This window comes from Pleurodeles waltl, unplaced genomic scaffold (genome assembly GCF_031143425.1).
Source record: "Pleurodeles waltl isolate 20211129_DDA unplaced genomic scaffold, aPleWal1.hap1.20221129 scaffold_97, whole genome shotgun sequence".
NCBI lineage: Eukaryota > Metazoa > Chordata > Amphibia > Caudata > Salamandridae > Pleurodeles > Pleurodeles waltl.
The window spans coordinates 1,950-146,128 of NW_027150408.1; the positions used below are offsets into that span (position 1 = coordinate 1,950).

General features: G+C 48.1%; 1 protein-coding gene across 2 annotated transcripts; it reads left to right on the forward strand.

The window, feature by feature from the left end:
- The first annotated feature begins 4,387 nt into the window (after positions 1-4,387).
- On the forward strand, positions 4,388-84,154 carry LOC138282303 (E3 ubiquitin-protein ligase TRIM39-like). 2 transcript variants are annotated; one of them, XM_069219688.1, is made up of 4 exons: positions 4,388-4,638; positions 10,234-10,256; positions 13,389-13,495; positions 57,558-62,850. In XM_069219688.1, exons 1-4 carry the CDS (start codon positions 4,501-4,503, stop codon positions 58,070-58,072), a joined length of 783 nt encoding a protein of 260 aa, XP_069075789.1. In that variant the 5' UTR covers positions 4,388-4,500; the 3' UTR covers positions 58,073-62,850. The 2 variants fall into 2 exon arrangements, with proteins under 2 accessions (XP_069075789.1, XP_069075790.1); XM_069219689.1 differs by lacking the exon at positions 57,558-62,850 and adding an exon at positions 84,106-84,154 and having other exon boundaries at positions 4,390-4,638.
- The last annotated feature ends 60,025 nt before the right edge of the window (positions 84,155-144,179 follow it).

Consider the following 144,179-nt stretch of genomic DNA (forward strand, 5'->3'; position numbering starts at 1 on the left):
TTTTATGGATGCCGCAACTCTTAACTCTATGGAGGGCATGACACGGAATGCTGCTGCCTAAGCTGAGGCTTTGGAACACAAGTGCTCTGTGGCTTTCCTTGGATATGATCTGGATATTTTAACACCTGCCGAAGTAGAACGTCTCCTGGCTTCAATTGTCCCAGATGTAATTGGCGATTTCCAAAGTGACACTGACTATTGACTTTGGCTTGTTCAGATGGCCATTTTCCTGCCTCTGTGTCTCTTAACTTGGCACTATTGACATATAAGTTTTTTTTTTTTTGCGTAAGAGTTATTAGATTTTTTTTTTCTCTTCATAAGCTTTTAAACCACCTTTGATCGGCAAGGGGAGGGTGTTGGTTAGCTATTTTAGCCATGTTTTAGACACGTCGTTTTAAGCTAACTAGGCCTGCTGCTGTGCACTTTATCCCTGTTACATTTCATTCAGCATTGCTTTATTTTTCTAGAAATAGAAACATTTGTGGTGCTGTTTTATTTTCTTTATCTTATTGTACTTTTCCCTAGGAAAGCATTACGTTCTTAGGAGGACATTCTCCAAGGCTACAGTCAGATAGGGTTGCCGACAAACATAGTATGCTGTGTTTCCGACATTCACAGAAAACACACACATACATGGGGACTATTTCTTAGAATGTCGGCTGTTTTATTATAAAAACACCCCTTTGTCCCAGACTTGTTAGAGGGAGATTACAGCCAGATGACCACGACTGCATGATGATTGCTGACTGCTTTGCTGCAGCTGCTTGCTTAGACGGCCGGACCCTTGATCCACATGGGGACGGTGTCTCAGTAGACTACAGGCTACTTCCTCCAGGTATGAAGGATGGTGTACCCCCAGGGGGAAAACCCAAAGGACAGATTAGGCTTATTACACTGTGCTCATACATAGTGTAAGTAGGAGAAATATATACATATATCATTCTTAGTGATAGTATGGTAGGACTATTCTTGTGTTTTACTCTGTTAGTCACCTGCTTGCTTCTATTGTGTTTTATCATCTTAGTTTTTGCAATACATGCCTTTTTATCTAAGATTCAGTTAGTTCAATAAATCCTTATTGAACTATATTCTGCCTCTGTTGTCTTTGCCTGTACAAGACCTTTTGGTAACTGAGAGAAAGGGATGGGATCTGATCGACCACGATTCCCCTGAGGAGTCTTTTTGTCATGGGCCCGATTATCACAGTCATCTCGGCCAGAGATGAGGCGCTGCTAGTTAGCCGGAGAACCTGGATTAGGCCTACAGGCGTCAGGTGGTGTGGAATCATACTTAGTATCCACAATCCATGTGATCCTGTCTCCCAAATCCAGTAGCCTCCCAGGTCAATGTCGTATAAAATAGATGTTACATAGGCTGAGAACAGTCCTGTGCTGTTCTTGTACCCCTGTGGGAGTCGGCAGAATTGTCTCTGAGAACCAAAGACGCTAAAACTTGTTAGGTCCCTACTTTCAGGCGCTATGTTTTGGCAGAAAAACCTGTTGGATATATCCAGGGTCGTTTAGTATTTTCTGCGCACTATATTGTTCATAAGTGCTGTGCTGTGTGCATTTTGTATAGCAAATGTTTTTGTGTGACCATTTAAATGTCTATAGTCTAAGACTATTCTATATGAATGGTTGGGTTTAGCAACTGTAAATAATGGATTATTTATGGATTAGTCTGAGGGTTCAGTGACACCCTGGTACTCCAAATGTTTGTGGATTCCCCTCACAGGTGCTTTAGCATCATATTTGATAGGATATTGAGATTGTGGTTGGGATTTTTGTTATTACGTGGTAGGGGGGTTCTTTGTCCCATCCTACATGGTTGCAATATAACGCAGGTATGTGCGCCAATGCCCACTCAATGGCATGCATTTCATCGAGCTTTGTGGGAACAAGGGGCGAGAAAGATTTTTCAATCACATCCTCTCCATAAGGGAGATTGCGGATGAATTCTGGCAGCCAGGAGTTCAGCAAAGCAGCAGTCCAACAGAAAGGCAGTCCATCACAACAGTCCTCCTTCCTGGCAGAGTATCCATAGGTCCAGACGTGTACTGAAGTGGTGGTGTCTGAGGTTCTGTACTTATACACAGTGGTACCTTTGAAGTGGAGGGTTACTCCAAAGACATCCCTTTTAAGGGCACAGAGGTCCTGCCCTTTTTGCCCTGTCTCCAGACTCCCTACAAGGGGGTATGCAGCCTTTTGTAAGTAGACAGGACACATCGTACTCAGATGTAAATGTTACTGTGCCCAGCTCCTTTCTCCCATCTTGCAGAGGTGGCTCACTAAGACACACCCAAGCTCCCATTGTGTGTGGCTGTCTAGGAGGAATACACAAAGCCCAGCTGTCAGCCAGACATGTGATCAGAGATAGGCATCAGGCATCAAATGGCTTAAGTAAGAAAATGCCAGCTTCCTAAAAGTGGCATTTTCAGAGTTGCAATTTAACATCCTACTTTACCATAGGTTGTGATGTTAAATTGTGATTCTAGAGACACCAAACTTGAAAGGTTTATCTTTTCCCAATTGTAAATTGTAATAAGGTTATTCCAGTGTTATCCCATGGGAGAGGTAGGCCTTGCTGTAGTGAAAAATGACTTTGGGAGTTTTTCACTACAAGGACAAGTATAACTTAAGTGTACATATCCTGCCTTTTAAATACATTGCACCGTGCCCTCTGGGTTGTCCAGAGCCTACATCTGGGGTGACTTACATGTTTAAAAAGGGTAGCTTTGGGCCTGGCAAAATGGCTATTTTAGCAGGTCCACGCAGCAGTGTAAAACTGACCACACCGGCTCTGCAGTGGCAGGCCCGAGACATGGTTAAAAAGCTACTTAAGTGTGCTCGCCCTCCCTGCCCTGGGTGTCAAGTGCAAAGGCACTGTACTTGACCCACTTAGCAAAGCCATATTAGGGCTGGCCATGTGCCATCACTGGCAAATGACTTAAAAACCCCATGGTTGAGGCCCTCTAGCCTCTGCCTTCCCCACGGCGCCTGACAGGGTCTGAGAAACAGTAAATCACATTGACCCCTGGCTCTGCCATGTGGAATATCAGAGGTACTGTGGGGCCATTGTTGTTGTACAGCTCACTTTAAGTATTCTGATTCAGTCCCCACGACTTTTGTGCTCTCTGGGGGTAGTAGGTGCACTTTACACCTACCTTTCAGTGTCTTGGGGTGGGCTATTTTTCTAACCCTCACTGTTTTCTTACAGTCCCAGCGACCCTCTACAAGCTCACATAGGTTTGGGGTCCATTCGTGGTTCGCATTCCACTTTTGGAGTATATGGTTTGTGTTGCCCCTATACCTATGTGCTCCTATTGCAATCTACTGTAACTTTACATTGCTTACATTACTTCCTTTTGCTATTATCTGCATAATTTTGGTTTGTGTACATATATCTTGTGTATATAACTTATCCTCATACTGAGGGTACTCACTGAGATACTTTTGGCATATTGTCATAAAAATAAAGTACCTTTATTTATAGTATATCTGTGTATTGTGTTTTCTTATGATATTGTGCATATGACACCAGTGGTATAGTAGGAGCTTTACATGTCTCCTAGTTCAGCCTTAGCTGCTTTTCTAGAAACACCTCTTCTACACTAATAAGGGATAACTGGACCTGGCACAGAGTGTAAGTACCCTTGGTACTCACTATAAGCCAGGCCAGCCTCCTACACTGCGGCAGTGTCATTACATATTTCACAAAACCTCTTCCTGACGTTCCTTGGTAAGAGTGAGTAGAGGCTGTTGTTGAACTTACATATCTTCTTGGACAGTCAGTGATTCAGTTAAGTCTTTAACAGCCTTAAGAATAAACTGAGAATGAGTGAGACACATGTCTACAAATGTTGTACAGCATCAGTTATTTGATTGGGTTGAATGATTGCATGAACAAAGGTGATTGGATATCTTTGTGACAGCGCATCAGAAAGTGTGTTCTTGGACCAAGGGATATAAGTAATGAAGAAGATGTACCGAGCAAATCAGTTGTGACTGTTCTCACATTGTCAATTACAGAGGCTCTCTAAGTTTCTATGATGAGTTTGAATCTCAAATGGTCTTGTATTCGGATTTAAGGATGTCTCCATTGTGTGTAGATGAGTTTCATTGCAAGAAGCTTTATAAGTCTGTGTAGTTCCGCTCACACTCTTAATAGGTAAGAAAGGTAGAAGATCGAGTATTTGTAATCCTGAGATTGCAAATCAATTGTCATTAGACTGTCCAATTCTATAAACTTCCTGAAACATATAATTACCACTATATTCAAGCAATTCAAAATCAGATTTCTTGTTTCAATCATCATCTTTCTTGAATATCTTGAGAGGGAAGGAAGGGGTGGGCTCTCTGACACTGGAAGCTTCCCAGAATCTAACCATCATTTCTTTGATGCTGACAGAACAAGGTGAGAGCCGAGAAGCAGAAAATTGAGTCTGAGATTGAACAGCTGCGCCGGCTCCTGAGAGATAAAGAGCAAACGCTGTACAGGGAAATGGAGGAGTTGGAGAAGAAAATTACCATGGTAGAAAATGCAAATATCTCCAAACTGTCCAATCAAATCACCTCTCTCAACGCCCTGATAGTAGATCTAGAGAAAAAATGCAAGGAACCAGCCTTGGACCTCCTGACGGTGAGAGACTGCTTCGTAAATACAAGACAATACAGAAGTGCTCCATTCATATTGTGTGTGATGCGTTGAATGTACGTGAGAACATGCATGATCAACATAGAGGGTCAATTTACAGTGACCTGTATTCTGACAACCCAATATAACATACAGACAAGTTAAACTAACTGCAACTTCCTCTTTTCTGACAGCCCAGCGCAATGTACAGGCAATCCAGTACAGAGCAAACTCCTTACATAGTGACACTCTGACACGATATAAAGAATATGATAGGCTGGGTCATGTGGCTTCATTCAGAATATCAGACTCTTCTCTATCATGTGACCTTTTTAAGAATATCACAGACCGGTCTGTGTCATGTGACTCCATTCAGAATATCAGACTCTTCTCTATCATGTGACCTCTTTAAGAATATCACAGACTGGTCTGGGTCATGTGATTCCCAATCAGAATATCAGACTATGCTGTCCTGTCACCTGGTACAGAATATCAGACTTTGCAGTCTCGGGTGACCCTATTCAGAATTTTAAACTCTCTGCTGTGCTATTTCACCCCTTTCAGAATAAAACTGTGCTATAATGTGACCTTGTTCAAAATATCAGACTCTGCACCTTGTTGTGTGGCCAGATTCAAAGTGTCACAGATGGTGTTGTGCTATGAGCCAGTATTCAGAATATCACAGATTGTGCAGTGTCACACGGCCCTTTTTGAATTATTGCAGGCTGGGCTGCATTATTTAACCTATTGTCCTGCATCATGTGATCCCACTCAGCATATCACAGACTGTCATGTGATCCCATTCAGAAATTCACAAGCTGTACTTCATCACATGACCCCGTTCAGAATATCACGGTGCTCTGTCGCGTGACCTCATTCAGGATGTGTTTATAGATAAATTTTTATTGTTACAAATTTCCTACAGATTTAAAAAATAACCATTCTTAAAACAATGTAAAATATAAATATATTTCAGTTCTATTCCTAAACTAAATTATCATAATAATGACACATTTGTACATTCCTAATTATCGATGGAACTTTAACAAATAGAGTGAGCACTGGTTACATTCATTTACTGGATGATACTGAATATAACTACTACAGTGTGTGCAGTTTTGGTCAGTCCCGCTAGCACGTCCCACCTTCTCTTATTTACATTTAACGACAAACCATGAGTGTGCAGATTAAGAAGGAAGTTTCGCGTAGAACGGTCACATTGTGAATTATGGTTGCTTACGTTGGTGCAGCAGTTTCAACAACAGTGTCAGGCTTTTTCACCAGCTTCAGTGCTGTTTAATAAAACTGCTGCAATTAAGCTCCATTGCTTGTGGTCTTAAAGATTTCCTAACCTGAATGAAAAATTTCCTATCTGTCGAAATTGAAAGATTTGTTTCCATTAAGGACACGGAGGCGAGGAGTATGCTTTTCTTCCTTCGCTGTAATCAATAGCAGCCATATTCAAACTTTATGATAAACTACAAATCACAATAACCTTTGGGAATGGAACAGACAAAACATCCAATCAAACATAGGCATTACTCCATGACCAATCAGGCCCCAGCAGAGACCAATAAAGTCCATTGTCCATGTTGTGCCAGCCTCTTTCTTCACTCGAGATCAGCCACCGCACATCTATCATGATTCCTGTTACCCAGTCCAAGTCCCTAGGAAGAAAGAGAAGCATCAATATTCCATCACCAGTTCTGAAGCAGGGGGAAACTGGTTGGAAAATCCCAGGAAAGTTTCAGAAGAGCTAGAAAACAGACTGGAGATCTCCAAAAAGGTGTGATCAACACTACTTCTGAATGTTGCCTCCTGATTTGACCCGGGTGGTCATTGCAAATAGAGGGAATGCCTAACCCTTCGCCTTACTCCAATCCTGTAGGAAGGCGTCTGTCGCTGCCACCAACTGGTCCGGTCTGTAACTGAAGAAGCGGGGTAGTTGGTGGTCCAGCCAGCACACCAAAGGTCTCCAGAGAAAGGTCCCCGGCATACCTGAAGCTTGGCAAAGTTTCCACAGGCTAGAATCCCAAAGATGAAGAGTGTGCCTGATCACTTTGCTTGCCCAGGGAGATATTCTGCCATGACAGAGATTTGATGGTCCAGGCAGTGCTGCCAATAATTTGAGGCTTGGAGCGAGTGCCCCCAGATGGTTGATATATTGGACCGCTGACACATTTTTCATCTTGAGGAGAACACACAACTGAATCTTGTTCTTCGTCCAACATCGTACCATGAAAGAGCTGGTTAGAAGCTTCATTCAATTTCTGTTCTTGAAGAGTCCCCTGTAGAAAACTCTCTGCATCTGGTGCCCCAACCTGACCGGCTGGCATCCAATTCTATAATGAGGTCTGGGGCCGAACCGAAAATCACTCTCCCATCCCATGCTTCTTTGTGGGACAGCCACCAGCCGATTTCTGCCAGCGCCCTTTCTGGGAGACACACCAGTTGGGAGTAAGTTAGTCCTTTCTTCAAATGAGAAGTCTTTAACCTCTGTAAGGTTCAGTTATGTAGGGGCTCAGGAAGGGTGGCCTAGATGGACGTCGACAGGCAGCCCACCAGGCGAGTGATCTCCCTCAGCGAGGTGTGAGGTTTGGCTAGGGTCTTCCTCAACTTGTGTCGAATCTTCGCTACCTTCTGGGATAGAAGGCTGTGGACAGTCATAGTAGAGTCTATGATGAAGCCCAGGAAAGTTGCTCTCTGGGAAGGAACTAGGAGTGACTTTTTCTCGTTTATCACAAAGCCTACCCCCTCCAGAAGGTTAATGACTGTTTGAAGTTGGAGGGAGAGATGACGTGGACATTGACCCATTATCAGCATGTCATCGAGGTGGATGATAAGGCGTATCCCCTGAGCCCTTAGATGTCTCACGACCGGTTTGAGAACCTTCGTGAAGCACTAGGGGCATAGGAGACAAAGTGAAAAATTTGAACGTTTGTTGGCACCAAACATACTGGGGGAACCTTCAATACAGGGAAAAAATTGGAATCAATGGGTACACGTTTTTGAGGTCCAAGCGGACCAACCAGTCTGAGGGACGTAACATGTCTTTGAGGAAGTGGATCCCCACCATCTTGAAATCGTAGTAGACAAGCCAGTCATTGAATTCTCATTCGTTGATGACTGGGTGTTGTCCTTCATTGCTTTTGTCCACCAGAAAGATGTTGCTGATGAACCTATGGAGATGTGGGACCATCCGGCTAATAGCCCCTTTATCCAGTAGGAAGAGACGTCCTCGTCCATGAGGGCTGCCTCTCGGGAGAAAAACTGAAGGGGACAAGGCCATGGTTCCTGATGAGGGACACCATAGATTTCTATTTGGAAATCTTGGGTCATTTGTAAAACCCAAGCAACTGCTGTAAAGGATCTCTAGGCCTGGAGGAAAAACCCCCGCCTGACCCCACTTTTATAAGAGAGGAAGGATGAGCACTCAGCAGAACTGGAGGAAGCGGAGCTCCCTTTGAATCCTCTGCCCTGGAGTCTTGCCCGCTGGGAGGGTATTGGGAAAGTGTGTGGCTGACCAAGCGGCCTCCGCCATGACCAGCCCCCTAGAAAACCTGAGGGTTAAAGACTTTCTTTATGGAGGACCTGGCCTAGTCTGGGGAGAGTCTGATAAAGGGTACCCTTGGGTGATAAGCCCCACCTCCATGGTCGCATTGTCCCGGTACTTTGGGTCCATCTTAATCAAAAGGGAGTGGCAGCACTGTGTGAACGACGTGCAATTAGCATTACCTAAGAAGATGATAGCGTGACGTGCCCACCCTGAAAGGGCCTCCGGTGAAATAAGGGCACTTGTGGCCTTGGCGTCTTCATTTGTATCAACGATCTTGGTAAGGGGCAATAGTATTCAAAAGCTTATCCTGACAAGCCCTCCAGGAATAGAATATGGTCTTTTTCGGGTCTTTTATGAATTTTGACAGGGAAGTGGCCATTCTAGAGTCAATGTCGGGAGTCTGGCAACTTTACCCTACAAGCCAGGGCAGTGACATTCGGCCGGAAAGCAGCTGCAGGCTTCTTTCTCCAGGGGCTTCCTAAGGTGAACCACCACATAGCTGGCTACCTTTTCTGCCAGAGCCCACTCAGAGGAGCAAGGGTAGAGAATGTCATCGGGGTCAGGAAATGTCCAAGCCCTGGGCCTCTGGGTTTGCAGAGTAAGGGATGGATGGATGCCAAGGTCTGGAGGACCCTGCTTCATCATCTGAGTCCACAGGGGACTCATCATCTTGAGGGTCTGGGGAAATAGGGCATGGGGATTCCAGGGCTGGTTCAGTAGGACCTGGGATTGGCGGGGGGTAGCCAAGAAAGCTTGCTTAAGGAGAGCAGAAGCATCATAGTCAATGCCATCCTTGCGAGGAAGCTTGGCAGGCACATGGTCTGGATTTGGGGCAGAATGGAAGGTGCCTAAGATCCCAGAGGGTGCAGTGGGCTCCTTCATGGGATTAGAGATATGGGTGCAGGCACGCGCAACTTGATCCACCAGGTGCTGTTCCAAGGAGCCCATGGCCCCAGCAACTGCCTGGTAAATTAAGGCATCTACCGCCTCATAAAATTCATCGTCTCAGGGCAGGAACTCTAAGGGGTCCCCTTTCGACTGCTGATCCCTGGAAACCTCCATGTCTGCTAAAATTAGGTGCAAGTGAGGAAGGAGGCGGCACTGCACTAGTTTTCAAGTGAACACCAGAATATACAGCGAAAGCACTGCAAAGTGCCAATTGGTCCAAAGTCGACTGTATGGGTCTCTGCTGGGATCTGATTAGACTAAGGTCTATGTTTGATCGGATGTTTTGTCTTTTCCATTCCCAAAGGTTCTTGGGATTTGTAGTTTATCATAAAGTTTGAATATGGCTGCCATTGATTACAGCGAAGGAAGAAAAGCATAATCCTCCCCTCTGGTCATGACATAGAATTTCTTCCGTCCATTCATTTCATAATTTGTTCTTCAAATTGAAACAGTTCAGAGGGACGTCCAGTTTTATACATAGAACATAATCTGATGACTGAGACTGTTCCGGTTCAAGTGTGATCAGTTCTCAGAGAGCATTTGCAGCCTCCTGTTTTTCACTAAAACCCCACGGTATATAGACACAAGGGCTTTTTCCTGAGTACTGGTTATACCCAGTTCTAGTGCTGCAGCTTGTATAAGTGGACATTTTCTAACAGAAACAAGAGACCTAAGGATCTTATCCCGTGATTTATCCAAAGTCCTTGTTTATTTACATTTAATCCCATAGAAGTGCGTTAGAAGTATTTTTGGCGTGGTATACATTGGGTATAGACACTAGTTGTTTCTCAAGTGATGCAGGAGTTATAACGGGTCTGGCATCTGATCTCAGGAACTCTAGACTATAATACATGATGCATTCAGAATATATCAGATTGTACTGTCATCTGCCCTCATTCAGAATTCCAAAGTTCTGCTGTCTTGTGGGACCATTTGGGATATCACAAGCTGTGCTGTCATGTGACCCTATTCAGAACTTACTCCCCGGTGTGTAACTGAACTTGAATTTCACAACTTATATTGTACCTAAACGTCTGCCAGAATTTGAAATCTGTTGTGGAAACTGATGTCCTTCTGCCTGTTCTTCTGTTTTGCAGGATGTTAGAAGTGCCCTGGACAGGTAAGGTTGGTTTATTGTTCTCTTCTCAGTGTGTAAGGAGCAGATCTGGCTGCAGTGTGGAAATGTCAGTACTGAGCTCACACAAATCCACTCTGCTGCCCGAGCAGTACTACCTCATACAATTATTATATGTAGACCATCTCGTGGCTACTCTCCTGTCTTCCCAACAGTGTTGAGTCCCCTCTGCCTATCCTGGAACTCAAAGTTTTATGAAAATACCCCCTGAGCCCAGGAAAACACGCTCATGTCCACAAAAATCACTTTTGTCCACAGAAACTACCTCAAGTTTTCCACAATCACAGCATACTCAAGACCTCCTTCACCCTCCACATGATCAGAATGTCTATGAACCCAAGAAAGCCGCTCTACTGCCCACGTTTGGACTGACCCCTGAAAAATACCGTCAGAGGTTTAGGGACAGCACCAGACTTTCCACACAGACCGGGGTAGACTGTTTTGATTTCTCCAATAAGGCACTGAATGGTTGGGTGCGGGGCAACAAAATAAATGATTACAAAGGATTATATGATTTGATTCTGAGAGAGCATATGCTCAGTATTTGTTCTACAGAGCTGCACCAGTACCTGGTTGACAGTAAGCTGACTGATCCTAGAAAGCTTGCTGATGCTAACCGCTATTCTAGCTATACCGGGTCTGATTGAGCCAGACCAAAATGGATTTGTGAGACACCCCCAACGTGGGGACACACGAAACGCATTCTTGACTTAATAAATAAGGCAGATCGGGTTCGTAGGGACATTATGCTTTTAACCCTGGACGTGGAGAAGTCCTTCATCAGAGAGCATTGGCCTTAACTGACAACAACATTAACCCACTTTGGTTTCGGCCCTCTGTTTCTCACATGGATCCATAGCACCTATAGCAAACCGTGGGCGACGGTGTGGGTGAACTGACAATCCTCCCAATCATTTCCCATATGCAGAGGCACCAGACAGGGTTGCCCTTTGTCACCCTTACTATTGGAGCAGTTTACACAGAGTACGATCTAATCCAAATATAACGGGTGTGACATTTGAAGGCAACATGCACACCTTGGCTTTATACGTGGATGATGTTTTAGTCTCCTTAAATAATAATCCCAAGAGGGCCTTTCCGGCTCTTCTGCAGGAGATAGAGGAGTTCGGGAAGACCTCCGGCTTCCGCGTAAATTTTCAGAAATCCCAAGCCCTTCATATTTCGGTCCCTCTTGTTGACCATCAGTATCTGGAAAGGCAGTTTCCAATATGTTGGCATAGACAGAGCATCCCTTATCTAGGGCTCAAGTTTGCTCCGATCATCTCCGACACTACCCCTATTAACTACCGCTTATTGGTACAGCGAGTACAATGCAGCCTGGCCAAATGACAATCACCCCTGATTTCATGGCTGGGCCTCATTGCTGCCCTTAAAATGATGATCCTTCTGCAAATCTTATACCTTTTCCTAACCCTACCGGTCGAGCCTCTCCCGGGAACGCTTTAATCTTTACAGAAAGATTTTTACCATTTCATTTGAGCAGGGAGGCGGCCTCCCTATGCTATCAATCGGCAGCACAAGGAAGTCTGGGAGTGCCTAACCTACTGCACTATTTTCAAGCCACCCAACTCTACTATTTAGTAGAGTGGTCGAGAGACGAGTCCGAAAAGGTGGCTGTTTATTTATAGGGCCCTCGCAGGCACATCCCTGTGGAAGATCCCCTTCCTATCCCACCCGCAACATCCCTGAGATTTATATTCTTCTCCAATCACCCACTCACTTAGGAGAACGTGGGACCGGGTGGCAACAAGGAAAATCTTTACTATATTTCCCTCGCCCTTGACTCCAATTGCTAGCAATCCATCCTTTACCCCTGGTATGAACAGCCTGACCTACAGCAAGTGGTTGCAACCGGAGTGACAAAGGCACTCTCCCCATGTGGCCAGCAACATGTCTGGTGTGTGGCAGGCTGCTAAAACTAGTCAGCCTACACGGATAGTCGGTTAAGGTTTCAGGGGGCACCTCTAAGGTGCCCTCTGGGGTGTATGTTACAATAAAATGTACACTGGCATCAGTGGTCATTTATTGTGCTGAGAAGTTTGATACCAAACTTCACAGTTTTCAGTGTAGCCATAATGGTGCTGTGAAGTTCGTTCATGACAGACTCCAGGACCATATACTCTTATGGCTACCCTGCACTTACAATGCCTAAGGTTTTGCTTAGACACTGTAGGGGCACAGTGCTCATGCACTTGTGCCCTCACCTATGGTATAGTGCACCCTGCCTTAGGGCTGTAAGGCCTGCTAGAGGGGTGACTTATCTATACCTGTAGGCAGTGTGAGGTTCGCATGGCACCCTGAGGGGAGTGCCATGTCGACTTAGTCTTTTTATCCCCACTAGCACACACAAGCTGGCAAGCAGTGTGTCTGTGCTGAGTGAGGGGTCCCCAGGGTGGCATAAGATATGCTGCAGCCCTTAGAGACCTTCCCTGGAATCAGGGCCCTTTGTACCAGGGGTACCAGTTACAAGCGACTTACCTGGATGCCAGGGTGTGCCAATTGTGGAAACAAAAGTACAGGTTAGGGAAAGAACACTGGTGCTGGAGCCTGGTTAGCAGGCCTCAGCACACTTTCAAATCAAAACTTAGCATCAGCAAAGGCAAAAAGTCAGGGGGTAACCATGCCAAGGAGGCATTTCCTTACAGATACCTTTGCGATATCTGGAGCTTTCTGAAAGAGAGGACCAGAGAGAGCGAGGAACACTAAGTGATGTGAGAGAAGAAGAAAGAGTTATACAGATAATCAGATAAATAGACAGGAAGGGAGGTGGAGAGAGAGTGGTCATGTGTGTTAGTTGCTGAGTTTTTCACTGTTTCCCCTGAGATCCTGAAGCTTGTATTATCATGTGCTAATCCCTGCAAGGTTCTGAGCAGAGGGGTGTGCATAGTAGAAGGGATAATGTGTGACACTTGTGGATGCCCCCCAGAGTTGTTGGTGTGTGTGTGTGTGTAGTGAGACACACCAACTGCTGTCCTGCAGGTGCTCCTGTAAATTACAGTATTCTATTTCCAAACACAGGGTGTTTGTGCAGTTCCTTTTCAGATTCTGTAGTCTCCGAGTCGTCTGTAACACTAAAATGATTTGTGTGTCCTTCAGGTGTAAGAAGGTGAAGTTTCAGGGTCCGGAGAGTGAGATGAAGAAAACAAGGGAAGAAGAGGTTATGATAACTCTGAAACCTGAAGAGGACATAAAGAAATATAGAGGTAAATAGAGTTGTGCTGAATGTAATTATATGTTGGTGTCCACACTGAGACCTTCAGCCTCCACCAGCTACAGCTACAGCTTTTACTGTGGAAAGACCTGGTTGACAATTTGTCGAGTGCAGGGTTACACACTGACCCCCTCGGCTGTGCTAACTCCTGAGCCGTGCTGATGGTCCCTCAGCAGTACAGGGAGTTCCTCCTTAACATTGTCCATGATATCCCCTTGGCTGGGCATCTGGGGGTGACCGAGACCTGGGAGAGGCTGGTCAACCACTTCTACTGGTCCCAGATGTCAGAGGAGGTCAAGGAGGTTTGTCGCTCCTGTGTGACCTGCCAAGCCAGTGGCAAGGGAGGAGGCAAACCCAAGGCTCCCCTGATACCACTACCAGCGGTGGGGCAGCTTTAGAGAGGGTGGTGCATTGCTTGAGACCATTTGTAAAAGTGCAATCAGCGGCTTCAGAAGGAAGTGCACGCGCTCGTGAGGTAACCAACCGAGAGTCAGTATCCAGAATGAAGTAAGGGGGGGCCACAAAAGTGAAGGTTAACCAAGATTAAAGTTCTGCATTAGCAGAAAAGTCTTGAGCTGTGTTCAGAAGATAAGAGGATTTGGTTGGGAATAGAGATGATGCTGCAGTTGTATCATTTACTACAGTATACTGTCTAGTGCAGCACTGTGGACAGTGTAGTATAGTGTTCTGTGTAATGCAGTGTGCTCTCCTGTGCAACTGCTGTTTGGTGCAGCGTTTTGTGAAATAGTTCACTGTCTATTCTGTTGTGCTGTCTAGTGCTGTATCCTGCTTAGAACTATGTGCTGTCTTGTGTAGTGTTTTCTCTAGTTGTAGGAAGCTGGCCCCTTGTTTGCAGTACCCACCCCCACTCTTTTTGCCTGATATCTAATGCCAACTTGACTAAGTGTGTGTTGGGATCCTGCTAACCAGGCCCCAGCGCCTGCGTTCTTTCCCTAAAACTGTACCATTGTTCCACAATTGGCACACCCCTGGCCCACAGCTAAGTCCCTTGTAAAAGGTCTCAGTGGTACCAAGGGCTCTGTGAGCAGGGAGGGTCCCTAAGGGCTGCTGCATATATTGTGCCACCCTAAGGGACCCCTCACCAAACACATGTCACTGCCAATGCAACTTGTGTGTGCTGGTGGGAAGAAAAAGGTAAAGTTGACATGGCATCCCCCTCAGGATGCCATGCCCACAAACCACTCCCTGTGGCATAGGTAAGTCACCTCCCTAGCAGGCCTCACAGCCCTAAAGCAGGGTGCACTATCCCACAGTACAGTGTTCTCCCTCCAGGTAGGTGCTGTGTAGTGCAGTGTTGTCCATCCAGGTTGGTGCTCTGTGGTGCAGTGTATTGCACAGTACAGTGTGCTCCTTCCAGGTAGGTGCTGTTAGTGCAGTGTATTGTACAGTACAGTATGCTCCTATCAGGTAGGTGCTGTTAGTGTAGTGTATTGTACAGTACAATGTGCTCCTTCTAGGTAGGTGCTGTTAGTGCAGTGTATTGTACAGTATAGTGTGCTCCTTCCATGTAGGTGCTCTGTACTGCAATGTATCGCTCAGTGTGGTCTTTACAGGTAGGTGCAGTATAGTGCAGTTTATTGTACTTTGTGTTCCTTCAGGTCTGGGGCTGTGTAGTGCAGTCTATTATACAGTACAGTGGGGTCCTCCCAGGTGGGTGCTGTGTAGTGCAACATATTGTACAGTGTTCTCCTTCAAGGTAGGTGCTGTGTAGTGCAGTGTATTGTATAGTATGTTGTGCTCCTACCGGGTAGGTACTGTGTAGTGCAGTGTATTGCTCAGTCTGCTCTTTACAGGTAAGTGCAATATAGTGCAATTATTGTACTATGTGTTCTTTCCAGATAGGTGTTTTATCGTGAAATGTATTGTACAGTACAGTGTGCACCTTCTAGGTAGGTGCTGGTTAGTGCGGTTTATTCTACAGTGTGGTCCTTCCAGGTAGGTGCTGTGCAGTGTAGTGTATTGTACAGTACAGTGTGCTCCTTCCAGGTAGGTGTTGGTTAGTGCAGTTTATTCTACAGTGTTGTTCTTCCAGGTAGGTGCTGTGCAGTGTGGTGTATTGTACAGTACAGTGTGCTCCTTCCAAATTGCTGCTGTGTAGTGCAGTGTATTGTACAGTACTGTCTGCTCCTTCCAGGTAGGTGCTGTGTGGTGCAGTGTATTCCACAGTACAGTGTACTCCTTCTATAGTGCAGTGTATTGTACAGTGTGCTCCTTCCAGATTTCTGCTGTGTAGTGCAGTGCGTTGTACAGTACAGTGTTCTTCTTCCTGGTAGGTGCTGTGTCGTACAGTCTATTGTACAGTAGAGTGTGCCCCTTCCAGTTAGGTGCTGTGTAGTGCAGTGTACTGTACTGTGTGCTCTTTACAGATAGGTGAGGTATAGTGCAGTTTATTGAACTATGTGTTCTTTCCAGGTAGGTGCTGTTAGTGCAGTGCATTGTACAGTACGCTGTGCTCCTTCCAGGTAGGTGCTGTATAGTGCACTGTATTCTACAGGACAGTGTGTTCCTACCCAGTAGGTGCTGTGTAGTGCAGTGTATTCTACAGGACAGTGTGTTCCTACCTGGTAGGTGCTGTGTAGTGCAGTGTATTCTACAGTGTGGTCCTTCCATGTAGGTGCTGTATTCTACAGTGTGATGTACAGTACAGTCTGCTCCTTCCAGGTAGGTGCTGTGCAGTATATTGCACAGTACAGTGTGCTGCCTCCAGGTAGGTGCTGTATAGTGTTTTTTAATGTACATGTAGGAAAGTACCATCTTGCCTGGCATGTTACCCCCATTTTTCACTGTATATATGTTGTTTTAGTTGCATGTGTCACTGGGACCCTGCCAGCCAGGGCCCCAGTGCTCATAAGTGTGACCTGTATGTGTTACCTGTGTTATGACTAACTGTCTCACTGAGGCTCTGTTAATCAGAACCTCAGTGGTTATGCTCTCTCATTTCTTTCCAAATTGTCACTAACAGGCTAGTGACCATTTTCACCAATTTACATTGGCATACTGGAACACCCTTATAATTCCCTAGTATATGGTACTGAGGTACCCAGGGTATTGGGGTTCCAGGAGATCCCTATGGGCTGCAGCATTTCTTTTGCCACCCATAGGGAGCTCTGACAATTCTTACACAGGCCTGCCACTGCAGCCTGAGTGAAATAATGCACACATCATTTCACAGCCATTTTCACTGCACTTAAGTAACTTATAAGTCACCTATATGTCTAACCTTTACCTAGTAAAGGCTGGGTGCTAAGTTACTTAGTGTGTGGGCACCCTGGCACTAGCCAAGGTGCCCCCACATTGTTCAGGGCCAATTCCCCGGACTTTGTGAGTGCGGGGACACCATCACACGCGTGCACTACATATAGGTCACTACCTATGTGTAGCTTCACAATGGTAACTCCGAATATGGCCATGTAACATGTCTAAGATCATGGAATTGCCCCCTCTATGCCATCCTGGCATTGTTGGCACAATCCCATGATCCCACGGGTCTCTAGCACAGACCCTGGTACTGCCAAACTGCCTTTTCAGGGGTTTCACTGCAGCTGCTGCTGCTGCCAACCCCTCAGACAGGTTTCTGCCCTCCTGGGGTCCAGCCAGGCTTGGCCCAGGATGTCAGAACAAAGGACTTCCTCTGAGAGAGGGTGTTACACCCTCTCCCTTTGGAAAAAGGTGTTAAGGCAAGGGAGGAGTAGCCTCCCCCAGCCTCTGGAAATGCTTTAATGGGCACAGATGGTGCCCATTTTTGCATAAGCCAGTCTACACCGGTTCAGGGACCCCTCAGCCCTGCTCTGGCGCGAAACTGGACAAAGGAAAGGGGAGTGACCACTCCCCTGACCTGCACCTCCCCTGGGAGGTGCCCAGAGCTCCTCCAGTGTGCTCCAGACCTCTGCCATTTTGGAAACAGAGGTGCTGCTGGCACACTGGACTGCTCTGAGTGGCCAGGGCCAGCAGGTGACGTCAGAGACTCCTTCTGATAGGCTCCTTCAGGTGTTGCTAGCCTATCCTCTCTCCTAAGTAGCCAAACCCTCTTTTCTGGCTATTTAGGGTCTCTGCTCTGGGGAATTCCTTAGATAATGAATGCAAGAGCTCATCAGAGCTCCTCTGCATCTCTCTCTTCACCTTATGCCAAGGAATCGACTGCTGACCGCGCTGGAAGCCTGCAAAACTGCAACAAAGTAGCAAAGACGACTACTGAAACTCTGTAACGCTGATCCTGCCGCCTTCTCGACTGTTTTCCTGGTGGTGCATGCTGTGGGGGTAGTCTGCCTACTCTTTGCACTAGAAGCTCCGAAGAAATCTCCCGTGGGTCGACGGAATCGTCCCCCTGCAACCGCAGGCACCAAAAAGCTGCATCACCGGTCCCTTGGGTCTCCTATCAGCACGACGAGCGAGGTCCCTCGAATCCAGCAACACTGTCCAAGTGACCCTCACAGTCCAGTGACTCTTCAGTCCAAGTTTGGTGGAGGTAAGTCCTTGCCTCCCCACGCCAGACTGCATTGCTGGGAACCGCGACTTTTGCAGCTACTCCGGCCTCTGTGCACTTCCGGCGGAAATCCTTTGTGCACAGCCAAGCCTGGGTCCACGGCACTCTAACCTGCATTGCACGACTTTCTAAGTTGGTCTCCGGCGACGTGGGACTCCTTTGTGCAACTTCGGGTGAGCACCGTTTCACTCTTCTTCGTAGTGCCTGTTCTGGCACTTCTGCGGGTGCTGCCTGCTTCTGAGAGGGCTCCTTGTCTTGCTCGACGCCCCCTCTGTCCCCAGACGCAATTGGCGACATCCTGGTCTATCCTGGGCCACAGCAGCATCCAAAAACGCTAACCGGACGACTTGCAGCTAGCAAGGCTTGTTGGCGTCCTTTCGGCGGGAAAACACTTCTGCACGACTCTCCACGGCGTGGGGGATCCATCCTCCAAAGGGGAAGTCTCTAGCCCTTGTCGTTCCTGCAGAATCCTCAGATTCTTCTGTCCAGTAGAAGCTTCTTTGCACCCACAGCTGGCATTTCCTAGGCATCTGCCCATCTCCGACTTGCTTGTGACTTTTGGACTTGGTCTCCTTGTTTCACGGGTACCCTCGACTTGAAATCCATCGTTGTTGCATTGCTGGTTTGTGTCTTTCCTGCAGAATTCCCTTATCACGACTTCTATGTCCTTGGGGGAACTTTAGTGCACTTTGCACTCACTTTTCAGGGTCTTGGGGTGGGGTATTTTTCTAACCCTTACTATTTTCTAATAGTCCCAGCGACCCTCTACAAGGTCACATAGGTTTGGGGTCCATTCGGGGTTCGCATTCCGCTTTTGGAGTATATGGTTTGTGTTGCCCCTATCCCTATGTTCTTCCATTGCATCCTATTGTAACTATACATTGTTTGCACTGTTTTCTAAGACTATACTGCATATTTTTGGTATTGTGTACAGATATCTTGTGTATATTTGCTATCCTCATACTGAGGGTACTCACTGAGATACTTTTGGCATATTGTCATAAAAATAAAGTACCTTTATTTTTTGAATAACTGTGTATTGTGTTTTCTTATGATACTGTGCATATGGCACTAGTGGTACTGTAGTAGCTTCACACGTCTCCTAGTTCAGCCTAAGCTGCTCTGCTAAGCTACCATTATCTATCAGCCTAAGCTGCTAGACACCCTATACACTAATAAGGGATACCTGGGCCTGGTGCAAGGTGTAAGTACCCCTTGGTACTCACTACAAGCCAGTCCAGCCTCCTACATTGGTTGTGCAGCGGTGGGATAAGTGCTTTGAGACTACTTACCACTCTTGACATTGTACTTTTCATAAGAGAAAAATATACAAAACAAATTCAGTGTGTGTACACATAGCTAAAAAGTTTTGCATTTCCTCTTTTCACTCTTTTCTAAGTGCTGAAAAGTACATCTAAACTTTCTAAAGTTCTTAAAAAGTTTTAAAAGTTTTTTCTGTCTTTCCAAAAGTTCTGAAAAACCTTTTCTTCACTTTTTCTATCACTTAACTCTTTCTAAAAATGTCTGGTACAGGTCAAACAGTTGATCTGTCCAAAATTGCATATGATCACCTTAGCTGGAAAGGAGCAAGGAGTCTCTGCATAGAAAGAGGTTTGAGTGTAGGGAAGAATCCTTCTTTGGAATTGTTGCTTAACATGCTTAGAGAACAAGATAAGGCCAGAAGGGCCCCATCTGTTGAAAAAGTAGCTAATGGTTCCCAATCTGATCCAGGGACTCCCCTAGAGATAGATTCAGGAAGGAAACTTCCTAGCCTGCCCATTACTAGACAGTCTAGCATAGTTGGTACAGAGGATGGGTCACATCATACAGATGGTGTGCTCTCTCATTACACTGTTAGCCAAGCTGTTAGGGTGGCTTCTGTAAGGGATAGGTCTCCTTCTGTCCATTCTCAGCATACTTCTGTTTCAAGACATGTCCCTCCCAACCACCCTGATGACAGAGTGTTAGAAAGGGAGCTCAATAGATTGAGAGTGGAGGAATCCAGGCTGAAGCTCAAAAAGCAACAGCTGGATTTAGATAGGCAGTCTCTAGAGATAGAAAGAGAAAGACAGAAACTGGGTTTAGAAACCCATGGTGGCAGCAGCAGTATTCCCCATAGTCATCCTGTAAAAGAGCATGATTCCAGGAATCTGCATAAGATAGTTCCCCCTTATAAGGAGGGGGATGACATTAACAAGTGGTTTGCTGCACTTGAGAGGGCTTGTGTTGTTCAAGATGTCCCTCAAAGGCAGTGGGCTGCTATCCTATGGCTATCATTTAGTGGTAAGGGTAGGGATAGACTCCTTACTGTGAAAAAAGTGATGCCAACAATTTCACTATTCTTAAGAATGCACTCCTTGATGGTTATGGCTTAACCACTGAACAATACAGGATAAAGTTCAGAGAGACCAAAAAGGAGTCTTCACAAGACTGGGTTGATTTCATTGACCATTCAGTGAAGGCCTTGGAGGGGTGGTTACATGGCAGTAAAGTGACTGACTATGAAAGCCTGTACAACTTAATCCTGAGAGAGCATATTCTTAATAATTGTGTGTCTGATTTGTTGCACCAGTACCTGGTAGACTCTGATCTGACCTCTCCCCAAGAATTGGGAAAGAAGGCAGACAAATGGGTCAGAACAAGGGTGAACAGAAAAGTTCATACAGGGGGTGACAAAGATGGCAAGAAGAAGGATGGTAAGCCTTCAGACAAAGGTGGGGACAAATCTAAAAATGAGTCTTCATCAGGTCCACAAAAACACTCTGGTGGGGGTGGTGGGCCTAAATCCTCTTCTTATCAAAATAAGGAAAATAAACCATGGTGCTATTTATGTAAGATAAAAGGCCATTGGACAACAGATCCCAGTTGTTCAAAGAAAAGCACCAAGCCTCCTACCACTACAACCCCTACTGCTACACCTAGTGTCCCTACTAATAGCAGTGGTGGTGGGAGCAAACCTACTAATAGCCAATCCAAGGGAGTAGCTGGGCTCACTTTTGGTAACTTAGTTGGGGTTGGTCTGATTAGGGAGACCACAGAGGCTGTGTTATCTCTGAGGGGGCTATTGATTTAGCCACCTTGGTTGCTTGTCCCCTTAACATGGATAAGTACAAGCAACTACCCCTAATAAATGGTGTTGAGGTCCAGGCCTACAGGGACACAGGTGCCAGTGTCACAATGGTGATTGAGAAACTGGTACACCCTGAACAACACCTACTTTGTCACCAGTACCAAGTAACCGATGCTCACAACAACATACTTAGCCACCCCATGGCTGTTGTAAATCTCAACTGGGGGGGGTTTACTGGTCCAAAGAAAGTTGTGGTAGCCTCAGATTTGCCTGTAGACTGTCTACTAGGGAATGATTTGGAGACATCAGCTTGGTCAGATGTGGATTTGGAGGCCCATGCAGCAATGCTGGGCATCCCAGGGCATATTTTTGCTTTAACCAGGGCTCAGGCCAAAAAGCAAAAAGGACAGGGAAGCTTGGATCCTGGAACAATGGACCAAGTGCTCCCTAAAGCTAGGGCTAGTAGAAGTAAAGCACTTCCTACTATCCCTCCCTCTACAGTGGATTCTTCTTCTGAGGAAGAAGAGTTTCCACCCTGTGCAGAACCTACACCAGAGGAGCTGGAAGCAGACACTGCTGAGCTTTTGGGTGAAGGGGGGCCTGCCAGGGAGGAGCTGAGTGTGGCACAGCAAACCTGTCCCACTTTAGAGGGTGTAAGACAGCAAGCTGTCAAACAAGCAAATGGGGATGTCAGTGACTCTCACAGAGTTTACTGGGAGGACAACCTCTTGTACACTGAAGCAAGGGATCCTAAAACTTGGAGCTGCCAGGAGATTAGTGATTCCTCAGGAGTACAGAAAGTTCCTCCTAACTCTTGCTCATGACATTCCCCTTGCTGGACATTTAGGGCAAATGAAAACTTGGGACAGGCTTGTTCCCTTGATTCATTGGCCTAGGATGTCTGAGGACACAAAAGATTTTTGTAAGTCCTGTGAAACCTGTCAAGCCAGTGGCAAGACAGGTGGCACACCAAAGGCACCCCTTATTCCACTGCCTGTGGTTGGGGTTCCCTTTGAAAGGGTAGGGGTTGACATAGTTGGCCCCCTTGACCCTCCTACTGCTTCAGGCAATAGGTTTATCTTGGTGGTAGTGGACCATGCCACAAGATATCCTGAGGCAATTCCTCTAAGGACCACTACAGCTCCTGCAGTGGCAAAGGCCCTCCTGGGAATCTTTTCCAGGGTGGGCTTCCCAAAAGAGGTAGTTTCAGACAGAGGAAGCAATTTCATGTCTGCTTACTTGAAGGCCATGTGGAAAGAGTGTGGGGTGACATACAAGTTCACCACACCCTATCATCCACAAACAAATGGACTGGTGGAGAGATTTAATAAAACTCTCAAAGGCATGATTATGGGACTCCCAGACAAACTCCGCAGGAGATGGGATATCCTTTTACCATGCCTCCTTTTTGCCTACAGGGAGGTACCCCAGAAAGGAGTGGGCTTTAGCCCCTTTGAACTCCTCTTTGGACACCCTGTTAGGGGTCCACTCACACTTGTCAAGGAGGGTTGGGAACAACCTTTAAAAGCTCCAAATCAAGATATTGTGGATTATGTACTAGGCCTCAGATCAAGGATGGCTGAGTATATGAAAAAGGCCAGTAAAAACCTTCAGGCCAGCCAAGAGCTCCAGAAGCAATGACATGACCAGAAGGCTGTTTTGGTTCATTACCAACCAGGGCAGAAAGTGTGGGTCTTGGAGCCTGTGGCCCCAAGAGCACTCCAAGATAAATGGAGTGGACCCCACACAATTGTTGAGAAGAAGGGTGAAGTCACCTACTTGGTTGACTTAGGCACTGCCAGGAGTCCCCTTAGGGTGCTCCATGTCAACCGCCTGAAACCCTACTATGACAGGGCTGATCTCACCCTGCTCATGGCAACTGATGAGGGACAGGAAGAAGACAGTGATCCTCTACCTGATCTCTTCTCTTCCACAGAACAAGATGCTCTAGTGGAAGGTGTTGTATTGGCAGATTGTCTTACTGCTGAGCAGAAAGACCACTGCATAAATCTCCTGGGTCAGTTTTCTGAACTCTTCTCTACTGTGCCAGGTACCACTTCTTGGTGTGAGCACACTATAGATACTGGAGACAGCTTGCCTGTCAAAAGTAAGATCTATAGGCAGCCTGACCATGTCAGAGACTGCATAAAGCAAGAGGTCCAGAAAATGTTAGAACTAGGAGTGGTTGAGCACTCTGAAAGTCCATGGGCCTCTCCTGTGGTACTTGTGCCAAAACCTCATTCCAAAGATGGAAAGAAAGAAATGAGGTTTTGTGCTGATTACAGAGGTCTCAACCAGGTAACCAAAACTGATGCTCACCCTATACCCAGGGCAGATGAGCTCATAGATACACTGGCATCTGCCAAGTATCTAAGCACTTTTGACTTGACTGCAGGGTATTGGCAGATTAAATTATCAGAAGATGCTAAACCTAAAACTGCATTTTCAACCATTGGAGGACATTACCAATTCACAGTAAGGCCTTTTGGATTGAAAAATGCACCTGCCACTTTTCAGAGGTTGGTGAATACAGTCCTGCAAGGGCTGGAGGCTTTCAGTGCAGCATATCTGGACGATATAGCTGTCTTTAGCTCCAGCTGGGATGATCACCTGGTCCACCTATGGAAAGTTTTGGAGGCCCTGCAAAAGGCAGGCCTCACTATCAAGGCTTCAAAGTGCCAGATAGGGCAGGAGAAGGTGGTTTATCTGGGACACCTGGTTGGTGGAGACCAGATTGCACCACTTCAGGGGAAAATCCAAACAATTATGGATTGGGTTCCCCCTACTACTCAGACTCAGGTGAGAGCCTTTTTAGGCCTCACTGGGTACTATAGGAGGTTCATAAAGAACTATGGCTCCATTGCAGCCCCTCTTAATGACCTCACTTCAAAGAAAATGCCTAAAAAGGTATTGTGGACAGCAAACTGTCAGAAAGCTTTTGAGGAGCTGAAGCAGGCCATGTGCTCTGCACCTGTCCTGAAAAGCCTTTGTTACTCTAAAAAATTCTATGTCCAAACTGATGCATCTGAATTAGGAGTAGGGGCAGTCCTATCACAACTTAATTCTGAGGGCCAGGATCAACCTGTTGCTTTTATTAGTAGGAGGTTGACCCCTAGAGAAAAGCGTTGGTCTGCCATTGAGAGGGAGGCCTTTGCTGTGGTCTGGGCACTGAAGAAGTTGAGGCCATACCTGTTTGGCACTTACTTCATTGTTCAGACAGACCACAAACCTCTACTTTGGCTAAAACAAATGAAAGGTGAAAACCCTAAATTGTTGAGGTGGTCCATATATCTACAGGGAATGGACTATACAGTGGAACATAGACCTGGGAGTACCCACTCCAATGCAGATGGACTCTCCAGATATTTCCACTTAGACAATGAAGACTCATCAGGTCATGGCTAGTCTTATTGTCCTTCGTTTGGGGGGGGGGGTTGTGTAGGAAAGTAGCATCTTGCCTGGCATGTTACCCCCATTTTTCACTGTATATATGTTGTTTTAGTTGTATGTGTCACTGGGACCCTGCCAGCCAGGGCCCCAGTGCTCATAAGTGTGCCTGACTGTGTTACCTGTGTTATGACTAACTGTCTCACTGAGGCTCTGCTATCCAGAACCTCAGTGGTTATGCTCTCTCATTTCTTTCAAATTGTCACTAACAGGCTAGTGACCAATTTTACCAATTCACATTGGCTTACTGGAACACCCTTATAATTCCCTAGTATATAGTACTGAGGTACCCAGGGTATTGGGGTTCCAGGAGATCCCTATGGGCTGCAGCATTTCTTTTGCCACCCATAGGGAGCTCTGACAAATACTACACAGGTCTGCCACTGCAGCCTGAGTGAAATAATGCACACATTATTTCACAGCCATTTTCACTGCACTTAAGTAACTTATAAGTCACCTATATGTCTAACCTTTACCTGGTAAAGGTTAGGTGCAAAGTTACTTAGTGTGTGGGCACCCTGGCACTAGCCAAGGTGCCCCCACATTGTTCAGGGCAAATTCCCCTGACTTTGTGAGTGCGGGGACACCATTACATGCGTGTACTACACATAGGTCACTACCTATGTGTAGCTTCACAATGGTAACTCCGAATATGGCCATGTAACATGTCTATGATCATGGAATTGCCCCCTCTATGCCATCCTGGCATATGTGGCACAATCCCATGCTCCCAGTGGTCTGTAGCACAAACCCTGGTACTGCCAAACTGCCTTTTCAGGGGTTTCACTGCAGCTGCTGCTGCTGCCAACCCCACGGACAGGCTTCTGCCCTCCTGGGGTCCAGCCAGGCCTGGCCCAGGATGGCAGAACAAAGGACTTGCTCAGAGAGGGGGTGTTACACCCTCTCCCTTTGGAAAATGGTGTGAAGGCAGGGGAGGAGTAGCCTCCCCCAGCCTCTGGAAATGCTTTCTTGGGCACAGATGTGCCCAATTCTGCATAAGCCAGTCTACACCGGTTCAGGGACCCCTCAGCCCTGCTTAGGCGCGAAACTGGACAAAGGAAAGGGGAGTGACCACTCCCCTGACCTGCACCTCCCCTGGGAGGTGCCCAGAGCTCCTCCAGTGTGCTCCAGACCTCTGCCATCTTGGAAAGAGAGGTGCTGCTGGCACACTGGACTGCTCTGAGTGGCCAGTGCCAGCAGGTGACGTCAGAGACTCCTTCTGATAGGCTCCTTCAGGTGTTGCTAGCCTATCCTCTCTCCTAAGTAGCCAAACCCTCTTTTCTGGCTATTTAGGGTCTCTGCTTTGGGGAATTCCTTAGGTAACGAATGCAAGAGCTCATCAGAGTTCCTCTGCATCTCCCTCCTCACCTTCTGCCAAGTAATCGACTGCTGACCGTGCTGGAAGCCTGCAAAACTGCAACAAAGTAGCTAAGACGACTACTGCAACTCTGTAACGCTGATCCTGCCGCCTTCTCGACTGTTTTCCTGGTGGTGCATGCTGTGGGGGTAGTCTGCCTCCTCTCTGCACTGGAAGCTCTGAAGAAATCTCCCGTGGGTCGACGGAATCTTCCCCCTGCAACCGCAGGCACCAAAAAGCTCCATCACCGGTCCCTTGGGTCTCCTCTCAGCACGACGAGCGAGGTCCCTCGAATCCAGCAACACTGTCCAAGTGACCCTCACAGTCCCGTGACTCTTCAGTCCAAGTTTGGTGGAGGTAAGTCCTTGCCTTCCCACGCCAGACTGCATTGCTGGGATCTGCGACTTTTGCAGCTACTCCGGCCTCTGTGCACTTCCGGCGGAAATCCTTTGTGCACAGCCAAGCCTGGGTCCACGGCACTCTAACCTGCATTGCACGACTTTCTAAGTTGGTCTCCGGCGACGTGGGACTCCTTTGTGCAACTTCGGGTGAGCACCGTTTCACTCTTCTTCGTAGTGCCTGTTCTGGCAGTTCTGCGGGTGCTGCCTGCTTCTGAGAGGGCTCCTTGTCTTGCTCGACGCCCCCTCTGTCCCCAGACGCAATTGGCGACATTCTGGTCCATCCTGGGCCACAGCAGCATCCAAAAATGCTAACCGCATGACTTGCAGCTAGCAAGGCTTGTTGTCGTCCTTTTGGCGGGAAAACACTTCTGCACGACTCTCCATGGCGTGGGGGATCCATCCTCCAAAGGGGAAGTCTCTAGCCCTTGTCGTTCCTGCAGAATCCTCAGCTTCTTCTGTCCAGTAGAAGCTTCTTTGCACCCACAGCTGGCATTTCCTGGGCATCTGCCCATCTCCGACTTGCTTGTGACTTTTAGACTTGGTCCCCTTGTTCCACAGGTACCCTCGACTGGAAATCCATTGTTGTTGCATTGCTGGTTTGTGTCTTTCCTGCAGAATTCCCTTATCACGACTTCTATGTCCTTGGGGGAACTTTAGTGCACTTTGCACTCACTTTTCAGGGTCTTGGGGTGGGGTATTTTTCTAACCCTTACTATTTTCTAATAGTCCCAGCGACCCTCTACAAGGTCACATAGGTTTGGGGTCCATTCGTGGTTCGCATTCCACTTTTGGAGTATATGGTTTGTGTTGCCCCTATCCCTATGTGCTTCCATTGCATCCTATTGTAACTATACATTGTTTGCACTGTTTTCTAAGACTATACTGCATATTTTTGGTATTGTGTACATATATCTTGTGTATATTTGCTATCCTCATACTGAGGGTACTCACTGAGATACTTTTGGCATATTGTCATAAAAATAAAGTACCTTTATTTTTGGTATAACTGTGTATTGTGTTTTCTTATGATACTGTGCATATGGCACTAGTGGTACTGTAGTAGCTTCACACGTCTCCTAGTTCAGCCTAAGCTGCTCTGCTAAGCTACCATTATCTATCAGCCTAAGCTGCTAGACACCCTATACACTAATAAGGGATACCTGGGCCTGGTGCAAGGTGTAAGTACCCCTTGGTACTCACTACAAACCAGTCCAGCCTCCTACAGCACACTATAGTTACTGGAGACAGCTTGCCTGTCAAAAGTAAGATCTATAGGCAGCCTGACCATGTCAGAGACTGCATAAAGCAAGAGGTGCAGAAAATGCTAGAACTGGGAGTGGTTGAGCACTCTGAAAGTCCATGGGCCTCTCCTGTGGTACTGGTACCAAAACCTCATTCCAAAGATGGAAAGAAGGAAATGCTGTTTTGTGTTGACTACAGAGGTCTCAACCAGGTAACCAAAACTGATGCTCACCCTATACCCAGGGCAGATGAGCTCATAGATACACTGGCATCTGCCAAGTATCTAAGCACTTTTGACTTGACTGCAGGGTATTGGCAGATCAAATTATCAGAAGATGCAAAAGCAAAAACTGCATTTTCAACCATTGGAGGACATTACCAATTCACAGTAATGCCTTTTGGATTGAAAAATGCACCTGCCACTTTTCAGAGGTTGGTGAATACAGTCCTGCAAGGGCTAGATGCTTTTAGTGCAGCATATCTTGATGATATAGCTGTCTTTAGCTCCAGCTGGGATGATCACCTGGTCCACCTATGGAAAGTTTTGGAGGCCCTGCAGAAGGCAGGCCTCACTATCAAGGCTTCAAAGTGCCAGATAGGGCAGGGGAAGGTGGTTTATCTGGGACACCTGGTAGGTGGAGAACAGATTGCACCACTTCAGGGGAAAATCCAAACTATTATAGATTGGGTTCCCCCTACTACTCAGACTCAGGTGAGAGCCTTTTTAGGCCTCACTGGGTATTACATGAGGTTCATAAATAACTATGGCTCCATTGCAGCCCCTCTTAATGACCTCACATCCACGAAAATGCCTAAAAAGGTATTATGGACAGCAAGCTGTCAGAAAGCTTTTGAGGAGCTGAAGCAGGCCCTGTGCTCTGCACCTGTCCTGAAAAGCCCCTGTTACTCCAAGAAATTAATTGTCCAAACTGATGCATCTGAATTAGGGGTAGGGGCAGTCTTATCACAACTTAATTCTGAGGGCCAGGATCAACCTGTTGCTATTATCAGCAGGAGGTTGACCCCTAGAGAAAAGCGTTGGTCTGCCATAGAGAGGGAGGCCTTTGCTGTGGTCTGGGCACTGAAGAAGTTGAGGCCATACCTGTTTGGCACTCACTTCATTGTTCAGACAGACCACAAACGTCTACTTTGGCTAAAACAAATGAAAGGTGAAAACCCTAAATTATTGAGGTGGTCCATATATCTACAGGGGATGGACTATACAGTGGAACATAGACCTGGGAGTACCCACTCCAATGCAGATGGACTCTCCAGATATTTCCACTTAGACAATGAAGACTCATCAGGTCATGGCTAGTCTTATTGTCCTTCGTTTGGGGGGGCGGGGTTGTGTAGGAAAGTACCATCTTGCCTGGCATGTTACCCCCATTTTTCACTGTATATATGTTGTTTTAGTTGTATGTGTGTAGGAAAGTACCATCTTGCCTGGCATGTTACCCCCATTTTTCACTGTATATATGTTGTTTTAGTTGTATGTGTCACTGGGACCCTGGTAACCCAGGGCCCCAGTGCTCATAAGTGTGCCTGTATGTGTTACCTGTGTAGTGACTAACTGTCTCACTGAGGCTCTGCTGATCAGAACCTCAGTGGTTATGCTCTCTCATTTCTTTCCAAATTGTCACTAACAGGCTAGTGACCATTTTTACCAATTCACATTGGCTTACTGGAACACCCTTATAATCCCCTAGTATATGGTACTGAGGTACCCAGGGTATTGGGGTTCCAGGAGATCCCTATGGGCTGCAGCATTTCTTTTGCCACCCATAGGGAGCTCTGACAATTCTTACACAGGCCTGCCACTGCAGCCTGAGTGAAATAACGTCCACGTTATTTCACAGCCATTTTACACTGCACTTAAGTAACTTATAAGTCACCTATATGTCTAACCTTTACCTGGTAAAGGTTAGGTGCAAAGTTACTTAGTGTGAGGGCACCCTGGCACTAGCCAAGGTGCCCCCACATTGTTCAGAACCAATTCACTGAACTTTGTGAGTGCGGGGACACCATTACACGCGTGCACTACATATAGGTCACTACCTATATGTAGCTTCACCATGGTAACTCCGAATATGGCCATGTAACATGTCTATGATCATGGAATTGCCTCCTCTATGCCATCCTGGCATTGTTGGTACAATTCCATGATCCCAGTGGTCTGTAGCACAGACCCTGGTACTGCCAGACTGCCCTTCCTGGGGTTTCTCTGCAGCTGCTGCTGCTGCCAACCCCTCAGACAGGCATCTGCCCTCCTGGGGTCCAGCCAGGCCTGGCCCAGGATGGCAGAACAAAGAACTTCCTCTGAGAGAGGGGGTAACACCCTCTCCCTTTGGAAAATGGTGTGAAGGCAGGGGAGGAGTAGCCTCCCCCAGCCTCTGGAAATGCTTTGTTGGGCACAGAGGTGCCCAATTCTGCATAAGCCAGTCTACACCGGTTCAGGGACCCCTTAGCCCCTGCTCTGGCGCGAAACTGGACAAAGGAAAGGGGAGTGACCACTCCCCTGACCTGCACCTCCCCTGGGAGGTGTCCAGAGCTCCTCCAGTGTGCTCCAGACCTCTGCCATCTTGGAAACAGAGGTGCTGCTGGCACACTGGACTGCTCTGAGTGGCCAGTGCCACCAGGTGACGTCAGAGACTCCTGCTGATAGGCTCCTTCAGGTGTTAGTAGCCTTTCCTCTCTCCTAGGTAGCCAAACCCTCTTTTCTGGCTATTTAGGGTCTCTGTCTCTGGGGAAACTTTAGATAACGAATGCATGAGCTCAGCCGAGTTCCTCTGCATCTCCCTCTTCACCTTCTGATAAGGAATCGACCGCTGACCGCGCTGGAAGCCTGCAAACCTGCAACATAGTAGCAAAGACGACTACTGCAACTCTGTAACGCTGATCCTGCCGCCTTCTCGACTGTTTTCCTGCTTGTGCATGCTGTGGGGGTAGTCTGCCTCCTCTCTGCACCAGAAGCTCCGAAGAAATCTCCCGTGGGTCGACGGAATCTTCCCCCTGCAACCGCAGGCACCAAAAAGCTGCATCTCCGGTCCCTTGGGTCTCCTCTCAGCACGACGAGCGAGGTCCCTCGAATCCAGCGACACCGTCCAAGTGACCCCCACAGTCCAGTGACTCTTCAGCCCAAGTTTGGTGGAGGTAAGTCCTTGCCTCACCTCGCTGGGCTGCATTGCTGGGAACCGCGACTTTGCAAGCTTCTCCGGCCCCTGTGCACTTCCGGCGGAAATCCTGTGTGCACAGCCAAGCCTGGGTCCACGGCACTCTAACCTGCATTGCACGACTTTCTAAGTTGGTCTCCGGCGACGTGGGACTCCTTTGTGCAACTTCGGCGAGCACCGTTTCACGCATCCCCGTAGTGCCTGTTTCTGGCACTTCTCCGGGTGCTACCTGCTTCAGTGAGGGCTCTTTGTCTTGCTCGACGTCCCCTCTCTCTGCAGGTCCAATTTGCGACCTCCTGGTCCCTCCTGGGCCCCAGCAACGTCCAAAAACGCCAAACGCACGATTTGCGTGTAGCAAGGCTTGTTGGCGTCCATCCGGCGGGAAAACACTTCTGCACGACTCTCCAAGGCGTGGGGGATCCATCCTCCAAAGGGGAAGTCTCTAGCCCTTGTCGTTCCTGCAGTATTCACAGTTCTTCAGCCTAGTAAGAGCTTCTTTGCACCAACCGCTGGCATTTCTTGGGCATCTGCCCATCTCCGAGCTGCTTGTGACTTTTGGACTTGGTCCCCTTGTTCCACAGGTACCTTCAGACAGGAATCCATCGTTGTTGCACTGCTGATTTGTGTTTTCCTTGCATTCTCCCTCTAACACGACTATTTTGTCCTTAGGGGAACTTTGGTGCACTTTGCACTCACTTTTCAGGGTCCTGGGGAGGGTTATTTTTCTAACTCTCACTATTTTCTAATAGTCCTAGCGACCCTCTACAAGGTCACATAGGTTTGGGGTCCATTCGTGGTTCGCATTCCACTTCTGGAGTATATGGTTTGTGTTGCCCCTATCCCTATGTTTCCCCATTGCATCCTATTGTAACTATACATTGTTTGCACTGTTTTCTAAGACTATACTGCATATTTTTGCTATTGTGTATATATATCTTGTGTATATTTCCTATCCTCTTACTGAGGGTACACTCTAAGATACTTTGGCATATTGTCATAAAAATAAAGTACCTTTATTTTTAGTATAACTGTGTATTGTGTTTTCTTATGATATTGTGCATATGACACTAAGTGGTACTGTAGTAGCTTCACACGTCTCCTAGTTCAGCCTGAGCTGCTTTGCTAAGCTACCATTATCTATCAGCCTAAGCTGCTAGACACCCTATACACTAATAAGGGATAACTGGGCCTGGTGCAAGGTGCAAGTACCCCTTGGTACTCACTACAAGCCAGTCCAGCCTCCTACATTGGTTGTGCAGTGGTGGGATAAGTGCTTGAGACTACTTACCACTCTTGTCATTGTACTTTTCATAAGAGAAAAATATACAAAACAAGGTCAGTGTATATACACATAGCCAAAAAAGTTTTGCATTTCCTCTTTTCACTCTTTTCTAAGTGCTGAAAAGTACTTCTAAACTTTCAAAAAGTTCTTAAAAGTTTAAAAAAAAAAATTCTGTCTTTCCAAAAAGTTCTGAAAACTTTTTTCTCTTTGTCTATCACTTTAACTCTCTCTAAAAATGTCTGGCACAGGCCAAAAAGTTGAACTGTCCAAACTTGCATATGATCACCTTAGCTGGAAAGGAGCAAGGAGTCTCTGCATAGAGAGAGGTTTGAGTGTAGGGAAGAATCCTTCCTTAGAACTGTTAATTAATATGCTTAGAGTACAGGATAAGGCCATAAGTGCCCAATCTGTAGAAAAAGTAGCTAATGGTTCTCAATCTGATCCAGGGACTCCCCCAGGAAAAGGTTCTGGAAAGAAAATTATCAGCCTGCCCATTACTAGACAGTCTAGCATAGTTGGTACAGAGGTTGAATCACATCATACTGATGATGTGCTCTCACATTATACTGGTAGCCAAGCTGTTAGGGTGCCCTCTGTAAGGGACAGGTCTCCTTCTGTTCATTCCCATCATACCTCTGTATCTAGAAATGTCCCTCCCACCCACCCTGATGACAGATTGTTGGAAAGGGAGCTCAATAGATTGAGAGTGGAGCAAACCAGACTGAAGCTCAAGAAGCAACAGCTGGATTTGGATAGACAGTCTTTAGAAATAGAGAGGGAAAGACAGAAAATGGGTTTAGATACCCATGGTGGCAGCAGCAGTATTCCCCATAGTCATCCTGCAAAAGAGCATGATTCCAGGAATCTGCATAAGATAGTTCCCCCTTACAAGGAGGGGGATGACATTAACAAGTGGTTTGCTGCACTTGAGAGGGCCTGTGCTGTACAGGATGTCCCTCAAAGGCAGTGGGCTGCTATCCTATGGCTATCATTTACTGGAAAAGGTAGGGATAGGCTCCTTACTGTAAAAAAAAATGATGCTAACAATTTCCAAGTTCTTAAGAATGCACTCCTGGATGGTTATGGCTTAACCACTGAACAGTACAGGATCAAGTTCAGAGATACCAAAAAGGAGTCTTCACAAGACTGGGTTGATTTCATTGACCAGGCAGTGAAGGCCTTGGAGGGGTGGTTACATGGCAGTAAAGTTACTGATTATGACAGCCTATATAACTTAATCCTGAGAGAGCATATTCTTAATAATTGTGTGTCTGATTTGTTGCACCAGTACTTGGTGGACTCTGATCTGACCTCTCCCCAAGAATTGGGAAAGAAGGCAGACAAATGGGTCAGAACAAGAGTGAACAGAAAAGTTCATACAGGGGGTGACAAAGATGGCAACAAAAAGAAGGATGGTAAGTCTTCTGACAAGGGTGGGGACAAATCTAAAAATGAGTCTTCATCAGGCCCACAAAAACACTCTGGTGGGGGTGGTGGGCCCAAACCCTCCTCTAATCAGAACAAGGAAAAGAAACCATGGTGCTATTTATGTAAGATAAAAGGCCATTGGACAACAGATCCCAGTTGTCCAAAGAAAGGCACCACAGCTCCTACCACTACAACCCCTACTGCTACACCTAGTGTCCCTACTAATAGCAGTGGTGGTGGGAGCAAACCTACTAATAGCCAATCCAAGGGAGTAGCTGGGCTCACTTTTGGTAATTGAGTTGGGGTTGGTCTGATTAGGGAGACCACAGAGGCTACTTTAGTCTCTGAAGGGGCTATTGACTTAGCCACTTTGGTTGCTTGCCCCCATAACTTGGAGAAGTACAAGCAACTAACCCTAATAAATGGTGTTGAGGTCCAGGCCTACAGGGACACAGGTGCCAGTGTCACAATGGTGATTGAGAAACTGGTGCACCCTGAACAACACATACTTGGACACCAGTACCAAGTAACCGATGCTCACAACATAACACAAAGCCACCCCATGGCTGTTGTAAATCTCAACTGGGGGGGGGTATCTGGGCCAAAGAAAGTTGTGGTAGCTTCAGATTTACCTGTAGACTGTCTATTAGGGAACGATTTGGAGACATCAGCTTGGTCAGATGTGGAGTTGGAGGCCCATGCAGCAATGCTGGGCATCCCAGGGCATATTTTTGCTTTGACAAGGGCTCAGGCCAAAAAGCAAAAAGGACAGGGAAGCTTGGATCCTGGAACAATGGACCAAGTGCTCCCTAAAGCTAGGGCTAGTAGAAGCAAACCACTTCCTACTATCCCTCCCTCTACAGTGGATTCTACTTCTGAGGAAGAAGAATTCCCTCCCTGTGCAGAACCTACACCAGAGGAGCTGGAAGCAGACACTGCTGAGCTTTTGGGTGAAGGGGGGCCTGCCAGAGAGGAGCTGAGTGTGGCACAGCAAACCTGTCCCACATTAGAGGGTCTCAGACAGCAAGCTGTCAAACAGGCTAATGGGGATGTCAGTGACTCACACAGAGTTTACTGGGAGGACAACCTCTTGTACACTGAGCATAGGGATCCTAAACCTGGAGCTGCCAGGAGATTAGTGATTCCTCAGGAGTACAGAAAGTTCCTCCTAACACTGGCACATGACATTCCCTTAGCTGGGCACCTGGGTCAAATGAAAACTTGGGACAGATTGGTACCACTGTTTCATTGGCCTAGGATGTCAGAGGACACAAAAGAATTTTGTAAGTCCTGTGAAACCTGTCAAAGGCACCCCTTATCCCACTGCCTGTGGTTGGGGTTCCCTTTGAAAGGGTAGGGGTTGACATAGTTGGCCCCCTTGACCCTCCTACTGCTTCAGGCAATAGGTTTATCTTAGTGGTAGTGGACCATGCCACAAGGTATCCTGAAGCAATTCCTTTAAGGACCACTACAGCTCCTGCAGTGGCAAAGGCCCTCCTGGGAATATTTTCCAGGGTGGGCTTCCCAAAGGAAGTAGTATCAGACAGAGGAAGCAATTTCATGTCTGCATACTTAAAGGCCATGTGGAAGGAGTGTGGTGTAACTTACAAGTTCACAACACCCTATCATCCACAAACAAATGGACTGGTGGAGAGATTTAATAAAACTCTCAAAGGCATGATTATGGGACTCCCTGAAAAACTCCGCAGGAGATGGGATATCCTTCTACCATGCCTCCTTTTTGCCTACAGGGAGGTACCCCAGAAAGGAGTGGGCTTCAGCCCCTTTGAACTTCTTTTTGGACACCCTGTTAGGGGTCCACTCACACTTGTAAAGGAGGGTTGGGAACAACCTTTAAAAGCTCCTAAGCAGGATATTGTGGATTATGTACTTGGCCTCAGATCAAGGATGGCTGAGTACATGAAAAAGGCCAGTAAAAACCTTCAGGCCAGCCAAGAGCTCCAGAAGCAATGGCATGATCAGAAGGCTGTTTTGGTTCAGTACCAACCAGGGCAGAAAGTGTGGGTCTTGGAGCCTGTGGCCCCAAGAGCACTCCAAGATAAATGGAGTGGTCCACACACAATTGTTGAAAAGAAGGGTGAAGTCACCTACTTGGTTGACTTAGGCACTGCCAGGAGTCCCCTTAGGGTGCTCCATGTCAACCGCCTGAAACCCTACTATGACAGGGCTGATCTCACCCTGCTCATGGCAACAGATGAGGGACAGGAAGAAGACAGTGATCCTCTACCTGATCTCTTCTCTTCCACAGAACAAGATGCTCTTGTGGAAGGGGTAGTTTTGGCTGATTGTCTTACTGCTGAGCAGAAAGATAATTGCATAAATCTCCTAGGACAATTTTCAGAACTCTTCTCCATTGTGCCAGGCACCACTTCTTGGTGTGAGCACACTATAGATACTGGAGACAGTTTACCTGTCAAAAGTAAGATCTATAGGCAGCCTGACCATGTCAGGGACTGCATAAAGCAAGAAGTTCAGAAGATGTTGGAACTAGGAGTGGTTGAGCACTCTGACAGTCCATGGGCTTCTCCTGTGGTACTGGTACCAAAACCCAATTCTAAAGATGGAAAGAAGGAAATGAGGTTTTGTGTAGACTATAGAGGTCTCAACTTGGTAACCAAAACAGATGCTCACCCTATACCCAGGGCAGATGAGCTAATAGATACACTGGCATCTGCCAAGTATCTAAGCACTTTTGATTTGACTGCAGGGTATTGGCAGATCAAAATGTCAGAAGATGCTAAACCTAAGACTGCATTTTCTACCATTGGAGGACATTACCAGTTTACTGTAATGCCTTTTGGTTTGAAAAATGCACCTGCCACTTTTCAGAGGTTGGTGAACACAGTCCTGCAAGGGCTGGAAGCTTTCAGTGCAGCATATTTGGATGATATAGCTGTCTTTAGCTCCAGCTGGGATGATCACCTGGTCCACCTTTGGAAAGTTTTGGAGGCCCTGCAAAAGGCAGGCCTCACTATCAAGGCTTCAAAGTGCCAGATAGGGCAGGGTAAGGTGGTTTATCTGGGACACCTTGTTGGTGGGGAACAGATTGCACCACTTCAGGGGAAAATCCAAACTATTATTGATTGGATTCCCCCTACCACTCAGACTCAGGTGAGAGCCTTCCTAGGCCTCACTGGGTATTACAGGAGGTTCATTAAGAACTATGGCTCCATTGCAGCCCCTCTTAATGACCTCACATCCAAGAAAATGCCTAAAAAGGTATTATGGACAGCAAACTGTCAGAAAGCTTTTGAGGAGCTGAAGCAGGCCATGTGCTCTGCACCTGTCCTAAAAAGCCCTTGTTACTCTAAAAAATTCTATGTCCAAACTGATGCATCTGAATTAGGAGTAGGGGCAGTCCTATCACAACTTAATTCTGAGGGCCAGGATCAACCTGTTGCTTTTATTAGTAGAAGGTTGACCCCTAGAGAAAAGCGTTGGTCTGCCATTGAGAGGGAGGCCTTTGCTGTGGTCTGGGCTCTGAAGAAGTTGAGGCCATACCTGTTTGGCACTCACTTCATTGTTCAGACAGACCACAAACCTCTACTTTGGCTAAAACAAATGAAAGGTGAAAATCCTAAATTGTTGAGGTGGTCCATATCCCTACAGGGAATGGACTATACAGTGGAACATAGACCTGGGAGTAGCCACTCCAATGCAGATGGACTCTCCAGATATTTCCACTTAGACAATGAAGACTCATCAGGTAATGGCTAGTCTTATTGTCCTTCGTTTGGGGGGGGGTTGTGTAGGAAAGTACCATCTTGCCTGGCATGTTACCCCCATTTTTCACTGTATATATGTTGTTTTAGTTGTATGTGTCACTGGGACCCTGGTAACCCAGGGCCCCAGTGCTCATAAGTGTGCCTGTATGTGTTACCTGTGTAGTGACTAACTGTCTCACTGAGGCTCTGCTGATCAGAACCTCAGTGGTTATGCTCTCTCATTTCTTTCCAAATTGTCACTAACAGGCTAGTGACCATTTTTACCAATTCACATTGGCTTACTGGAACACCCTTATAATCCCCTAGTATATGGTACTGAGGTACCCAGGGTATTGGGGTTCCAGGAGATCCCTATGGGCTGCAGCATTTCTTTTGCCACCCATAGGGAGCTCTGACAATTCTTACACAGGCCTGCCACTGCAGCCTGAGTGAAATAACGTCCACGTTATTTCACAGCCATTTTACACTGCACTTAAGTAACTTATAAGTCACCTATATGTCTAACCTTTACCTGGTAAAGGTTAGGTGCAAAGTTACTTAGTGTGAGGGCACCCTGGCACTAGCCAAGGTGCCCCCACATTGTTCAGAACCAATTCACTGAACTTTGTGAGTGCGGGGACACCATTACACGCGTGCACTACATATAGGTCACTACCTATATGTAGCTTCACCATGGTAACTCCGAATATGGCCATGTAACATGTCTATGATCATGGAATTGCCCCCTCTATGCCATCCTGGCATTGTTGGTACAATTCCATGATCCCAGTGGTCTGTAGCACAGACCCTGGTACTGCCAGACTGCCCTTCCTGGGGTTTCTCTGCAGCTGCTGCTGCTGCCAACCCCTCAGACAGGCATCTGCCCTCCTGGGGTCCAGCCAGGCCTGGCCCAGGATGGCAGAACAAAGAACTTCCTCTGAGAGAGGGGGTAACACCCTCTCCCTTTGGAAAATGGTGTGAAGGCAGGGGAGGAGTAGCCTCCCCCAGCCTCTGGAAATGCTTTGTTGGGCACAGAGGTGCCCAATTCTGCATAAGCCAGTCTACACCGGTTCAGGGACCCCTTAGCCCCTGCTCTGGCGCGAAACTGGACAAAGGAAAGGGGAGTGACCACTCCCCTGACCTGCACCTCCCCTGGGAGGTGTCCAGAGCTCCTCCAGTGTGCTCCAGACCTCTGCCATCTTGGAAACAGAGGTGCTGCTGGCACACTGGACTGCTCTGAGTGGCCAGTGCCACCAGGTGACGTCAGAGACTCCTGCTGATAGGCTCCTTCAGGTGTTAGTAGCCTTTCCTCTCTCCTAGGTAGCCAAACCCTCTTTTCTGGCTATTTAGGGTCTCTGTCTCTGGGGAAACTTTAGATAACGAATGCATGAGCTCAGCCGAGTTCCTCTGCATCTCCCTCTTCACCTTCTGATAAGGAATCGACCGCTGACCGCGCTGGAAGCCTGCAAACCTGCAACATAGTAGCAAAGACGACTACTGCAACTCTGTAACGCTGATCCTGCCGCCTTCTCGACTGTTTTCCTGCTTGTGCATGCTGTGGGGGTAGTCTGCCTCCTCTCTGCACCAGAAGCTCCGAAGAAATCTCCCGTGGGTCGACGGAATCTTCCCCCTGCAACCGCAGGCACCAAAAAGCTGCATCTCCGGTCCCTTGGGTCTCCTCTCAGCACGACGAGCGAGGTCCCTCGAATCCAGCGACACCGTCCAAGTGACCCCCACAGTCCAGTGACTCTTCAGCCCAAGTTTGGTGGAGGTAAGTCCTTGCCTCACCTCGCTGGGCTGCATTGCTGGGAACCGCGACTTTGCAAGCTTCTCCGGCCCCTGTGCACTTCCGGCGGAAATCCTGTGTGCACAGCCAAGCCTGGGTCCACGGCACTCTAACCTGCATTGCACGACTTTCTAAGTTGGTCTCCGGCGACGTGGGACTCCTTTGTGCAACTTCGGCGAGCACCGTTTCACGCATCCCCGTAGTGCCTGTTTCTGGCACTTCTCCGGGTGCTACCTGCTTCAGTGAGGGCTCTTTGTCTTGCTCGACGTCCCCTCTCTCTGCAGGTCCAATTTGCGACCTCCTGGTCCCTCCTGGGCCCCAGCAGCGTCCAAAAACGCCAAACGCACGATTTGCGTGTAGCAAGGCTTGTTGGCGTCCATCCGGCGGGAAAACACTTCTGCACGACTCTCCAAGGCGTGGGGGATCCATCCTCCAAAGGGGAAGTCTCTAGCCCTTGTCGTTCCTGCAGTATTCACAGTTCTTCAGCCTAGTAAGAGCTTCTTTGCACCAACCGCTGGCATTTCTTGGGCATCTGCCCATCTCCGAGCTGCTTGTGACTTTTGGACTTGGTCCCCTTGTTCCACAGGTACCTTCAGACAGGAATCCATCGTTGTTGCACTGCTGATTTGTGTTTTCCTTGCATTCTCCCTCTAACACGACTATTTTGTCCTTAGGGGAACTTTGGTGCACTTTGCACTCACTTTTCAGGGTCCTGGGGAGGGTTATTTTTCTAACTCTCACTATTTTCTAATAGTCCTAGCGACCCTCTACAAGGTCACATAGGTTTGGGGTCCATTCGTGGTTCGCATTCCACTTCTGGAGTATATGGTTTGTGTTGCCCCTATCCCTATGTTTCCCCATTGCATCCTATTGTAACTATACATTGTTTGCACTGTTTTCTAAGACTATACTGCATATTTTTGCTATTGTGTATATATATCTTGTGTATATTTCCTATCCTCTTACTGAGGGTACACTCTAAGATACTTTGGCATATTGTCATAAAAATAAAGTACCTTTATTTTTAGTATAACTGTGTATTGTGTTTTCTTATGATATTGTGCATATGACACTAAGTGGTACTGTAGTAGCTTCACACGTCTCCTAGTTCAGCCTGAGCTGCTTTGCTAAGCTACCATTATCTATCAGCCTAAGCTGCTAGACACCCTATACACTAATAAGGGATAACTGGGCCTGGTGCAAGGTGCAAGTACCCCTTGGTACTCACTACAAGCCAGTCCAGCCTCCTACAATGTGTCACTGGGACCCTGCCAACCAGGGCCCCAGTGCTCATAAGTATGCCCTGTATGTGTTACCTGTGTTATGACTAACTGTCTCACTGAGGCTCTGCTAATCAGAACCTCAGTGGTTATGCTCTCTCATTTCTTTCCAAATTGTCACTAACAGGCTAGTGACCATTTTCACCAATTTACATTGGCATACTGGAACACCCTTATAATCCCCTAGTATATGGTACTGAGGTACCCAGGGTATTGGGGTTCCAGGAGATCCCTATGGGCTGCAGCAATTCTTTTGCCACCCATAGGGAGCTCTGACAATTCTTACACAAGCCTGCCACTGCAGCCTGAGTGAAATAATGCACACATTATTTCACAGCCATTTTCACTGCACTTAAGTAACTTATAAGTCACCTATATGTCTATCCTTTACCTGGTAAAGGTTAGGTGCAAAGTTACTTAGTGTGTGGGCACCCTGGCACTAGCCAAGGTGCCCCCACATTGTTCAGGACAAATTCCCCGCACTTTGTGAGTGCGGGACACCATTACATGTGTGCACTACACATAGGTCACTACCTTTGTGTAGCTTCACAATGGTAACTCCGAATATGGCCATGTAACATGTCTATGATCATGGAATTGCCCCCTCTATGCCATCCTGGCATAGTTGGCGCAATCCCATGATCCCACTGGTCTGTAGCACAGACCCTGGTACTGCCAAACTGCCTTTTCAGGGGTTTCACTGCAGCTGCTGCTACTGCCAACCCCTCAGACAGGTTTCTGCCCTCCTGGGGTCCAGCCAGGCCTGGCCCAGGATGGCAGAACAAAGGACTTCCTCAGAGAGAGGGTATTACACCCTCTCCCTTTGGAAAAAGGTGTTAAGGCAGGGGAGGAGTAGCCTCCCCCAGCCTCTGGAAATGCTTTCATGGGCACAGATGGTGCCCATTTTTGCATAAGCCAGTCTACAACGGTTCAGGGACCCCTCAGCCCTGCTCAGGCGCGAAACTGGACAAAGGAAAGGGGAGTGACCACTCCCCTGACCTGCACCTCCCCTGGGAGGTGCCCCGAGCTCCTCCAGTGTGCTCCAGACCTCTGCCATCTTGGAAACAGAGGTGCTGCTGGCACACTGGACTGCTCTGAGTGGCCAAGGCCAGCAGGTGACGTCAGAGACTCCTTCTGATAGGCTCCTTCAGGTGTTTCCAGCCTATCCTCTCTCCTAAATAGCCAAACCCTCTTTTCTGGCTATTTAGGGTCTCTGCTTTGGGGAATTCCTCAGATAACGAATGCAAGAGCTCATCAGAGTTCCTCTGCATCTCTCTCTTCACCTTCTGCCAAGGAATCGACTGCTGACCGCGCTGGAAGCCTGCAAAACTGCAAAACAGTAGCCAAGACGACTACTGCAACTCTGTAACGCTGATCCTGCCGCCTTCTCGACTGTTTTCCTGGTGGTGCATGCTGTGGGGGTAGTCTGCCTCCTCTCTGCACTAGAAGCTCTGAAGAAATCTCCCATGGGTCGACGGAATCTTCCCCCTGCAACCGCAGGCACCAAAGAACTGCATCCCCGGTCCCTTGGGTCTCCTCTCAGCACGACGAGCGAGGTCCCTTGAATCCAGCAACTCTGTCCAAGTGACTCCCACAGTCCAGTGACTCTTCAGTCCAAGATTGGTGGAGGTAAGTCCTTGCCTCCCCACGCCAGACTGCATTGCTGGGAACCACGGCTTTTGCAGCTACTCCGGCCTCTGTGCACGTCCGGCGGAAATCCTTTGTGCACAGCCAAGCCTGGGTCCACGGCACTCTAACCTGCATTGCACGACTTCCTAAGTTGTCCTCCGGCGGCGTGGGACTCCTTTGTGCAACTTCGGGTGAGCACTGTTTCACTCCTCTTCGTAGTACCTGTTCTGGCACTTCTGCGGGTGCTGCCTGCTTCTGAGAGGGCTCCTTGCCTTGCTCGACGCCCCCTCTGTCCCCAGACGCAATTGGCGACATCCTGGTCCCTCCTGGGCCACAGCAGCATCCAAAAACCCTAACAGCACGATTTGCAGCTAGCAAGGCTTGTTGGCGGTCTTTCGGCGGGAAAACACTTCTGCACGACTCTCCACCGTGTGGGGGATCCATCCTCCAAAAGGGAAGTCTCTAGCCCTTGTCGTTCCTGCAGAATCCTCAGCTTCTACTGTCCAGTAGCAGCTTCTTTGCACCCACAGCTGGCATTTCCTGGGCATCTGCCCATCTCCGACTTGCTTGTGACTTTTGGACTTGGTCCCCTTGTTCCACAGGTACCCTCGACTGGAAATCCATTGTTGTTGCATTGCTGGTTTGTGTCTTTCCTGCAGAATTCCCCTATCACGACTTCTATGTCCTTTGGGGAACTTTAGTGCACTTTGCACTCACTTTTCAGGGTCTTGGGGTGGGCTATTTTTCTAACCCTACTATTTTCTAATAGTCCCAGCGACCCTCTACAAGGTCACATAGGTTTGGGGTCCATTCGTGGTTCGCATTCCACTTTTGGAGTATATGGTTTGTGTTGCCCCTATCCCTATGTGTCCCCATTGCATCCTATTGTAACTATACATTGTTTGCACTGTTTTCTAAGAGTATACTGCATATTTTTGGTATTGTGTATATATATCTTGTGTATATTTGCTATCCTCATACTGAGGGCACTCACTGAGATACTTTGGCATATTGTCATAAAAATAAAGTACCTTTATTTTTAGTATATCTGTGTATTGTGTTTTCTTATGATATTGTGCAAGTGACACTAGTGGTACTGTAGGAGCTTCACTCGTCTCCTAGTTCAGCCTAAGCTGCTCTGCTAAGCTACCATTATCTATCAGCCTAAGCTGCTAGACACCCTATACACTAATAAGGGATAACTGGGCCTGGTGCAAGGTGTAAGTACCCTTTGGTACTCACTACAAGCCAGTCCAGCCTCCTACAGTACATATATCTTGTGTATATTTGCTATCCTCATACTGAGGGTACTCACTGAGATACTTTGGCATATTGTCATAAAAATAAAGTACCTTTATTTTTAGTATATCTGTGTATTGTGTTTTCTTATGATATTGTGCAAGTGACACTAGTGGTACTGTAGGAGCTTTGCATGTCTCCTAGTTCAGCCTATGCTGCTCTGCTAAGCTACCATTTTCTATCAGCCTAAGCTGCTAGACACCCCTATACACTAATAAGGGATAACTGGGCCTGGTGCAAGATGTAAGTACCCCTTGGTACTCACTACAAGCCATTCCAGCCTCCTACAGTACAGTACAGTGTACTCCTTCCAGGTAGGTGATGTATAATGCTGTGTAATGCTCAGTAGAGTGTGCTCATTATATTGTGCAGTGTACTGTACAATGTGCTCCTTCTAGATTTCTGCTGTGTAGTGCACTGCATTGTACAGTACAGTGTTCTTCTTCCAGGTAGGTGTGGTGCAGTGCAGTATATTATACAGTACAGTGTGCTCCTTCCAGGTAGGTGCTGTGTAGTACAGTATATTGTACAGTACAGTGTGATTCTCGCAGTTAGGTGCTGTGTAGTGCAGTGTATTGTACTGTGGCTCTTTACAGGTAGGTGCAGTATAGTGCAGTTTATTGTACTATGTGTTCCTTCCAGGCAGGTGCTGTGTAGTGTAGTGTACTGTACAGTATAGTATGTTCCTTCCAGGTAGGTGCTGTGTAGTGCAGTGTATTTTATAGTCTGCTCCTTCCAGGTAGAAGCTGTGTAGTGCAGTATATTGTACTGTGTGCTCCTTCCCGGTAGGTGAGGTGTAGTGCAGTGTATTGTATAGTACAGTGTGCGCCTTCCAGGTAGGTACTCTGTAGTGCAGTGTATATTACAGTGTGCTCCTAACCAGGAGGTGTTGTTAGGCCAGTGTATTGTACAGTACAGTGTGCTCCTTCCTGGTAGGTGCTGTGTAGTGCAGTGTATTCTACAGTGTGGTCCTTCCAGGTAGGTGCTCTGTAGTGCAGTGTATTCTACAGTGTGGTCCTTCCAGGTAGGTGCTGTGCAGTGTAGTGTCTCGTATAGTACAGTGTGCTCCTTCCAGGTAGGTGCTGTATGGTGCAGTGTATTGTACAGTACAGTGTGCTCCTTCCAGGTAGGCGCTGTGTAGTGCAGTGTATTCAACAGTGTGGACCTTCCAGGTAGGTGCTGTATAGTGGTGTGTAATGCACAGTACTGCGTGCTCCTTCCAGGTAGGTCTGGTGTAGTACAGTGTATTGTACAATACAGTGTAATCCTTCCAGGTAGTTGCTGCACAGTGCAGTGTATTCTGCAGTGTGTTCCTTCCAGGTAGGTGCTGTGTAGTGCAGTGTATTGTACAGTACAGTATGCTTCTATCAGGTAGGTGCTATTAGTGCAGTGTATTCTACAGTGCGTCCTTCTATGTAGGTGCTGTGCACTGTAGTGTATTGTATAGTACGGTGTGCTCCTTCCAGGTAGGTGCTGTATACTGCCGAGTAATGTACAGTACAGTCTGCTCCTTCCAGGTAGATGCTGTGTAGTGCAGTGTATTGTATAGTCTGCTCCTTCCAGGTAGACGCTATGTAGTGCAGTGTATTGTACTATCTTGTCCCTGCAGGTAGGTGCGGTGCTGTGCAGTGTATTCTACAGTGTACTCCTTCCAGGTTGGTGCTGTGTAGTGCAGTGTTTTCTGCAGTGTGGTCCATCCAGGTAGGTGCTGTGTGGTGCAGTGTATTGTACAGTACAGTGTGCTCCTTCCAGGTAGGTGCTGCGTAGTTCAGTGTATTCTATAGTGTAGTCCTTCCAGTTAGGTGCTGTGTATGTATTGAAGTGTATTGTACAGTACAGTGTGCTTCTACCAGGTAGGTGCTGTCTAGTGTAGTGTATTGTACAGTACAGTGTGCTCTTTCAAGGTAGGTTCTCTATAGTACTGTGTAATGCACAGTACAGTGTGCTCCTTCCAGGTAGGTAGTGTTTAGTGCAGTTTATTGTATAGTCTGCTCCTTCCAGGCAGAAGCCGTATGCCTCGTCCTTGGCCTCCCCCGGCACGAACGAATCTCACCACACCTCAAATCCCTTCACTGGCTCCCCATAGACAAGAGAATCACATTCAAGATCCTCATCCATGCACACAAATCGCTTCACAACACCGGCCCAACCTACCTCAACAAAAGAGTGAACTTCCACACTCACACACGCAACCTCCGATCAGCCGATCTTGCCCTAGCCGAAGCCCCCCCCATCCAACGCACCACCACAGGAGGCAGGTCCTTCTCCTACCTCACCCCCAAAACCTGGAACTCCCTCCCCACCTTCCTTCAAGGTTGGTTCTGTATAGTACTGTGTAATACACAGTACAGTGTGCTCCTTCCAGGTAGCTGCTGCGTAGTGCAGTGCATTCTACGGTGTGGTCCTTCTAGGTAGTTGCAGTGCAGTGTATTCTACACTGTGCTCCTTCCAGGTAGGTGCTGTGTAGTGCAGTGTATTGTACAGGACAGTATGCTCCTTCCAGGTAGCTCCTGTTAGGCCAGTGTATTGTGCAGTATAGCGTGCTCCTTCCAGGTAGGTCTGGTGTAGTGCAGTGTATTGTACAATTCAGTGCACTCCTTCCAGGTAGTTCCTGTGCAGTGTATTCTACAGTGTGCTCCTTCCAGATAGGTGCTGTGTAGTGCAGTGTATTGTACAGTACAGTGTGCTCCTTCCAGGTAGGTGCTGTTAGGCCAGTGTATTGTGCAGTACAGCGTGCTCCTTCCAGTTAGGTCTGGTGTAGTGCAGTGTATTGTACAATACAGTGCACTCCTTCCAGGTAGTTGCTGTGCAGTGCAGTGCATTCTACAGTGTGCTCCTTCCAGGTAGGTGCTGTGTAGTGCAGTGTGTTGTACAGTACAGTGTGCTCCTTCCAGGTAGGTGCTGATAGTGCAGTGTATCACTCAGTGTGGTCTTTACAGGTAGGTGCAGTATAGTGCAGTTTATTGTAATTTGTGTTCCTTCCAGGTAGGTGCTGGGTAGTGCAGTCTACTATACAGTACAGTGGGGTCCTTCCAGGTAGGTGCAGTTTATTCCTCAGTGTGGTCCTTGCAGGTCGGTGCTGTGTAATGCAGCGTATTGTACAGTGTTCTCCTTCAAGGTAGGTGCTGTGTAGTGCAGTGTATTGTACAGTACAGTGTGCTCCTACCAGGTAGGTGCTGTTTAGTGGAGTGTATTGCTCAGTGTGCTCTTTACAGGCAGGTGCAATATAGTGCAGTTTATTGTACTATGTGTTGCTTCCAGCTAGGTGTTTTATTGTGCAGTGTATTGTACAGTGTGCACCTTCTAGGTAGGTGCTATGTATTGCAGTGTATTGTACAGTACAGTGTGTTCCTTCTATAGTGCAGTGTATTGTACAGAGTGCTTCTTCCAGATTTCTGCTGTGTAATGCAGTGCATTGTACAGTACAGTGTTCTTCTTCCATTTAGGTATGGTGCAGTGCAGTGTATTATACAGGACAGTGTGCTCCTTCCACTTAGGTGCTGTGTAGTGCAGTGTGTATTGTACTGTGTGCTCTTTACAGGTAGGTGTGGTATAGTGCAGTTTATTGTACTGTGTTCCTTTCAGGTAGGTGCTGTGTAGTGTATTGTACAGTATAGTATGTTCCTTCCAGGTAGGTGCTGTGTAGTACAGTGTATTCTACAGTGTGCGCCTTCCAGGTAGGTACTGTATACTGCAGTGTAATGTACAGTACAGTCTGCTCCTTCAAGGTACGTGCTGTGTAGTGAAGTGTGTTGTATAGTCTGCTCCTTCCAGGTAGAAGCTGTGTAGTGCAATGTATTGTACTATGTGCTCCGTCCAGGTAGGTGCGGTGCAGTGCAGTGTATTCTACAGTGTGCTCCTTCCAGGTAGGTGCTGTGTAGTGCAGTGTATTCTACAGTACAGTATGCTCCTTCCAGGTAGGCGCTGTGCAGTGTATTGCACAGTACAGTGTGCTCCTTCCAGGTAGGTACTGTGTAGTGCTGTGTATTCTACAGTGTGCCCCTTCCAGGTAGGTGCTGTATAGTGCAGGGTAATGCACAGTACAGTATGTTCCTTCCAGGTAGGTGCTGTGTAGTGCAGTGTATTGTATAGTCTGCCCCTTCCAGGTAGAAGATGTGTAGTGCAGTGTATTGTACTGTGTGCTCCCTCCAGGTAGGTGAGGTGTAATGCAGTGTATTCTACAGTGTGCTCCTTCCAGGTAGGTGCTCTGTAGTGCAGTGTATTTTACGGTACAGTGTGCTCCTTCCAGGTAGGTGCTCTGTAGGGCAGTGTATTTTACTATACAGTGTGCTCCTAACCACATAGGTGCTGTTAGGCCAGTGTATTGTACACTACAGTCTGCTCCTTCCAGGTAGGTGGGGTGTAGTGCAGTGTGTTGTACAGTACAGTGTGCTCCTTCCAGGTAGGTGAGGTGTAGTGCAGTGTATTGTACAGTACAGTGTGGTTCTTCCAGGTAGGTGAGGTGTAGTGCAGTGTATTGTATAGTGTGCTCCCTCCAGGTAGGTGAGGTGTAGTGCAGTGTATTGTATAGTCTGCTCCTTCCAGGTAGAAGCTGTGTAGTGCAGTGTACTCTACTGTGTGTATTGTACTGTGTGCTCCCTGAAGGTAGGTGAGATGTAGTGCAGTGCATTGTACAGTACAGTGTGCACCTGCCAGGTAGGTGCTCTGTAGTGCAGTGTATTTTACAGTACAGTGTGCTCCTAACCATGTAGGTGCTGTCAGGCCAGTGTATTGTACAGTACACAATCCAAAAAGGGAGCACCCTGTCTTACATTTCAGCTCGAATAGCCCCAAAGCACCATTATAAATGCAGTCATTAAAATGAATTCGAGTAACATTTTAAAAGGTCTTTCACCATAAATGGGTGCAGCAAGTGCTGTAACGTTGTAGAAAGTTTTTCACCATAAGTTGGTGCGGCGAATGCCGTATCTCCGGACACGTGTTTCTGGCGTTCAGCCGTCATCAGCGGAGAGAAAAGTGTGGAATACACAGTACATGTAGTGCAGTGTATTGTACAGTGTGCTCCTAACCAGGTAGGTGCTGTTAGCCAAGTGTATTATGCAGTACAGTGTGCTCCTTCCAGATAGGTGTGGTCTAGTGCATTGTATTATACAGTGCAGTGTGCTCCTTTGAGATAGGTGCTTTGTAGTGCAGTGCATTGTACAGTACAGTGTGCTCCTTCGAGGTAGGTACTGTGTAGTGCAGTGCATTGTACAGTGTGCTCCTTCCATGTAGGTGCAGTATATTTTACAGTGTGGTACTTGCAGGTAGGTGCTGTGTAGTGCAGTGTATTGGCAGGACAGTGTTCTCCTTCCAGGTAGGTGCTGTGTAATGCAGTGTATTGTATGGTACAGTGTGCTTCTTCCAGGTAGGTGCTGTGTAGTGCAGTGTATTGCTCAATGTGCTCTTTACAGGTAGGTGCAGTATAGTGCAGTTTATTGTACTATTTGTTCCTTCAAGGTAGGTGTTGTATTGTGCATTTTATTGTACAGTACAGTGTGCACCTTCTAGGTAGGTGCTGTGTAGTGCAGTGTATTGTAAAGTACAGTGTGCTCATATCTAGGTAGGTGAGGTTAGGCCAGTTTGTTGTGCAGTACAGTGTGCTCCTTCCAGATAGAAGCTGTGTAGTGCAGTGTATTGTACTGTGTGCTCCCTCCAGGTAGGTGAGGTGTAATGCAGTGTATTGTACAGTGTGCTCCTTCCAGGTAGGAGCTCTGTAGTGCAGTGTATTTTACGGTGCAATGTGCTCCTTCCAGGTAGGTGCTCTGTAGTGTAGCGTATTTTACTGTACAGTGTGCTCCTAACCACATGGGTGCTGTTAGGCTAGTGTATTGTAGACTACAGTCTGCTCCTTCCAGGTAGGTGGGGTGTAGTGCAGTGTGTTGTACAGTACAGTGTGCTCCCTCCAGGTAGGTGAGGTGTAGTGCAGTGTATTGTACAGTACAGTGTGGTTCTTCCAGGTAGGTACGGTGTACTGCAGTGTATTGTACAGTGTGCTCTTTCCAGGTAGGTGCGGTGTAGTGCAGTGTATAGTATAGTGTGCACCTTCCAGGTAGGTGCAGTGTAGTGTATTGTACAGTACAGTGTGCTCCTTCCAGGTAGGTGAGGTGTAGTGCTGTGTATTGTATAGTCTGCTCCTTCCAGCTAGAAGCTGTGTAGTGCAGTGTACTGTACTGTGTGTATTGTACTGTGTGCTCCCTGAAGGTAGGTGAGGTGTAGTGCAGTGCATTGTACAGTACAGTGTGCTCCGTCCAGGTAGGTGCTCTGTAGTGCAGTGTATTTTACAGTACAGTGTGCTCCTAACCATGTAGGTGCTGTCAGGCCAGTGTATTGTACAGTACACAGTCCAAAAAGGGAGCACCCTGTCTTACATTTCAGCTCGAATAGCCCCAAAGCACCATTATAAATGCAGTCATTAAAATTAATTTGAATAATTTTTTTTAAAGTCTTTCACCATAAATGGGTGCAGCAAGTGCTGTAACGTTGTAGAAAGTTTTTCACCATAAGTTGGTGCGGCGAATGCCGTATCTCCGGACACGTGTTTCTGGCGTTCGGCCGTCATCATTGGAGAGCAAAGTGTGGAATACACAGTACATGTAGTACATTGTAGCGCCTTGAGACCCGCACGGGTGAGTAGCGCGCTTTATAAATGTTAATGATTTGATTTGATTTAACCAGGTAGGTGCTGTTAGCCAAGTGTTTTATGCAGTACAGTGTCCTCCTTCCAGATAGGTGTGGTGTAGGACATTGTATTATACAGTGCAGTGTGCTCCTTCCAGATAGGTGCTGTGTAGTGCAGTGTATTGTACAGTGCAGTCTGCTCCTTTGAGGTAGGTGCTGTTGTACAGTGTGTTCCTTCCATGTAGGTGCGGTATATTTTACAGTGTGGTACTTCCAGGTAGGTGCTGTGTAGTGCAGTGTATTGACAGGACAGTGTTCTCCTTCCAGGTAGGTGCGGTGTAGTGCAGTGTATTGTATGGCACAGTTTGCTCCTTCCAGGTAGGTGCTGTGTAGTGCAGTGTATTGCTCAATGACCTCTTTACAGGTAGGTGCAGTATAGTGTAGTTTATTGTACTATTTGTTCCTTCAAGGTAGGTGTTGTATTGTGCATTTTATTGTACAGTACAGTGTGCACCTTCTAGGTAGGTGCTGTGTAGTGCAGTATATTGTAAAGTACAGTGTGCTCATATCTAGATAGGTGAAGTTAGGCCAGTTTGTTCTGCAGTACAGTGTTCGCCTTCCAGGTAGGTGTGGTGTAGTGCATTGTATTGTACAGTGCAGTGTGCTCCTTCCGGATAGGTGCTGTGTAGTGCAGGGTATTGTATAGTCTGCTCCTTCCAGGTAGAAGCTGTGTAGTGCAATGTATTGTACTGTGTGCTCCCTCCAGGTACGTGCAGTGTTTTCTACATTGTGGCCTTTCCAAGTAGGTGCTGTGTAGTGCAGTTTATTGTACAGTACAGTGTGCTCCTTCCAGGTATATGCTGCATAGTGCAGTGTATTTTATAGTGTTGTCCTCCCAGGTAGGTGCTGTATAGTGCTGTGTAATGCACAGTACAGTGTGCTCCTTCTAGTTTGGTGTTGTATACTGCAGTGTAATGTACAGTACAGTCTGCTCCTTCCCGGTAGAAGCTGTGTAGTCCAATGTATTGTACTTTGTACTCCCTCCAGGTAGGTGCGGTGCAGTGTATTCTACAGTGTGCTCCTTCCAGGTAGGTGCTGTGTAGTGCAGTGTATTGTACAGTATAGTGTGCTCCTTCCAGGTAGAAGCTGTGTAGTGCAGTGTATTGTACAGTACAGTGTGCTCCTTACAGGTAGGTGCTGTGTACTTCAATGTATTCTATAGTGTTTTCCTTCCAGGTAGGTGCTGTATAGTGCAGGGTAATGCACAGTACCGTGTGCTCCTTCCAGACAGGTGCTGTATAGTGTTGTGTAAGGCACAGTACAGTGTGCTCCTTCCAGGTAGGTGCTGTATAGTGCAGTGTATTGTATAGGCTGCTCCTTCGAGGTAGAAGCTGTGAAGTGCAGTGTATTGTACTCTGTGCTCCCTCCAGGTAGGTGAGGTGTAATGCAGTGTATTGTACAGTGTGCTCCTTCCAGGTAGGTGCTCTGTAGTGCAGTGTATTTTACTATACAGTGTGCTCCTAACCACATAGGTGCTGTTAGGCCAGTGTATTGTACACTACAGTCTGCTCCTTCCAGGTAGGTGGGGTGTAGTGCAGTGTGTTGTACAGTACGTGTGCTCCCTCCAGGTAGGTGAGGTGTAGTGCAGTGTATTGTACAGTACAGTGTGGTTCTTCCAGGTAGGTACGGTGTTCTGCAGTGTATTGTACAGTGTGCTCTTTCCAGTTAGGTGCAGTGTAGTGCAGTGTATAGTGTGCACCTTCCAGGTAGGTGCGGTGCAGTGCAGTGTATTGTACAGTACAGTGTGCTCCTTCCAGGTAGGTGAGGTGTAGTGCAGTGTATTGTATAGTCTGCTCCTTCCAGCTAGAAGCTGTGTAGTGCAGTGTACTGTACTGTGTGTATTGTACTGTGTGGTCCTTCCAGGTGGGTGCTATATAGTGCTGTGTAATGCACTGTACACTGTGCTCCTTCCAGGTAGGTGCTGTATAGTGCTGTTTAATGCACAGTAGTGTGCTCCTTCCAGGTAGGTGCGGTATAGTGCTGTGTAATGCACAGTACTGTGTGCTCCAACCAGGTAGGTGCTGTGTAGTGCAGTGTATTGTACAGTACAGTGTGCTCCTAACAGGTAGGTGCTGTGTAGTGCAGTGTAATGTATAGTCTCCTCCTTCGAGGTAGAAGTTGTGTAGTGCAGTGTATTGTACTGTGTGCTCCAACCAGGTAGGTGCTGTGTAGTGCAGTGTATTGTACAGTGTGATCCTTCCAGGTAGGTGCTGTATAGTGCAGTGTATTGTACAGTACAGTGTGATCCTTTCAGGTAGGTGCTGTATAGTGCAGTGCATTCTACAGTATTGTTCTTCCATGTTGGTGCTGTGCAGTGTAGTGTCTCGTACAGTACAGTGTGCTCCTTCCATGTGCTGTATAGTGCAGGGTAATGCACAGTACATTGTGCACCTTCCACGTAGGTGCTGTGTAGTGCAGTGTATTGTGTAGTCTGCTACTTCCAGGCAGAAGCAGTGCAGTGCATTGTACTGTGTGCTCCCTCCAGATGGGTGAGGTCTAGTGCAGTGTATGGTATAGAACAGTGTGCTTCTTCCTGGTAGGTGCTGTGTAGTGCAGTGTATTGTGCAGTACAACGTGCTCCATCCAGGTATGTCTGGTGTAGTTTAGTGTATTGTACAATACCGTGTACTGCTTCCAGGTAGTTGCTGCGCAGTGCAGTGTATTCTACAGTATGCTCCTTCCAGGTAGGTGCTGTGTAGTGCAGTGCATTGTACAAGATAGTATGCTCCTTCCAGATAGGTGCTGTTAGGCAGTGTATTGTACAATACAGTGTGCTCCTTCCAGGTAGGTGCTGTGTAGTGCAGTGTATCGTCAGTATGGTCTTTACAGGTAGGTGCAGTATAGTGCAGTTTATTGTACTCTGTGTTCCTTCCAGGTAGGGGCTGTGTAGTGCTGTGTGTAATACAGTACTGTGGGGTCCTTCCCGGTAGGTGCAGTTTATTCTACAGTGGGGTCCTTGCAGGTCAGTGCTGTGTAGTGCAGCGTATTGTACAGTACAGTGTTCTCCTGCAAGGTGGGTGCTGTGTAGTGTATTGTATAGTACAGTGTGCTCATTCCAGGTAGGTGGTGTAGTGCAGTGTGTTGTACAGTGCAGTGTTCTCCTTCTAGAGAGGTGTTGCGTAGTGCAGTGTATTCTACAGTACAGCGTGCTCCTTCCAGGTAGGTGCTGTGAAGTGTAGTATATTGTACAATACAGTGTGTTCCTTCCAGATAGGTGTGGTGTAGTGCAGTGTATTGTACAGTACATTCTGCTCCTTCGAGGTAGGTGCTGTGTAGTGCAGTGCATTGTACAGTGTGCTCCTTCCATGTAGGTGTGGTATATTTTACAGTGTGGTACTTGCAGGTAGGTGTTGTGTAGTGCAGTGTATTGACAGGACAGTGTTCTCCTTCCAGGTAGGAGCTGTGTAGTGCAGTGTATTGCTCAATGTGCTCTTTACAGGTAGGTGCAGTATAGTGCAGTTTATTGTACTATTTGTTCCTTCAAGGTAGGCGTTGTATTGTGCATTTTATTGTACAGTACAGTGTGCACTTTCTAGGTAGGTGCTGTGTAGTGCAGTGTATTGTAAAGTACAGTACAGTGTGCTCATATCTAGGTAGGTGAGGTTAGGCCAGTTTGTTGTGCAGTACAGTGTGCTCCTTCCAGGTAGGTGCTGTGTAGTGCAGTGTATTGTACAGTGTGCTCCTAACCAGGTAGGTGCTGTTAGCCCAGTGAATTGTGCAGAAAATACAGTGTTCTCCTTCCAGGTAGGTGTGGTGTAGTGCATTGTATTGTACAGTGCAGTGTGCTCCTTCCGGATAGGTGCTGTGTAGTGCAGTGTACTGTACAGTACAGTCTGCTCCTTCGAGGTAGGTGCTGTGTAGTGCAGTGCATTGTACAGTACAGTGTGCTCCTTCTATAGTGCATTGTATTGTACAATGTACTCCTTCCAGGTAGGTATTGTGTAGTACAGTGTGCTCCTAACCAGGTAGGTGCTGTTAGCAAAGTGTATTGTGCAGTACAGTGTTCTCCTTCCAGGTAGGTGTGGTGTAGTGCATTGTATTGTACAGTGCAGTGTGCTCCTTCCAGATTGGTGTTGTGTAGCGCAGTGTATTGTACAGTACAATGTGCTGCTTCCGGGTAGGTGCAGTATAGTTCAGTTTATTATACCACGTGTTCCTTCCAGGTAGGTGCTTTGTAGTTCAGTTTATTGTACAGTACAGTGTTTTCCTTCTAGGTAGGTGTTGTTAGTGCAATGTATTGTACAGTAAAATGTGCTCCTTCTAGTTAGGTGCTGTGTAGTGCAGTGTATTGTACTCTACAGTGTGCTCATTCCAGTATAGTAAAGTGTTCTCCTTCCAGGTAGGTGGGGTGTAATGCAGTGTGTTGTACAGTGCAGTGTGCTCCTTCCAGGTAGCTGCGGTGTAGTGTATTATACAGTGTGCTCCTTTCAGGTAGGTGCGGTGCATTCCAGTGTATTTTACAGTGCAGCGTGTTCCTTCCAGGTAGGTGGTGTGTAGTGCAGTGTATTTTACAGTACAGTCTGCTCCTTCCAGGTAGGTGCTGTGTAGTGCAGTGTATTGTGCTGGGTGCTCCTTGCAGGTAGGTGCTGTGTAGTGCAGTGTATTGTATATTCTGTTCCTTCCAGGTAGGTGCTGTGTAGTGCAGTGTATTTTACAGTACAGTCTGCTCCTTCCAGGTAGGTGCTGTGTAGTGCAGTGTATTGTGCTGTGTGCTCCTTCCAGGTAGGTGCTGTGTAGTGCAGTGTATTGTACAGTAGTGTGTGGTCCTTCCAGGTAGGTGCTGTATAGTTTAGTGTATTGTACAGTACAGTGTGCTCCTTCCAGGTAGGTGCGGTGTAGTGCAGTGTATTGTACAGTGTGCTCCTAACCAGGTAGGTGCTGTTAGCCCAGTGAATTGTGCAGAAAATACAGTGTTCTCCTTCCAGGTAGGTGTGGTGTAGTGCATTGTATTGTACAGTGCAGTGTGCTCCTTCCGGATAGGTGCTGTGTAGTGCAGTGTACTGTACAGTACAGTCTGCTCCTTCGAGGTAGGTGCTGTGTAGTGCAGTGCATTGTACAGTACAGTGTGCTCCTTCTATAGTGCATTGTATTGTACAATGTACTCCTTCCAGGTAGGTATTGTGTAGTACAGTGTGCTCCTAACCAGGTAGGTGCTGTTAGCAAAGTGTATTGTGCAGTACAGTGTTCTCCTTCCAGGTAGGTGTGGTGTAGTGCATTGTATTGTACAGTGCAGTGTGCTCCTTCCAGATTGGTGTTGTGTAGCGCAGTGTATTGTACAGTACAATGTGCTGCTTCCGGGTAGGTGCAGTATAGTTCAGTTTATTATACCACGTGTTCCTTCCAGGTAGGTGCTTTGTAGTTCAGTTTATTGTACAGTACAGTGTTTTCCTTCTAGGTAGGTGTTGTTAGTGCAATGTATTGTACAGTAAAATGTGCTCCTTCTAGTTAGGTGCTGTGTAGTGCAGTGTATTGTACTCTACAGTGTGCTCATTCCAGTATAGTAAAGTGTTCTCCTTCCAGGTAGGTGGGGTGTAATGCAGTGTGTTGTACAGTGCAGTGTGCTCCTTCCAGGTAGCTGCGGTGTAGTGTATTATACAGTGTGCTCCTTTCAGGTAGGTGCGGTGCATTCCAGTGTATTTTACAGTGCAGCGTGTTCCTTCCAGGTAGGTGGTGTGTAGTGCAGTGTATTTTACAGTACAGTCTGCTCCTTCCAGGTAGGTGCTGTGTAGTGCAGTGTATTGTGCTGGGTGCTCCTTGCAGGTAGGTGCTGTGTAGTGCAGTGTATTGTATATTCTGTTCCTTCCAGGTAGGTGCTGTGTAGTGCAGTGTATTTTACAGTACAGTCTGCTCCTTCCAGGTAGGTGCTGTGTAGTGCAGTGTATTGTGCTGTGTGCTCCTCCCAGGTAGGTGCTGTGTAGTGCAGTGTATTGTACAGTAGTGTGTGGTCCTTCCAGGTAGGTGCTGTATAGTTCAGTGTATTGTACAGTACAGTGTGCTCCTTCCAGGTAGGTGCGGTGTAGTGCAGTGTATTGTACAGTGTGCTCCTTCTAGGTAGGTGCGGTGTAAGGTGCTGTGTAGTGCAGTGTATTGTATAGTGTGCTCCTTCCAGGTAGGTGCTGTTAGTGCAGTGTATTGTACAGTGCAGTGTCTTCTTCCAGGTAGGTGCCGTGTAGTGCAGTGTATTGTACTCTCCAGTGTGCTCATTCCGGTATAGTAAACTGTTCTCCTTCCAGGTAGGTGGGGTGTAGTGCAGTGTATTGTACAGTACAGAGTGCTCCTTCCAGGTAGCTGCGGTTTTGTGTAGTGTATTATACAGTGTGTTCTTTCCAGGTAGGTGCAGTGCAGTCCAGTGTATTGTACAGTGCAGCGTGTTCCTTCCAGGTAGGTGGTGTGTAGTGCATTGAATTGTGCTGTGTGCTTCTTGCAGGTAAGTGCTGTGTAGTGCAGTGTATTGTATATTCTGCTCCTTCCAGGTAGGTGCTGTGTAGTGCAGTGTATTTTACAGTACAGTCTGCTCCTTCCAGGTAGGTGCTGTGTAGTGCAGTGTATTGTGCTGTGTGCTCCTTCCAGGTAGGTGCGGTGTAAGGTGCGGTGTAGTGCAGTGTATTGCACAGTACAGTGTGCTCCTTCCAGGTAGGTGCTGTTAGTGCAGTGTATTGTACAGTACTGTGGTCCTTCCAGGTAGGTGCTGTATACTTCAGTGTATTGTACAGTACAGTGTGCTCCTTCCAGGTAGGTGCTGTGTAGTGTAGTGTACTGTACAGTACAGTGTGCTCCTTCCCGGTAGGTGCTGTGTAGTGCAGTGTATTGTACAGTGTGCTCCTTTCAGGTAGGTGCTGTGTAGTGCAGTGTTTTTTCCTTCCAGGTAGGTGCAGGGGTAGTGCAGTGTATTGTACAGTACAGTGTGCTCCTTCCAGGTAGGTGTGGTGTAGTGCAGTGTATTGTACAGTGTGCTACTTTCAGGTTAGTGCTGTGTAGTGCAGTGTATTGTAGTGTTTTTTCCTTCCATGTAGGTGTGGTGTAGTGCAGTGTGTTTTACAATGGGCTCCTTCCATAGTGGAGTGTGTTGTACAGTACAGTGTGCTCCTTCCAGGTAGGTGCTGTGTAGTGTACTGTACAGTACAGTGTGCTCCTTCCCGGTAGGTGCTGTGTAGTGCAGTGTATTTTACAGTGCAGTGTCTTCCTTCCAGGTAGGTGCTGTGTAGTGCAGTGTATGGTGCAGTACAGTGTGCTGCTTCTATGTAGGTTGTGTTAGTGCAGTGTATTGTACAGTGTGCTCCTTTCAGGTAGGTGCTGTGTAGTGCAGTGTTTTTCCTTCCAGGTAGGTGCAGGGGTAGTGCAGTGTATTGTACAGTACAGTGTGCTCCTTCCAGGTAGGTGTGGTGTAGTGCAGTGTATTGTACAGTGTGCTACTTTCAGGTTAGTGCTGTGTAGTGCAGTGTATTGTAGTGTTTTTTCCTTCCAGGTAGGTGTGGTGTAGTGCAGTGTGTTTTACAATGGGCTCCTTCCATAGTGGAGTGTGTTGTACAGTACAGTGTGTTCCCTCCAGGTAGGCGCTGTGTAGTGCAGAGTATTGTGCAGTAAGCGCTCCTTCCAGGTAGGTGCTGTGTAGTGCAGTGTATTGTAGAGTGCAGTGTGCTCCTTCTAGAGAGGTGCTGTATAGTTTTGCCTCGTGTCAATAACCTGAATATGAAATATAAATAACATGTATTTAGCTTTAAATCTCTAACTCTGAGTCTCTTCCCTGCAGTGATGGTGACTCTGGATCCAGACACAGCACATCCTCGGCTCCGCCTGTCTGAGGGGGGGAGACGTGTGAGAGGGACACACACAGCACAGCCCCTGCCGGACACCCCCAAGAGATTCACCTCCTGGCCCTGTGTGCTGGGGGGCGAGGGGTTCACCTCAGGCAGACATTACTGGGAGCTGCAGCTGCTGCAGGAGGGGCTGGGATGGGCTGTGGGGGTCGCAGCAGAGTCTGTGGAGAGGAAGGGGGGGGTCTCATGGTCACCTGAGGGGGGGGTCTGGGCTGTGCAGAGGGGGTGGGATGGTGAGTACTGGGCTCTCACCTCTCCTCTGACCCCCCTGTCCCCTCGTGAGGGGCCCCTGAAGCTGGGGGTGTATCTGGACTACGAGGGGGGGCGGCTGTCCCTGTACAATGCGGACTCCATGGAGCTTCTCTACACTTTCCCCCGGACCCCCTTCACCCGCAGGATCTTCCCCATCTTCCATCTCTGGGGGGGAGAAGAGCTGAGGCTGGAGTAGGAGGTGGGGGGGGCGGGGGAGGGAGGGGCCGTGGTAGCTCCTGTGGGGGGAGGGGATGTGACCTTCCATCTCAGATTTAACCCCTTCTGCTCCTGATTCTTCATTTAATTAACATTTAGCACTGACTCTGAGCACACCTGACTCCAGATACAGGCACTACCGATTCCTGTCACAGGCACTGGTGGCTCCATTTTAAATAATTCTGACTACAACTACAGGCACCACCTACTCCAGTCACAGGCACTACCAATTCTAGTCACAGGCAATCCTGTCTCAGTAATGATGGCTCCAGGCACTCAAGGCACAGGCACTGCTGGCTCATTTACAGATAACCCTAACTTCAAATTCAGGTACTGTTCACTAAAGATGGGCACTACTGATGGGAAACACTGTCACTGCATATTCTAAAAACAGGCACTGCTCACTCACATACAGATAACTATGCACAGGTATAACAGACTCATGTCCCAGGCACTCCAGACTCAAACCACATGCACTGCTAACAGAGAGCGCATCTGAATCCAAGCACAGATACACCTGACTCCAGGCACAGGCACTGCTAGCTCTAAGCACAGGCACTGCTGATTCAAAACTCAGCTACTGTTGATTCAAACTGGCCACCGTTAATTCCAGTTACTGGCACTGCTTGTTCAATACACAGGCAATGCTGACTCCTTGTCAGCTAATGTAAGCTTCAAGAACAGGCACTGCTGACCACGCACATGGACTACTGTTGTAAAACACTGTTGCTGTGTACTCCACAAACAGCCACTGCTCTCACATAACTCCAACTGCAATCACAGGCACTCCTGGTTGCAAGTACACATATTGCTCAGTACTTTCACAGGCACTATCTGTTCAGTGACTAGGCACTACTAACTCCAAGCACATGCTCTACTGATATAAAACAGTGTCACAGCTTACTCTGCAAACAGATACTGTTCACTTAATTACAGGTAACCCAGACTCCAAGCACAGGCACTGCTGACTCCAACCACGATAATTCCACTGGCACAGGCACTGCTCATTACAGTTCTGCTAATGCTGACTCCAACCATGCACTGCTGATGCAAGAAACAAATACCTCTGATTCAAAACACAGGAACTAATGTCGCCAGTAACAGGCACTGTTCATTCAAAATTGGTACTGCTCATACAGGCACTTTCCCTCGGCCCCTTCACTCACAGGATCTTCTCCATCTTCCGTCTCTTGGGGGGATGAGAGGAGCTGAGGCTGGTGTAGGAGCTGCAGGGGGGAGGGGCTGTAGCTCCTGTGAGGGGAGGGGCTGTGACATTCCATCTCAGATTTAACCCCTTCTGTTCCTGATTCTTCATTTAACTAACATTCAGCACTGACTCCGTGAGCACACCTGACTCCAAATGCAGGCACTACCGATTCCTGTCACAGACACTGGTCGCTCCATTTCAAATAATACTGACTCCAAATACAGGCACCACCTACTCCAGTCACAGACACTACCGATTCTAGTCACAGGCACTGCTGGCCCAAGTCACAGGCACTCGTCAGTCTACTTACAGTAACTTCTGTCTCAGTAATGATGGTCCAGGCACTCGAGGCACAGGCACTGCTGGCTCATTTACAGATAACCATAACTTCAAATTCAGGTACTGTTCACTAAAGATGGGCACTACTGATGTGAAACACTGTCAGTGCATATTCCAAAAACAGGCACTGCTCACTCAAATACAGATAACTATACACAGGTATAACAGACTCATGTCACAGGCACTCCAGACTCCAGCCACATGCACTGCTAACTCAGAGCGCTTCTGAATCCAAGCACAGATACACCTGACGCCATGCACAGGCACTGCTGATTCAAAACTCAACTACTGTTTATTCAAACTGGGCACCTTTGATTCCAGTTACTGCCACTGCTTATTCAAAATACTGCTTGTCCAATACACAGGCACTGCTGACCCAAACACAATAAATCCTGACACTACAGATAATGTTGACTCCAACCCGATAGGCATGATCATTATTGAGGCAAAACACAATACATGTTTACATCATGAACAGGCACTGCTCAGTCAGTTACAGCTAACCTTGGCTCCAGGCATAGGTACTCCAGACTCCTATCATAGGCACTCTTGACTCTAAAGACAGACACTGCTAACTCCAATCATGTTTTAGTCAAAGTAAAACCACTGCTGACGTGTGGCAGGCACTGCTGACTCCGAGCATTGGTACTGCTGATTCAGACACAGAAACTGCTGCCTCAAGTAATGGGCACTGCTCATTCAAAAGAGGCAAAGCTGACTCAAAGCACACACACTGCTACCTCATTTCTAAATAATCCTTACTCCAAGCACAGGCATTGCTTGCTCCAGGTAGAGGCACTGCTGTCTTAATTAAATATAACCCAGACTCCAAGCATAGGCCGCGCTGACTCTTTGCACTGGCACTGCTGATTCAGTTAAGGAGTTCCTGGACTCCAAGCCTAGGCAATGTTGAATTAAAACATAGGCACTGGAGACTTCACTAATACTGACTTCAAACACAGGTTTTTCTGCCTTAATTATTGATAACCTAGCACTTGAAGTCAGCAGTGCCTGTGATTTGTGTCAGAGATAACGCCCACGGCTGACTCCAAATCACAGGAACTATAGACTCCAGGCACAGACACTTCAGACACAGGCACTGCTGATTTAAAAAAGACAACAGGTATTGATGGCTTCAATCACGGAAACACCTCATTCAAAACACAGGCACTGCTGACACCTGACTTCAAGCACAGGGGCTTCTGGTTTAAGACACAGGCACTGCTCACTCCAAGCACAGTCACTTGTCACCCATTACAGATAATGCTGTCTGCAAATACAGGCACTGTTAAACACAAGCACTACTGATGTGAATTAGTGTCACTGCTTACTCCATGAATAGACACTGTTCACTTAATTCCAGGTATCCCAGACTCCAGGCACAGGCACTGCTGACTCATTACAGATAGTGCTGACTCCAATCCCAGAGGTCCCGACTACAGGCACAGGATCTGCTGACTACAGTACTCATAATGCTGACTCCAAGCACAGGCACTGCTGATGCAAAAAACAAATACTGCCAATTTAAAACAGGAAGACAAGACTGAAGCTACTGACTTCAGTCACAGGCACTGCTGATTCAATATAGGCACCTCTGATACAGGCACTACTCACCTCATCCAAAAGCACAGCTGAATCAAATTACAAGTACTATTGGCTCCAAACACAGGCACTGGTGACTCAGTTATGGATATTTTTTATAATGTTTACACCAAGCACAGAATTTCCTGTCTCCAGTGCATCTAAGACTTTCTCCCAAGCACATGCACTGCTGCCTCAGTTATAGATGATCCTGATTCCAAATACAGGCACTGCTAACCCGCAACAAAGACACTACTGACTCCGCTCAGTGGCACTTAACTTCAAGCCCAGCCACTTTTCTTTCAAAAGACATGCACTGCTCACTCCATGCACAGTCACTCATGGCTCATTACAGATAATGCTGACTACTACAAATACAGGCATTTCTAAATATGGGCACTACTGAGATGAAATGCTGTCAGTGCTTAATCCACAAGCAGGCACTACTCATTCACATACACATAACCTTTCTCCAAATGCAGGTACTGGTAACTCCAGTCATAGGCACTTCTGTCTCCTAGCATGAGCATTACAGGCATTCCTGACATCAATCACAGGCACTTCCGGTTCAAAACACATGTACTGCTGACTCCAGTATAGCTTACTTTGACTCCAAACAGGCACTGCTGGCATTAAACAGTCAATGTGGACTTCAATAACAGGCACTACTCACTAAATTATAAATCCATATACAGACATTCATGACTCCGGTGCAGTTAATGCTCACTCCTGGTCCATGCACTGCTAACTGAATTACATGTAATTCTAATTCACAGGCACTGCTGACTGCCAGCCGAGGCAATTCTAATTCAAACCGCAGGCACTGTTGACAGCTGTGCTGCTAATGCTAGCTCCAAGCAAAGGCACTGCTGATGCAAAAGACAAATATTGCTGATTCAAAACGCAGGAACTATTGTCTCCAGTAACAGGTACACTTGATTTTAGGCACTTGTCTTCAAGCAAGGCACTGCTGACTCAACCCACAGGAATTGCTGACTCAAGCACATTCACTGTTCTCTCAATTGTATATAATTCTTACTCCAAGCACAGGCACTGCTGACTGCTCCCCTGATTGTGCGTGAGAATGTTTAGAGGTGCACACTGTGGAAAAAGCCAAGGTGGGGCCTTTTGTTAATTTTAGAGGCGTCAATAAAAGACATGAAACTAAAAGGTATAAAGGTGTCTATGAGCATTATTTGGCAGAGCGGCGTCTTCGTTCCAGAGAGGGCTAAGAGATCACGTAGGAGGCCAAGGGCTGGCACATCGAGTGACCCTCGGGATGGGCTTCTCAGCCTCCCAAGGACACAGAACTGTTGAACAAAGGAATAAAGACAACATCTGGCTTCATACAGAACAGTAATTCCTTTAAGGTCAGCAGATGTGGTGGGCAAGGCCTCCCAGGAAACATTCAAGCTATCTCTGGTGCTAGGGTTAGCCGAGACAGAGGAGAGGAAGGAGACTTTGGAGGAGAATTAGGAAGAAGTATTGAGACACCGTTATCATGCTTCAATATGTCCTATCATGTTTCTTACTACTAAATATTGGAGCCACTATCTTGTTTAGTTTATAATAATGTACGTATTATGGGCACGCCGATAGGTTTTTGACTATAATAAAATCATAAAAGCATATTTGTAGCGTGGGTTCTTGCGCACGTCTGTTCATGGTGATTAGAAATTAGGAGTCCACGGTCTATGAGTTTCACAGGTCTGATGGTTGCCCAGTACACACCTTCCACACGTAAAAGTGCCATGGGTTGTGTGTGTTTCCAGCAGCAACGTTCTCTGTCTCGTGTTGTTATGTTGACTTAGTCTGTGCTGGCAGAGGGTCTAGGAAGACTGTAGCCCAGGCCGTCTTCTGAATAAAATCCCGAAAACATATCACTGTAACTCAGTATTTCACCTCTTGTCACCACCAGCCTTGAGCTGCTGGTAATCAGTGATGGTATCACCGTCAGATACCAGTAATGATGTCACTTATCGTAACAGTGGGTAGTTTAAAAATCCAGTAACCCTATTGACCGTTATTACCACCATTCCACTTCATTCCCTGGAACTTATAAATGATGTCCAGTTTCTCTCCAGCTTGACGCTGAGTTGAAGACACCCCAATCCTTCTCAGCATCCCCAGTTTTCCAGCAGGCGCTTAACACAAAGATACCTGATCTCTGCTGCCATCTCTCTGAGTCCTCACCACAGACTGACCAAACAAAAGCCTGAACAATGTGTCTGAGCGTAATCAAGAAATAAAGTGAATTCCAGCTTTGGGCCTCTCACCGGGTCTGATTAGAGGTGGGCGGAAGTAAAAACAACTCACCTCTCTGAAGAAGCCGGAAGAGTGTCAGGATAAATATGAATCCCGTTATATTAATGTGCCACAGAGTTGATGGTGAAATTATTGTTGTCAGACAAGTGGGTGGGAATCATTACTGACGCCTTGGTCCCTGCACACGGCACATGAGGACTGACACAACTCCACTAGTTATTACTACACCCTCCGAGGGAACTCTTAACCCTGCATCTGCTGAGGAGTACTGTGTGTATGTGCACATCAGGCTTCTATGTTCGGTAAACCGAGCACCATTGAGTATGATAAGGGCTCTCCAGGTCATTGATAAGTTAGCACATTTGAATGAAAACCTATTATTGGCCATAGTTGTGTCAAACTATAACATTAGCAGGACTCCTATCAGAGACGCAATAGTAAAAGCACTGAGTGGGCACAGAGGCCAACTGGAAATACTCCTGATTGGACCCCAGTGTCCATGATTCCTAGTGTGGCCTTACCTAGCCCTACATGTGCGTAGATGCACAAAAGCTTTACAAAATCACCCACATTGTCCAAGATGGACCTGAACTACCACACAGGGAGTGAGCAGATGTCTGTGGCAGCTCTTCCTATGTGGATCACTAGACCTACATATCAGTTACAGCATTTCCATTTACCCTCAATGTGTGATCCTGGGTAAATCAAAGTTAACAGTGCCTAGAGATGGCTAGGACCCCAATTTAGGTGGTGTACAAATAAAAGGATTTCTGTTCTGTGGTATGTTATGTGTTACGTTGTGTGTATTTGTTCTCTCCTCTTCAGTGGGTGCCCACATTCCTGTGAACAGAACAATTTATTGTAGAGTTTTCTTCAGGACTCACCGCTGCACATTGGCCTGTGGTTGTCGCAAGTGTGGCCATAACTGTCTCCAATACTCTAGTGTCCTGCAAAGACTAAACATCGATTGTCCTGCATCGGCATTTGGGAAATGACAGGAAGTGCACAGAGAAGGTAGCGCTGCACATTTTACGCTGCGTGATGACATTGCCCCCACTGTCTATGCATAGGACGGGGCGGGGACTATAGCATATATTCAGGGGAAGAGGAGGGTGGACTTTAAAGTGTGGGGAAGGGAAGATGGACTGTAAAAGAGTTCATGCTTGGGGACTACAACACAAGTCATCTTAATTCAAAGTTTTTTTTTTATTATTGGCAAAGCTTGTAGGTCTGGCTCACAAATGAAAAAAGCAATCTAGAGTTGTTGGCTGTAGGAAGCTGGCTAGCTATGTAGTGTAGCAATGTAAGGGGACACTACGCAGATAGTCCGTGGTGACCCTTAGTGGCTGACAAGGGTTCAAATAATAACCCTAAAAGCTCTCGTTTGAGGTACTGTGCGTGCACAAGGCCACCTTTGGGGGCTCTGGAATGTCCAGGTGCAGTGGTGAGTTACAGAGTTGGGTGTTTCATTCACTTCAATGGAGATTGGCCCAGTTTGAAAGAGGCTGCAAGCATGGACGGGGGAGGGGTCAGTCCGGGGGAACCCACAGGGGGGCTTGATCCTTGAGCTCTCAGGCATGTAGGAACACCGTAGGTCCACTTCTTCTCAGTGGGGGGCTGGGGTGCAGTAGTGTCTTTTGGTGTCGGGTTTGTGTGCTGGTGTCACTCACAGTTGGAGGGGGCCTGAAGAAAGAGGCTGCAGGCGGTGACTGGAAGTCAGGCTTGGCCAACCCCAAGGATGGGCTCAGCTCTTGTGGGTCTCAGGCCCTGTGGGCACTGTCACCTCCCTCAGACTCAGGCTGTGGGGCACGGGTGCAGAGGCACTTTAGGTGTTAGGTGGCAGCGGTCGGGGGACTCACTCTTTCTCTTGGGTTATGCAGAAGGGAGGCCGGCAGGTCAGCTGGGCCAGTCTTGATGTGGCTCTCACTGCCTTTGAAGTTCCTTGGCTTGCAGGTTGGTTTTCCTCGGTGTTGGTGTCCGGACTGAACACAACAAGCCTTGGCTGCTGCAGGGGGTCGGGTGTTGGTGTCTGCAGCTGCAGGGGAGTCGCTCCTCAACTCCAAGGGAGATTCTCTGGTGACTGGTGAAGCACTGACAGCCCCCCAGGTTTCTTGGAGTCTACACAGCAGCAGGATGAGTCTCTTTCTTCCACGATTGTTGGGGGCTACAGAGAGGCAGGGTTAGCGTCAAGTCAGTTGTTGCTTCTCTGTTCTCGGGACAGCACTCTTCTTCGTCCAGTCCTTTCCTTTGTCTGTCGAACTCTGAAGTCCTAGTATCTGGGGCCCCCGTAAATACTCAATTCAGGGGCATTAAGGGGAGTGAAGGGTAGTAGCCAATGGGCTCCTTACCCCTGGGCTCACTACATCCCATAAATGACCACTTCCTTTGGGGTGTGGGCATCACCCTGTCCCAGAATTCCTAATTCCACTACACACAAGATGGTGGGATTCTTATTTTCATGTTCTTTTCAGGCTGGTCACCCTAGGGGTGTGTCCAGCCTGGCAGAGCAACACGCCTCCTGCATAGCAAATTTCCCCCCCTGTCCTGGTGACAAATGGGCCTCAGGGCAGGGGGTTGCCTCTCCCAGGTCTGGGGGGAGGTGGAGGTCGCATACTAAAGGCGGCACAGACAGAATTCCCTGGCCTCGGTTTGCAGATTTACTAGCCATCCTGCTGGCTGAGGTGATAACACCTGCTGCTAGAGCAGGCATTCTTTCTGACCTCGGAGAGCAGAGGCTCTCACCCCCAGGAAGTCAGAAAGTATTCTGTGGTGGGAGGCTGGGCGAAATCAGTCAGCCAGCACACTAGAAGACTAGGAGGTTTGAGGGGGCACCTCTAAGACACCCGCTGGCAGTACATGCTTTAAGATGGCGGCCCATTCACTTGCAATGTCTAAGAATAGAAATAGACATCACGAGCCATACCTGCTCAGGCAGCTATGTCCTCACATGTATTATAATGCACCCTGCTTTAGGGCTCTCAAGGCCTGCTATAGGGGTGTTTTCCATATAATGCATGCAGTGACCTTGGTGTGGCACACAGTGAGTGTGCCATGTTGTGTTGTCACTAAGGGCCTGCACCCTGTCACACAGTCTGCGATGGCAGGCCGAGTACAATTTGTATGTGGGTCCTTCGTGGTATAAGATATGCTGCAGACCCTCTTTAGTACCCATGCCCTATGTGCCCAGGGTACCATCTACTAGGGACATACATGGGTGCTAAAGTCCTTTGCAAGTACTGAAACAATCAGACATACTTTGTTTTAAGGAAAGAGCACTTCTAAAAGGGGCACTACGTGGGGGAAGGTGGCATCCAGTTTCCTACATAAATAACCAGGTGTTCTTTGCCGCCCCGTACCCTTGGTGAAGAGAGATTGAATATAGCTGTGTGGTTGGGTTCAGAGTCTGTGATGCGCCAGAAGGTGCGCATTAGTACATAAATGACCAGGTGCTCTGTGCCGCCCGTGACCGTGGTGAAGAGAGATTGAATATAGCTGTGTGGTTGGGTTCAGAGTCTGTGATGCGCCAGAAGGTGCGCATTAAGACCAATATCGGCCTGTGAGAATGATCCTGTAGAAGGTCCCAAAGCATCAAAAGGGATCAACCCCTCGTTCTCGAATAGGGCCCCCCACGGGATTATTCCTGCTTGTGCTACTGCGCTGCCATTACAGAGGTGCACCCGGTGCTCGCGCCAGCTGCGAGGGAGGTTGGGTGTATAGGAAACGGTTGTTTTGCTGCAATTGGATTGTATCGATGAGATGTGATGCAAAGTAACAAAGTGAAGATGTACTTCTCTGTTCACGTTAGTAGCAACAAACCTATGAAATGAAAACAAAGCCTTCTCCCGCATGTCTGTGCTCCTGATATTCCGCAGGGGAGAGGGTAAATGAGGGAGCGCCCAGGAAGTTTTGGCACTCGGAGTGGAGGGCAGGAGATTAGGGAGGGGGCTACCGAAGAGACAGATGCCTGCGTCAATGGGGCAGTGGGAGTGGTCCTTCTGTGTGGACAGTGGAGTCTGAGGCCACCTCACTGTGGGCATCAGACGTTCAGAGGGATGGCCATGTGTAGGTGCACAGACAGCCATCACTGGGGACCACTCTTCTGAGGTCACACCACTCACGGCACAGATACGAAGGATGGGCTTCTAGGCACTTAGCAGTGTGTGCCACGGTGTTGGGGGAGCATCAGGAGTGAGTAGAGTAGCCAGAGTGAGACCATGGGGATGGGGGTGACTACTGATGCTAAAAGGACAGGATCTTCTCTTCCTCTATTAGACATTTGTAACTTATAAACTAAATGTCAAGCCAGCATCTTCTCATGAGAACCAAGACACACAGAGGTTACCCGACTCTTTTAATGCAAATCTCTCCAGGTAGGAGCTCAATCAATCAATCATTCAATCAGGTATTTGTAAAGCGCAGCTTATCACCCGTGGGGTCTCAAGGCGCTAGGCTTAGACCTGGCATTTTCCAGGTGTAGGAGGCTAGCCTGGCTTGTAATGGGTACCAGAGGTACTTACACCTTGTGCCAGGTCCAGTTATCCCTTATTAGTGTAGAAGAGGTGCTTCTAGCAGCTTAGGCTGATAGAAGATAGCTATGGCAAAGCAGCTTAGGCTGAACTAGGAGACATGTAAAGCTCCTACTATACCACTGGTGTCATATGCACAATATCATAAGAAAACACAATACACAGATATACTAAAAATAAAGGTACTTTATTTTTATGACAATATGCCAAAAGTATCTCAGTGAGTACCCTCAGTATGAGGATGAGAAATATACACAAGATATATGTACACAAACCAAAATTATGCAGGTTATAGCAAGAAAAGTAATGCAAGCAGTGTAAAGTTACAATAGATTGCAATAGAAGCACATAGGTATAGGGGCAACACAAACCATATACTCCAAAAGTGGAATGCGAACCACGAATGGACCCCAAACCTATGTGAGCTTGTAGAGGGTCGCTGGGACTGGAAGAAAACAGTGAGGGTTAGGAAAATAGCCCACCCCAAGACACTGAAAGGTAGGTGTAAAGTGCACCTACTACCTCCAGAGAGCACAGAAGCCGTGGTAGGGGGATTCTGCAGGAAAAACAAACACCAGCAATGCCACAACAGTGGATTTCCGGACCTGAGTACCTGTAAGACAAGGGGACCAAGTCCAAGAGTCGCGACAGTGTCGAGAGTGGGCAGGAGCCCAGGAAATGCCAGCTGAGGGTGCAAGGAAGCTGCCACCTGTTGGAAGAAGCTTGGTGTTCTGCAAGAACGAAGAGGACTAGGAACTTCCCCTTTGGAAGATGGATGTACCACGTCGTGAAGAAGCTTGCAGAGGTGTTCCCACGCAGAAAGACCGCAAACAAGCCTTGCTAGCTGCAAGGGTTGCGGTTAGGGTTTTTGGATGCTTCTGTGGCCCAGGACAGACCAGGATGTCACCACTTGGATGAGGTGACAGAGGGGGTGTCCAGCAAGTCAGAGAGCCCTAACAGAAGCAGGCAGCACCCACAGAAGTACCTGAGCAGGCAGCTGGAAGAAGAGTGAACCGGAGTCCACACAAAGTCACAAAAGGGAGTCCCACGACGCCGGAGGACAACTCAGAAGCTTGTGCACTGCAGGTTAGAGTGTCGGGGACCCAGTCTTGGCTGTGCACGAAGGAAATCCTGGAAGAGTGCACAGGAGCTGGAGCAGCTGCAAATCGCGCGGTACCCAGCAATGCAGTCTAGCGTGGGGAGGCAAGGACTTAACTCCATCAAACTTGGACTGAAGAGTCACTGGACTGTGGGAGTCACTTGGACAGAGTTGCTGAGTTCCAGGGACCATGCTTGTCGTGCTGAGAGGGGACCCAGAGGACCAGTGATGCATTCTTTTGTTGCCTGCGTATGCAGAGGGAAGATTCCGTCGACCCACGGGAGATTTCTACAGAGCTGTTGGTGCAAGAAGGAGGCAGGCTACCCCCAGAGCATGTACCACCTGGAAACAGTCGAGAAAGCCGGCAGGATGAAGCGATACAAGGTTGCTAGTAGTCGTCTGGCTACTTTGTTGCGGTTTTGCAAGCAACCTGAGCAGTCAGCGGTCGATCCTTTGGCAGAAGGTGAAGAGGGAAATGCAGAGGAACTTTGGTGAGCTCTTGCATTCGGTATCTGGTGAGATCCCCAAAGCAGAGACCCTAAATAGCCAGAAAAGGAGGTTTGGCTACCTAGGAAGGAGGATTGGCTACTAAGAGAGGTAAGAGCCTATCAGAAGGAGCCTCTGACGTCACCTGCTGGCACTGGCCACTCAGAGCAGTCCAGTGTGCCAGCAGCACCTCTGTTTCCAAGATGGCAGAGGTCTGGAGCACACTGGAGGAGCTCCGGGCACCTCCCAGGGGAGGTGCAGGTCAGGGGAGTGGTCACTCCCCTTTCCTTTGTCCAGTTTCGTGCCAGAGCAGGGCTGGGGGATCCCTGAACCGGTGTAGACTGGCTTATGCAGAGATGGGCACCATCTGTGCCCATCAAAGCATTTTCATAGGCTGGGGGAGGCTACTCCTCCCCAGCCCATCACACCTATTTCCAAAGGGAGAGGGTGTAACACCCTCTCTCAGAGGAAATCCTTTGTTCTGCCTTCCTGGGCCAGGGCTGCCTGGACCCCAGGGGGGCAGAAACCTGTCTGAGGGGTTGGCAATAGCAGCAGCTGCAGTGCAAACCCTGAAAAGGCAGTTTGGCAGTACCCGGGTTCTGTGCTAGAGACCTGGGGTATCATGGAATTGTCCCCCCAATGCCAGAATGGCATTGGGGTGACAATTCCATGATCTTAGACATGTTACATGGCCATGTTCGGAGTTACCATTGTGACGTTGTACATAGGTAGTGACCTATGTACAGTGCACGCGTGTAATGGTGTCCCCGCTCTCACAAAATCCGGAGAATTTGCCCTGAACGATGTGGGGGCACCTTGGCTCGTGCCAGGGTGCCCACACACTAAGTACCTTTGCACCCAACCTTCACCAGATGAAGGTTAGACATTTAGGTGACTTATAAGTTACTTAAGTGCAGTTGTAAATGGTTGTGAAATAACGTGGACGTTATTTCACGCAGGCTGCAGTGGCAGGCCTGTGTAAGAATTGTCAGAGCTCCCTATGGGTGGCAAAAGAAATGCTGCAGCCCATAGGGATCTCCTGGAACCCCAATACCCTGGGTACCTCAGTACCATATACTAGGGAATTTTATGGGTGTACCAGTGTGCAAATGTGAATTTTTAAATTTAGTCACTAGCCTGTTAGTGACAAATTTGAAAAGCAGAGAGAACATAACCACTGAGGTTCTGGTTAGCGAAGCCTCAGTGAGACAGTTAGGTATCATACAGGGAACACATACATATAGGTCACAAACTTATGAGCACTGGGGTCCTGGCTAGCAGGGTCCCAGTGACACATAACAAACATACTGACAACATAAGGTCTTCACTATGAGCACTGGGCCCTGGCTAGCAGGATCCCAGTGAGACAGTGAAAACACCCTGACATATACTCACAAACAGGTCAAAAGTGGGGGTAACAAGGCTAGAAAGAGACTACTTTCTCACACCAGGTCACGGAAAGCAACTCCTGAAGTCAGCCATAACGGAGGGAAGCAGTAAAGTACGACTCATCCTGGCCTGGAAGGGTTTGAGTAATCAAGTGGGGTATGTCACGCTCAATCTTAGAATCGAACTGTTAGTTATCCTGTGAGATATGCCGCCCTCTACCTTTGGGTAGGAGGGTTTGGGGTTTCTCTGTAATATGTCTAATTCCACTATGTAAGGAGAAGGTTTGAGTTATCAGGTAGGTATGTCTCACTCTAATCCTGGAATAGGAAGGTTTGAGTTATCAGTGAGGTATGTCTCACCCGATCCAGGAACAAGAGGGTTTTGAGCTGTCAGTGAAGTATGTCTCACCCCAGCCAGGATTAGGAGCGTTTGGATTATCAGTGAGGGATTCTCACTCCAGCTAGGAATAGGAGGGTTTGAGTTATCAGTGAGGTATGTCTCACCCCAGCCAGGTAGAGGAGGGTTTTGAGTTGTCAGTGAGGTATGTCTCACCCATGCCAGGAATAGGAGGGCTTTGAATTATTAGTGAAGTAGGTGTCACCCCAGGGGGGAATAGGAGAGTTTTTAGTTATCAGTTAGGTATGTCTCACCCCAGCCAGGATTAGGAGGGTTTTGAGTTATCAGTGAGCTATGTCTCACCGCAGCCAGAACAAGGGGGGTTGTGAGTTATTAGTGAGGTACGTCTCACCTGAGCCAGGAATATGAGGGTTTGAATTATCAGTGAGGTATGTCTCACCCCAGCCAGGAAGAGGAGGGTTTTGAGTTATCAGTGAGCTATGTCTCACCTCAGCCAGAACAAAGGGGGGTTGTGAGTTATTAGTGAGGTACGTCTCACCTGAGCCAGGAATATGAGGGTTTGAATTATCAGTGAGGTATGTCTCACCCCAGCCAGGAAGAGGAGGGTTTTGAGTTGTCAATGAGGTATGTCTCACCCTAATCCTGGAACAGGAGGGCTTTGAGTTATTGGTGATGTAGGTGTCGCCCCAGCGAAGGATAGGAAGGTTTTTAGTTACCAGTGAGGTATGTCTCACCCTAGCCAGTATTAGGAGGGTTTTGAGTTCTCAGTGAAGTATGTCTCACCCCGGCCAGGAATAGGAGGGTTTTGTGTTATCAGTGAGATATGTCTCACCCTAATCCTGGAACAGGAGAGTTTTATTTATGAAGCTACCGTGAGGTTGTAGTGTTTGAGGTAACAATTAAAGTATGTCTTTCCATAACCAGGAATAGGAGGGTTTGAGTTCTCAGTGAGGTATGTCTCACCTCATCATGGCAGAGGGGGATAGACCCTGCTCTTATAAATGTAGTTAGAAGTCTGCACCCCAATATCCAGATGAAATTTCAGTACACCCAACAGGGAGATTGCACCACGTTTATCTCTGTGGACAAAGCTGTAAAGCAGGGTTGTATCTTAGCTCCCTTTTTATTTTTATTATATATTAATGCATGGAGTCTTTTTTGATATCTCTTAATTGTAATGTCCCTGTGATTGCCTCTCAACCTGTCCCAGTTTATTATATGCAGACGATGCTGTGCTGATTGCTCGCACGGCGAATGGGTTACAGCTCCTCTTAGAAGGGGTTAATAGTTTTATGGGAAGCCGTAAACTCAAAGTAAATGGCATGAAGTCCTTTGTCTTGACCTGTGGCCCAAGAAATACTCGAACCAGAAGATTTTTTATAGGAGGCACAGAGATTCCGAAGACGCAAACTTTTAACTATCTGGGTTTTATGTTTAACGACAATTTACAAAGGGAAAGATTCATCCTTCAGAGAAGACGGGGATGGAAGCCTCTAGTGAGGCCATCTTCAGTGTTGCCAGGAAACTCAGACATAAACCGTTGGCTGAAATCATCACCTTATATAGGGTAAAGTTCTCAGTGTCGGCACTCATGGTGCAGGAATACGGGGCTATACTACACTTGAGTTACTCTTGGGAAATCCAAGGAATTTAACAAGTTTTATTACCCACAGTGAGTTGGGGGTGGACTACCTGGAAGACAAGGAAGGGTTAGTACCACTCCTGATGTGGATCAAGATTTGGACCTCCAAGAACTTACACTTTCCTTGTAATATTGTTTAAGATTGTCTTGCAGAGTCTACTGTGCAAGCTCTCCCCTGGATTAAGTATATTAAAGAGTCACTGTATGCTCGGGTCTGAATAGCTATTTTGTAATCCTGATGAGATCCCTTGTAACAGCAAACATCAGGGAAGGGAGAAATATCTGTTTTTTAAAGAGGAGGCCAGATATAGGCGTAAGCTTGATTTTGTATCAGTTCAGTCATGCGTACCTATATCCGCTGCTATGGGCAAGGAGCCGTATCTAACGTGGTTTAAAGATTCAGCAGTTAGATTGTATCTCACCCATTTTCATGGAAACAGGATTCATTTCTCAGTGGCCTTTCCGGTACCGGGTACATGGTTCCACAATCTGCTGGTTCCCCTTGTGACGGCCACAGACGGAAGGTCACTTCAGTCTTCCAAGCACTTTATTCTTTCTCACACTCGATGCTCTGATCCTAGGCTGCGGCTCTTACCCCAGTGCTCAGGGGTAGGTACTTTGATAACCATAAGGAGAGCTTTCCCCAGCACCTTGAGTCCCCAGGACTCTGCTGTGCAGTTTTGAATTTTAATATAGAATCATTGAAAGCGAGAAAAAAATATGCTTTGTAGTGGTGTTTTTTTAACTGAGAATCATTCGGGTTTGTATGTTTTGTAAAAGGCTATTGTACATTGTTTTATGAAGATATTTTGTTTTAAACTCTGCATGGTTTATGCTTTGATTAGTATTTTTATAACTTTCTATTTGTAATCATGATGAACTTTTAGCTGTAATTATGATGAATTTGTGTAGTATGATTTTTAAAGGTTTTTCTTTTGTAGCTTGAATGGTTTATAACAAATAAAGATGATGATGATATCTCCATAGCACCTCTCACATGTATTTAATTTGTTTTATAGCACCTCTTACCAGCGTAGAGTGTTGGAGAACTTACATCACACACACATACAGAGACAATGAATCATACGTGTGTAAATCAGTGTATAGACCATGTTATGTAAGACAAAGGGGACTACAAGGAGTAGGGTTCACGTCATCCATACTGGTAGAATTTTTTAAGAGTGCTTGGTCTGCGCAATCACAAACTAAGAGGTGGGCCGTCTGCTGTGCTGCGTCGTCCATCCCAGAAGACGGTCATGCTCCTGTGATGCGTTGTCAGTCCTGGAAGAGGGCTCTGCTCCTGTGCTGCATAGTCAGTCCCGGAAGGGGGTCATGCTCCTGTGATGCATTGTCAGTCCTGAAAGAGGGTCGTGCTCCTCTGCTGTGTTGCCAGTCTCGGAAGGGGGTCATGCTCCTGTGCTGCGTTGTCACTCCCGGAAGAGGGTTGTGCTCCTGTGCTGCGTTGTCACTCCAGGAAAAGAGTTGTGCTCCTGTGCAGCATTGTCAGTCCCGGAAGAGGGACTCCTTTAGGACAGCAGACCATTCAGTTTTTGGCAGCAAAGCACGTCAGCAAAATCCATTCGAAACAGCATCAGGGGGGAATGCAGAACACGGGCTTCACACAGAAATCTAAAAAGCTCCAGCAGACAAGTCAACGGCAATAAATTCAGAAAGGGACTTCTCGCAAACTTCCTCAGTCCATCCCTAATCAAAAATACTCCAAGCGGTTCAATTGGTCAGTTCGATGACTCCACATTTTGCAAAAGGGGCAAGGTCCAATTAGAATTTAGCACAGATCAAAATTGAAACATCCGAGTGTCTTCCCAGGACTTGGTGAGAAGACATCTCTCTTTTCCCCGTGACTCCAATAATAGAACAATTTTTATACATCACTTGTTGCAAATTAAATTCCTTCCCATGGCACAGGTTGTCTTCTTTCGTTGACGTTATAATTGTTCCCTTAAATAATGGCACTACTTTATATTCAGTCCAATGTTCTCAACATAACCATTCCAAGGTTGCCGCAAACAAAATGTACACATAATACAATACGACTCTTAACTATTCGTGGGAGACATCCTAAGGGAAAAATTCATGTCAGAAAGAAGAAATGATTCACTATTCATGTGACTTCAAATATAAAATTTCCAGCCTGGTTATGCTTACACAAGAAAATAAAATGCATTCCTATTATCTTTAATAAAACACACATAATATGCAAGTTCATGATTTCAGAATTTCAACATTATTAACATCTCATCTAAATAAGCAGAAACATTTTATTAATAATTACAATCTTTGTAAAGGCATCACATAAAATATGACAGAGATGTGCATTTATAACTCTATACTAATAAATCATTAAACATTATAAATCAAATAATTTCTCTGATAACTGTTACTCTAAAATTGATTATACTCAAATACTGTGTGAAATCATGCTAGCACATTGTCAGTTCTGGTAGGCACAATATCTGCCACTTTCTAAACGGGGACACTTTCAGAATACATGTCAGAGCAGTTTCTTCCAAGTTAGGCCTTAAAAACGTTAGCATATATGTTGCCAAAAACTGACACCTGGTGCACTAAAAGCATTACTAAAATTTATGCTCCAACAGTCCCTCCTCTGACGGCAAACTATGCCCTCACAAAAGGACACATTCACATTTCAATCAGACAATTCAAAATGTTGATGTCTTACATATTATACACCTTGGTCTACTTAAAATCTCAATTCCCAGGTTCTTAAATAAGCACTCCTCATTATCTCCATTTCAATCTTTTCCCTTCTTTGTTTATTCTTAGCCCTTTTCTCTTTCCATATCCGGTATTACTTGTAAAATCAAAATGCAACTAAGGCACACAAAGCCACGATCAACACAGGTCTCAAAATCATTCCCACTATTCCTTTTCCTTAGCTTGCAAACAATTTTCCAATGACTGAAAACCCATTTCTGATTTATTTCCACACAGTGGTGACTGACAACTCATTCAGGTAATTTGTTTGATCATTGGTGTTAGAGATAAATTTCCTTATCTCCTTACTATTGTCTGTTATGTACATGCAACATTGTTGCACATGTAAAACTTTACAGACTTCGCATACCTTCACAAGCAAAATGTCTTATGCAAGACGATTTTGCAAAACCATTGATCTCATAGCAAGCATCTCTGTATCCACTAATAATAATGCACCTGCTGTATCTGTAGATACTTTATCTACAACAGTTGACAACTTCCTAATCTTGATATCATTCAAGATCAATCCAACTGATGGAATGATGGCACCAAAGATATCTCCTGTAATCTCTGCGGCACTTGCTTCTCTCTTAACTCTGGAATTTGGTTTCTCTTTCCAGACTGGATTGTCAAAAATCTTTATGTGCTAAATCTTAGGGAAAACTACTCCCAGATAACATGTACCATCCCATCCTTTTGGCAGCTTGAAATAGGCTTTTTTCCCACAAATGAAATAAGCACCTGCTATGGCTGGATCTTGTCTGTTCAGCAAAAAAGTCCAAACACACTTAAACAAAAATACACATCTACATTCACTAGTTCCTACAAAATGTGTATCTGTCTTTGACTTAGGCCTATATATACATAGTTTACCTACATGTTGCCAATCCAGAGCCAAATACCCTTGTGTAGTACTGCTTGCAGCATGTGCAGTGTCCTTCTGCCCGTCTGGTAAAACTGTTCCCTTTTCTATTCTTGTTTTAATTGCTCTCCTTCTGTCATCTACTTGTCCAATGATTTCCTTTTCTGCTTGTGTCAAAATGCAGGTTAAATTGTTTTCTATGCATATACTGTACCAAGAGTCAGGGTTGGCTACAAGAAACTGCCCACAATATCAATATTTTTAGCATTAGTAAAACTTTTCAGGTGCTGATTTACAGCCACAAAAGAAAATACAAGGTCAAAATTTGAATAAAAATATTGAAAATACTCCTGCTGATAGAATAGCGTTAGTAATAGACAGCAAGAAATTCCATAAGTTAGTGGCAAACTGTGATAAGTAGTCCCTTCTTGAAATGATGAAGGGATCTGTGTGCAGATATAAGAAATGCGTACATCCATAGCGTCAATGAACTCACACAACAACTTATAATACACATTCAATGTCGAATCTCCCTTTGAACTGTCAGTGTGTAACAATCTCTGATCCTCATGCTCAGGATCTCGTTCTGCGACTAACGCCGGTGTAACTGTGCTCTCAATCTCATAATTCTCAGGCAAACTCAATCCAACTATCAATAAAACACTCACAAGCACACATACTGTTGCTAATCCTACACGCACATACTTGCACTTACTGCTTTTGCCTTGATCAGATTTCATGACTTGTCTAGAATCCGACCACATTATAAAAATTCAAAGAATGCAAAAACAAAAGTCAAAAATGTACAAGCGGCTTTCAATTCATTTAAAGCGTCTTTTCCTTTTTTTTCTTTTTTTTATGTGAGCAAAGCAAAAATAAAAATCTATCTTTTAAAATTGTTGCACTTATCTACACAGTCCTTGAGCTTCTAGAAAGAGTTCAGCAAGAATTTCCTCTGTTTGCAAATGTTCAAAGTTCACTATTGAAAGCTCAAATGTCCCTAATAATAAACCATCTGAAACTCACTGATGAGTACTTCAGCAAATAATGCCTCTGTTCATCATGAGGCAATGACATTTCAAAGTCCAATTCCAAAGCTCTTTCAATCTCCAAAATGCGCAGCTGAAGTCGAATTGTTAGCAGAAAAGGCAGCAAACTCCTTCTCCCACGACTTGGCACTCTTTTTCTCTTTGATCTCCTTGCTGCACCACCTTCGCTATTACTTTGATCTGATTCTTCAGTCGCTTTACTGCATAGCGATTTTATCCATGTTTTAGACACATACTTTAACCCTGTTACATTTCATTCAACATTGCTTTATTTTTCTTGCAATAGCAACATTTGCAGTGCTGTTTTATTTTCTTTATCTCATTGTACTTTCGCCTAGGAAAGCATTACATTTTTAGTAGGGCATTTATTTCACTTTGTGCTTTCTCCTAGGCTACACTCAGATAGGTTTGCCGACAAATGTGATATGCTGTGTCTCCAACACACACACTCATACATGGGGACTATTTCTTAGAAAATTAGCTGCTTCATTATAAAAACACCCCTTTGTCCCAGACCTGTTGGAGGAAGATTCCAGCCAGATGAGCACGATTGCATGCTGATTGCTGACTGCTGACTGCTTCGCAACAGCTACCTGCCTAGACGGCCAGACCCCTGATCCACATGGGGACGGTGTCTCTCAAGATTACAGGCTACTTCTTCCAGGTATGAAGGATGGTGTACCCCCAGGGGGGAAACCCAAAGGGCAGATTAGGCTTTTTATGCTGTGCTCAGACATAGTTTAGGTGGGAGAAATAGATACATCACTCCTAGTGACAGTATGGTAGGACTATTCTTGTGTTTTACTCTGTTAGTCACCTGTTTACTTTTATTGTGTTTTATCATCCTAGTTATTGCAATGCATGCGTTTTTATCTAAGATGCAGTTACTTCAATAAATCCTTATTGAACTATATTCTGCCTCTGTTGTCTTTGCCTGTATGAGACTTTTGGTAACTGAGAGAAAGGGATGGGATCTGATCGACCATTATTCCCCTGAGGAGTCTTTTCGCCATGCGCCTGGTTGCCACAATCATCTCCGCCAAAGATGAGGCGCTGCTAGTTAGCCGGAGATCCTGGATTAGGCTGACAGGCGTTATGTGGTGTGGAATTCTATTTAGTAGCCACAATCCATGTGAACCTCTCCCCCAAATCCAGTAACCTTATTAGCATAATGAGAACCTACATGACATGGCGCCACCAACATTTGGTCAGGCACTAATATTCCGATCCTCCTAAGTATCTCTGTCTCATCTAAGGCTAAAGACACCTCAATACTATATACGGAGACATTCCTGGTATTGAGGATTTCCTCCTCAGCTAAATAGGTAGTACCTATATTGAGCTATAGGTTGTTCAAGCTTGAACCTTAAAAGGACTAATCCCCGCTAGGTGTCCTTAACTCTGAACATACATCCACCATTAAAATGGCAACCCACAACGTGTAGCAATTGCAGTAAATATGCAACCACCCCTTACTGCACATTTATTGGCAAATGGCCTAACAGCCCAGGGGGGTCCAGTCACATTTGTTGTTGAGGCTCATCCAGCCTATACAACATATTTTGTTTTATTCTTGGGTCACCTTTCCAGCAGTAGATGGGAACACAAATACATTTGACCAGTATATACCTGCAAACATACCAGCACAATACAGAGCTTATGCATATTTGGAAATACCTTTATCTTATCAAGACCATAACAACTGGCTTGATGGCGCCCTACCACATACAATATTACATGTTAGGTTAGGTCCTCTGAGCAGTGTTGGCCCGACCTGGCCTTTATTGGCCACATATAAACCACACCCTGATGCAGCAACCTTAGCGGTGTCTGAGGTTTGCCGCCTACATATAGAGCTCACAACAATATACAGATTATTAGTACAGTTTGTCATGCAAACATTAAATACTAACCCAGCAAATGCTGCCTCAGTGCAACAACATGCAGTCATGCCAGGCATTAACCCATGCTACTGTACATTCGATGATAGGTACGGTACCCACCAAGCGGGAGGAAATTCCGTTTTGGTTAGCTCAAAAAAAAAATGCACTGGAAGCAGTTTTTCCTCATACAGGGCCGCAGGATCAACATAGAATTCTCACTAAGTGCTTGCCTTTTGGGATGGTTCCCACAGTTGATAGCTGCAATACATGGGACACAGTACGCCAATCTTCCGGAGGTGTTAAAGCTAATTCAAGATTAATAAGGGGCTGCCCCAGCCCTGGATTTGGGGTGCAATTAATGGGCAACTTTGCCACAGTATCCTCAATAATATTAAGTAATCTTAAAGGGGAAGCAGTTGCACTAGCAGTGCTCATGCAGCTCTCTGATGTTCCTCCACAGGATCAAGAACGGGAGCTACCAAAGATTATCGCAGAGACCTATTCTAATATTGGTCGAGATAGTCTGGGGACCAGATCGATTAAACCACAATTTCAAGGCAGATCCAATAAAGATACTACCAAGCAAGCGCCTGAAGGTTTCAAAAAACGCTTGGATAAAAAAACAACAAACACCTAAAAAAGAAAGAGGAGAATCTCCGCATCCGGAGACCCCACAAAATAGATATAACCTTAGAAATATAGATAATATAAAAACACCTGACAGATATCAATATACTAAAACACGCTAATGTAGTTCCTTTCAGGACTCACCGGAAACATGCAGTGAGAGAGGTGGGCGGCCAGAGCAGCAAAATGAGTACTTGAAACTAAGAAAGGACTTACAACTCTCGTCTGAAGTTACAGAAGCGTCGCTAACCAAAACCCCAGTTTAAAAAGAAAAAGGTGGCAACAGTTAGAATTTGACATGCCACTCAAGAAGAGGGCTTTACTGAAGAACAAGAAGTGGGCACTGGCACTGCTCAACAGTGCTGCAGAGGTCACAATAGTTCACCAGGATCTTCAAGAGCATCTGGAGGTGAAAGCAACTGATGACTTCTTACAAGTTGAGACCGTGGGCATGAGTGCCCCCACACCAGATAGGGTGTACAGAGTAACTATTCAGTTAGAAGGAGACATTGAACGCGTAATTGACGCTTTCTTTTGGGACCGCATAGTCTCTATTTATGATATTTTGCTGGCTGAAAAAGATTGCCCACCAGAATTCATCCGCAATCTCCTTTATGGAGAGGATGTGATTGAAAACTCTTTCTCGCCCCTTGTTCCCAGAAAGCTTGTTGAAATGCATGCCATTGATTCGGCATTGGCACAGGCACCTGCGTTATATCACAACCAAGTAGGATGGGACAAAGAATCCCACTACCACGTAATAACAATAAAATCCCAACCCCAACTGCAACCTCAGTATCCTATAAAATATGATGCTAAAGCATCTGTGAGGGAAATCCTCAATGAGTTGGAGTACCACTGTGTCATTGAACCCTCAGACTCATCCATGAATAATCCATTATTTCCAGTCGCTAAACCCGACAATTCATATTGAATAGTCTTAGACTAGAGACATTTAAATAGTCACACAAAAAAATTTGCTATACAAAATGCACACAGCACAGCACTTATGAACCATACAGTGTGTAGAAAATACAAGACGACCCTAGATATATCCAACAGGTTTTTCTGCCAAAACATAGGGGGTCATTACAACCCTGGCGGTCCAAGACCGCCAGGGCTGTTTGACAGAAGCACCGCCAACAGTCTGGCGGTGCTTCCAAGGTCAGCGCTCGCTGCCCAGGGGGTTACAAGTCCCCGTACCGCCAGTCTTTAAGGAAAAGGCTGGCGGTATGGGGAGTCACGGGCCCCTGGGTGCCCCTGCACTGCCCATGCCACTGGCATGGGCAGTGCAGGGGTCCCGTGACAGGGCCCCATGCAGCTTTTCACTGTCTGCATAGCAGACAGTGAGAAGCACGACAGGTGCAACTGCACCCATCGCACGGCTGCAACACCGCCGGCCCCATTTGGAGCCGGCTCCTGTGTTGCGGCTGAGATCCCCGCTGGGCGGAAACCAAGTTTACGCCCGCCGGCCCAGCGGGGATCTCAAAATGACGCGGCAGGAGTGTGGTCGCATTGGCGGCCGCCCGGCGGTCAGCCAAGATCATAATGAGGGCCATAGTACCTGAAAGTAGGAACCTAGCAACTTTTAGCGTCTTTGGCTTTCAGAAAAAATTCTGCCGACTCCCACAGGGGTAGGAGAACAGCCGAGGACTGTTCTCAGCTCGTGTAACATCAATCTTACATGACATTGACCCTGAGGTGTTGTCATATGTGGATGACATTTATCTCACAGATGACAACCTCATGCAACATTTAAGACGGGTTGCCCACATTGTTGCAGGATTTACTGAAATCGGCTACAAATTCAACTTAAAAAAAAACAAAAATAGCTTTCCTTAGTGTCCTGTTTCTAAGACACGAATTGTCGGATGAAGGCAGGAGCCTGGTGCCCAAATTTTTAGAAAAATGCCCTCAACTACAACCTCCAAACACAATAAAGAAGCTCTAGTCAGTATTGGGCTTCTTAAATTTTGGCAGAACATATATTCCAGATTATGCACAACGCATCAAACCATTGTACGATTTAATATGTCCTGATTTTACTGGTAAATTTTGGACAGTCAAATACACACGCATTGTAAAAGCTTTGCAAAAAGACATGCTTGAAGCAAAACACTTGCATACAAGGGACAATAAAAACATTTGGTCATCAGAGTAATTGCTGGTGCCATTAGTTTCACCTATGTGACATTCAATGGAGGTGAGACCGTCACATTTGCATATAAATCACGCTTATATTCCACAGCTGAAAAACGCTTTGCTCCCACTCAGAAAATCTACACTGCTGTCCAGATGGTGGTCCTTGAAGAGAGACCTCTTGCCCAGGGGAAGCACATTATTGTCATCTCCCCCGTTTCCAGCCCTTGAGGCTGTTACTGAAGCCTGCGTTCCAAATGCGAAAGCACTACATCCACGTTGGATCCAATGGGCAACGTCTTTGACAGCCACTGATGTTGATGATGTCTTTGACTCCAAATTACAGACCCAATAATTCTTACAATATGAACTTGAGCATCCAGTTCCAGCAAATACATTGCCTATTGAACAATATCATAAAGTATTGTACACTGATGGTTCAGCCCAACCAGCGATAGGAACAAAACATCAATACGCCGCTGCTTGCACAGTAGTGAGTGGTTCCATGAAGGATGGCTAGTTCCATCCACAAATACTTACACACAGGCTCTAGGAGATTGCACTGCACAACTTGCAGAGCTCAAGACTCTGGTGATGGCACTGGAACATACAGATCCTGAGCAGATGACGCTGATTGTCTGTGAATCGTACTATTGTGTTCCTTCTATGAATATCTGCCTTACTTGGGACAAAATGGGTTCAGAGATTCAAAAGGCAACACCGTTAAATACAGACTTCTGTGGGGGGAAGTAGTGGAGCTGAAAGAATCGCTACCTAGTGTCCATGTTCTACATGCACTAGGACACCAGTGTGTTGGAATAAACGTTGAAGGCAACACTCTGGCTGATGAAGCAGCCAAATCAGCAGTAGCCATGGCTTCTGTTGCTGCAGTAACTCATTTTAAGTTGAAAGTGGATGATGAAACACTGGCAGCCGTGAAAGCTTCAGCTGATTGCAAGCCTTTTCCTAAAGCATGTCCTGCTAAATATTCCTACTGGATGGCAGGTTTGTTTGCTGCAAAGCTAACAATACCAGGTGTGGGAGTTCGAACAATTCCCAATAAAGAAATAAGACCTGCGGTAGTGAAAGCAGCACATGAGGGTGTTGCTTCTGCCCATGCTGGTGTGGCAGCTACAATATCAATATTGCAATCACTATATTGGTGGCCAGGTCTATACAAACAGACCAAGCGGTATGTCCTTTGTTGTGACATCTGCCAGCAAATGAGAGTCCAGCGTGAAAAGCCCACCGCAGACACCCCTCTTAATTTCCAACAAACCATTAAAATGTGTGTACTTGGACCATTGTGGTCCCCTGACACTGGATAGTGCATACAAATACATTGCAGTTGCTGTTGACTCATGCTTCAGATTTCTGTGGGTTTGGCCACAACGCTCGGCAGATGCTTGAGCTGTTATTAAAGATGTGCAAGTCTTTACTGGCACATATGCAGTTGTGGCTTTCCACTCGGACAGGGGCCCTGCTTTTGCCTCAATAGCTTACAGGGACACCATGGCTTTATTAGGGGTCCAACTGCATTACTTGTCTCTATTTGATCCCGAGGAAATAGTGCCGTGGAGCGACAAAACCGAGATTTAAAGCAATCCTTAACAGCTAGAGTATTAGGCACGGGTTGTAGCTGGCTTACACGCCTATATGGAGTCCAGATAGCACTTAATAATCTGCCTAGAAGGTCCCTGGGAGAGCGTTCATCCTACAAATGTATTTTTGTAACTCAAGTGTATGTTCCAGATCTTGATGTTCCTGACGTGGAGGCGGAAGATTCACCCTTTAACATAAATGATTGTGTCACTATCTTGCAGGACTTACAACAATTCCGTGATGACAACGCATCTGCCAATGCTGCCTCCTTTGGAATCTGGGATGTACCAGTAACCAGTATCTACCGGCTGGATTCCTAATCTTAGTAATCTGGTGCGTGAAAAGATTGCTGTGAAAAAGGAATTCAGTCCTTCTTATCGTGCCCAGGTTCCAGTCCTGGGAATACACGGTACCAGAACTGTGATTCTACCACCGCTGCCTGGCTCTAAAGTAAATTGCTTTGTCTCCATCAACAATGTCAAGCTACACCATGTGGCTGATCCTGCACAGCAGACCTATAGGACTCCTGAGTAGTGCCTGCATCCCTCCCACTGCAGACCAGGATGTTGCCTTACAAGTCTTCAACAGTAACGTTGATACCTATCCGAGCTTGGGGAGAGTGGAAAATTAGCTTTCATTGTTTTCACTGACAACTACTTCTACATTGATTTCAGCTAATACGGTGCTATGTTCTACAAATTCTACATAAACGGATGTCTTAACCTACTATACACGAGAGAAGTTTTTTTTAGAGCATGTATGATTCCTGTTGAAATTATATTTTTAAACGAAACAGTGCAACAAACAAGCTGTCTAGGCTTAGCAAACATTAAGGAATTGAATGCGCCCAATATTCCTACCCCTGTTAAATTGTATAAATGGCAAAAATATATAAATGTGTCCAAAGATCAGCTCAATTAATGAGTTCAGAATGGCACATTTAATGCATCATTTTCACGTCCTTGTGGGTGGTTATTCTAGCCTGTGGACACCAATGGGTGCCATACGCGTTTTGTTAACTCCACTGGGGTTTTAGAATGAATAGGCCAGACCCTCGCTATGTGTCCTCAGAACACTTTGGTATAGTGAGAACATGTAGGCCCTCATTTCGATACTGGTGGTAAAAACTGCCTATCGCTTCAGCGGCGGCCGACAAAAGACCGTCGCCACGGCTACCAGCCATCCACCGTATTATGACCATAGCAGATTTCCGCCAGAACGATGGTGGAAATCCGGCTGTGCCCATGCAGGTGGATGGCGGTAAGGTGGCGCTGCTGCCACCAGCAGCGTCACATCAGTAGACCACCGCCAGCCGTATTATGACCCATTACATGGCCTGGCGGTGTTCTGCTGGTGGACGCTGCTGGTGGCAGTAGCGGCCTGTCCCTTCTCCTGCCGGAGGACCCCCTGAACACAGGTAAGTTGGGTCTCTGACAGGAGAGGGGGTGGGGGGTGTTGTGTGCGTGTGTGGGTGTGTGTGTGTATATGTTTGTTTGCACGTGGATGCAGGTGTGTTTTGCGTGTTGGATGCTAGTGTGCATGTATGGAGGTGTGAGTGGGTGCATGTTGTATTTTGTGAATACATGTGTGTGCATGTTTGAAAGTGTGTGCAGGTGTGTGTGAGTGGATGTATGCATGTGTTGATGTTTGTGTGAAAAGGGTGTGTGTTTGTCAGGAGGGGGCGAGAATGAATGGGGGTGGGGGGCTTTGGAGAGGCAGGGGGGCTGGATGGTAACTAGAGAGGGAAGGGAGGAGACCCCTATCAGTGACAGGGGAGGAATGCCCTGTCACTGATAGTGCCTACTGCCATGGTTTTCGTGGCGGTAAGGAAGCCATGAAAACCATGGTGGTAGGGGGGGTCATTATCCCGCAGGTAGTACAGTGATGGCCGCCGGGCTGGAGATGTATATCTCCAGTCCAGCGGCTGTGAGCGCTGTGGCTGTCGGAGTGGTACATTGGCGGGCCATGTTACCGCCAACCCCCGGGGTCGTAATGACCCCCATAGTGTAGGGAAACTATGCCAGCAATGGATGAAGGTCTCCTCATTAGATGCTGTCAAAGAACATCTAAGTCTCCTATCCAATAACACAGGTTTACAGGATTTCGTGTTAGGCCCCAGAAAGCAACGCAGAAAACACTTCTTATATGCTGCATAAAATGAAATATGGAAACTTTCCCAACAAGAGGCGGCTGCCCGGTTAAGGCAAATAGATAAGAAAAACTTACAGAAAGCATTAGCCGTTGTAGATAATGGGATTAATACCTTGTCCGACCGAATATACACCTTAAATAACATTATATCCTCTGCAACAGATATAGTATAGAGTGATGTATCATTTTTGCAACATGGACAAAGTCAGCTAAGATCCATTATGCGTAATTTTGACACTACAAACATTGAAAGCAGGTCGTGTTCACTGGCAACACATGAGAGCAAGGGAGATTTTTTTCGACATTTAATTTAACGTGACAACAACAAATAATGGCTAAGAAAGAAGCAACATGTCATGTTGAATATTGAAAAGTTGGAACAGTTGCCTTTTACTGTGGCTGAAAATTCCATCTGCTGAATGGCTAATACATGGGGTTCTAAATCTGCCCATTTCAACACTTCAATCTACATACTGTTTGAAACAAATTCCAGCGGGCAGATATGAAAGACTGGGAGATAGTTACATACACGAGGTGTGGAAGCTTCCTTTCTCATACAAATGCTTCAATGGCATGAAAGAGGTCTTTCTGAGCAGTAGTGAATGTGAGACTTCTGTGACCCATTCAATGGTTTGTAAACAGCTGTCCCTGCACAGGGCATGCAATGCCTCCGCAGCAAATTTGGCTTGTTATCTGAAGGGAGTCCCAATACCCTTGATTAGACCTGCGTTCCAGGTGCTCTCCAATGGCAGCTATGTGCTCCTTAACAGTGAGAGCTGTTGCGGGATGCGAGGCGGAACATCCTACGTCATTTCGGTCTCCCAAATTGTTATATGTTGCGGGAATGTCCTTTTTCCCCCTACACAGTTTCAAGGAGTAGCAGACGTTTGGCCTCATATTGCTACTTCTGATGTGAATTTTGACAAGTTGAGCAGACTAAAGGCTTTATTGTTTCAAAAACATGTGGCGCTTACATCTGCACGCGAGACCTATGAGCTTCAGGTCGCGAGGTCATCGTCAGAGATTCAGTCCCTTTTAACTACAAACTTTCTGAGACACTTTGGTGAACACGTGGGACGAATATTTAATGCATCCAGTACTAATGGAATCACCCACTTTTTTAAGGCTGTTCATTCTGGTTTTGTTCACACCTTCACCTCTATATTCGGTTTAATACCATCAGCTATACATTCTATATTTTCAAGTGTTTTGGGGGGATTTCCGATTACACAGGCAATAAGGGAAGCACACACCCAATGACTAACTCCAGACCAATGACTTTCTGTAGCAAAAATATCTTTTGTTAATTTATTTCTAGAACCACAAGATTTAAGTTGCAGGTATGTAGATGAATAAATATGTATTTCACATATGTATCAATCCACTTTGGTTAGAATTGCCAAGTTATACAGTTTTTGAATACATGGCAATAATCTGTTTTAAAAGTTGACATTGCAATTTTCAGAAACAGCTCCTGGGGGGAGAAAATTTAGTATGTTTTGCAGGTAAGTACAAGACTTACAGTTCTAGTCTCTGGAGTTTGAAAAGTCCACAGGTTAGGGTTCAAGTTAACCCCAAACACCCACCACCAGCAACACGAGGCCGCCGAGTACAGAGGTCAAAGATGAGGCAAATTTAACATGGGCTCCTATGGAGACTGGGGGCACTTGGGATCAGGTCTGCTTGCGGGTACGTACTCACGCCTTCGGAGGGCAGACCAGGGGTTTAGAGGAGCACCAGGGGGGCCACAGGTCAGCACCAAACATACACCCTCAGTGGAGCAATGTCGGACGGGTGCAGGGTGCAAACACAACGTCGGGCTCCCAATGCTTTCCCATAGTGGGACCCCGTGGGTCTCTTAGATGTTGCAGGCTGGGTTCAGGGGGTCGGTTCAGGAAAACCACAGGCTTGATAAGTAGGAGGGCCGCCTTCTGAATGTTGCTGCACTGGAGGTCTGATTCCCCAAGCCAAGGGGGCTGCGGACGCCAAGTATCTTTTGGATATGGGTATCTTCATCCGGTGCTGTTGCGGTCAGGGAGGTCCTCTGGATTCAGGCTGCAGGCATTGTTGTGGAGGACAGGAGAGGTCATCCCAGGGTGAGCAGTTGCTTGGAATTGCCTGGGGACCCTCTCTAGTCAGTTGGGCCACCTGGACATGGACTTCGGGTGCAGAATGGTCAGGACTCGCAGATCCGGGAAGCCTCTGGAGTCCTTAGATGTAGTTTCTTCTTGCACATGGCTGCTGTCCATGGGAGTTCTTGGTCGTCTGTGATGCAGGCAGTCCTCTGGAGGCTTGACAGAGGTGGGTAGACCTGCAGGATGCATCGCTTTCTTTTGCAGGGCTTTTGAAGCTAGAGACAGGCCGGTAGGGCTGGGGCCAAGTCAGTTTTCATCTTCCGTCTTCTCTGCTGGGGTTTCAGCTAAGCAGTCTTTCTTCTTTCTTCTTATGAGGTCACCAGGAATCTCACGAACTGGGTTCAGGGGAGCCCTTAACTCCCGGATTTAGGGGCATTACATGGGTCATAGGCCAGTGACCAGTGACTACTGTCCCTGAGAGTGGCTACACCCTTCCTGTGTCCACTCCCTTTGGGGATGGAGACACAAACCTAACCCTATTGGTCCCTGTCCTCCAAACTAAGATGAAGGATTTTGCAAGGAGGGGGTCATTTCAGCTCTGGACACCTTAGGGGTTCGCTGTTACTCTTCCTTGTTTTTCCTAAGTTTTACGCAAACTTGCTGCCAAAAGTGGGGCTTTGTCAGGGGGGCGGGCATATCCACTCGCTGGAGTACCCTGGGGCACTGTAACAAGAGGCCTGAGCCTTTGAGGCTCACCGCCAGGTGTTACCGTTCCTGCAGAGGGGAGGTGTGAAGCACCTCCACCCAGAGCAGACTTTGTTTCTGACCACAAAGAGCACAAAGGCTCTCACCCCATGTGGTCAGAAGTTCATCTGTTAGTGGCAGTCTGGCACAGATCAGTCAGTCCTGCACTAAAGGATTGAGTAAAATATAGGGGATATCTCTAAGATGTCCTCTGGGTGCATTGTTCAGTAAATCCAACACTGGCATCAGTGTGGGTTTATTGTGCTGAGAAGTTTGATACCAAACTTCCCAGTATTCAGTGAATCCATTATGGAGCTGTGGAGTTTGTAATGACAAACTCCCAGACCATATACTCAGTACGGCCACACTCCACTTAAATGTCTAAGAATGGACTTAGACACTGTAGGGGCATATTGCTCATGCAGATGTGCCCTCACCTGTGGGATAGTGCACCCTGCCGTAGGGCTGTAAGGCCTGCTAGAGGGGTGACCTGTCACAGGTAGTGGTTTCTGGGCATGGTACCTGAGAGGGGTGCCATGTCAACTTTGTCTTTTTTCTCCCTACCAGCACAGACAAGCTGCAGTGACAGTGTGCATGTACTTAGTGAGGGGGTCCCCCAGGGTGGCTTAATACATGCTGCAGCCCTTGGGAACCTTCCGTGGCCATTTAGTACAGTGGGCTCTCGAGCACAGTATAGTGTCTGTGGTCCGCTGTGTAGTGTAGTGTTCTGACCAATGTAGTCTACCATATAGCACAGTGTTTTTTCTACTGCAGTGGGCTCTCTATCACAGTGTACTGCCTAATGCTGCTGGCTCTTTAGCACAGCCGAATACCTGCTATGTGCTGTGTTGTGCAGTGAGCTGCCTTGTGCCATTTGCCATCAAGCACTGTTTACGTCTGTATACCTGAGAAGTAGTGTATCGGGCTCTCTAGCACAGTATTCTGACTGGTACAGTAGGGGTACTCTAGCACAGTGCACTGTCCGTGTTGTGCTCTGTAGTACAGTGTGCTGCCTAGTGCAGTCTGCCCTCTAGTCCAGTGGGTGCTCTAGCACAGTGTATTATCTATTGCAATGGGCTCTCTAGCACAGTTTTCTGTTTAGTAGAGTGGGCTTTCTAGTGCTGTATAATACAGTGTACTGTCTAGTATAGGGAGTTCTACAGCACATTGTACTCTCTAGTACAGTGGGCTCTGCAGTGTACTGTCTGTGTTGTGTTCTGTGATAAGGTAAACTGCCTAGTGACGTTTCCCTCCTAGTACAGTGTGAGCTGTCTAGCACAGTGTTCTGTCTAGTGCAGTGTTCTGTCCAGAAGTGTTTTAACTAGTACTGTGTTCTGTCTAGCACAGTGTTCTATCTAGTACAGTGTTCTATCTAGCACAATGTTATATATAGTACTGTGTTCTCTCTAGCACAGTGGACTACATAGTACAGTGTTCTGTCTAGCACCGTTTACTATCTAGTACCATGTTCCGTCTAGAACAGTGTTCTATGTAGTAAAGTGTTCTGTCTAGCACAGTGTTCTATTCAGTACAGTGTTCTGTCTAGCACAGTGTTCTGTCTAGTACCTTGTTCTGTCTAGCACAGTGTTCTATTTAGTACCATGTTCTGTCTAGCACAGTGTTCTATCAAGTAGATTGTTCTGTCAAGCGCAGTGTTCTGTCTAGTACAGTGTTCTGTCTAGCATGGTGTTTCTTTCTAGTGTCGTGTTCTGTCTAGCACAGTGTGCTAACTAGTACAGTGTTCTGTCTACAACAGTGTGCTATCTAGTACCATGTTATGTCTAGCACAATGTTCTATCTAGTACTGTGTTCTGCCTACCAGTGTTCCATCTACTACAGTGTTCTGTCTAGCACAGTGTTCTATCTAGTACTGTGTTCTGTCTAGCACTGTGGTTTATCTTGTACAGTGTGTGCTGTCTAACACAGTGCTCTGATTAATACAGTGGACACAGTGTTCCATCTGATGTATGTTATACAGTATAGTACAGTGAACTGTCCACTGCGGTCCACTGCAGTTTGTACCATAGGTGCTTTGCTCACTAAGCTGTGGTCTCCCTGCACAGTGTATAGTGCAGCGGGTGCTCTAACGCAGTGTTCTGTTTTCAGTGTGCTCTGTAGTACAGTAAGCTGTCTAGTGCAGTCTACCTTTTTGTGCAGGCACTGTGGAGTTCAGTGAATGCTCTGTCTGTACTGTGGACAGTGGCGGACCATCTTTTAGGGCAGAGGGGCCATGCCCTCCCACCTTTTGCCCCTCATGAAGAGTGTCTGTCAGGCTGAACAAAGGCCAGCCTGACAGACACTCTTAATTTTCAGCTCAGACAGCCAGGAGTGAGCCATGCACGATTTGTGCAGACTCCTGGCTGCCTGAGCTGAACTTTGCTGGGCTGAGGAGGTCACAGCTCCTATGAGCATGTCCTTCTTGGCTCAGCAAAGGTGCCTCAAGGCCCTCCCCTGGGTGACAAGGAAAGCTTCACCCATTGACATTCACCCTGGGTGCTTCAGGTTTAAGCCCCGAAACGCCCAGGGCGAGTGTCAATCAGTGACACTTCGTCACAGAGTGGGGTGGGGTCAGCAGTCTCACTGAGCCCATCCCACTCTGTGACGAGGCTGGGACTGCTGCCGTCCCCCATTGGCTGACCTCATGTCAGCCAATGAGGGAAGGCAGCAGTCCCAACCCTCCTGGACCTGGAGGCTGAAGGTAAGTTTATGTGTGTGTGTGTGATGTTTTAAACTGAATGTTTGGTGCGCGCGTGCATGTTTGAGTGTTATGAGTGTTGTTAATGGATGTGCGTGCGTACATGCATGTGTGTGTGAAAGAATGAGTGTGTGTGATCTTTTAAAATGAATGTTTGGTGCATGCGTGCATGTTTGAATGGTATGAATGTTGTTAATGGATGTGCGTGCATGCGTGTTTGAAAGATTAAGTGTGTGTGATGTTTTAAAATGAATGTTTGTTGCGTGCGTGCATGTTTAAATGGTATGAGTGTTGTTAATTAATGTGCGTTTGTGCGTGTCTGTGTGTGAAAGAATGAGTGTGTGTGTGTGTGTGTGTGTGTGCCCCGCCCACCCCCCTCCCTCCTAAAGATGCCGGCCGCCACTGACTGTGGATGTACTGTCTTGTAACAAAGGCTCTGTATGACAGTGTTCTGTGTAACACAGTGCACCGCTCTAGCACAGTGATCTATTGAGGAATGTGGAATCTTTAATGCCAGACACCTGTAGATTTCTGTGAAGGACAAGCCATCTTTGGCCCTGATTAGAGAGGGACAGAGTTTTCCGACCTCTGTGCAAACTCTTGCTTGTACAGTCTCCCAAATTCTGGTTGTGTGTTATTTACCGCACCCAGTAGTTCCTGGATGTGATAAAGACCTCACCTTTCATTACATCTGAGCTGGTCAAAGCTGCCAGAATGTAAAAATGGATAAGGTGACAGTATTTACCATAACATGCAGATTTTGGTGCAGTAGGCACCAGAATCTGGAGTCATTTCCCAAAAACTTGGAATCTGTGATAACTGTCTCATCTGATAGATTACAAAAAAGTTGGTGTTGAATTGTTATCCAATGCAATAATTACTGCATTGTCCAATGAACAACCAGATATTAAATTATGGTAAGTAGAAGCAGGCTGTGGCACCTTAGTGATGACAACCAATCAGGGTGATAGAAACAGATTCCATGTCTGTGAAAATGTATAAAGGTCTATGATTGGTTTCAAGCCCATAAACTAAATGTATGCTACAACTGCCTCTAGAAACACAGAGCCCATCCACAGGTGAAGGAAAATGTTACTTACCCAGTAGACATCTGTTTGTGGCAAGTAGTGCTGTAGATTCACATGTTCTCCATAAGTCTGCCATCTAGTGTTGGGTTTGAAGTGTTGCAAGTTGTTTTTGTTCTAACAATCTTTTCGAGTCACAAGATCGAGTGACTCCTCTTCTCAGTGATACTGCGCATGGGCATCAAGTCCTTTGTTACATTGTTTTCCCGCAGAAGGGTGAAGTAAGGAGTATATATATATGTATATTTATTTATATATATATATATGTATCCCAAAACAGAGCACTCCTTCTAGGATCGGGTGGCCCGTGAGGGTTGGTGCGCAAACCGGCAGAGCAGACTTGTATAAGAATCCAAACACAAAAACAAAATAATGCGCACACTCAGGGCGTTTCGGCTGACAAGTGAGCCTTGAGCACGTGATCAAGGCTGCCTGTCAGCCGAAACGCATAGTGTTTGTGTGAGAAAGTAGCCTCTTTCTAGCCTTGTTACCCCCACTTTTGGCCTGTTTGTGAGTGTATGTCAGGGTGTTTTTACTGTCTCACTGGGATCCTGCTAGCCGGGCCCAGTGCTCATAGTGAAAACCCTATGTTATCAGTATGTTTGTTATGTGTCACTGGGACCCTGCCAGCCAGGACCCCAGTGCTCATAAGTTTGTGGCCTATGTATGTGTTCCCTGTGTGATGCCTAACTGTCTCACTGCGGCTCTGCTAACCAGGACCTCAGTGGTTATGCTCTCTCTTTACTTCCAAATTTGTCACTAACAGGCTAGTGACTAAATTTACCAATTCACATTGGCATACTAGAACACCCTTATAATTCCCTAGTATATGGTACTAAGGTACCTAGGGCATTGGGGTTCCAGGAGATCCCTATGGGCTGCAGCATTTCTTTTGCCACCCATAGGGAGCTCTGACAATTCTTACACAGGCCTGCCACTGCAGCCTGAGTGAAATAACGTCCACGTTATTTCACAGCCATTTACCACTGCACTTAAGTAACTTATAAGTCACCTATATGTCTAACCTTCACCTGGTGAAGGTTGGGTGCTAAGTTACTTAGTGTGTGGGCACCCTGGCACTAGCCAAGGTGCCCCCACATCGTTCAGGGCAAATTCCCTGGACTTTGTGAGTGCGGGGACACCATTTCATTTGTCCACTATACATAGGTCACTACCTATGTATAGCGTCACAATGGTAACTCCGAACATGGCCATGTAACATGTCTAAGATCATGGAATTGTTGGGGAGACAATTCCATGATCCCCGAGTCTCTAGCACAGACCCGGGTACTGCCAAACTGCCTTTCCCGGGGTTTCACTGCAGCTGCTGCTGCCAACTCCTCAGACAGGTTTCTGCACTCCTGGGGTCCAGCCAGGCTTGGCACAGGAAGGTAGAACAAAGGACTTCCTCAGAAAGAGGGTGTTACACCCTCTCCCTTTGGAAAAAGGTGTCAGGGCTGGGGAGGAGTAGACTCCCCCAGCCTCTGGAAATGCTTTGATGGGCACAGATGGTGCCCATCTCTGCATAAGCCAGTCTACACAGGTTCAGGGATCCCCCAGCCCTGCTCTGGCGCGAAACTGGACAAAGGAAAGGGGAGTGACCACTCCCCTGACCTGCACCTCCCTTGGGAGGTGCCCAGAGGTCCTCCAGTGTGCTCCAGACCTCTGCCATCTTGGATATTGTGCATATGACACCAGTGGTATAGTAGGAGCTTTACATGTCTCCTAGTTCAGCCTAAGCTGCTCTTCCATAGCTACCTTCTATCAGCCTAAGCTGCTAGAAACACCTCTTCTACACTAATAAGGGATAACTGGACCTGGCACAGGGTGTAAGTACCCCTTGGTACCCACTACAAGCCAGGCCAGCCTCCTACAGGATTACATTGTTGAACTCCTTGACTCTAATGGGGCACATCACGCAGGCACAGCGGCGGTGCAGGGGATGATGACAGACTTCTACACCTCTTTGTATTCTCCGACAGAGGAGTTGGACCCGTCAAAATACACTGAATACTTTGACACTATTAGCCTCCTGTGGCTGGAGACCTCCCATAGACAATATCTTGATGCCCCCTTCACAGTTGATGAGATCGGGAATAGACGGTTTAACACCGGCCATTTATAAAGAATATGCAAGTATCCTGGCGCCGCACTTGCTGGAAATGTATGCGGGGTCGTTGGAGGAGGGGATACTTCCACCTTTTCTCCACGAAGCACTCATTGTCACTGTATTGAAGCCCGGCAAAGAGCCAAGTGTCTGCGATTCCTACAGGCCACTGTCGCTCATAAATATTGACAATAAGATTGTAGCGAAATTAATAGCTTCCAGATTGCAACCCCTGCTCACCACTATTGTGATCCCGGACCAGTTGTGATTCGTACCTGGTCGTTCTACAGCATACAACCTTTGTACATTCTTCGCGGTGACCCGGATGGTGGATCTGGGAGCCCGGGCAGCAGCGATTTTTCTAGATACCACAAAAGCTTTTGATTCCCTGGCATGGCCTTATTTATTCAGCCTACTAGCCAGGCTGGGGCTGAGCCCCAAATTTATCCAACTGGTCCGGCTGCTTTATACCAACCCTACGGCCAGGTTGAGAATCAATGGTAGTATCACCTGTCCCATACCAGTTGCAAGGGGAGGCCGGCAAGGCTGCACCCTCTCACCGCTGCTGTTTGTGGTGGCAATGAAGCCGCTTGTGGCTCATTCGAGACAACATCACAATAACTGCGGGCTCATCTTTTGACAGCGCCCAATTCTGGTGTTGATGTATGCGAACGATGTTGCCCTGAATGTACGGGATCCACAGGTCCACTTGGACCCAATTATAGAATAATTTGTGAGTTTCGGTCACCTTTCTGTCACTACCATCAATTGGGCCAAATCGGTGGTGCTCGCCCTGACAGACATCACGACTCCACACCGCTCTGAGTACCCTCTGCGCTGGGCGTCAGAACCGGTGCGCTATCTGGGACTTTGGCTTAGTAGAGATGTCGTCGAGTTCTGGGCTGAGATTTGTGGCAGAGCTATCGCATGGCTGGAGGACAAAGTTGTGGCCTGGCGTTCTCTGTTGCTCTCGCTGATAGACCGGATAGCACTAGCTAAGATGGTCATACTACCTACATTTTTATACTTATTTATTAACATTCCTGTCTCCCTCACAACCAGCTTTCTAAAACGACTACGATTGGTGTTAATTTCGTTAGTGTGGGCGGGCAAGCGGCCCAGAATCTCATGGGAAATGCTAACTCAACCATTTGAGAGGGGGGGATTGGCGGCCCCTGATCTGGAATTATATTATTATTGCACCCAGGCACACTTTGCGCACTTCTGGATTCATCCCATTAGATACTTACCTCATCTGGCTCCTGAAACTGATGCTGTATGGCCGAATAAATGAATCAGCGTAATAGATCAACCCCGTAAGCGGATCAGGGCGGATATTGACTCGGTGGCATGCACGGCTCGTGCCTGGCGCGCGCTGCTCCGCCGAACTGGGGCTCGCGCTATGTATGCCCCTTCCGTGCCAATTTCAGATATTCCTGAGATGCAGATGTCAGAAGGAGGAGGGGCCCGCACCAGACTCAACAATATGAACCTGACCACGTGGGGGTCTCTGTTCCCTGGGGGCCAGTTCATATCTTCCGAAGTTGCACTCCACGAACCCTGCAATACAGCGCTGTACAAGTTGACATATTTACAAATGAAAGCGGAGATGAATATGCGATATCCAGAATTCCCCTCGCACCATATACATTTCATGCGCTAGAATTGCTATATAGGACTCCATCACCTCGTAGACTAGTCACCGGGCTGTATGCTAGTGTGCAGTCCACCGCCCCTCAGCAGACACAAAGGCTCCATTGCAATGGGAATTAGACTTGGGAGAGAGTCTGGAAGATGATGTCTGGCGCTACTGCTGTGCCCATATGCGTGATCTTTCCCCAAACTATAGATTGCGTTTAATTCACTTCAAGTTCTTAAGCCGCTTATAGTATACACCGCAGCAACTTCATTGCATGGGTCTCAAAGCGGATGATAGATGTAATAGAAGTTTCTTACCAAATGCTGACTTTCTACACACTGCATGGAGCTGCAGTGGAATACAAGGCTATTGGGGAGAGGCACTAGAAGAGATTGATGACATAATGGGACTGAGAGTCCTGCGTACCCCTAGGTTTGCACTTTTAGGATATGTCAAAGACATCCCGACTACGCAAAGGAGTTTGGTGGGACTGCTGCTGGTCTTGGGGAGGCGCAGAGTAGCGATGAACTGGGAGAGAGGGCAAGCACCACACAAGGCAGACTGGCTGAGAGACGCAGCGTATAGTCAGGAGCAGTTAACTGCTTATTGGGAGATGATGCCGCTACGCTCCCGTCCGACGGATATATGGCTGCCTCTCTAGATGCATCTTATGTCTCAGACCTAGAAAAGGTGGTTTTGCTGAGCAGTGCCAGGCTGCATGGGCCGGCTCAGGAGGATTCCCTGACAGGTCATATACTTAAGGTACACTTATGAACGTGTAAGTGCTATAAGAGTGCGCGCACATTCCTTTAACCCCCTCCCTTCTTCCTTTCCTTCCCTCCCTGTTACACATGTGGCCGTCAGTGGGACGAGAGCTCCTGCCAACTCTGCATATATGTGTGATTAGTACAGACTGATTAGCATTGATACTAGGAGTGATCGCGATAGAATTGCAGTTTGTATGGTGTTGCACAGAATAACTCGGACATAATGATGGAGATACTAGGTGTTTGTCCTTGCTTGTTGGTCGTATGATGGTGTATATCAAAAATTAATTTGAATTAATTTTTTTTAAGATTCAAGAGGAACCTCTACCTGGAGAAGAGCTGAGGAGAAGTGCTGCCCTGGCCTGTGACTGTGCTGTGTTGGGCTATCCTGCAGTTGCTGCTTCTGCCTGTGGAAGGGGACGGGGACTGGACTTTGTTGCATTCCTGCTTGAGAAGTGACTCCAAGGGCTTGGAGTAGAGCTTGCCTCCTGTTTTGAAGCCTCAGGGGCAGCAAAGGCTTCACCAACTAGACCTGAGTCTACTTGCTGTGGACTCTAGCTCACCAGAGGGTGCCGTTCCAGTTCCTGGACCCCTGGAAGTGAATTCCTGTAGAAAAAACATTCTACCGATGTCGGACGACGCCATGCGACTTCGTAAAGGATGCTGGTGCCAGGAACTGCGGCGCCACTTGCCCCGAGGCCGTGGACCTCGCAGAGTGTGAATCCGACGAGCCTGTGAGCTGACGCCACTAACCTGGAACCGTGACACCGCCTGCCCCAAAGCCGTGGACCTCTGTAGGCTTTGCATCGCTGCAATCGCTGATCCTGCCCTACTTCGCTGACACCGTAGTGTCGTAAGTCCAACGTCCATGATGATCCAATGCCATTGCAGCACCTGCAGCCCTGTGACGTCATTGCGACCCGGTGAGGTCGCTCCAAAGCATCGTAACTCTGCCGGACTTTGCATCTGCTGGAACCAAGTGACCGACTCCGCATCTGACACTGCTTCACCTCCACCGCCCTGTAGAGAGGACCCGACGCTACCACGCAACGTCACAGTCTTTCTGCCCCATGGCACCGGAACCAACGCCTCATTGGGTCCAGCTAAGCCGCTCTCCGCGACTCCGTGCTCCGGCCCGTTTTCTACTTGTTCTGAAGGTACTGTACTTGGGGGTCGACCGACTCCGTGAACGGCACCATTGGCATCACACTGTAGGAAACTTCGCTGTTAAGATGCCATGTTTTACCAACTTGCAGTGTTTTCACCTCAAATCACTGTTTTCTTGCTTTTAAGTGCTAGATTGGTATTTTTAATTGTATCTTATGGATTTTTATTGTATTTGGTCTTGTTTATTCAGATAAAATATTTAATATTTTTCTAAACCTGTGTTGTGTCATTTTGTAGTGGTTCACTGTATTACTGTGTGTGTTGGTACAAATACTTAACACATTGTCTCTGAAGTTAAGCCTGCCTGCTCGTGCCAAGCTACCAAGGGGGTGAGCGGGGATTAACTGAGTGTGATTCTCCTTTACCCCGACTAGAGTGAGGGTCCTAGCTTGGACAGGGGTTAACCTGACTGCCAACCAAAGACCCTATTTGTAACACTAGTTATAGAGGGCTTGCTCTAAATAAATACTGTTATATACATCGTGATCTGGTGTTGTTTCTACAAATCTGGCGGCGAGGATGGGATCCTATGACACCTCATCATAACGTCTGTGATTAGAGCAAGCGGCAGCACTTACATCACAGGCGTCAACTGTGGGCAAACTGTCAATGGAGGAACAGCGCTGTGATATAAGTTGGTATTACACTAAACTGACTTTCTGGTTAGTGAGTGACTTTTTGTTCTAATTGGACACACCTTGCGTCCAGATCAGTACGCAGTGGCAGTTGGAGCAGTACTGATGAGCGGCTCGAGAACAGCGCTCGTGCAGCTGGAGCGGCATTGTTTAAGTGGCTTGTGTAGAATGTTCGTACAAAGAAAGCGTATTATGCGCTGGGAGAAAGTGTCCACGTACAACGCGTCACAGTAAAGAAGCAGTGAAACATAGAGCATTGCTCGTCTTTTGCCCATATTGAAAGTGTGCACTTTGGTGATGTGCACACTATTTGCTCAAAAGTAAGAGTACTCAGTGATGTGCACACCTTTGGAGAACGAATTAAGAGCAGAGACCTATTTTACTATGTACACTTCATCTTTATGAACATAAAAAATAACAAAATAAACTTTACGGTGATGCAAACACAATTTGGCAATAAGAAAGGCCATCTGTCAAATGTGTATTCTAGTCTAAGAAATGTAATTGCCATCAACAAAGTGCACATTGTTTTACACATACCACTGTATGTTGAATAAATGTTGGCATAATGTACAGCTAGAACTTTTACATTACAGTACTTAATATAAACAAAGGAAAAAACAATAATAGCATTGAATTCGTTATGTCGTCTCAAAATCGTGGCCTTACTCCAACAGCTCCTTTTCTTCCTTGACCAGGTGGACCTTTATTAAAATGGGTGAACTAGAAAGATTATTTTATTAGTTACATTTCAGCTTTAGAAAAAGAAAATTATGAACTGTTTACTGCTTCCAGTAAAAAGAAAATTCTTCCCCACAGTTTGGGACCAGAAGGTTTACGCATCTACAAGCAGATGGAAAAGAAGATTAGATAGCCGGATATGAGGATGAATTAAAGATGCACTGGATGATTTGGACTCGTATTTTCCACCTGCAGTGTGTGTAGCTATAGATAGATGTTCCTTCTTCCAAAGGAAACAAGGGAAGTCAGAATCCATTGAAGATTATGTACCAGCTGCACTTAAGAAATTAGTCATCTATTGCAAATTTGGGGTGTTACACGACGATCTCATAAAAGATCAATTAGTCATGCACTCTAACAATGCTAGCATTCAAGAAACGTTGTGGTTATGTGGTGTATCTCCAATTAATGAAGTAGTAGATATAATTAAAAAAGTAAAGTTGCATTAAAAATGATAATCAAGGAGAAACAGGCAGTAGGTTTTCCGATGGCAAGGAGATGGAGATGGAGAAGTCTGGAAAAAAAACGGGACGAAAAAAATCTGGAAAATCTACACATGAAATGAATGACAAACGACTGGCATGCGTCTGGTGTGGTAACAAAGGTCATCTGGCCAAGGATAAGAACTGCCCCGCTATCAAAGCTAGATGTGTTCATTGTGGAATCGTTGGTGACTTTGCAAAGGTTTGTTGGAAAAAGAATTATAGCAAGAAAATAATTAAGACCCTCATTACAATTTGTGTTTTGCTTTGCTCATTACAACCTCGGCGGTCTCCTGAGAAGACCGCTGAGGCTGCGGGCGCCAGAATACCGCCAGTGCTGGTGGTTTTTCTGGCTCCCTATTTTGACTTTTCCCCTGGCCAGAGGACGCTGGCCCAGCGGAAAAGTCACATCAACATTGTAATAGAGCCGGCGGCAATGCTGATGTGCAGCGGGTGCAGTAGCACCCGTCGCGCATATCATCGCGATGGGGCTATGCCTGGGGGCCTCTGCACTGCCCATGCCAAGTGCATGGGCAGTGCAGGGGCCCCCAGGGGCACCCCAAGTCCCCCTGACCGCCAGCCTTTCCATGGCGGTGTTTACCACCGTGGCCAGGCTGGTGGTCGGGGACTCATAATCCCCAGGACACCGCTGCCCTGGGGATTAGTGGAGGTGCTAGCGGTATGGCCGTGGCTATTGCGCCAAGGTCATAATAGCTGGCTGGCCAGCCTGTTGGTGGTGTTACCGCCAGCTTACCGCCGGCCGTCAGGGTCGTAATGAGGCGCTAAATGTTTAACGGATAATGGCGAAGATGTCACGGAGGATGAGAATGTATCCACTAGTGACAAAGGGATGATGCAAATGATTATGCAGTTTTAGGGGTGAACATTAACTAGAAAAAAAACCTATGTGTGATATAAAGATCAATGGTGTTCACATACAAATTGTAGCTGACTCAGGGTCACCTTACACCATTATACAACATTCTGTATGGGAAGAAAAATTTGCGGTGGAATTGGGAGATCAGCTGACTCCCAATGATATACACCCAGTTACTTATACAGGAGAGGAAATACCAATGGTGGGGTGTGGGACGCTGGCATGGCTTGTAGTGGGTACCAGAGGTACTTACACCTTGTGCCAGGTCCAGTTATCCCTTATTAGTGTAGAAGAGGTGTTTCTAGCAGCTTAGGCTGATAGAAGGTAGCTATGGAAGAGCAGCTTTGGCTGAACTAGGAGACATGTAAAGCTCCTACTATACCACTGGTGTCATATGCACAATATCATAGGAAAACACAATACACAGATATACTAAAAATAAAGGTACTTATTTTTATGACAATATGCCAAAAGTATCTCAGTGAGTACCCTCAGTATGAGGATAAGTTATATACACAAGATATATGTACCCAAACCAAAATTATGCAGAAAATAGCAAAGGGAAGTAATGCAAGCAATGTAAGGTTACAGTAGATTGCAATAGGAGCACATAGGTATAGGGGCAACACAAACCATATACTACAAAAGTGGAATGCGAACCACGAATGGACCCCGAACCTATGTGAGCTTGTAGAGGGTCGCTGGGACTGTAAGAAGACAGTGAGGGTTAGAAAAATAGCCCACCCCAAGACCCTGAAAGGTAGGTGTAAAGTGCACCTACTACCCCCAGAGAGCACAGAAGTCGTGATAGGGGGATTCTGCAAGGAGAACAAACACCAGCAATGCAACAACAGTGGATTTCCGGACCTGAGTACCTGTAAGACAAGGGGACCAAGTCCAAGAGTTGCGACAGTGTCGAGAGTGGGCAGGAGCCCAAGAAATGCCAGCTGAGGGTGCAAGGAAGCTGCCACCTGTTGAAAGAAGCTTAGTGTTCTGCAAGAACGAAGAGGATTAGGAACTTCCTCTTTGAAGGATGGATGTCCCAAGTCGTGAAGAAGCTTGCAGAGGTGTTCCCACGCAGAAAGACCGCAAACAAGCCTTGCTAGCTGCAAGGGTTGCGGTTAGGGATTTTGGATGCTGCTGTGGCCCAGGAGAGACCAGGATGTCGCCACTTGGATGAGGAGACAGAGGGGGCGCCCAGCAAGTCAGGGAGCCCTCCCAGTGCAGGCAGCACCCGCAGAAGTACCTGAACAGACACTTGGAAAAAGAGTGAACCAGAGTCCACGCAAAGACACAAAAGGGAGTCCCACGACGCCGGAGAACAACTCAGAAGGTTGTGCACTGCAGGTTAGAGTGTCGGGGACCCAGGCTTGGATGTGCACAAAGGAAATCCTGGAAGAGTGCACAGGAGCCGGAGCAGCTGCAAATCACGTGGTACCCAGCAATGCAGTCTAGCGTGGGAGGGCAAGGACTTACCTCCACCAAACTTGGACTGAAGAGTCACTGGACTGTGGGAGTCACTTGGACAGAGTTGCTGAGTTCCAGGGACCATGCTCGTTGTGCTGAGAGGGGACCCAGAGGACCGGTGATGCAGTCTTTTGTTGCCTGCAGTTGCAAGGGGAAGATTCCGTTGACCCACGGGAGATTTCTTCAGAGCTTCTGGTGCAGAAAGGAGGCAGGCTACCCCCAGAGCATGCACCACCTGGAAACAGTCGGAGAAAGCCGGCAGGATGAAGCGATACAAGGTTGCTAGTAGTCGTCTTGCTACTTTGTTGCGGTTTTGCAGGCGTCCTGAGCAGTCAGCGGTCGATCCTTTGGCAGAAGGTGAAGAGGGAGATGCAGAGGAACTCTGGTGAGCTCTTGCATTCGTTATCTGGTGAGATCCCCAAAGCAGAGACCCTAAATAGCCAGAAAAGGAGGTTTGGCTACCTCGGAAGGAGGATTTGCTGCCAAGAGAGGTAAGAGCTTATCAGAAGGAGCCTCTGACGTCACCTGCTGGCACTGGCCACTCAGAGCAGTCCAGTGTGCCACAAACACCTCTGTTTCAAAGATGGCAGAGGTCTGGGACACACTGGAGGAGCTCTGGGCACATCCCCTGGGAGGTGCAGGGGAGTGGTCACTCCCCCTTCCTTTGTCCAGTTTTGCACCACAGCAGGGCTGGAGGATCCCGGAACCGGTGTGGACTGGCTTATGCAGAGATGGGCACCATCTGTGCCCATCAAAGCATTTCCAGAGGCTGGGGGAGGCTACTCCTCCCCAGCCTTCACACCTATTTCCAAAGGGAGAGGGTGTTACACCCTCTCTCAGAGGAAGTCCTTTGTTCTGCCTTCCTGGGCCAGGGCTGTCTGGACCCCAGGAGTGCAGAAACCTGTCTGAGGGGTTGGCAGCAGCAGCAGCTGCAGTGGAGACCCCGTAAAGGCAGTTTGGCAGTGCCCGTGTTCTGTGCTAGAGACCCGGGGGATCATGGAATTGTCCCCCCAAAGCCAGAATGGCATTGGGGTGACAATTCCATGATCTTAGACATGTTACATGGCCATGTTCGGAGTTACCATTGTGACGCTATACATAGGTAGTGACCTATGTATAGTGCACGCGTGTAATGGTGTCCCCGCACTCACAAAGTCCGGGGAATTTGCCCTGAACGATGTTGGCTAGTGCCTGTGTAAGAATTGTCTGAGCTCCCTATGGGTGGCAAAAGAAATGCTGCAGCCCATAGGGATCTCCTGGAACCCCAATAACCTGGGTACCTCAGTACTATATACAAGGGAATTATATGGGTGTACCAGTGTGCCAATGAGAATTGGTAAATTTAGTCACTAGCCTGCAGTGACAAATTTAGAAAGCAGAGAGAGCATAACCACTGAGGTTCTGGTTAGCAGAGCCTCAGTCAGACAGTTAGGCATCACACAGGGAACACATACAGGGCACATATTATGAGCACTGGGGCCCTGCCTGGCAGGATCCCAGTGACACAAGGGCTAAAACAACATACATACAGTGAAATATGGGGGTAACATGCCAGGCAAGATGGTACTTTCCTACATGAGTCCAGCAAGTTAGATGGGGTACAGAGGCGGAAAGGCATTCGGGGTGAACAACAAAAAGAGATGTGCACACAGCAAGTAAGAAGGGGTACAGAGACAGAAAGAGAGAGGTGCGCACAGCAAGTAAGAAGGGGTACAGAGACAGAAAGAGAGAGGTGCACACAGCAAGTAACAAGGGGTACAGAGACAGAAAGAGAGAGGTACGTACAGCAAGTAAGAAGGGGTACAGAAACAGAGGTGGAAGGCATTCAGAGTGAATTCCTGCAGCTTTTCCAGATTGAAGTCAGGCTTCTACCCACAATACATCCGACATCGGGTACAGAGCTGTATGCAATCCCCAGACAGAGCTTGCAGAGGCTCCTGAGTGACAGCAGAAGAGGCAGACCCCGGCTCCTGGAGGGGGACTGAAGCCTCCAGACACCAAGGATGCGCTTGGTTCCCTGACTCGTGGCCTGATGTGATGCAGGACATTCAAAGATCTTTGGGATGGGGGAGCAATAGATGATTAACAAATTCAGGCCCCCGATGGAGAGAAATGTATCGGCCTGAAGATCAAGTGGCCAATAATGATGTGGCCAGCATTGTGTCTTGTCTTGGCCAATGCTACTGACCCCACGAGTTATAAGAAAGCTTAATATATCAGACATTTTCCACAGAATTACTCTCGATACCAAGCATCCTTCATGAAAGGTGATTGTTCACAATGAGGCCACTTTTCCTTTCAGTGCCCGGGCAGATCCTGCTCCTGACTGTCGGTGTCGCTGTTGCATCAAAAACCGCAGCCGCGCCACACTCACCGGGCCAGGGCCACTGGTGAGAAGGTGCCTCAGCGCCTAGAAGGCAATGACGCAGTTCATGTGGATCAGAGTTTCTGTGTCTGAAGTAACAAGAGTGAACGGCCAGCAAAGAGAGCACCGGAGAGACAGCGAGACAAGAGATGGGATCATTTATGGATGAGTTGAAAATAAGGACCACAAGTGTGTGGAATGATATCAAGGACTGATATCAGCAGCCAACAATAGTGAATAACCACTGAATTCACGGTACTACTCCTAAACCCTGTAGCAATTCAGCGCCTCGTCAGGGAGAGTAGGCGCTATAGAAATCCAATTCCGATAACAATCAGAGGCGCTTGTATCAATGCACTGCCGCTTCCCAGCTCTCTTTCCTTCACATGCAGTTAAACTGTGTCTCCAATAAGCAAACATGAAAGGTGCGCCTCTCTTTAGAACTCGTAGCGGATGTATTCTAGGAGCTACAAAAATCCACCTCGGAGTCCGGCACAACTGAGAATGCAGCTTCCGTTCAGAGTGGACACTCATGTAAGGTTGGTGCTTGGACCACGACCAGCCCGGAGCCCCAATAATACACGTACGCTCGGTGAGTGCTACACAGGGAAACTGCGTCAGCGCAGTCCCTTATTTATTTAACCACCTCGGTTCCGCGTTCCGTCCGGACACGCGGAACCAGTTACAAATTATAGGAGAGGCCGGGTGGCTCTCTACATCCCTCCCATGTTTTACTTCACACAGAAGAGGAGAAACAAATCAAAACAAAACACAAATGTTACATGCGAACACGAAAAAATGTCACAACACCATTAGGAGGCACGCAGCGTCTGAGGACGAAGCTTTTTCTGGCGACAAAACAGCCAGGACCTAACACAGCTTCTTATGAATCCAGGGAACATACAAAGTCTCGGAGCCGACTGTTTGGGACCGGATTGGGGCGTAGATTATAACGTCCGCCCCTAAGTGGGGATCCCTCGGGAACGTCAGTTCCACCCGGATGATATCGGGCACTTGGCGTTACCACCGGAGCATCCCCATTCCGGGCCTCCTCAGCAGTGGACTCCACCGTGGAGTCATCAACCTCTTCCTCCCGATTGATGAGTGGAGTTCCAGCACTCCTAAAATGCGATACATTTCTGGTGACCCTCTGACTGCCTCGAGCTGCTGTCACCATGGCACCTCGTACACTGACAACTTGCCAGGGTTCGGGCTCAAACGGGGTATGGAATTTTCCTCCTGGCCGACGATTCTTCACCACCACTTTGTCTCCCTTTTGAAATCCTCGACATCAACCTCGCCTTCGCTCGGTGGCTTTACGATTAGTACACTCTCGCCGTTGTTGCGTGGCTTCAACATCGAGCTCATGGTGCGACCCACTGAGGACCAAACAAAATGCAATCCCTGGGAGGTACCTTGAACATCAGTGTGGCCGGGGCACACCCTGTAGTACTGTGGGGGGTCTGGCGATAGGCACTCAAAAATTCTTGTAGACATTTCTCACTGTCTTCTCTTTGTTCCACACCTATTTTGAGGGCTCGATTTAGAGTTCGCATAAACCTTTCAACATCCCCATTCGCCTGCGGCCAATAGGGCATAACCCTGCGATGACGTATGGCCAAACCTTCAAGGTAAGACCGAAACTCCTGTCCATGGAAGGGCGGGCCATTGTCTGTTTGGACTTTGTCGGGAAGGCCAAACATGGCAAACGTTTTCTGAAGTACTGGCCTCACATTCTCAAATGCTGTGGAAGACACGACGTCCACAACAGGAAGCTTTGTGCATGAGTCAATAATGACGACCGTCAGCCGCCCATCCTGGAAGCTCCCAAAGTCCATACTCTCTTTTGTCTATGGCTTCACAGTTGCCGGCTCGTTGACCACGGGACAACAGGGTGGCCCCCCTGAGGTGATGATACAGGAATGGCACTTCCCCACCAGTTCATCCACCTGGCTGTCCATGCCGGGGAACAATACCTTGGCCCACAATCTTGCCTTAGTCTTTGCAGCACCTTGATGGCCCTGATGTGCTAGCTCCACCACTTTGGCCCACAGACTCTGGGGCAGCACGATTCTCCTTCCTCTCAGGACCAGTCCTTGTCCATCCGTGGACAATTCATCTCGCAACCTCCACATTCCTTGCATCGCTGCTTTACACTCCTGATTGGCTGCTTTAGTTCTTTCCAGGAATAGCTTCCACTTTTTGTGATCAAGCGCTTCTTTCACCTGGTTGAGGGTTGCATCAACCTTGGAGGCGTCTACAATGTCCCCTACACTCAGGGCTTTGGGGCACGCCGATTGCACCACCATGTTGACGAATATCTCTGTGCTCTCGTCATCATTCTCCTGAGAGTCATTGGTTGTGGTTAGGGACGGGTGACGAGACAAATAATCTGAAGGGTTATTCACTCCTGGTCGATAGATGACGGTAAATCGGTAAGGTTGCAACAAAACAGTCCACCGTTCTATCCTTGGGGGCGCCAAACGAGGACAGCCGGCAAACAATGCGACCAAGGGCTTGTGATCCGTCACCACCTGGAACACTTGGCCATACAGGTACAAATGGAAATGTTTACACGCCCACCGGATTGCTAGAGCCTCCCGTTCTATTTGGGCATAGCGTGTTTCTACTGATGACAATGCTCTACTGGCATACGCAACCGGAACCCACTCCTGCGGGTTTTGCTCCTGCAGAAGAACGGCGCCTAGCCCTACTTGAATAGCATCTACCACGACCTCCGTTCGCCGGTGAGGGTTAAAGTACGCCACTGTTGACTTGTCTAGTAGCGCTGTCTTGATGTCGGCAAACGCTTTGTCCGCCATCTGGCTCCATTCCCACCGATGCCCAGTCTTTGTGAGTTGTCTGAGGGGTTCAGCCATGGTCGCAAGCTGCGGGATAAACCTACCACAATATGTTGCCATGCCCAGGAAACTTCTCACTTCTGTGATGTTCTTCGGAATCGGTGCTTGAGGGATAGCATCCGCTTTACGAGGGTCAACTTGCAGACCATTCTTTGAAAAGACATAGCCGAAAAACTCTACTGACGTCTGATAGAACGCACATTTCTTTTTATGGAGTGTTAGACCTGCATCTGATAACCTTTGCAGTGTAGCTCTTAGGTGTCGGTGGTGTTCTTCTCTGGTTTTTGAGTATATGAGGATGTCATCACTCAAGTTGATTACCCCTTGCAGTCCGGAGAGCGTCTCCCTTATTGCGTTTTGAAATACTTTGGCGCCCGAGGATACCCCAAAGCTCAGTCTTTTGTATCCCCTAAGTCCCACATGCGTTGAAAAGGTAGTGATATTTCTACTATCAGGCTCCAGTTCCAGCTGATGATACCCAGCATTAAGGTCCAACTTCGAGAACCACTGTGCACCATTCAGATCCGCTATGATATCATCCATTGTAAGTGTTATATGCCGCTCCCTTTTAATCGCCTTGTTGGGTAGGCGCATGTCGACACATAGGCGGATGGCACCAGGTTGCTTAGGTTTCGGCGCTATTACCAACGGCGACACCCACGGTGTGGGCCCTTCTACCTTCTCGATCACTCCTTGATCTTCGAATAGTTGTAGCTCCCTTTCCACAGCGGGGCGTAGGTAAAACGGAACTCGACGGTGCCTGAGAGCAACAGGTGTCACCCTATGATCTATGTGTAGCTTGACACTTTTTCCTTTGAGTCGCCCTAGGCCTTCGAAGAGCTGCGGAAACTCATCAACTAAACATTCAGCGTGAGAGTCATATATTTGTCGCTCGAAAAATACTAATTCAAGCTCTTCCGCGGTGTGGCACCCCAACAGCGTACCTCGGTCTCCAGCCACCACATAGAACTTTGCCAGTGCTGACATCTGTCCGCTGGACACTGACACCTCCACCGTGCCTCTCATAGGAAGCGGTTCTCTGCCTCCATAGTTGTAAATTTTGGTGGTAGTTGGAGAAAGCACTGGTGCGGGGGTCAGCTGCCTGAACAGAGTCTCGTCCATCACATTCACCGATGCTCCTGTGTCTATGAGCACTGTCGCTGACTTGCCGTTGATGTGGACCTTGCTCATGGGTGGAAGTTGCTTTTTTTGTTGCCTCTCGCCAGTGAACGAGATGACAAAGATGTCTTCATCTTCATCCTCTTCGAAGACTGGGTTTTTCTGAGCCAGCGTCTCCCTAGAATTACCAGCATCGGTGGTCACACTTCTGACCTTTTGGTGTCTCTTCCTTTCTGGTTCCCTTGCCAGCCTTTTCCAGACCTGCATACTCTCGCAAAGTGGTTATCTTTGCCACATTTGTCACATTGTTTTCCTTTGGCGGGGCACGCCATGGGTGGTTTGTGATCATACCCACAGCTTCGGCAGGTGCGAGCATTTTGTCCTCCAAAGTTCACCTTCCGTCCTGATGGTTGGCGCGTTTGGATGGCCTCCACTTGCTCTTCCTTCACCTGGACCGGGTGTGCAATTGACGCAGCTGCCAGGGACTGTCCCCTTACTGCTGCCATGGCATCTGCTCTCACTGCTGATAACTCATGTGAATGCACTAACACCAGAATGTCATCAAGGGGCATACCCTGCTGGCGTAAGATTAGTTTCCTTAGCGCGTTTGAGCGACATCCTTGAATAATCTGCGCCCTGATCTCCTCTTGTTGATTCAGGCCTACGCAAGAGCTTGCTAGTTTTCTTAATCGGGCATTGAACATGTCCATTGATTCAACATCAGTTTGTTGAGCCTGCCGAAGTTTTAAGCGCTCCATGTCTGAATTTAGTTGTGGGTCAAAATGCTTGTTCAGAGCTTCGACAGCCGCATTAAAGTCCGACTTATCACCCATGTTAGGGAGCGCATCAAACAATTCTTGCAGCTCATCCCCTCCCATTAACAGCATGAGAGATCTGCGCACGGCCCCATCTGTCTCTCTCGTGGTGCAGAAGTAATTCTCCAGTCGATTCAGCCATAAACACCATCTTGGCGAGGCAGTGGCCGGGTCAATCAGTTGGCTGAATGGTGGCAGTGCGGTTACTGACGAGTGGGCACTGGGGCCCGCTTGCACAGGCGTCTGGGGGTTTTCCTGTGGTGGGGCACTCATGGTGTGTGTCTTGGTGTCTTATGCCACTACTTCTTTATATATTTATTTTCCCACTTTTTCCTTTCTACTGGGGCTGCACTTTTTTTTTCTTTTTTGTTGATGTTTACTTTGATTTTTCCAGGTCACTTGTAGATTCAAACCCCCTTTTTTTTTTTTTGAGTGGGGACTTTCTGTCAATTGTGTCTTGGCTGCTGCGTGTTATTTATTTTAAAAAAAAAAAATTCTAGGGCCTCCTGCCCTCTTTATTCGGGTCCTTTACCTGTTTAAATATGCTTTTCTTTTCTTTTTTCCTTTTGGTGGGGGCTCCTGCCCCTCCGGCTCCTGTGCTGTGTTCCCCTCACTGGGGATCACGGCCCGAGCGGCTTGAAAGCGGGGCACGTGTGCGATATCTGTCACACACGCCCCACGTGGTGCTGCCGGGCCGGAGCGCTGCCTCCGATCCTGCTTTTATTTTCTTCGCTGCACTTGCACGTCTCTGTGCTGTGCACGCCTTCCGGGCGACAGCACAGCAAACCCAACGGGACACGGGACGCCAGATGTCCCTTACGGCAAAGAGGCCACTTGGCCCGCGCCACTTGCCTGTCGGAGATCCGACGCAGTCACCGCCACGCCGGGCACGGAGCTCCAGACCCTTTTCACCGCTCTTCGTTTGTGCTGTCGTGGACGACGCGGGTTGCAGATGGCCCGCTCGTCGCCACTGTAAGGTTGGTGCTTGGACCACGACCAGCCCGGAGCCCCAATAATACACGTACGCTCGGTGAGTGCTACACAGGGAAACTGCATCAGCGCAGTCCCTTATTTATTTAACCACCTCGGTTCCTCATTCCGTCCGGACACGTGGAACCAGTTACAAATTATAGGAGAGGCCGGGTGGCTCTCTACAACTCGGTCGATGGCTTTCGGGCGCTGTAACTGCTCAGGAAGATCTTATTCGTTCTTGTAGCTCCAACTTTTTCGCTCCTGGGTGACAGCACAACCGTGGATGCTGTTTTTCAGTTACTGCAAGATGTTGCCTTCTGTGCGCTATGGTGGCTGCCTAGGCCTGCGGAGCCGCCACAGTTGGGCTGGTGCAGACCTCGGCACTGCGGACACTAACGAGCAGTGCCAGGTTACAACCGCCCCGGCCAGAGTTTGCAGCCCGGCCTGTCAAGCCCTCACCCAAGACCATCACTGTACTGTTCAAAGTGACCCTCGCTCTTGTATCCATCACACGTAGCAGTATGCAGACGTATTTCAGGCACTATATAGTAATGTGAAAACCTTCCTTCCAACAGCATGTCAGGTTTATCTCTGATTTTTTTAAATCTAAACATGCAAATATCTGACCAGCTTTACAATTCAGATTTTGTTTTAAAATACGATCACTTGTAAACGCAAATATGAAGTCTGTCACTCTGCTATTAGTGCAATGGAGTTTACATATAGTGCTTGCTGACAGAGTTTCAGCCTTTGTAGCACTTTAACTCACAGGATTTATTATTGACCAGCACTGTGGTGCTTGTTGTTCCACTTCAAGAGCATAAAACATGAGTTAATTTCATCTGCAGAAGAGGGCGCGCCTCTGCACCAGGTGCGTTACCCTCCGGTGCCTCTTAGCGGCAATGCCTTGATTTACAAGGCGTGCCGACGGAGCAGAGATGGCTGGACAAAGGTCTGTGCCGGGGGTGCTTGGGCGCAGTGCTCACAGCACATGTGTCTTCATCCGCGGACCCTGCAGTGGTGAAAGAGCTGAGTGAGGTGCTTCTGGCCTTGCCTGAGGAATCGACCTGACCTTGGCACCATCCTCCGTGGTACTGGCTTCACCGGTCCGTCAGCCTCCCTGGCACTGGACTCAACTCTAGGTACCATCCTCCGTGGTACCGGCCTCACCGGTCCGTCAGCCTCCCTGGCACCGCAGTCAACTCTAGGTGCCATCCTCCGTGGTACCAGCCTCACCGGTTCGTCAGCCTCCCTGGCACCGGACTCAACTCTAGGTACCATCCTCCTTGGTACCGGCCTCACACATCTGTCAGCCTGCCTGGCACCAGACTTAACTCTAGGTACCATCCAACATGGTTCCGGCCTCACCCGTCTGTCAGCCTCCTTGGCAACAGACTCATCTCTAGGTACCATCCTCTGTGGTACCAGCCTCACACCATCAGCCTCCTTGGCACCGGAGTCAACTCTAGGTACCATCCTCCATGGTACCGGCCTCACCCGTCTGTGTACCATCCTCCGTGGTACCGGCCTCACCTGTCTGCAGCCTCCTTGGCACCGGACTCAGCTCTAGATATCATCCTCCGTGGTACCGGCCTCACCTGTCTGTCAGCCTCCATGGCACCGGACTCAACTCTAGGTACCATCCTCTGTGGTACCGGTCTCACCCGTCCATCAGCCTCCTTGGCACCGGACTCAACTCTAGGTACCATCCTCAGTGGTACTGGTCTCTCCCCCTCAGCCTCCTTGGAACCAGACTCAACTCTAGCTACCATCCTCTGTGGTACCAGCCTCACCCCATGTCAGCCTCCTTGGCACCAGACTCAACTCTAGGTACCAGCCTCTGTGGTACTGGTCTCACCCCCCTCAGCCTCCCTGGCACCAGACTCAAATCTAGGTACCATCCTCTGAGGTACCGACGTCACCTGTCCGTCAGTCTCCTTGGCACCGGCCTCAACGCTAGGTACCAGCCTCTGTGGTACTGGTCTCAGACCCCTCAGTCTGCCTGGCACCAGACTCAACTCTAGGAACCATCCTCCGAGGTACCGGACTTACCCCTGTCAGCCTCCTTTGCTCCAGACTTAACTCTAGGTACCATCCTCCATGGTACCGGTCTCACCTGTCCTTCAGCCTCCCTCGCACCGGACTCAACTCTAGGTACCAGCCTCTGTGGCACTGGTCTCACCCCTGTCAGCCTCCCTGGCACCAGACTCAGCTCTAGGTACCATCCTCTGTGGTACCGGCCTCACCCGTCCATCAGCCTCCATGGTAACAGACTTAACTCTAGGTAACATCCTTTTAGGTACCGGCCTCACCTGTCCGTCAGTCTCCTTGGCACCGACCTCAACTCTAGGTACCAGCCTCTGTGGTACTGGTCTCACCCCCCTCAGTTTGCCTGGCACCAGACTCAACTCTAGGTACCATCCTCCGAGGTACCAGACTTACCCCTGTCAGCCTCCTTGGCTCCGGACTTAACTCTAGGTACCATCCTTCGTGGTACCGGCCTCACCTGTCCTTCGGCCTCCCTCGCACCGGACTCAACTCTAGGTACCATCCTCCGTGGTACTGGTCTCACCCCCGCCAGCCTCCCTGGCATCTGAGTCAACTCTACGTACCATCCGCTGTGTTACCGGCCTCACTCATCCGCTAGCCTCCCTGGCACCTGACTCAACTCTAGGTACCATCCTCTGTGGTATTGGTCTCACCCCCATCCACCTCCTTGGCACCGGACTGAACTCTAGGTACCATCCCCCATGGTACTGGCCTGACCTGTCCATCCCCCTCCCTGGCAAGAGACTCAACTCTAGGTACCATCCTCTGTGGTACCGGCCTCACCCCGTTAGCCTCCTTGGCACCGGAATCAACTCTAGGTGCCATCATCTGTGGTATCGGTCTCACCCCCATCAGCCTCCCTGGGACCGAACTCAGCTCTAGATACCATCCTCTGTGGTTCTGGTCTCACCCCCGTCAGCCTCCTTGGCATCAGCCTTAACTCTAGGTACCAACCTCCATGGTACTGGTCTCACCCATCTGTCAGCCATCTGTCAGCCTACCTGGCACCGGGCTCACCTTTAGAAACCATCCTCTGTGGAACTGACCTCACCCCTGTCAGCCTCCTTGGCACTGGACTCAACTCTAGGTACCATCCTCTGTGGTACTGGTCTAACCCCCATCAGTCTCCCTGGGACCGGACTCAACTCTAGGTACCATCCTCCGTGGTACCGGCCTCACCCGTCCATCCCCCTCTCTGGCAACAGACTCAACTCTAGGTACCATCCTCTGTGGTACTGGCCTCACCCCTGTCAGCCTCCCTGGCACCGGACTCAACTCTAGGTACCATCCTCAGTGGTATCGGTCTCACCCCTGTTAGCCTCCCTGGGACCGCACTCAACTCTAGATGCCATCCTCTGTGGTACTGGTCTCACCCCCATCAGCCTCCTTGGCATCATCCTCAATTCTGAGTACCAGCCTCTGTGGTACTGGTCACACCCATTCATCAGCCTCCCTGGGACCGGACACAACTCTAGGTACCAGCCTCCATAGTACTGGTATCACCCATCCGTCAGACATCTCTCCGCCTCCCTGGCACCGGGCTCACCTTTAGAAATCATCCTCTGTGGTACCAGCCTCACCCATACATCAGCCTCCTTGGCACCAGCCTCAACTCTAGGTACCAGCTTCTGTGGTACTGGTCTCACCCATCCATTAGCTTCCCTGGGACTGGACTCAACTCTAGGTACCATCCTCTGTGGTACTGGTCTCACCCCTGTCAGCCTCCCTGACACCGGACTCAACTCTAGGTACCATCCTCCGTGATACCGGCCTCACCCCCGTCAGCCTCTTTGGCACCAGACTCAACTCTAGGTACCATCCTCCGTGGTACCGGCCTTACCCTTGTCAGCTTCCTTGGCACTGGACTTAACTCTAGGTACCATCCTCTGTGGTACCAGCCTCACCCATCCTTCAGCCTCCCTCGCACCAGATTCATCTCTAGGTACCAGCCTCTGTGGTACTGGTCTCACCCCCGACAGCCTCCTTGCCACCAGATTAAACTCTAGGTACCATTCTCAGTGGTACTGGCCTCACCCGTCAGTCAGCCTCCCTGGCATCCGATTCAACTCTAGGTACCATCATCTGTGGTCCCGGCCTCAGCCATCTGTTAGCCTCCTTGGCACCGGACTCAACTCTAGGTACCATCCTTTGTGGTATTGGTCTCCCCCCCGTACGCCTCCTTGGCACCGGACTGAACTCTAGGTACCATCCCCCAAGGTACCGGCGTCACCCGTCCGTCCCCCTCTCTGGCAACAGACTCAACTATAGGTACCATCCTCTGTGGTACCGGCCTCACCCCCGTCAGCTTCCTTGGCACCGGACTCAACTCTAGGTACCATCCTCCATGGTACTGGTCTCACCCCAGTCAGCCTCCTTGGCATCAGCCTCAACTCTAGGTACCAGCCTTTGTGGTACTGGTCTCATCCATTCGTCAGTCTCCCTGGGACCGGATTTATCTCTAGGTAGCAGATTCTGTGGTACTGGTCTCACCCATCCGTCAGCCTCCCTGGGACCGGACTCAGCTCTATGTACCAGCCTCCGTGGTACCGGTCTCACCCATCTGTCAGCCTCCCTGGCACCAGACTCACCTTTAGAAACCATCCTCTGTGGAATTGACCTCACCCGTCAGCCTCCTTGGCACTGGACTCAACTCTAGGTATCATACTCTGTGATACTGGTCTCACCCCCATCAGCCTCCCTGGTCCATGGAACCGGACTCAACTCTAGGTACTATCCTCCACAGTACCGGCCTCACCCGTCCATCAGCCTCCTTGGCACCAGCCTCAACTCTAGGTACCATCCTCCGTGGTACCGACCTCACTTTTCCGTCAGCCTCCGTGGCACCAAACACATCTCTAGGTACCATACTCTGTGGTACTGGTCTCACCCCCATCAGCCTCCCTGGCACCGGACTCAACTCTAGGTACCATCCTCTGTGGTACTGGTCTCACCCCCGCCAGCCTCCCTGGCATCTGAGTCAACTCTACGTACCATCCGCTGTGTTACCGGCCTCACTCATCCGCTAGCCTCCCTGGCACCTGACTCAACTCTAGGTACCATCCTCTGTGGTATTGGTCTCACCCCCATCCACCTCCTTGGCACCGGACTGAACTCTAGGTACCATCCCCCATGGTACTGGCCTGACCTGTCCATCCCCCTCCCTGGCAAGAGACTCAACTCTAGGTACCATCCTCTGTGGTACCGGCCTCACCCCGTTAGCCTCCTTGGCACCGGAATCAACTCTAGGTGCCATCATCTGTGGTATCGGTCTCACCCCCATCAGCCTCCCTGGGACCGAACTCAGCTCTAGATACCATCCTCTGTGGTTCTGGTCTCACCCCCGTCAGCCTCCTTGGCATCAGCCTTAACTCTAGGTACCAACCTCCATGGTACTGGTCTCACCCATCTGTCAGCCATCTGTCAGCCTACCTGGCACCGGGCTCACCTTTAGAAACCATCCTCTGTGGAACTGACCTCACCCCTGTCAGCCTCCTTGGCACTGGACTCAACTCTAGGTACCATCCTCTGTGGTACTGGTCTAACCCCCATCAGTCTCCCTGGGACCGGACTCAACTCTAGGTACCATCCTCCGTGGTACCGGCCTCACCCGTCCATCCCCCTCTCTGGCAACAGACTCAACTCTAGGTACCATCCTCTGTGGTACTGGCCTCACCCCTGTCATCCTCCCTGGCACCGGACTCAACTCTAGGTACCATCCTCAGTGGTATCGGTCTCACCCCTGTTAGCCTCCCTGGGACCGCACTCAACTCTAGATGCCATCCTCTGTGGTACTGGTCTCACCCCCATCAGCCTCCTTGGCATCATCCTCAGTTCTGAGTACCAGCCTCTGTGGTACTGGTCACACCCATCCATCAGCCTCCCTGGGACCGGACACAACTCTAGGTACCAGCCTCCATAGTACTGGTATCACCCATCCGTCAGACATCTCTCCGCCTCCCTGGCACCGGGCTCACCTTTAGAAATCATCCTCTGTGGTACCAGCCTCACCCATACATCAGCCTCCTTGGCACCAGCCTCAACTCTAGGTACCAGCTTCTGTGGTACTGGTCTCACCCATCCATTAGCTTCCCTGGGACTGGACTCAACTCTAGGTACCATCCTCTGTGGTACTGGTCTCACCCCTGTCAGCCTCCCTGACACCGGACTCAACTCTAGGTACCATCCTCCGTGATACCGGCCTCACCCCCGTCAGCCTCTTTGGCACCAGACTCAACTCTAGGTACCATCCTCCGTGGTACCGGCCTTACCCTCGTCAGCTTCCTTGGCACTGGACTTAACTCTAGGTACCATCCTCTGTGGTACCAGCCTCACCCATCCTTCAGCCTCCCTCGCACCAGATTCAACTCTAGGTACCAGCCTCTGTGGTACTGGTCTCACCCCCGACAGCCTCCTTGCCACCAGATTAAACTCTAGGTACCATTCTCAGTGGTACTGGCCTCACCCGTCAGTCAGCCTCCCTGGCATCCGATTCAACTCTAGGTACCATCATCTGTGGTCCCGGCCTCAGCCATCTGTTAGCCTCCTTGGCACCGGACTCAACTCTAGGTACCATCCTTTGTGGTATTGGTCTCCCCCCCGTACGCCTCCTTGGCACCGGACTGAACTCTAGGTACCATCCCCCATGGTACCGGCCTCACCCGTCCGTCCCCCTCTCTGGCAACAGACTCAACTATAGGTACCATCCTCTGTGGTACCGGCCTCACCCCCGTCAGCTTCCTTGGCACCGGACTCAACTCTAGGTACCATCCTCCATGGTACTGGTCTCACCCCAGTCAGCCTCCTTGGCATCAGCCTCAACTCTAGGTACCAGCCTTTGTGGTACTGGTCTCATCCATTCGTCAGTCTCCCTGGGACCGGACTTATCTCTAGGTAGCAGATTCTGTGGTACTGGTCTCACCCATCCGTCAGCCTCCCTGGGACCGGACTCAGCTCTATGTACCAGCCTCCGTGGTACCGGTCTCACCCATCTGTCAGTCTCCCTGGCACCAGACTCACCTTTAGAAACCATCCTCTGTGGAATTGACCTCACCCGTCAGCCTCCTTGGCACTGGACTCAACTCTAGGTATCATACTCTGTGATACTGGTCTCACCCCCATCAGCCTCCCTGGTCCATGGAACCGGACTCAACTCTAGGTACTATCCTCCACAGTACCGGCCTCACCCGTCCATCAGCCTCCTTGGCACCAGCCTCAACTCTAGGTACCATCCTCCGTGGTACCGACCTCACTTTTCCGTCAGCCTCCGTGGCACCAAACACATCTCTAGGTACCATACTCTGTGGTACTGGTCTCACCCCCATCAGCCTCCCTGGCACCGGACTCAACTCTAGGTACCATCCTCTGTGGTAGTGGTCTCACCCCCATCAGCCTCCTTGGCACCAGCCTCAACTCTAGGCACCAGCCTCTGTGGTACTGGTCTCACCCATCCATCAGCCTCCCTGGGACCGGAAACAACTCTAGGTACCAGCCTCCTTAGTACTGGTATCTGTAGGAGGCTGGCCTGGCTTGTAGTGGGTACCAAGGGGTACTTACACTCTGTACCAGGTCCAGTTATCCCTTATTAGTGTAGAAGAGGTGTTTCTAGCAGCTTAGGCTGATAGAAGGTAGCTATAGCAGAGCAGTTTAGGCTGAACTAGGAGACATGCAAAGCTCCTACTATACCAATGGTGTCATATGCACAATATCATAAGAAAACACAATACACAGATATACTAAAAATAAAGGTACTTTATTTTTATGACAACATGCCAAAAGTATCTCAGTGAGTGCCCTCAGTATGAGGATGCCAAATATACACACGATATATGTACACAACACCAAAAATATGCAGTAATAGCAAAAGGAAGTAATGCAAGCAGTGTAAAGTTACAATAGATTGCAATAGGAGCACATAGGTATAGGGGCAACACAAACCATATACTCCAAAAATGGAATGCGAACCACGAATGGACCCCAAACCTATGTGAGCTTGTAGAGGGTTTCTGGGACTGTAAGAAAACAGTGAGGGTTAGAAAAATAGCCCACCCCAAGACCCTGAAAGGTAGGTGTAAAGTGCACCTACTACCCCCAGAGAGCACAGAAGTCGTGATAGCGGGATTCTGCAAGGAAGACCAACACCAGCAAAGCAACAACAGTGGATTTCCAGACCTGAGTACCTGTGAAACAAGGGGACCAAGTCCAAGAGTCGCGACAATGTCGAGAGTGGGCAGATGCCCAGGAAATGCCAGCTGAGGGTGCAAAGGAGCTGCCAAAGGATGGAAGAAGCTTGGTGTTTTGCAAGAAGGAAGAGGACTAGGAACTTCTCATTTGGAGGATGGATGTCCCACGTTGTGAAGAAGCTTGCAGAGGTATTCCCACGCAGAAAGACCACAAACAAACCTTGCTAGCTGCAAGGCTCGCGGTTAGGGTTTTTAGATGCTGCTGTGGCCCAGGAGGGACCAGGATGTTGCCACTTGTATGAGGAGACAGAGGGGGCGCCCAGCAAGTCAGGGAGCCCTCACAGATGCAGGCAGCACCCGCAGAAGTACCAGAACAGGCACTTAGAAGAGGAGTGAACCAGAGTCCACCCGAAGTCACAAAAGGGAGTCCCACGACGCCGGAGGACAACTCAGCAGGTTGTGCACTGCAGGTTAGAGTGTGGGGGACCCAGGCTTGGCTTTGCACGAAGGAAATCCTGGAAGAGTGCACAGGAGTCGGAGCAGCTGCAAATCACGCGGTACCCTAGCTAGCGTGGGGAGGCAAGGACTTACCTCCACCAAACTTGGACTGAAGAGTCACTGGACTGTGGGAGTCACTTGGACAGAGTTGCTGAGTTCCAGGGACCACGCTCGTCGTGCTGAGAGGTGATCCAGAGGACCGGTGATGCAGTCTTTTGTTGCCTGCAGTTGCAGGGGGAAGATTCCGTTGTCCCACGGGAGATTTCTTCAGAGCTCCTGGTGCAAGAAGGAGGCATGCTACCCCCAGAGCATGCACCACCAGGAAACAGGGGAGAAAGCCGGCAGGATGAAGCGATACAAGGTTGCAGTAGTCGTCTTTGCTACTTTGTTGCGGTTTTGCAGGTGTCCAGAGCAGTCAGCGGTCGATCCTTTGGAAGAAGGTGAAGAGGGAGATGCAGAGGAACTCTGGTGAGCTCTTGCATTTGGTATCTGAAGAATTCCCCAAAGCAGAGACCCTAAATAGCCAGAAAAGGAGGTTTGGCTACCTAGGAAGGAGGATAGGCTAGTAACACAGGTAAGAGCCTATCAGAAGGAGTCTCTGACGTCACCTGCTGGCCCTGGCCACTCAGAGCAGTCCAGTGTGCCAGCACACCTCTGAATCCAAGATGGCAGAGGTCTGGGGCACGCTGGAGGAGCTCTGGGCACCTCCCCTGGGAGGTGCAGGTCAGGGGAGTGGTCACTCCTCTTTCCTTTGTCCAGTTTCGCGCCAGAGCAGGGCTGGGGGATCCCTGAACCGGTGTAGACTGGCTTATGCAGAGATGGGCACCATCTGTGCCCATCAAAGCATTTCCAGAGGCTGGGGGAGGCTACTCCTCCTCAGCCCTGACACCTTTTTCCAAAGGGAGAGGGTGTAACACCCTCTCTCTGAGGAAGTCCTTTGTGCTGCCTTGCTGGGCCAGGCCTGGCTGGACCCCAGGAGGGCAGAAACCTGTCTGAGGGGTTGGCAGCAGCAGCAGCTGCAGTGAAGCCCCGGGAAAGGCAGTTTGGCAGTACCCGGGTCTGTGCTAGAGACTCGGGGGATCAAGGAATTGTCTCCCCAGTGCCAGAATGGCATTGGGGTGTCAATTCCATGATCTTAGACATGTTACATGGCCATGTTCGGAGTTACCATTGTGACGCTATACATAGGTAGTGACCTATGTATAGTGCACGCGTGAAATGGTGTCCCCGCACTCACAAAGTCCGGGGAATTTGCCCTGAGCGATGTGGGGGCACCTTGGCTAGTGCCAGGGTGCCCACACACTAAGTAACTTTGCACCCAACCTTCACCAGGTGAAGGTTAGACATATATGTGACTTATAAGTTACTTAAGTGCAGTGGTAAATGGCTGTGAAATAACATGGACGTTATTTCACTCAGGCTGCAGTGGCAGGCCTGTGTAAGAATTGTCAGAGCTCCCTATGGGTGGCAAAAGAAATGCTGCAGCCCATAGGGATCTCCTGGAACCCCAATACCCTGGGTACCTCAGTACCATATACTAGGGAATTATAAGGGTGTTCCAGTATGCCAATGTAAATTGGTGAATTTGGTCACTAGCCTGTTAGTGACAATTTAGAATGCAGAGAGAGCATAACCACTGAGGTTCTGGTTAGCAGAGCCTCAGTGAGACAGTTAGTCATCACACAGGGAACACATTCAGGGCACACCTATGAGCACTGGGGCCCTGCCTGGCAGGGTCCCAGTGACACATACACTAAAACAACATATGTACAGTGAAATATGGGGGTAACATGCCAGGCAAGATGGTACTTTCCTACAGTATCACCCATCCATCAGCCATCTGCCCGCTTCCCTGGCACAGGGCTCACCTTTAGAAATCATCCTCTGTGGTACCAGCCTCACCCATCCGTCAGCCTCCTTGGTAATGGACTCAACTCTAGGTACCATCCTCCACGATACCGGCCTCACCCATCCATCAGCCTCCTTGGCACCAGCTCAACTCTAGGTACCATACTCCGTGGTACCGACCTCACTCGTCCATCAGCCTCCATGGCACCAGACTCATCTCCAGGTACCAGACTCTGTGGTACTGGTCTCACCCCCATCAGCCTCCTTGGCACCAGCCTCAACTCTAGGTACCAGCCTCTGTGGTACTGGTGTCACCCCCATCAGCCTCCTTGCCACCAGCCTCCACTCTAGATACCAGCCTCTGTGGTACTGGTGTCACCCCCATCAGCCTCCTTGGCACCAGCCTCTACTCTAGGTACCAGCCTCCATAGTACTGGTATCACCCATCCGTCAGCCATCTGTCCGCCTCCCTGGCACCGGGCTCACCTTTAGAAATCATCCTCTGTGGTACCAGCCTCACCCATCCGTCAGCCTCCTTGGCACCAGCCTCAACTCTAGGTACCAGCCTCTGTGGTACTGGTCTCACCCATCCATCAGCTTCCCTGGGACCAGACTCAACTCTAGGTACCATCCTCTGTGGTACTGGTCTCACCCGTCAGCCTCCCTGGCACCGGACTCAACTCTAGGTACAATCCTCTGTGCTACCGGCCTCACCCCGTCAGCCTCTTTGGCACCAGACTCAACTCTAGGTACCATCCTCCGTGGTACCGGCCTTACCCTCGTCAGCCTCCTTGGTACTGGACTCAACTCTAGATACCATCCTCTGTGGAACCAGCCTCACCCGTCCTTCAGCCTCCCTCGCACCAGACTCAACTCTAGGTACCAGCCTCTGTGGTACTGGTCTCACCCCGTCAGCCTCCTTGCCACCAGATTAAACTCTAGGTACCATTCTCAGTGGTACTGGCCTCACCCATCCGTCAGCCTCCTTGGCATCCGATTCAACTTTAGGTACCATTATCTGTGGTACCGGCCTCAACCATCTGTTAGCCTCCCTGGCACCTGACTCAACTCTAGGTACCATCTTCTGTGGTATTGGTCTCCCCCGTACGCCTCCTTGGCACCGGACTGAACTCTAAGTACCATCCCCCATGGTACCGGCCTCACCCGTCCGTCCCCCTCTCTGGCAACAGACTCAACTATAGGTACCATACTCTGTGGTACCGGCCTCACCCCCGTCAGCCTCCTTTGCACCCGACTCAACTCTAGGTACCATCATCCATGGTACTGGTCTCACCCCAGTCAGCCTCCTTGGCATCAGCCTCAACTCTAGGTACCAGCCTTTGTGGTACTGGTCTCATCCATTCGTCAGTCTCCCTGGGACCGGACTTATCTCTAGGTAGAAGATTCTGTGGTACTGGTCTCACCCATCCGTCAGCCTCCCTGGGACCGGACTCAACTCTATGTACCAGCCTCCGTAGTACCGGTCTCACCTATCCGTCAGCCATCTGTCAGCCTCCGTGGCACCGGACTCACCCTTAGAAACCATCCTCTGTAGAACTGACCTCACCCCGTCAGCCTCCTTGGCACTGGTCTCAACTCTAGGTACCATCCTCTGTGATACTGGTCTCACCCCCGTCAGCCTCCCTGGTCTATGGAACCGGACTCAACTCTAGGTACCATCCTCCAGAGTACCGGCCTCACCCGTCTGTCAGCCTCCTTGGCACCAGCCTCAACTCTATGTACCATCCTCTGTGGTACCGACCTCACTTTTCTGTCAGCCTCCGTGGCACCAAACTCATCTCTAGGTACCAGCCTCTGTGATACCGGCCTCACCACGTCAGCCTCCTTGGCACTGGACTCAACTCTAGGTACCATACTCTGTGGTACTGGTCTCACCCCCATCAGCCTCCTTGGCACCAGCCTTAACTCTAGGTACCACCGTCAGCTTCCTTGGCACCGGACTCAACTCTAGGTACCAGCCTCTGTGGTACTGGTCTCACCCATCCGTCCGCCTCCCTGGGAACGGACTCAACTCTAGGTACCATCCTCCATGGTACTGGTCCCACCCACCCGTCAGCCATCTGTCAGCCTCCCTGGCACCGGACTCACCTTTAGAAACCATCCTTTGTGGTACCAGCCCCACCTGTCCGTCAACCTCCTTGGCACCAGCCTCAACTCTAGGTACCAGCCTCTGTGCTGCTAGTCTCACCCCCGTCAGCCTCCCTGGCACCGGACGTAACTCTAGGTACCATCCTCTTTGGTACCGACCTCACCCCATCAGCCTCTTTGGCACCGAACTGAACTCTAGGTAACATCCTCCATGGTACTGGCCTCACCCGTCCATCAGCCTACCTGATTCAACTTTAGGTACCATCCTCCGTGGTACCAGCCTTACCCATCTGTCAACCTCCTTGGCACTGGGCTCAACTCTATGTACTATCCTTCGTGGTATTGGCCTCACCCTTCTGCCAGCTGTCTGTCAGCCTCCTTGGCACCAGACTCAACTCTAGGTACCATCCCCCATAGTACCTGCCTCACCCGTCAGCCTCCATTGCACAGGACTCATCTCTAGGTATCATCCTCCGTGGTACCGGCCTCAACCCCGTCTGCCTCCTTGGAACCGGACTCAACTCTAAGTTCCAGCATCTGTCGTACCGGCCTCACCCATCCATCAGCATCCCGGGGACCTGACTCAATTCTAGACACCATCGTCCGTGGTACTGGCCTCACCACCGTCAGCCTTCTTGGCACCAGACTCAACTCTAGGTACCATCCTCTGTGGTACAGGTCTCACCCCCGTCAGCCTCCTTGGCACTGGACTCATCTCTAGGTACCATTCTCCTTGGTACTGGCATCCGGAGTATTACAGTCTACCTGGCACCAGACTCAACTCTAGGTACCATCCTCTGTGGTACCTGTCTCACCCATCCGTCAGCCATCTGTCAGCCTCTGTGGTGCTGGCCTCAACTCTAGGTACCATTCCCCGTGGTACCGGCCTCACCCCCGTCAGCTTCCTTGGCACCGGACTCAACTCCAGGTACCATCCTCCGTGGTACCAGCCTCACCACCGTCAGCTTCCTTGGCACCGGACTCAACTCTAGGTACCATTCTCTGTGGTACTGGCTTCACCCGTCCGTCAGCCTCCTTGGCATTGAACTCAACTCTAGGTGCGAGCCTCTGTGGTACTGGCTTTACCCAGTCATCGGCCTCCGACCAAGGAGCCGTCCTCAGTCAGCCACAAACCTCCGGGAAAACCACCTCAGTCTTCAGGGTAGAGACCTCCCTCTCAGCCCTGGCCTCGGCTCGACATCAGCGTTCTCTAAAGACCATCCCCAGAGAAAGGTCATAGTTTTCACCACCTGTGAGACAGAGGTTGCGACAGGCTGAGTCTTTGCCTTATAACATCATGCGGTACAACACAGGGATTAAGTCAAATTATCTTCACATCAATATATGTTCCACATGTGACCTGGTTTGTGTACCCCTACTGTGGCATTGAGGTTTTCAATGCAGATGGGAAATGCAAAAGCAAAGTCACCAGTTCAAACTACAGCTCTGTGTGGCATTGATGCCCCTTGATGTCAGCTGATGGACGGGATCCTTGAGTGTGTTGCAGAAGATATGGTCCTTGATCCAGCATCTTGTGAAAGAGGTGACACCATAGTTGATGTCCTGCATGACTGATATGTGAAAATGCACACTTGACACACACATCACTGATTATGTTTGGTACGCGCCAACTTCAGATGTAATGCTGAAGTGGCAATATCTGTTCATCCCCTTCCACAAGGATTTGGTTATTATACATGAGTAGGGTATCAAAAGTCTACAACACTATATGGCACACTTACCTGACGGACGGGTGTAGGAGGCTGGACTAGCTTGTAGTGAGTACCAAGGGGTACTTACACCTTGCACCAGGCCCAGGTATCCCTTATTAGTGTAGAGGGGTGTCTAGCAGCTTAGGCTGATAGAAAAGGTAGCTTAGCAGAGCAGCTTAGGCTGAGCTAGGAGACGAGTGAAGCTCCTACAGTACCACTAGTGTCACTTGCACAATATCATAATAAAACACAATACACAGATATACTAAAAATAAAGGTACTTTATTTTTATGACAATATGCCAAAGTATCTCAGTGAGTACCCTCAGTATGAGGATAGCAAATATACACAAGATATATGTACACAATACCAAAATATGCAGTAATAGCAATAGAAAACAGTGCAAACAATGTATAGTCACAATAGAATGCAATGGGGGCACATAGGGATAGGGGCAACAAAAACCATATACTCTAGAAGTGGAATGCGAACCACGAATGGACCCCAAACCTATGTGACCTCGTAGAGGGTCGCTGGGACTGTAAGGAAACAGTGAGGGTTAGAAAAATAGCCCACCCCAAGACCCTGAAAAGTGGGTGCAAAGTGCACCTAAGTTCCCCAAAGAGCACAGAAGTCGTGATAGGGGAATTCTGCAGGAAACACCAACACCAGCAATGCAACAACGATGGATTTCCAGATGAGAGTACCTGTGGAACAAAGGACCAAGCCCAAAAGTCACGATCAAGTCGGGAGTGGGCAGATGCCCAGGAAATGCCAGCTGTGGGTGCAAAGAAGCTGCCACCGGATGGTAGAAGCTGAGGATTCTGCAAGAATGACAAGGGCTAGAAACTTCCCCTTTGGAGGATGGATGTCCCACGTCGTGAAGAGTCGTGCAGAAGTGTTTTCCTGCAGAAAGACCACAAACAAGCCTTGCTAGCTGCAAAGCTCGCGGTTAGGGTTTTTGGATGCTGCTGTGGCCCAGGAGGGACCAGGATGTCACCAATTGCGTGAGGAGACAGAGGGGGCATCCAGCAAGACAAAGAGCCCACTCAGAAGCAAGCAGCACCCACAGAAGTGCCGGAACAGGCACTACGAAGTGGAGTGAATCGGTGCTCACCCGAAGTTGCACAAGAGAGTCCCACGATGCCGGAGGACAACTCAGGAGGTTGTGCAATGCAGGTTAGAGTGCCGGGGACCCAGGCTTGGCTGTGCACAAAGGAAATCCTCGGAGAGTGCACAGGAGCCGGAGTAGCTTCAAAACATGCAGTTCCCAGCAATGCAGTCTAGCGTGGGGAGGCAAGGACTTACCTCCACCAAACTTGGACTGAAGAGTCACTGGACTGTGGGAGTCACTTGGACAGAGTTGCTGAGTTCAAGGGACCTCGCTCGTCGTGCTGAGAGGAGACCCAGAGGACCAGTGATGCAGTTCTTTGGTGCCTGCGGTTGCAGGGGGAAGATTCCGTCGACCCACAGGAGATTTCTTCGGAGCTTCTAGTGCAGAGAGGAGGCAGACTACCCCCACAGCATGCACCACCAGGAAAACAGTTGAGAAGGCGGCAGGATCAGCGTTACAAGGTCGCAGTAGTCGTCGTTGCTACTTTGTTGCAGTTTTGCAGGCTTCCAGCGGGGTCAGCAGTCGATTCCTTGGCAGAAGGTGAAGAGAGAGATGCAGAGGAACTCTGATGAGCTCTTGCATTCGTTATCTAAGGAATTCCCCAAAGCAGAGACCCTAAATAGCCAGAAAAGGAGGTTTGGCTACTTAGGAGAGAGGATAGGCTAGCAACACCTGAAGGAGCCTATCAGAAGGAGTCTCTGACGTCACCTGCTGGCACTGGCCACTCAGAGCAGTCCAGTGTGCCAGCAGTACCTCTGTTTCCAAGATGGCAGAGGTCTGGAGCACACTGGAGGAGCTCTGGGCACCTTCCAGGGGAGGTGCAGGTCAGGGGAGTGGTCACTCCCCTTTCCTTTGTCCAGTTTCGTGCCAGAGCAGGGCTGAGTGATCCCTGAACCGGTGCAGACTGGCGTATGCAGAGATGGGCACCATCTGTGCCCATCAAAGCATTTCCAGAGGCTGGGGGAGGCTACTCCTCCCCAGCCCTGACACCTTTTTCCAAAGAGAGAGGGTGTAACACCCTCTCTCTGAGGAAGTCCTTTGTTCTGCCTTCCTGGGCCATGCCTGGCTGGACCCCAGGAGGGCAGAAACCTGTCTGACGGGTTGGCAGCAGCAGCAGCTGCAGTGAAACCCTGGGAAAGGTAGTTTGGCAGTACCCGGGTCTGAGCTAGAGACTCAGGGGATCATGGAATTGTCTCCCCAATGCCAGGATGGCATTGGGGTGGCAATTCCATGATCTTAGACATGTTACATGGCCTTGTTCGGAGTTACCATTGTGACGCTATACATAGGTAGTGACCTATGTATAGTGCACGCGTGTAATGGTGTCCCCGCACTCACAAAGTCCGGGGAATTTGCCCTGAACGATGTGGGGGCACCTTGGCTAGTGCCAGGATGCCCACACACTAACTTAGCACCCAACCTTTACCAGGTAAAGGTTAGACATATAGGTGACTTATAAGTTACTTAAGTGCAGTGGTAAATGTGAGAAAGTAGCCTCTTTCTAGCCTTGTTACCCCCACTTTTGGCCTGTTTGTGAGTGTATGTCAGGGTGTTTTCACTGTCTCAATGGGATCCTGTTAGCCAGGGCCCAGTGCTCATAGTGAAAACCCTATGTTTTCAGTATGTTTGTTATGTGTCACTGGGACCCTGCTAGTCAGGACCCCAGTGCTCATAAGTTTGTGACCTAAGTGTATGTGTTCCCTGTGTGATGCCTAACTGTCTCACTGAGGCTCTGCTAACCAGAACCTCAGTGGTTATGCTCTCTCTGTACAAATTGTCACTAACAGGCTAGTGACCAATTTCACCAATTCATATTGGCATACTGGAACACCCTTATAATTCCCTAGTATATGGTACTGAGGTACCCAGGGTATTGGGGTTCCAGGAGATCCCTATGGGCTGCAGCATTTCTTTTGCCACCCATAGGGAGCTCTGACAATTCTTACACAGGCCTGCCACTGCAGCCTGAGTGAAATAATGCACACATTATTTCACAGCCATTTTCACTGCACTTAAGTAACGTATAAGTCACCTATATGTCTAACCTTTACCTGGTAAAGGTTGGGTGCTAAGTTACTTAGTGTGAGGGCACCATGGCACTAGCCAAGGTGCCCCCACATGGTTCAGGGCAAATTCCCCAGACTTTGTGAGTGCGGGGACACCATTACACGCGTGCACTACATATAGGTCACTACCTATGTGTAGCTTCACAATGGTAACTCCGAATATGGCCATGTAACATGTCTATGATCATGGAATTGCCCCCTCTATGCCATCCTGGCATAGTTGGCACAATCCCAAGATCCCACTGGTCTGTAGCACAGACCCTGGTACTGCCAAACTGCCTTTTCAGGGCTTTCACTGCAGCTGCTGCTGCTGCCAACCACTCAGACAGGTTTCTGCCCTCCTGGGGTCCAGCCAGGCTTGGCCCAGGATGGCAGAACAAAGGACTTCCTCAGAGAGAGGGTGTTACACCCTCTCCCTTTGGAAAATGGTGTGAAGGCAGGGGAGGAGTAGCCTCCCCCAGCCTCTGGAAATGCTTTCATGGGCACAGATGGTGCCCATTTCTGCATAAGCCAGTCTACACCAATTCAGGGACCCCTCAGCCCTGCTCTGGCGCGAAACTGGACAAAGGAAAGGGGAGTGACCACTCCCCTGACCTGCACCTCCCCTGGGAGGTGCCCAGAGCTCCTCCAGTGTGCTCCAGACCTCTGCCATCTTGGAAACAGAGGTGCTGCTGGCACACTGGACTGCTCTGAGTGGCCAGGGCCAGCAGGTGACGTCAGAGACTCCTGATAGGCTCCTTCAGGTGTTGCTGGCCTATCCTCTCTCCTAAGTAGCCAAACCCTCTTTTCTGGCTATTTAGGGTCTCTGCTTTGGGGAATTCCTTAGATAACGAATGCAAGAGCTCATCAGAGTTCCTCTGCATCTCTCTCTTCACCTTCTGCCAAGGAAATGACTGCTGATAGCGCTGGAAGCCTGCAAAACTGCAACAAAGTAGCAAAGACGACTACTGCAACTCTGTAACGCTGATCCTGCCGCCTTCTCGACTGTTTTCCTGGTGGTGCATGCTGTGGGGGTAGTCTGCCTCCTCTCTGCACTAGAAGCTCCAAAGAAATCTCCTGTGGGTCGACGGAATCTTCCCCCTGCAACCGCAGGCACCAAAAAGCTGCATCACCAGTCCCTTGGGTCTCCTCTCACGACGACGAGCGAGGTCCCTTGAATCCAGCAACTCTGTCCAAGTGACTCCCACAGTCCAGTGACTCTTCAGTCCAAGTTTGGTGGAGGTAAGTCCTTGCCTCCCAACGCCAGACTGCATTGTTGGTAACCGCCACTTTTGCAACTTCTCCGGCCTCTGTGCATTTCCGGCAGAAATCCTTTGTGCACAGCCAAGCCTGGGTCCACGGCACTCTAACCTGCATTGCACGACTTTCTAAGTTGGTCTCCGGCGACGTGGGACTCCTTTGTGCAACTTCGGGTGAGCACTGTTTCACTTTTCTTCGTAGTGCCTGTTCTGGCACTTCTGCGGGTGCTGCCTGCTTCTGAGAGGGCTCCTTGTCTTGCTCGGTGTTCCATCTGTCCCCAGACGAAATTGGAGACATCCTGGTCCATCCTGGGTCACAGCAGCATCCAAAAACGCTAACCTCATGACTTGCAGCTAGCAAGGCTTGTTGGCGTCCTTTCGGCAGGAAAATACTTCTACACGACTCTCCACAGCGTGGGGGATCCTTCCTCCAAAGGGGAAGTCTCTAGCCCTTGTCGTTCCTGCAGAATCCTCAGCTTCTTCAGTCCAGTAGAAGCTTCTTTGCACCCACAGCTGGCATTTCCTGGGCATCTGCCCATCTCCGACTTGCTTGTGACTTTTGGACTCGGTTCCCTTGTTCCACAGGTACCCTCGACTGGAAATCCATCGTTGTTGCATTGCTGGTTTGTGTCTTTCCTGCAGAATTCCTCTATCACGACTTCTATGTCTTTGGGGGAACTTTAGTGCACTTTGCACTCACTTTTCAGGGTTCTAGGGGTGGGGTATTTTTCTAACCCTTACTATTTTCTAATAGTCCCAGCGACCCTCTACAAGGTCACATAGGTTTGGGGTCCATTCGTGGTTCGCATTCCACTTTTGGAGTATATGGTTTGTGTTGCCCCTATCCCTATGTGCTTCCATTGCATCCTATTGTAACTATACATTGTTTGCACTGTTTTCTAAGACTATACTGCATATTTGTGGTATTGTGTACATATATCTTGTGTATAGTTGCTATCCTCATACTGAGGGTACTCACTGAGATACTTTTGGCATATTGTCATAAAAATAAAGTACCTTTATTTTTAGTATATCTGTGTATTGTGTTTTCTTATCATATTGTGCATATGGCATTTGTGGTACTGTAGTAGCTTCACACGTCTCCTAGTTCAGCCTAAGCTGCTCTGCTAAGCTACCATTATCTATCAGCCTAAGTTGCTAGACACCCTATACACTAATAAGGGATAACTGGGTCTGGTGCAAGGTGTAAGTACCCCTTGGTACTCACTACAAGCCAGTCCAGCCTCCTACATTGGTTGTGCAGCGGTGGGATAAGTGCTTTGAGACTACTTACCACTCTTGACATTGTACTTTTCATAAGAGAAAAATATACAAAACAAGTTCAGTGTATGTACACATAACTAAAAAAGTTTTGCATTCCCTCTTTTCACTTGTTTCTAAGTGCTGAAAAGTACTTCTAAACTTTCTAAAAGTTCTGAAAAAGTTTAAAAAGTTTTTTTCTGTCTTTCTAAAAGTTCTGAAAAACTTTTTCTTCACTTTTTCTATCACTTAACTCTTTCTAAAAATGTCTGGCACAGGCCAAAATGTTGATCTGTCCAAGATTGCATATGTTCACCTTAGCTGGAAAGGAGCAAGGAGTCTCTGCATAGAAAGAGGTTTGAGTGTAGGGAAGAATCCTTCTTTGGAATTGTTGCTTAACATGCTTAGAGAACAAGATAAGGCCAGAAGGGCCCCATCTGTTGAAAAAGTAGCAAATGGTTCCCAATCTGATCCAGGGACTCCCCTAGAGATAGATTCTGGAAAGAAACTTCCCAGCCTGCCCAGTATCAGACAACCTAGCATAGCTGGTACTGATGGGGGGGGTCACATCATACAGATAGTGTGGTCTCACATCACAGTAGAAGTAGGCAGTCTCACCATACAGATGGTGAGCTCTCACATTATACTGTTAGCCATCCTGTTAAGGTTCCATCTGTTAGGGACAGGTCTCCTTCTGTCCATTCTCATCACACTTCTGTTTCTAGGCATGTCCCTCCCACCCACCCTGATGACAGAGTGTTAGAAAGGGAGCTCAATAGATTGAGAGTGGAGGAATCCAGGCTGAAGCTCAAGAAGCAACAGCTGGATTTAGATAGGCAGTCTCTAGAAGTAGAAAGAGAAAGACAGAAACTGGGTTGAGAAACCCATGGTGGCAGCAGCAGTATTCCCCATAGTAATCCTGTAAAAGAGCATGATTCCAGGAATCTGCATAAGATAGTTCCCCCTTATAAGGAGGGGGATGACATTAACAAGTGGTTTGCTGCACTTGAGAGGGCCTGTGTTGTTCAAGATGTCCCTCAAAGGCAGTGGGCTGCTATCCTATGGCTATCAGTTAGTAGTAAGGGTAGGGATAGACTCCTTACTGTGAAAGAAAGTGATGCCAACAATTTCACTATTCTTATGAATGCACTCCTTGATGGTTATGGCTTAACCACTGAACAATACAGGATAAAGTTCAGAAAGACCAAAAAGGAGTCTTCACAAGACTGGGTTGATTTCATTGACCATTCAGTGAAGGCCTTGGAGGGGTGGTTACATGGCAGTAAAGTGAGTGACTATGAAAGCCTGTACAACTTAATCCTGAGAGAGCATACTCTTAATATTTGTGTGTCTGATTTGTTGCACCAGTATCTGGTAGACTCTGATCTGACCTCTCCCCAAGAATTGGGAAAGAAGGCAGACAAATGGGTCAGAACAAGGGTGAACAGAAAAGTTCATACAGGGGGTGACAAAGATGGCAAGAAGAAGGATGGTAAGCCTTCAGACAAAGGTGGGGACAAATCTAAAAATGAGTCTTCATCAGGTCCACAAAAACACTCTGGTGGGGGTGGTGGGCCTAAATCCTCTTCTAAACACAATCAAGAAAAGAAACCATGGTGCTATTTATGTAAAGTAAAAGGCCATTGGACAACAGATCCCAGTTGTCCAAAGAAAAGCACCAAGCCTCCTACCACTACAACTCCTACTGCTACACCTAGTGTCCCTATTAATAGCAGTGGTGGTGGGAGCAAACCTACTAATAGCCAATCCAAGGGAGTAGCTGGGCTCACTTTTGGTAACTTAGTTGGGGTTGGTCTGATTAGGGAGACCACAGAGGCTGTGTTAGTCTCTGAGGGGGCTATTGATTTAGCCACCTTGGGTGCTTGTCCCCTTAACATGGATAAGTACAAGCAACTACCCCTAATAAATGGTGTTGAGGTCCAGGCCTACAGGGACACAGGTGCCAGTGTCACAATGGTGATTGAGAAACTGGTACACCCTGAACAACACCTACTTGGTCACCAGTACCAAGTAACCGATGCTCACAACAATACACTTAGCCACCCCATGGCTGTTGTAAATCTCAACTGGGGGGGGGGGTTACTGGTCCAAAGAAAGTTGTGGTAGCTTCAGATTTACCTGTAGACTGTCTATTAGGGAATGATTTGGAGACATCAGCTTTGTCAGATGTGGAGTTGGAGGCCCATGCAGCAATGCTGGGCATTCCAGGGCATATTTTTGCTTTGACAAGGGCCCAGGCCAAAAAGCAAAAAGGACAGGGAAGCTTGGATCCTGGAACAATGGACCAAGTGCTCCCTAAAGCTAGGGCTAGCAGAAGTAAAGCACTTCCTACTATCCCTCCCTCTACAGTGGATTCTTCTTCTGAGGAAGAAGAGTTTCCACCCTGTGCAGAACCTACACCAGAGGAGCTGGAAGCAGACACTGCTGAGCTTTTGGGTGAAGGGGGGCCTGCCAGGGAGGAGCTGAGTGTGGCACAGCAAACCTGTCCCACATTAAAGGGTCTAAGACAGCAAGCTGTCAAACAAGCAAATGGGGATATCAGTGACTCTCACAGAGTTTACTGGGAGGACAACCTCTTGTACACTGAAGCAAGGGATCCTAAACCTGGAGCTGCCAGGAGATTAGTGATTCCTCAGGAGTACAGAAAGTTCCTCCTAACTCTTGCACGTGATATTCCCCTTGCTGGACATTTGGGGCAATTGAAAACTTGGGACAGGCTTGTTCCCCTGTTTCATTGGCCTAGAATGTCTGAGGACACAAAGGAATTTTGTAAGTCCTGTGAAACCTGTCAAGCCAGTGGCAAGACAGGTGGAACTCCAAAGGCACCCCTTATTCCACTGCCTGTGGTTGGGGTTCCCTTTGAAAGGGTAGGGGTTGACATAGTTGCCCCCCTTGACCCTCCTACTGCTTCAGGCAATAGGTTTATCTTGGTGGTAGTGGACCATGCCACAAGATATCCTGAGGCAATTCCACTAAGGACCACTACAGCTCCTGCAGTGGCAAAGGCCCTCCTGGGAATATTTTCCAGGGTGGGCTTCCCAAAAGAGGTAGTTTCAGACAGAGGAAGCAATTTCATGTCTGCTTACTTGAAGGCCATGTGGAAAGAGTGTGGGGTGACATACAAATTCACCACACCCTATCATCCACAAGCAAATGGACTGGTGGAGAGATTTAATAAAACTTTCAAAGGCATGATTATGGAACTCCCAGACAAACTCCGCAGGAGATGGGATATCCTTTTACCATGCCTCCTTTTTGCCTACAGGGAGGTACCCCAAAAAGGAGTGGGCTTCAGCCCCTTTGAACTCCTCTTTGGACACCCTGTTAGGGGTCCACTCACACTTGTCAAGGAGGGTTGGGAACAACCTTTAAAAGCTCCAAAAAAAGATATTGTGGATTATGTACTAGGCCTCAGATCAAGGATGGCTGAATACATGAAAAAGGCCAGTAAAAACCTTCAGGCCAGCCAATAGCTCCAGAAGCAATGGCATGACCAGAAGGCTGTTTTGGTTCAGTACCAACCAGGGCAGAAAGTGTGGGTCTTGGAGCCTGTGGCCTCAAGAGCACTCCAAGATAAATGGAGTGGACCCCACACAATTGTTGAGAAAAAGGGTGAAGTCACCTACTTGGTTGACTTAGGCACTGCCAGGAGTCCCCTTAGGGTGCTTCATGTCAACCGCCTGAAACCCTACTATGACAGGGCTGATCTCACCCTGCTCATGGCAACTGATGAGGGACAGGAAGAAGACAGTGATCCTCTACCTGATCTCTTCTCTTCCACAGAACAAGATGCTCTAGTGGAAGGTGTAGTTTTGGCTGATTGTCTTACTGCTGAGCAGAAAGACCATTGCATAAATCTCCTGGGTCAGTTTTCTGAACTCTTCTCTACTGTGCCAGGTACCACTTCTTGGTGTGAGCACACTATAGATACTGGAGACAGCTTGCCTGTCAAAAGTAAGATCTATAGGCAGCCTGACCATGTCAGAGACTGCATAAAGCAAGAGGTGCAGAAAATGTTAGAACTAGGAGTGGTGGAGCACTCTGAAAGTCCATGGGCCTCTCCTGTGGTACTTGTGCCAAAACCTCATTCCAAAGATGGAAAGAAGGAAATTAGGTTTTGTGTTGATTACAGAGGTCTCAACCAGGTAACCAAAACTAATGCTCACCCTATACCCAGGGCAGATGAGCTCATAGATACACTGGCATCTGCCAAGTATCTAAGCACTTTTGATTTGACTGCAGGGTATTGGCAGATCAAATTATCAGAAGATGCTAAAGCAAAAACTGCATTTTCAACCATTGGAGGACATTACCAGTTCACAGTAATGCCTTTTGGATTGAAAAATGCACCTGCCACTTTTCAGAGGTTGGTGAATACAGTCCTGCAAGGGCTGGAAGCCTTCAGTGCAGCATATCTGGACGATATAGCTGTCTTTAGCTCCAGCTGGGATGATCACCTGGTCCACCTATGGAAGGTTTTGGAGGCCCTGAAGAAGGCAGGCCTCACTATCAAAGCTTCAAAGTGCCAGATAGGGCAGGGGAAGGTGGTTTATCTGGGACACCTTGTTGGTGGGGAACAGATTGCACCACTTAAGGGGAAAATCCAAACTATTATAGATTGGGTTCCCCCTACTACTCAGACTCGGGTGAGAGCCTTTTTAGGCCTCACTGGGTATTACAGGAGGTTCATAAAGAACTATGGCTCCATTGCAGCCCCTCTTAATGACCTCACATCCAAAAGAATGCCTAAAAAGGTATTGTGGACAGCAAACTGTCAGAAAGCTTTTGAGGAGCTGCACCTGTCCTGAAAAGCCCTTGTTACTCTAAAAAATTCTATGTCCAAACTGATGCATCTGAATTAGGAGTAGGGGTAGTCCTATCACAACTTAATTCTGTGGGCCAGGATCAACCTGTTGCTTTTATTAGTAGGATGTTGACCCCTAGAGAAAAGTGTTGGTCTGCCATTGAGAGGGAGGCCTTTGCTGTGGTCTGGGCACTGAAGAAGTTGAGGCCATACCTGTTTGGCACTCACTTCATTGTTCAGACAGACCACAAACCTCTACTTTGGCTAAAACAAATGAAAGGTGAAAATCCTAAATTGTTGAGGTGGTCCATATCTCTACAGGGAATGGACTATACAGTGGAACATAGACCTGGGAGTACCCACTCCAATGCAGATGGACTCTCCAGATATTTCCACTTAGACAATGAAGACCCATCAGGTAATGAGTAGTCTTATTGTCCTTCGTTTGGGGGGGGTTGTGTAGGAAAGTACCATCTTGCCTGGCATGTTACCCCCATTTTTCACTGTATATATGTTGTTTTAGTTGTATGTGTCACTGGGACCCTGCTAGCCAGGGCCCCAGTGCTCATAAGTGTGCCTGACTGTGTTACCTGTGTAGTGACTAACTGTCTCACTGAGGCTCTGCTATCCAGAACCTCAGTGGTTATGCTCTCCCATTTCTTTCAAATTGTCACTAACAGGCTAGTGACCAATTTTACCAATTTACATTGGCTTACTGGAACACCCTTATAATTCCCTGGTACATGGTACTGAGGTACCCAGGGTATTGGGGTTCCAGGAGACCCCTATGGGCTGCAGCATTTCTTTTGCCACCCATAGGGAGCTCTGACAATTCTTACACAGGCCTGCCACTGCAGCCTGAGTGAAATAATGCACACATTATTTCACAGCCATTTTTCACTGCACTTAAGTAACTTATAAGTCACCTATATGTCTAACCTTTACCTGGTAAAGGTTAGGTGCAAAGTTACTTATTGTGTGGGCACCCTGGCACTAGCCAAGGTGCCCCCACATTGTTCAGGGCAAATTCCCCGACTTTGTGAGTGCGGGGACACCATTATATGCGTGCACTACACATAGGTCACTACCTATGTGTAGCTTCACAATGGTAACTCCGAATATGGCCATGTAACATGTCTAAGATCATGGAATTGCCCCCTCTATGCCATCCTGGCATAGTTGGCACAATTCCATGCTCCTAGTGGTCTGTAGCTCAGACCCTGGTACTGCCAAACTGCCTTTTCAGGGGTTTCACTGCAGCTGCTGCTGCTGCCAACCCCACAGACAGGCTTCTGCCCTCCTGGGGTCCAGCCAGGCCTGGTCCAGGATGGCAGAGCAAAGGACTTCCTCAGAGAGGGGGTGTTACACCCTCTCCCTTTGGAAAATGGTGTGAAGGCAGGGGAGGAGTAGCCTCCCCCAGCCTCTGGAAATGCTTTCTTGGGCACAGATGTGCCCAATTCTGCATAAGCCAGTTTACACCGGTTCAGGGACCCCTCAGCCCTGCTTAGGCGCGAAACTGGACAAAGGAAAGGGGAGTGACCACTCCCCTGACCTGCACCTCCCCTGGGAGGTGCCCAGAGCTCCTCCAGTGTGCTCCAGACCTCTGCCATCTTGGAAACAGAGGTGCTGCTGGCACACTGGACTGCTCTGAGTGGCCAGTGCCAGCAGCTGACGTCAGAGACTCCTTCTGATAGGCTCCTTCAGGTGTTGCTAGCCTATCCTCTCTCCTAAGTAGCCAAACCCTCTTTTCTGGATATTTAGGGTCTCTGTCTTTGGGGATTCCTCAGATAACGAATGCAAGAGCTCATCAGAGTTCCTCTGCATCTCTCTCTTCACCTTCTGCCAAGGAATCGACTGCTGACCGCGCTGGAAGCCTGCAAAACTGCAACAAAGTAGCAAAGACGACTACTGCGACCTTGTAACGCTGCTCCTGCTGCCTTCTCGACTGTTTTCCTGGTGGTGAATCCTGTGGGGGTAGTCTGCCTCCTCTCTGCATCAGAAGCTGCGAAGAAATCTCCCGTGGGTCGACGGAATCTTGCCCCTGCAACCGCAGGCACCAAAAAGCTGTATCACCGGTCCCTTGGGTCTCCTCTCACGACGACGAGCGAGGTCCCTTGAATACAGCAACACTGTCCAAGTGACCCACACGGTCCAGTGACTCTTCAGTCCAAGTTTGGTGGAGGTAAGTCCTTGCCTCCCCACGCCAGACTGCATTGTTGGTAACCGCGACTTTTGCAACTTCTCCGGCCTCTGTGCACTTCCGGCGGAAATCCTTTGTGCACAGCCAAGCCTGGGTCCACGGCACTCTAACCTTCATTGCATGACTTTCTAAGTTGGTCTCCGGCGACGTGGGACTCCTTTGTGCAACTTCGGGTGAGCACCGTTTCACTTTTCTTCGTAGTGCCTGTTCTGGCACTTCTGCAAGTGGTTCCTGCTTCTGAGAGGGCTCCTTGTCTTGCTCGTCGTCCCCTCTGTCCCCAGACGAAATTGGCAACATCCTGGTCTATCCTGGGCCACAGCAGCATCCAAAAACGCTAACCGCACAACTTGCAGCTAGCAAGGCTTGTTGGTGTCCTTTCGGCGGGAAAACACTTCTGCACGACTCTCCACGGCGTGGGAGATCCATCCTCCAAAGGGGAAGTCTCTAACCCTTGTCGTTCCTGCAGAATCCTCAGCTTCTTCAGTCCAGTAGAAGCTTCTTTGCACCCACAGCTGGCATTTCCTGGGCATCTGCCCATCTCCGACTTGCTTGTGACTTATGGACTCGGTCCCCTTGTTCCACAGGTACCCTCGACTGGAAATCCATCGTTGTTGCATTGCTGGTTTGTGTCTTTCCTGCAGAATTCCTCTATCACGACTTCTATGTCTTTGGGGGAACTTTAGTGCACTTTGCACTCACTTTTCAGGGTCTTGGGGTGGGGTATTTTTCTAACCCTTACTATTTTCTAATAGTCCCATCGACCCTCTACAAGGTCACATAGGTTTGGGGTCCATTCGTGGTTCGCATTCCACTTTTGGAGTATTTGGTTTGTGTTGCCCCTATCCCTATGTGCTTCCATTGCATCCTATTGTAGCTATACATTGTTTGCACTCTTTTCTAAGACTATACTGCATATATTTGGTATTGTGTACATATATTTTGTGTATATTTGCTATCCTCATACTGAGGGTGCTCACTGAGACACTTTTGGCATATTGTCATAAAAATAAAGTACCTTTATTTTTAGTATATCTGTGTATTGTGTTTTCTTATGATATTGTGCATATGGCATTTGTGGTACTGTAGTAGCTTCACACGTCTCCTAGTTCAGCCTAAGCTGCTCTGCTAAGCTACCATTATCTATCAGCCTAAGCTGCTAGACACCCTATACACTAATAAGGGATAACTGGGCCTGGTACAAGGTGTAAGTACCCCTTGGTACTCACTACAAGCCAGTCCAGCCTCCTACAGGAAGTCTCTAGCCCTTGTCGTTCCTGCAGAATCCTCAGCTTCTACTGTCCAGTAGCAGCTTCTTTGCACCCACAGCTGGCATTTCCTGGGCATCTGCCCATCTCCGACTTGCTTGTGACTTTTGGACTTGGTCCCCTTGTTCCACAGGTACCCTCAACTGGAAATCCATCGTTCTTGCATTGCTGGTTTGTGTCTTTCCTGCAGAATTCCCCTATCACGACTTCTATGTCCTTTGGGGAACTTTAGTCTACTTTGCACTCACTTTTCAGGGTCTTGGGGTGTGCTATTTTTCTAACCCTTACTATTTTCTAATAGTCCCAGCGACCCTCTACAAGGTCACATAGGTTTGGGGTCCATTTGTGGTTCGCATTCCACTTTTGGAGTATATGGTTTGTGTTGCCCCTATCCCTATATGTCCCCATTGCATCCTATTGTAACTATACATTGTTTGCACTGTTTTCTAAGACTATACTGCATATTTTTGGTATTGTGTACATATATCTTGTGTATATTTGCTATCCTCATACTGAGGGTACTCACTGAGATACTTTTGGCATATTGTCATAAAAATAAAGTACCTTTATTTTTAGTATATCTGTGTATTGTGTTTTCTTATGATATTGTGCATATGACACTAGTGGTACTGTAGGAGCTTCACTCGTCTCCTAGTTCAGCCTAAGCTGCTCTGCTAAGCTACCATTTTCTATCAGCCTAAGCTGCTAGACACCCCTCTACACTAATAAGGGATACCTGGGCCTGGTGCAAGGTGTAAGTACCCCTTGGTACTCACTACATGCCAGTCCAGCCTCCTACATTGGTTGTGCAGTGGTGGGATAAGTGCTTTGCAACTACTTACCACTTTTGTCACTGTACTTTTCATTAGAGAAAAATATACAAAACAAGTTCAGTGTATGTACACCTAAACAAAAAGTTTTGCATTTCCTCTTTTCACTTCTTTTCTAAGTGCTGAAAAGTACCTCTAAACTTTCTAAAAGTTCTTAAAAAGTTTAAAAAGTTTTTTTTTCTGTCTTTCCAAAAGTTCTGAAAAACTTTTTCTTCACTTTTTCTATCACTTAACTCTTTCTAAAAATGTCTGGCACAGGCCAAATTGTTGATCTGTCCAAACTTGTATATGATCACCTTAGCTGGAAAGGAGCAAGGAGTCTCTGCATAGAGAGAGGTTTGAGTGTAGGGAAGAATCCCTGTAGAGAACTGTTGGTTAACATGCTTATAGAACAAGATAAGGCCAGAGGTGCCCCATCTGTTGAAAAAGTAGCTAATGGTTCCCAATCTGATCCAGGGACTCCCCTAGAAAAAGAGTCAGGAAAGAAACTTCCTAGCCTGCCCATTACTAGACAGCCTAGCATAGTTGGTACTGATGTAGAGTCACACCATACTGATAGTGTTGTCTCACATCATAGCAAGAGTATTCCTTCTCACCACAGTAGAAGTGATGTTTCTGTTAACCAAGCTGTTAGGATGCCTTCTGTAAGGGATGGGTCTCCTTCTGTTCATTCTCACCATACCTCTGTTTCAAGGCATGTCCCTCCCACCCACCCTGATGACAGAGTGTTAGAAAGGGAGTTCAATAGATTGAGAGTGGAACAAACCAGACTGAAGCTCAAGAAGCAACAGCTGGATTTGGATAGACAGTCCTTAGAAGTGGAGAGAGAAAGACAGAAATTGGGCTTAGAAACCCATGGTGGCAGCAGCACTATTCCCCATAGTCATCCTGCAAAAGAGCATGATTCCAGGAATCTGCATAAGATAGTTCCCCCTTATAAGGAGGGGGATGACATTAACAAGTGGTTTGCTGCACTTGAGAGGGCCTGTGTTGTACAGGATGTCCCTCAAAGGCAGTGGGCTGCTATCCTATGGCTATCATTTAGTGGAAAGGGTAGGGATAGGCTCCTTACTGTGAAAGAAAGTGATGCCAATAATTTTACAGTTCTTAAGAATGCACTCCTGGATGGTTATGGCTTAACCATTGAACAGTAAAGGATGAAGTTCAGAGAGACCAAAAAGGAGTCTTCACAAGACTGGGTAGACATTGTTGACCATTCAGTGAAGGCCTTGGAGGGGTGGTTACATGGCAGTAAAGTGAATGACTATGAAAGCCTATATAACATAATCCTGAGAGAGCATATACTTAATAATTGTGTGTCTGATTTGTTGCACCAGTATCTAGTGGACTCAGATCTGACCTCTCCCCAAGAATTGGGAAAGAAGGCAGACAAATGGGTCAGAACAAGAGTGAACAGAAAAGTTCATACAGGTGGTGACAAGGATGGCAAGAAGAAAGATGGTGAAAAATCTCAAGATAAGCATGGGGATAAGGGTAAAACCAAAGATCCCACTTCAAATGTTAAACACTCTTCAGAGGGTGGGGATAAAACAAACTCTTCCTCTTCTTCTCAACCTACACAATTTAAAAAGCCTCGGTGCTTTGTGGGTAAAAACAGAGGCCATAGGCCAGGGGATAAGTCCTGTCCAGGTAAACCCCCTGAGCCTACCACCACTAATACATCAAGCTCTAGTGCCCCTAGCAGTAGTGGTACTAGTGGTGGGACTGCTGGCAACAGTCAAGTTAAGGGTGTAGTTGGGTTCACTTATGGGTCCATCATAGAAACTGGGGTAGTCAGTCCCAAGACAGTTTCTGTCACACCTAGTGCCACTGGCCTTGCCACACTGGCTGCTAGTCCCCTTACAATGGATAAGTACAGGCAGACAGTTTCAATAAATGGTGTTGAGGCCTTGGCCTACAGGGACACAGGTGCCAGTATCACTTTGGTGACTGAAAACCTAGTGGCTCCTGAACAACACATCATTGGACAACAGTATAAAATTATTGATGTCCACAACTCCACTAAGTTCCTTCCCTTAGCTATAATTCAGTTTAGTTGGGGTGGAGTTACTGGCCCTAAGCAGGTGGTGGTATCACCTAGCTTACCTGTAGACTGTCTCTTAGGTAATGACCTAGAGGCCTCAGGTTGGGCTGATGTAGAGTTTTATGCCCATGCAGCCATGCTGGGCATCCCTGAGGAATTGTTCCCTCTCATTTCTACTGAAATGAAAAAGCAAAGGAGAGAAGGCCTGAAAACTCAGGATCCCTCTCCATCAACAGGTAAAAAGGGTATCACAATATCCCCTAACCACCCTACCATTCAGGATACCATTCCTGTGGTGGGAGAAACCTCTCCTGGGGTGGCACCTGTTCCAAGGGAATCATCAGCTGGCAAAGCTGGACTCCCTGAGGTAGAAGTACCTCTCTGTGGGATAACTAACATTGGTGAGAAAAAGAGCACCATTTTAGTTAACATGGAGCATCCCTCCAACCCTCTCAGAGAAACTTGAGTGCAGAAACCCTGCACTGCCTCACAAAACTTAGGACAGCATCCCTGCCCTAGTGTGGAGCTCATAGGACAGCATCCCTGCCCTGCTCCAACTCAAGAGAAACAGCATCCCTGTTCTCTCTTCCAGCCATATGGACCAAGTTTTTGCCCAGCTATGGCTTTACTGAGACAGCATCCCTGTCTGGCATTCTCATCACTAGAAATAGGTTCAGTGGATAATTCCCACTGCTCTAAACTAAAACTTACTGATATAAACTCTGAAAATATATCTTCACATTGTTGCCTAGCTAAAAAACTTCAAACAGGGTGGTTCACATCCCCACAGGGAAGTAACCATATAGTGGATGATAAAGGGAGTAACCAGTCTATTGCAGAGCTACTCTCTACTTATCACCACTTAGACAATAAAGTCTCAACTGGCCAAGGTTAGCCTTATTGTCCTTCGTTTGGGGGGGGGGGGGTTGTGTGAGAAAGTAGCCTCTTTCTAGCCTTGTTACCCCCACTTTTGGCCTGTTTGTGAGTGTATGTCAGGGTGTTTTCACTGTCTCACTGGGATCCTGTTAGCCAGGGCCCAGTGCTCATAGTGAAAACCCTATGTTTTCAGTATGTTTGTTATGTGTCACTGGGACCCTGCTAGTCAGGACCCCAGTGCTCATAAGTTTGTGACCTATATGTATGTGTTCCCTGTGTGATGCCTAACTGTCTCACTGAGGCTCTGCTAACCAGAACCTCAGTGGTTATGCTCTCTCTGTACAAATTGTCACTAACAGGCTAGTGACCAATTTCACCAATTCATATTGGCATACTGGAACACCCTTATAATTCCCTAGTATATGGTACTGAGGTACCCAGGGTATTGGGGTTCCAGGAGATCCCTATGGGCTGCAGCATTTCTTTTGCCACCCATAGGGAGCTCTGACAATTCTTACACAGGCCTGCCACTGCAGCCTGAGTGAAATAATGCACACATTATTTCACAGCCATTTTCACTGCACTTAAGTAACTTATAAGTCACCTATATGTCTAACCTTTACCTGGTAAAGGTTGGGTGCTAAGTTACTTAGTGTGAGGGCACCCTGGCACTAGCCAAGGTGCCCCCACATGGTTCAGGGCAAATTCCCCGGACTTTGTGAGTGCAGGGACACCATTACACGCGTGCACTACACATAGGTCACTACCTATGTGTAGCTTCACAATGGTAACTCCGAATATGGCCATGTAACATGTCTATGATCATGGAATTGCCCCCTCTATGCCATCCTGGCATAGTTGGCACAATCCCATGATCCCACTGGTCTGTAGCACAGACCCTGGTACTGCCAAACTGCCTTTTCAGGGGTTTCACTGCAGCTGCTGCTGTTGCCAACCCCTCAGTCAGGTTTCTGCCCTCCTGGGGTCCAGCCAGGCTTGGCCCAGGATGGCAAAACAAAGGACTTCCTCAGAGAGAGGGTGTTACACCCTCTCCCTTTGGAAAATGGTGTGAAGGCAGGGTAGGAGTAGCCTCCCCCAGCCTCTGGAAATGCTTTCATGGGCACAGATGGTGCCCATTTCTGCATAAGCCAGTCTACACCGGTTCAGGGACCCCTCAGCCCTGCTCTGGCGTGAAACTGGACAAAGGAAAGGGGAGTGACCACTCCCCTGACCTGCACCTCCCCTGGGAGGTGCCCAGAGCTCCTCCAGTGTGCTCCAGACCTCTGCCATCTTGGAAACAGAGGTGCTGCTGGCACACTGGACTGCTCTGAGTGGCCAGGGCCAGCAGGTGACGTCAGAGACTCCTTCTGATAGGCTCCTTCAGGTGTTGCTAGCCTATCCTCTCTCCTAAGTAGCCA

Coding starts and splice junctions, on each gene's coding strand:
- LOC138282303 (XM_069219688.1), top strand. CDS start 4,501: ATGGAGGAGTTGGAGAAGAAAATTACCATGGTAGAAAATGCAAATATC. Junction 10,257..13,388: donor GTTAGAAGTGCCCTGGACAG/GTAAGGTTGGTT, acceptor TGTGTCCTTCAG/GTGTAAGAAGGTGAAGTTTC. Junction 13,496..57,557: donor GGACATAAAGAAATATAGAG/GTAAATAGAGTT, acceptor TCTTCCCTGCAG/TGATGGTGACTCTGGATCCA.